The following is a 105884-nucleotide window of genomic DNA, read 5'->3' on the forward strand; positions in this document are numbered from 1 at the left end:
GCTGCCTAATGGCCTCTTTTTTCTTGTGCAGCAGGTCAGTCATGGGGCAGCAAGTTGAGTCTTGCAGGGGAAGGTAGGGGCTGGGGATTGGGCTTTTTCTAGAAAGATGTGTGTCGATTTTATTTCCAGATGTGATTCTCTAGCAAGCAAATGGGGGTAGGGGAGGGGGAAGGAGAGGGACCGTTATAAATTAGAAACAAGCCCAGGTTGGGGGAGGCAGGCAAGCTGGTGGGATGGGCAGTGGGCAGGAGCCTGCTGCTGGGTATAGCACCCCAGGCTCTTTTGGCCCCTTCTTGGTCACTGGCTCAGTCCTGTGGCAGCAGGTCCTACTGGCTGCTGTCTAAGCTGGTGGCCCAAGCTCACAGGTCAGTCACTTTGTTCTCTACCAGGGCAGCGATGTGCTGCAGGCGGCAGGCCAGCTGCACCTTCTGGCCCAGCGGCTCATCCTCCAGGGCGCTGATGATCTGCCAGGGTCGAGGAGGGTGCCTGTCTGAGACCTACCCCTTGCCCACTGGCCCAGGGCCACTCACCCTGGCTGCCATCTCAGCAGAAGCCTGGAGATCCAGTGAGAGCTGCCTCGGGCCTCCCTGGGGAATTCAGATGGAAGCCCAGCTTCCTCCTTAGCCTGGGCCCTTCTGACACAGGCTGACACCCTCCCTCTGCCCCGCCTGGATCGGGCCACTGCTAGGGAGCTTCCATGGGCCTTCGTCTTCACCGTGCCTGGCTCCCAGCACCTGCCCCTCCCTGGGGTGCCCTGCGTCTCACCTGGTCATAGTACCTGTGGATGTGATTGTATAGGCCTTGCAGAGCCTCCAGACAGTGGGAAGCAAAGGTGTAATTCTGGGGGCAGTACATAGGGGGTGGTGAGGCCCCAGCCTGGGCCTCAAGCCCCAAAGTTCCTCCCTGCTGTGATAGTCTTTTTCCCCCAAATGTGGAGGGCTGTGTCCCTGGGCCATGCCTCACCTCAGAGAGCTCAGCCAGGGCTGAGTTCATCTTCTGGTAACTGGCTGGGGAGCTCTGGCGAATGTCCGCGTAGTATCTGGAGGAGTGGACAGAGTTAGGGACAAGGCAGCGCCAGCCCCCAGCCCTGATGACTCTGACACCAACTTTTCTATCATCTGCTTGTAGCGAGGGATCTCCTGAGTGTAGAGCAGCTTATTCACCGGGGAATCCTGCTCCGGGTGGGGGAAGTGCTGGGTGTGAGCTGGGAGGTGAAGGAGCTACCAGCCATCTCCTGGCGCCCATTATGCCACCACTCCCCAGCCAGGGCTGCCCCCTGCCACAGCAGCTCTGCTCTCACCCGGCCCACTTTATGCTCTGAGACGGTGCAGGAGTCGATGAAGGTCTGGGCAATGATGGCGAGGATTGCGTCCACATTGTCAGACACCCGCACATCAAAGATGAGCTGTGGGTTCTTCAAGGCGTTCACCCAGAACCTCAGCAGCAGACTGGGGACATGGGTCGGGGTGAGTATGAGGCCCTGGCCTACCACTGTAACATCCTCTCGTTACGCGCCAGCCCACCCGTTCCATGTGCACTGCTGGCCTCCTGGAGCTGGGGACCTTAGGCAACACATGCCATCGGCCAAGGGCCTTAGCCTTGATTTCCTGCTGGGCCCTGATCTTCTCTTGAGTTCTCGCTGAGGGGCCAGAAACCCAGGGTAAGTGTCACAAAGCCCGAGTTCCTGTTTTGGACCTGCTACCCCTGCCCTGTGACTGTCCTTGTTCCTCTGGGACTCACCTGCAAAGTGGGGGGTCAGCAGGAAAATTACCTGTTAGTCTTCCAGATGTGCAGGGTCTCGGGGTCCTCGATGCCATGCTTCTCTGCCAGCTCATCCAGGAAGTCAAACAGGTACTTGATGGCAATGGGCACGGGGCGGTTCACACTGAAGATGGCCTGGAAGGTGTCGTCTACGAACTTCTGCAGTGTACCCTGCCAGGCAGGGGACAAGGACCATGTGGAGGGCAGGGTGTGGGGAACATCAGTGGCCAGGGCTGCCCCTCTAGGACCCCACCCACTCTCCAGCTCAGTTAGACATACCCTTGGTGACCTCCCATGGGGCCTGTCTCCCCTGGCCACACTGACCTTCATGGATAGCAGGCAGGTGAGGTAGATTTCTGGAATGGCCTTGGCCCGTGTCCACTCCCGTTCCTGCAGGCTGCTGCGCCACACCTTGGCCCCTTCTGGCTCCTCGGTGGCCTTCACCAGGTGCCAGAGACGTACCCTGCCCTCCTCACCATCCTCCAGCATGGGGATGTCTGAGGGCAGGGAAGGCCAGCCTCAGCGCAGCACCCCTGTCCCCACCCCACAGGCCTGGGATGCCACACCCCCTCTCCACAGGGTAGGGCAGGGTGTGGGGCGGAAGGAGAGATGGGAAGAAGAGTTGGGGGAGACAGAGAGTGGACAGTGGCAGCCCAGGGCCTTGTTCAGCTTGACACCCATGGTTCCGGAGCCCAGCCTTTGGCTCTGCTGGACCTCTGGTTTGCCTGCTCTGTTCGTGCTCCTGGGCGTAGAGGGTGCATCTGGGTCAAGAGACTCACTCTCTCCCAAGGGGCAGCTGTGGGCTTGGTTCTGGGAGATGGTACTGCCGTCGTGCAGCTGAGGGATGAGCCCCACTGTTGCTCCATCTGGGACTTGGATGGGGGAGCAGAGTCTGGGCCCCTTTCCTAGTTGTCCCCAGGCAGGGCCCGCCCTGCTCCGACCCCACCCTGCCTTGCCCCCACCCAGCACCTTGTAGTGCTGCAGCGTGTTGAGTCTCTTCCAGTGGTTCTGGGTCACTGAGGTCAAGTCTTCATCCGATAGGGTTAGGCGGCCAGCCAGACCTGAGCACCACTCTGGAGGGACCCAGGGAAGCCACTCAGCCACAACTCCAAGTCCCTGATTGGCAGCAAGGCAGAGCTGAGCATCTACAGGTGGGGGAGGGCTGGCTAGGGGTCCCTAAGGTTGGCAGGGCTGGCTCTCACCAAGGTCTACAGCATGCACTGAGGGCCTCTGGGAAAAGGGGGTGCCCTTGTAGACTTGGCCCAACACCTTCTCCTTGACCTGGGTGATGGTGTCCGTGTCGAGTACCTGGGCCGGCACACGCTGCGCCTCACTGCCCCCTGCGGCCCCACCAGCCCCAGGGCCCACCAACACCATCAACGTCAGGGACCAGAACTCCACATCCTCCCACAGCAGGCGGCTGTCATTCAGGGTCCGTTTTGCCTTGCCTGTCACGGCATCCACAGGGCCCTTGTCCACCTGGTACTGGATGGCCCAGAAGAGCATATACAGTGGCTCACCAACCACCTCCTGCAACCACCGAGACAGGCCAGCATCAGCCATGGGGCCTGCAGGCCAGGCAGAGGGTGCGGGGAGTGGCAAGGGCAGCTGGACTTTCTGAGAGCCCCATTGCTGGGTCTCTCATTTGATGGCTGCCCTAAGGCCTGGCCAAGGCCCCTGGGGGATTTGGGCACAGGACAAATAGGCCACAGGCAGCCCCAAATGTTTGGGGGGGGATGGTGCCACCCAGGGCCCCTCACCCTCAGGAAGGCGTATAGACAGATGGACAGCCAGTTGGAGAGCAGCTTCTCCACCATGGTCTCCATCCTGTAGAGAGCAGGGCCCAGGTCCCCAGTGAGGATGTCCCTGTACTTCCCTTCTAAGCCATCTCCGGGGGGTGCTGGGCCCTGCCCACCCCAGGGGCAGAGCCTGCCCAGGGTGGGGTGGGGATAGGTCAAGGCCAACCTGCACAGCATGAGCTTAGGGTTCTTGTGTACATAATGGGCCGCCAGGTCACCAAGCAGGGTCTTCATGATGTCGGTCAGGTACTCAAGCTTGCCATGAAGGGCCAGGGACAACAGTGAAGCCACATGGCAGCGGTCTCTCTGGGAAAAGCTGGGCTGCTCCTCCAAGGTGTGGATGAGCTAGGCAGGGGGCTGGCATTCATTTCAGGAAACCCCATATATCCCCCCCACTCCCATGTGCCCATACCTCATGCCCAGCCCCACCACCTTGCCCACTGGGGAGCCTGCCCCACCCGCCTGCCCACCAAGTGAGCGGGGCCCTCACTGTGAGGAGGAAGAGCTTGCTGTTGAGCAGGTTGGAGAGCTGCATGAGGCCCTGGCGGTGGCCCTCTTCCCCAGGCCCCTCAGGCGTGGGCTGCAGCAGGCAGCCACCATGGCCTGGGAAAAAGGCGTGCTCAGTGTACACTTGATAGTCCAGGAAGGGGATCCCGCTGGCCTCTAATTCACTGCTGAGGTCAATCATCTCGGTCATCAAGTCTGCAGGGCAAGAAGCAGGTTGGCGTGGGTCCAGGCACAGGTGGGCGCCCCAGGCCCCAGGCCCCCACCTACCTGTGAACTCCTTGCAGCACTGGTCACCCACGCCAGTCTCCAGGCTCTCCAACTGCACCAGCACCTTCTGGTAGTCCTGCAGGGCCTGCTCGCTCTTGTGCCTGCGGGGGGCCAGCATCAGCTCTGAAGGGCCCAGGGTGGGGTCCCTAGCCTGGTGGGGGGTCGCGTGCAGGCTGGAGGCCCTCACCTGTACACTAGGGTGAGCAGGAGCACCGCAGCGACTAGCACTGCGGCGCCCCGGGCCAGTCCTGTCTGGGCCTCCACAGGGAAGGTGGGGGACGTGGGTTCGGCCTCGTACTGCACAGGGCCCAGGGCCAGCCGCACATGGCCCATCTGTACCACAAACTGTGGCAAAGCGTCGGGGCCCTCAGGTGGTGGTGCACGCAGAGGCGGCTGGCAGTACAGGTGGGTGAACGTGAGTGTCTTCACCAGGCACTCGCCCATGCCAATGTGCGCGCGCACCTCCTCCTTGCTGCTGCCCAGTGTGAGGCCCTCGCCCTGCAACACAGGAGCCTGAGCCCCAGCCAGCCGTGGGCGGGTACCAGGGCGGGGCGGGGGCAGCCTCACCTCCACGTCCAGGACATGGCCAGGCTTGAGGCGGTAGGGGCGGCTGAGGGGTGCCAGGCGGGGGTTGGGTTGGTACAGGAAGCGCTGGCCCCCACTGGCGCTGGTGAAGTCCACGTGCATGTTGTCTAGGGCGAAGAAGACTCGCTGCGGGCGGGCACTGTCAGGCACGGCGGGGCTCTGGCACAGGAGGAGGCTGGACGAGTTGATGGAGCACACAGTGGAGCACTGGGGGCATTCATGGCAGGGCGCCTGTGAGTGAGCTGGGGCCTCCCTGCTCGCCCCACCACACCCCCTCACTGGGCACAGCCTGGGGCAGCCCTGTTGCCTGCTGGTGGGGGGCTCACCTGAAGCAAGCCACCCCCAAGCTCGATACAAGCCTGGGTGTCCACAGCAGGAGCCCCACAGCTCCTCCTCAGGTTTGGGCCCTGGGGCTGGATCCCTGAAGCCTGCACCTCCTTCACAGCCTCCAGCCACACGGACAGCAGGGGTCGCTGCACCACATCTAGGCCTGTGCCCCTGACATGGATCAGCGGCCCCCCCCCCGGCCCCCCCCCCCCCCCCCCCCCGTGCCAGGGTGGCAATCAGGGGGTAGACAGGCAGTGCACAGCGCAGCCCCAACCGCCCGCCATCTCTCGGGCATGGTGTGTGGGCTGGCCCATGGGCCAACCAGGCTCCTCACCCCCGGAAGCTGGTGCTGGGCTCCGCTGCCACAAGCTGGGGGTTGACAGTATAGTGGAAGGGGCTGGTGAGCAGTGTGCACTGGGCATGCCCGAAGACCACGAGGACCACTGCTTCTCCTGGGGCAGCTTGTGGCATCGTGCGACACACGATGGCCTCAGGACACACTGGCTCCTGGCTGCAGAATGTGGAGAAGGGTCTCTCATCTTGGGCTCTGACTGCTTTCAGCCCTTCCTTGCCCAGGCCCCCAGGAGAAGCCCACTTTGATTCCTTCAACAAGGCAGATACAACTGGGGTGGGCACAGCCATCTCTCTTGGAATTTGATAGCCTCCACCTAAATGCAGCCAGGCTGGGACCAAGAGGGCAGGCAGAGCCAGATACTCACATGGGACAGGGTTGGCCGCCCACAAAAGCGCTGACGTTGCCTCCTGTCTGGAGATGCTGCCCATGGATGGTGAGCTGGGTGCCCCCCACTGAGGACTCAGGCTCAGGAGGACAGGGTCCTGGGGAACAGGGCAGGCTGGAGAGGCAGGGCAGCCTGGCCATGCTTCCTCACCTAGGGCTCATCCCCAAGGCCCTTGGACTTGGCAGTTCAGGCTCACTTCATCTCCTGGGGCCACGGCTGATCATGCCCTCCTTCTGGCAGTGCTGTCCCCAGGTTTTTACAGCTCCACACTGGCCAGCTGTCCTCTTGTCTGTCCCTGCCCCATGAAGGGGGCTCTCTTATCCTCACGGCCAGGCTCTTCCCTGGGGACAGCAACCTCCTCAGCACAGCTTGCATCCCCCAGGCACCCTGAACTCCAAACCTCGAGATCCAGTTGCCTCCTTGAAGTGCCACTTGTGTCAAGCAGACCTCCTGATGCTAGCCCACCCCTGACCCTCCTGCTCTCCCACTGCCCTGGGCTTCCTCCACCAGAAGTGGCCCCACCAGGTGCCCAGGGCTCAGGCTAGCACCTGGAAGAGTCTCCATTCTTCCCTTGCTGCCGTGCCTGCCAGCAGCCAGGCCTGCAGCAGGTCCTGCTGGCTCGCTGCCCCACACTGGCCGGGCTGCCCACCACACTTGCTGCTTTGCTGATCACCTCCTTCCTGGACAGCTACCAGCGGCAGTATCCCTGCTGTCCAGCCACTGCCCCCAGCCTACCCTCCACTCAGATCACATGGCTTCCTTCCTGGACGTGCTTCCTGCTACTTGAAGATCCAGTCTAGCATCCTCACTTAGACATCTGCCCCTCCTGGTGCACCCTCCCACCATCCTCCACATGGAGACCACCCCAGGGCAGGCACTGACCTGGTAGGTGAAGTGCTGGCTTGAGATGCCTGGTGGCCGACTCTTAATGGCCACCTGGACTGGCCCAGTGGTGCCACTGGGTGCGGGAGATGTCACACACACTATCCTGAGGAGGCAAGGCCCAGGTCTGCTCAGGGCCTGTGGGAGCTATGGGCAGCTCACTCTCTCCACCCTTTCCCTGCTTGTGTTCCTTTGTGCTGTGACCCAGGGCTCCACATTTCTTGGCCGCAGCCTCCCTTCTCTCTGGGTGGCCAGTTTCTGGGGCCTCCCTAGGAGGGCGTCCCCACCACCAGTGGGGACCTCACCGGGCAGAGGTGCGGTAGAGATCGGGGTCGGGGCTACAGGGCTGGCCAGCCACGCTCACAGCATCCCACACGTCGGCAAAGGCCTGGCCCAGGTTGGAGCCCAAGATGGTGACAGCCAAGCCACCCTCAGGGGGGCTGGTCAGGGGCTCAATCTTTAGCAGGAAAGGGTGGCAGATGGGATCCCCAAAGCCACACCCCACTCTGCAGAGGCCAGGCCGAGCTGCTAGGTGGCCTGTGGGAGGACAGATAGTGGAGGGATGCTGGGCCATGCGGGCCTGGCAACGGGGAGCAGTGCGACCCTTGAAGTGGGGACTCACCACGTCAATGCTGGGCATGGGACATAGCAGCTGCACAGCCCCTGGCGCACACAGAGGCCCGTAGCGACAGGCAGGCTGGCCGTCACTGCACCACAGGCAGCCCAGGCTCCTATTGGCTGCCTGGCAGTGGCTGCAGTCAGGGTGGCCCACAGCACAGTCGTACAGGGTCACTACGGAAAGTGAGGCAGGAGACTGAGGCACCTCCCTCTGCCACACCATGCCCACCTTGCTGCCCCCAGCTCACCATGAAGGTTGTGGGCATCATCCAGCCGCTGGGTCTCACCCCGGGTGACGTATATGGGCACCTGGAGCTCCCGCCGGGACACAGAGGGCCAGAACTATGGGCAGAGGGCAGGGTCAGGCTTGGCCCCCACTCAGGGCACCTCTGCCTCCCGCCTCCTCCCGGACAGTCCCCACCAGACTGGGACCTTAGGACCAGAGGTGAAGAGGGCATGGAGGAAGTTGAGGGCCCAAGGGTGTCTGAGGCTGCAGAAGCTGCCCACCTGCTGGGCCTGGCAGTGGATGAGGCCCGTGTCCCCAGAGGTCTCCTCCAGGGTGGCTGGTAGCCTCCACTGTTCTCCAGGCAGCTCCAGCCAGCAGAGGTAGGAGGCAGGCTGGCCCTGGGGGAGGATGTGTTAGGACCCTGGATGCTCTTGGCACTCCCCTACCCCGGCCCCAGCCCACCTGGCTGCCCACTCGGAAATGTTGAAGGTTCCGCATGCGCAGGGCCAAATGGCTCTCCCAGCCCACAGGCACCAGGTGGGGACCTGCCAGGCCTTCAACCTGGGGACAAGCCCCTGGGCCACGCACCTGGACGTCCACCTGGGGAAACGAGACCCCTCAGCCTTTCAGAACTTGAGGGGCCTGCTACCTGGGCAGGGATAGGAGGTGTGGGGGGTGGGCCTGCCTCTGCCCTATGGTGCCCTCATCTGTGGGGGCCAAGCAGCAAAGGGAGCCCCACAGGTCGGGCCCACCCACCTCCTGGGCACTGTACACGGTCCTCCCGTCTTCTGGGCAGTGCTTCCTGTACACACAGTGGCCGCTCTGGGGGCACCAGTGGCATCGCCAGAGGCTGCCCACACAAGCGTGGCACCTGGAGGGGCAGGGGGACTGCTCAGGCTGGGTGCAATCTGGGGTTGCCACCCCTACCCAGCAGGAGACAGGCCCAAGAACTCAAGGGGCAGCCACCTCCAAGGCCTGTATGGCATTGCAGTAATAGAAGGAGAAGTTGGCAGCAGCCACAAACACGTCTTCAAACATTAGGGCCAGTGGCACAGTGACGTGGTCTGGGAGGCAATAGTAGTGGCAGCACAGGTCATGTGGCTTCTGCCTCCTCCACCTCCCGCCTTAGCCCCGTACCCCAGGGGCCCCCTTACCTGTGCCTGGAGGGTTAAGCGGCACTTGGTCTTGGGGAGGCGTGACACAGGACACATGGGGACCTTCCACGTGAGCCAAGCTCTCATAGTCCCCGAAGGCGCAATGGAAGTATTCATCCACAGCCAGGGTGGGCAGCTGTGGGACAGACAAGGTGACCTAGGACACAGGGGAGGGAACCAGATCAGAGCAGAGTAGGATGGTAGGCAGGCCAGGGCCCCTGCTGGGGGTGGGAACAGAAGCAATGGGAGAGGAAGAGGACAGGCACTGGCCAGGCTGCCTGGAGCACCTGACAGCAGTGGGGGCCTTACCTGGTCCTGCTCCTGGCGGGGGCGGTGGGCTGGCAGCAGGTTCTGGATGCACAGGCAATGGGTATCCTCATAGCTCCACAGCCACTGGTTTGGCTGGCCCACCCGCACGCACTGACATTTCCGGGTACACCTGCCAGGTAGGGGCCCCCGGGTCACTGTGTGGATCTCAGGCTCCCCCCAATGACCAGCAGCAGGGGGCTTGAGTAGATAGCCCAGCTGAAGCGCAGTGAACAGAGGGCCAAGGTGTGGGCTCTGCCTTGACCGTGAGTGAGAGGGAGTCATTGCAGGCATAGGGGGAGCACACAGTGTGACTTATGGTTGCCTTGAGGGATTTCTGGGGCTGCTGTATGGGGTACAGGCTGGAGGGGAGCTGTGCAGGCAGTGAGGAGTGAAGCGGCTGGGCCATGATGGAGAGGGTGCTAACCAGATTCATGTCTTGGTGGGATGGGGCAGGATGGGGGACCTCAGCAATGGCTCTGAGCCTCTACTTCAATGGACAGGGCTGGCCTCCTGGCACACCTAGAGCTGCTCCCAGGTGCATCTCCTGGTGCACAGCACCTGGTGGCCCAAGCCTGGGTGCAGGCCCCATGCTCACCTGCCCTGGAGGACACACCAGCCACACAGTGGGTCCTGGGCCCGGAGGCAGCTGATACAGTCAGGAAACTGGGGGCAGGCTGCCACAGTTACCCGGTCCACCTGGATGGGAGTCGGGGAGAGAGGCAGTGGGTACAAAGACTCAGGCTGTATGTGCCCAGGCCCTCCCAAGACAGCCCTTACCTGTTGGACAGTCAGGACATAGAGGTGTATGCCACCGCTGTCCACCAGCAGGTCTGGGCTGATGGGTGAGCCTGGAGGCCCCACTTGCTGGGAGTGGTATACCTGGCCTTGGGAACCATTGAGAAATACCTGAGTGAGGGTATAAGGACAGATGGCCAGAGGCTGACCGCTCAGAGTACATGCTCTCGTCTCCGTGGGGGCCCTTCTTCAGGCTCCTCTTCCTGCCAGGCCGTTGAGGGGTGGACATATTACTTCCCCATTCAGCCCCTTAGGGCTAGGACACTTTCCAGGGGGCCCTTGAATGCCAGGGGCTGTTCTGCCAACTGGGAGAGGCAAGAGTTTGCCTCCGAGACACTTCTGGAGCCAGGCTGGCTCTAAGCACCAAGCCCTGCCCACCCCAACCCCATACCACCCCTCCCATCCAGACCATGGGCTCCCCTCAGGTGGAGAAGGCAGGGCTGCAGGAGGTGGCATCCAGCCAGCTGTCAACATGTGGCGAGACACAGGCTAAGAGGTGGAGGGTGCCAGGCTTCCCTGAGCTGCTGTGAGCTGGGGAACACCCAGCCTGGCAGTGTAGGGCTGTACTAGGACACTCCACTGTCAGGCACCCACCTTGTGTAGCTGGCCCTGGGCATCCCCCAGGAAGGCTATCGTGTGCCCATCCGCCTGCAGGGCTGCTATGGCACTGATGGGCTGCTCAAGCTGCAGCAGGGGGGCCTCCAGGGGCTGGCGGCCTGCGATGGGACTGGGGGTGTGTTCATCGCCACAGGGGTACGCCCCTGGGGAGTCCTAAACAGGTGGGGGGAGATCAGACCCTGGAAGAAGCAAGAGGGACCTCCTCCCAGCCCAGAGAGGCAGTCCACGGGGTGTGCCCAGGTGGCCAGTGGGAAGAGAGCCAGTGGGCTGGTGGGCAGGGCCAGGGACCTGGGAGCAGAGCAGTCAGGGCTGGGGGTGGGTAGGAGACTTAGAGACCAAGCTGCCCCCTCTGTGACATTCCTTAGCCAAGAGATCGGTGAGTAATTGTCACAGAAGAGCACCTCATCCCATGCTGTGAGGCCGAGAGGTGCCACCCACCCACACCAAGCAGTGTGAGGGGCGCCAGGCAGAGGTGCAGAGAGAGGAGGCAGGAGCGGCCACCAGAATTCAGGAGCTCAGCCCTGACCACTCACAAGGGGCAGGGTGACGCAGCGTGATGTGACGCCATACTCCACAGTGGCTTCTTCTGTGCCGCTGGGGCCCCGGCCCCCTGCCGTGTAGCACAGTTGCCGGGCCCGCTCCATGCTCCTGTCCAGTTCAGCCAGGGGAAAGGCACATAGGGCTGCCTGGGTGCCCCTTGGGCCAGCAGCAAACAAACCTAGCAGGGTGCCCGGGGCAAGAAAAGAGGCCTGGATGAGGCCCTGGCCCCGGCAGGTGATGGGCACTTCCACGTAGGAGTAAAGGTTGGCATCCCCCAGGCACACGCGGGCCACGTAGGAGTGGTACTCAGTCTGGGCTTGGGCCCCGCGGTGGTGGAAGACAAAGTAGGCAGAGCCAGCATCGGTAAATGCCCCCACATAGCTGTTGTTGTAGTCAGAGAAGTCGGCCACCACGAGGCGGCCCAGGCCCTCACTGGAGAAGGGCTGAGGCCCGGCCAGCTGGCGCACGGTAAGGGGTGGCACTCCTGCTGACAGCTTGCCTGCCAGACCTCTGGCCACGAGTAGGAGGTCCTGGCTTAGCAAGGGCACCACTAGGCCCACCGTGGCCACTCCTGGGGCATTGGCAGCCACAAACTGCCCATCACCGGGGTCCTCAGCCTGGTACAACACCTCAGTCACGTTCCCAAGGCGCCGCTTCTCACACACACCCTGCCTTACCTGCCCGCAAGCCACCAGCTCCTGAGCCCGGTCACTCACCAACAGCAGCTGGTTAGCGTTATTAGTGAGCTGAGCCTGTGGGCACTCAGTCGGCTCACGGAAAGGCACACAGTCGGGACTGTCAATGACAGGGCCAGTGATAGCCACAGCCTGGAGCTGCAACTCGGGGCTGAGCTGGAAGAGGCGGTTCACTGCGCCGACATAGAGCGTGCTCTGGCTGGGTGCCAGTGCCAAGTGGTTGAAGGTGGTGTTGGGTGCCGAGAAGCGATGAGCGCCAGTCAAGAGCAGTGGTGGTGGGGACAGCAACAGTAGCAGCAGCAGCAGCAGCAGCAGCAGGAGCTGGAGGCCGAAGGGAGGCCCAGGAGCCATGGCAGGGGCCTGTGGAGGGCACATGCAGAGGGACTGAGGCAGAGACTGGGCCAGAGGAAGGTGGTTGGAGAGAGGCCAGAAGACTCGGGCCAGGGAGAGAAGCAGGCAGAATGACAGGGACAAAGAGAAGCAAAGAGAGGGATGGAGAGAGACAGAGAAGCACAGATAGGAGGACAGAAAGAGAGACAAAGAGAGTGTCCACGAGTTGGGAAAGGCGGGGCGGAGTGAAGGCGTGCGCACGTATGCACACAAGGGCCAATTCTTTCATCCTCTGCTTCATGTGCATCTAGATGGCTGCGGGGGACAGATCCTGGAAAGCCACAGAGCATGAACAGAGGGACTCTGAGTGACAGAGGGGTAGGGCAGAGAGAGGAGGGACACAAGGGAGCGAGCTGAGGCTGAGCCCAGAGACATGGTGAAGGATGGGGGAGAAGGAAGCTGGGCCCTGCACCCACCACTCAGAGGAGAGAGATGGCTCGGGGCACAGGGAGGGGCTACCACAGGCCCCAATGCCACCAACACTGCCATAGCCTGCTCCAAAGATGACAAGGAGTGGGAGGCCGGAGCAGAGGCCAGGGTGGGAGAGAGCTGAGAGCTGAAAGCTAGCCAGGGGTTGCTGGGAGAGGCCCGGGGCCAAGAGGCCAATCAGTGTGCAGTGGTGGAGGGAGGCCTGCCTCTGTCCCCGGAGGCCTAGCAGTCAGGGTCAGGGCCTGGCTCCAGGAGGGCCCTCGGGGTGGGGGTGTTGACTGAGAAGAGTGGGGAGAAGAGCGAGCCAGAAAGCGAGATCTTTACCAGTGGTGCTGGGAGCCAGAGGGTAGTTCCAGGGTGTGCGCAGCAGGGCCCTGGGAGGAGTCCCTGCAGGCGAGGGCAGGCTGCAGGGCTCTGAGCACTTAGCAGCGGCTGCCGGCAGAGGAGCACCAACTGGCTGCCTAGGTGACACACAGAGCCCCTGGGAAGGGGGAGAAACTGGCAGTAGGGCCCAAGGTCCAGGTCCCAAGTTGAGCTGGGGTCCAACAGCCGGGTGTATGAGCATGTGCCAGTTAGGAGCGGGCCTGCTGCCACTCAGGCCTGGAGCAGAGCCCTTATCTCAGGAACACAGGCGGCAAGGGCACAAGCACTTCCTCCCGGCCCCGAGTATCTGTGGCAGTGTCTGTTGGGGGAGCCCCACGCCAAGGCTGCCCTGTGCATCCTAGCCCTGACCTGTGCTATCTCACCCCATCCTGCTCCTCCTGGGGACACATTTGGGGACACAGGGCCCAGGCACTTACCACCATGAAGGGGTGCAGCAGAGGGATGTCCCAGGCAGTGTGGCACATCTCCTCAGTTCTGCTGCCCAGTGGCAGTGGTGATGGGCACGAGATGGCTCTGGGGGCATTGTCCTGAGTGGGAGGAACACAGTCAAGGCTCAGCCCCATTCAAGCCAGCCCCAGGGGGTGTGGGGCAAGGGCCTGGCAACCGGGCTTCATCACAGCTGGCAGCTTTGTCAACAGTGGCTGGGCCAAGGCAGCCCTGCCTCCACCTCAACAATGTCCCCTCTGTCCAGAGGCCCAGGCCAGGGACCTATTATCTGGTGCTCTTACCCCCACCAGGGCTGTTCTAGCATTTCCTGCCCCCAGGGAGACACCCCTTGGAATCTGTGGACAAAGGGACAGGGTTTCCTCTGGCTAGTCCTCCCCATCTGGCCCTGCAACCCCTGTGTCAGTAAGTGTGTCCCTCCTGCAGCCTTCTGGGTCTCTGTGAAGGGCATGAGGTAGGCTTCAGACCCCCCAGGAGGCTCTGAGCCCCTACAATGCCAGCCTCAGCCTCGGTAGCCTGGTGCCCAGCTGAAGTGTCAGCCCTGGCCTTCATGCTTGCCTTTGTCCAGGCTGGGGCAGGGGGAGTGTTGCCAAAGGTGGCCCATCCAGAAGACCTCCCCATCCCTGCCCACAATAAGTCTGACCAGAGAGCAAGCAGCCAGGTTGGCCCCACCCAGCCCTGCCCCTGGGAACCAGCAAAGTCGTGCCAGGTATAGCATGATGGTGGTGGGCAGTGCCACTGGAGGCTGCTTGAGAGGGGCTCCGCCACCAGGAACCCAACCCTCAGCATCGGGCATGGCACTGGGCATTGCCCACTCCCTCCCACCTCAGAGAACACCATCCTGTGATGGGCCTAGACCCTCCGATTGGGTTGGGTAAGGGAGTGGAACCAGCAGCTGGCTTCCCATGTCACCCTCACAGGGCACTCTGGGCCAGCCACTAGCCTCAGGGCCTATGGCACAGGAGTGGGGGTTTGGAGTTTCCACCTCCCCCATAGCACAGCAGCAGCAGGCTCCAGGGCAAGATGGTAGCAGCGCCAAGGTGACAGCAGCTACTGCCACCTGGCTGGGCTGGTTGGGTGGCTGTGGGGGAGGAGAGCCAGGCAGGCAGCCTCCCTACCCTGTCCCCAGCCCCAGCTGGTGCTGGCTTTCCTATTCGGCTTCCCACCTGCTAAATCCAGTGCTCTGCCATCAGGGAGCTCCATGCCACCAGACATCAGGAGGTGTCCTTTTAGGTAGGGCTGGGCTGGCTCCTGAGGGCCTTTCCATGACCCCGGGCAGTTGGCCCTGCAGACCCTGGCTTCTCCCTGGCTGAAGCACAACCCAGGCATCACCCTCGTCTCTGTGGTTCCTGCACCCAGTGCTGGCACCAGCCTCAGTTCCTGCCTACCTGGTGGGCCATCAGGGACCAGAGAGCAGCTGGTGGTGCCAAGAGTGTGTCCTGGCAGAAACCCAGCCTCCCTGCCCACAATGTGATTCCGCTCAGCCCAACTCATCCCTGCCACTCTACCGGGCAGCCCAGCCCCTCCCTGCCCTCCCCTTTGCCCAATGGCGCAGGGCAGGGCGCTGCTGCCCTCTGCTGGCCTCGGCAGGAATGGTACACCGCTGGCCATGGGCACCTGACTGGAGCAGGTGAGAGCAGCTACTGCCCTCCTGTTGTTGGTTGGGCATGTGGGCGTTCCATAACCTTCCACGAAGTGCCTCCTGGGTGCCAGGCTTGGTATTGGCACTGGTACCATTCAGAAACAAAGCATTCTGTGAATGTTAACACATTTAGTCCTTCCAACCACCCCAGGATGGGGTACAATTATCTCCTTCCTTCACAGGTAGGGAAACTGAGTCATGGGAGGTTAGGAAAGTTGCACAGAATTGCACAGCTAGAAGTGACAAGGCTAACAGTCAATCACAGGGCTCCTGCTCTTAATCATCAGGCTATGTGTCCTTGAACTATGAACCTTGGCAGGCATCAGGGCAGGAGGGGAGATGTGGACTACCTCAGGCCAGGCCTGCAGGTGACATGCCCATGTGGTTTGAGGAAACCACCAGTGTTTCCCACTGCCTGGAGCATAAGGTTGGTCGAAGGTGGGCTTTGAGGTCAGCAAATTGGGGAGGGTCTTGGCAGCCAGGCCTGAGAACTTGGGTTTGTCTCACCATGTCCTTGTAAATAGCTTTGCATTTGGGCAAGTGCAAACTGGTGGCCCTGGGGCAGAGAACATGGGGAGGCCTGGATCAGGGGCGGCCATGGGCATGGAGATCCAGGGAGGCAGGTGCTGAAGACTTGGTGTCGGATGGGGGTAGAGGCAAAGGCAGGATAGTCCAGGGGATCCTGGGTCCTTTCTGCTGGGGTGCTGTTCTCTTTGGGGCAGGGTCACCAGTGGAGGGGCAGGCAGAGGAGAGGATGGTGAGACCAAGGGGCCCACAAGGCAGGAGGAAATGGCCAATGAATGCCATTGGGATTTTGGGGTGAGAAGCTCGGCTCAGGGTGACTGGGGTGCTGGGGCTGCATTTCTGAAGGGGGATGAGGGGCATAGGGGAGAGTGTTTGACCTAGAGCCAGAAGGCCCAGCAGATGTGGAGGGCAGGTGCTGAGTGCGTTACTGCTTCCATCTGGGCACCTGCTCCACAGATGTTTTGTTCTGTTGAACATGCTGGTGAAGAAATGGGGCACAGAGGTAAGTGACTTGCCTAGGGCCGTTGCTCGAGTTCGTTTGCCTGCAGAGAGTGGAGATAGGATTTGAACCAAGGAGTTCCAGTGCTGGGCTGTGCTTCTGGCCACTGGCTCCAGAGCCTCTCACGTGTGGCCGTGGAGGACACAGAGATAAACCAGTCAGGTCCACGTGCTCTCCCGAGGCACCCCTTTCATTGGGAAGGGACGCCCAGACGCGTGTGAGCCAGCTGGCGGGCCATTTCCCCCAAACCGGGAAGGCACCTTCCACCTGACGCTGGGAATGTTTTTTCCTACCTGTCCACAGAGAGATCCATGCACAGGTGACACCATTTCCATAAATACGTGTGTACACACCCTGCTGGTGGTAGCCACAATGGACCTATGCTGGTCTGCTGGGCTTGAGCTCCCTATGCTGGGGGCTCGTGCTGGATGTGTCCTGCAAACAGCTCGGTCTCCTCACCTCCACACTCCGAAGATGTGTCTGCCACGCCCCACACAGACCCTCCTGGCCAGCTGTATGGGACTCTATTGCCGGCAGTCCTACTGGTCTCACACTGTCTCCTTGTTGTGTGCCAGGCTCTCCAGAGGCTGGCAGGGGACTTGCTGGGCCAGAGGGGGCGTGGGCCTGGAGAAAGAGCTTTTCATGCTGGCGTCCTCGCCAGCCCTCCCACCGCCACTGTATAGGTGTTATTTCTGTTTTTCCACGTCTTCACCAACGCCTCTGCCAGTACAGTGGGTGTGATATGAACGGTCTCTTGCAGGGCTTTGAATGGGCATTCCCAGATTACTGGTAAACATTGAAGCTCTTTTTGTTTCTTCTTGTTCTGTGAACTGCCCGAGCATGTCTTTTGCCAATGTTTCTATGAAGGCTGTGTTTTCCTTATTATTTTGTAGGCATTTTAAATATTCTAGATACCAATCATTGGGCTGCATGTCTTCTCCCCACCTGTCACTGGTCTTCTCTGTTTGCTTATTTACCATTTGATGAACAGAAGGTCTTAATTATTTTATTATTATTATTATTATTATTATTATTATTATTTGAGACAGGGTCCCACTCTGTTGCCCAGACTAGAGTGCCGTGGTGTCAGCCTAGCTCACAGCAACCTCAAACTCCTGGGCTCAAGCAATCCTTCTGCCTCAGCCTCCCAGTAGCTGGGACTACAGGCATCACCACCACACCCGGCTAATGTTTTCTAATTCTGGAGAGACGAAGTCTCCCTCTTGCTCTGGCTGGTCTCAAGCTTACAGGTGTGAGCCACCGCACCCAGCCAGAAGATCTTAATTTTAATATAATAGCATTTATCAATCTTATCTTTTATGGATTGTAATTTTTGTCTTGTTTAAAAAAATCCTCTCTTACCCAAGATCATAAAGATTTTCCCCTACATCTTTTTTTTTAAATCTTTTTAAAAAACAGATTTTTATTCATATTCAGGTCTTCAATCCATCTAGAAGGAATTTGTTTGTCTATGATGTGAGGTAGGTATCAAGTTTGATCTTTTTCCCGGTGGATGTTTACTGTCTCAGCCTGGGAGTTACCCTGTTCCTCCCCACTGATATGTGGTGAGCCTGGTGTCATATGCCAGCCCTACACCTGTGTGGCTGCAGGCTTCTTCTGTCCCATTGGTTTATTGTCTGCCCTGTTTTACTTTCTAGATCTCTAAAGTAAACCTAGATACTTAGGAGTCACTCCTTTTTCTTCTTTCTCTTTTTCCTCCTCCTTTTTCTCCCCCTCCTTTTTTTGCTCCTCTTCATCTTTCAAAATTATCTTTCCCATTCTAAGCCCTTTAGTTTTCTTGGAAACAGCTTGTCAAGTTTCATGAAAAACTCTGTTGGGGTTTTTTGGGGTTGGTGGTGGGAGATTTTTTGAATTTTGAATCACTCTGGAGAATAGTGTCCTCTAAAGTACTGAGTTTCTCCATCTATGAAAACAGTGTATCTCTCTGCTAATTAAGATCCTTTCAGTACATTTTTCTGTAAAGGACTTACATATCGTATGTTAGATTTATTACTAGGCTTTGCTTTTCTATGTTGTGGAAATGCTATCTTTTTTTATATTTCACTTTCTGACTGTGTTGCTGGTATATAGAAAAATGAATTTTTGTGTTTTGATTTTGTATCAAGTGATCCTGTAAACTCTCATAGTAAGTCTAAGAATTACCTTTGGATTCTCTTTGTGAATTCTTTTTGGTTTTCTGCTTATGCAATCATGTCATCTGCAAATGATGACCATTTTGTTGCTTCTTTTCCAGTCTTTTTAACTTTGATTCTTTTTCTTGCTTTACTTCTCTGGCCAAGTTGAATGGAAGCAAAGGAAATGTTCTAGATGTTTCATTAAGTATGACATTTGCAGGGGGTATTTGGTAGATACCTTTATGAGATTAAGGAAGTCCCTTCCATTTCTAGTTTGCTATGTGTTGAATTTTTTTAAAACTACTTTTTCTGAATGCCTTGAGATGATCACAGGATTTTCCTCCTCTAATCTGTTAATGTGGTAAATTATGTTTATTGATTTTTTAAAATGTTAAACCACTTTTGCATTTTCTGGGATAAACTCAACTTTGTCATGATGTATTTTTATCATATACAGGTCAGGATTGTCTTATTTTTCAGCCTTGTATTATCCTTGTCTGGGTTTGGTATCAAGACATCATAAAATGAGTTGGGGGTGCATTTCCTTTTTGCTGTCCCCTGGAATACTTTGTCTAAGATAGGGGTTTTCAGTTACTTTAAAGTTTGCTAGAATTCATCTGTAAAATCATCTAGACTTTCTTTGGTTTCGTAGCCTCCTGCCTGTCCCCCATAGATTTTAAAGTACTGATTCAATTTCTTTAATAATTATGGGATTGTTTTGGTTTTCTGTTTCTTCTTGAGTCAATTTTTTTATTGCGGTAACAAATGCATAACATAAAATTTACCATCTTAACCATTTTAAGTGTACAGCTCAGTAGTGTTAGACATATTCACATTGTGGTGAAATAGATCTCCAGAACTTTTCAACCTGCAAACATGAAACTCTGTGACCTATCAAACAACTCCTCCTCCCCTCTCCCCCAGCCCCTGGTGACCATCATTCTACTTTCTGTCTCTATGAATTTGACCACTCTAGATACCTCATATAAGTGAAATTATATACTATTTGTGTCTGGCTTCTTTCACTTAGCATAATATCCTCAAGATTCATCCATGTTGTAGCGTGCATAACAGGACTCCCTTTCTTTTTAAAGGCTGAATAATATTCCATTACTTGGAGTGTATGAATAACATTCCATACATTTTGTTCAGCCATTCATCTGTCAATGAACATTTGGGTTGCTTCCACCTCTTGACTATTGTGAATAGTGCTGTTCTGAACGTGAGTGTGCAAATATTCCTGCTCTCAATTATTTTGGATATACATCCAGAAGTAGAATTGCTAGATGATATGGTCGTTCTACTTTTAATTTTTTGAAGAGCCTGTGTACTCTTTTCCATAGTAGTTGCACCACTATACAATTCCACCAACAGTGTACAAGTGTTCCAATTTCTCCACACCCTCCCCAATGCTATTTTTTTTTGAGACAGAGTCTCGCTCTGTTGCCCTTGGTAGAGTGCAGTGGCATCACTGTGGCTCACTGCAACCTCAAACTCCTGGGCTCAAGAGATCCTCCTGCCTCAGCCTTCTGAGTAGCTGAGACTACAGGCACGAGGCTAATTTTTCTACTTTTAGTAGCAATGGAGTCTTGCTCTTGCTCAGGCTGGTCTCAAACTCCTGAGCTCAAGTGATCCTCCTGCCTCGGCCTTTCAGAGTCCTAGGATTACAGGCGTCAGCCACCATGACTGGACTAATTGAGTTCTTTTATGTTTTTGTTGTAGGAGTTTTTTTACATATTCTTGCTATTAACCCTTTATCAGGTATATTATTTGCAAATATTTTATCGTATTCATTTATTTATTTGTATAAGTTTAAGGGGTACAAATGGACTTTTGTCACATGGATATATTGTGTAGTGGTGAAGTCTGGGCTTGTAGTGTATCCATCACCCAAATAATATACATTGTACCGATAAAGTAATTTCTCATCATCCACACCTTGGTTCCCCCACCCTCCCAAATCTCTAATGTCTATCAGTCCACACTCTATGTCCATGTGTACACGTTATTGAACTTCCACTTATAAGTGAAAACATGTGGTATTTGTTTTTTCTTGAGACAGTCTCACTCTGTCACCTGGGCTAGAATGCAGTGGCATCAGCCTCCGCTCACAGCAACCTCAAACTCCTGGGCTCAAGTGATTCTGCTGCCTCAGCCTCCCGAGTAGCTGGGACTACAGATGTGAGCCACCACGCCTGGCTAATTTTTTCTATTTTTAGTAGAGATGGGGTCTCGCTCTTGTTCAGGCTAGTCTTGAACTCCTGACCTCAATTGATCCTCCTGCCTCAGCCTCCTAAAGTGCTAGGATTACAGGCATGAGCCACTGTGACTGGCCAATTTTTTGGTTTTGTTTTAAAACATCATTGTTAACTAGAGTCACCATGCTGTACCGTAGATCTCCAGAACTTATTCATCCTGCATAACTGAAACTTTGTACCTTTTGACCAACACCCTCCTATTTCCCCCACCTCAGGTACTGGCAACCACCATTCTACTCTCTGCTTCTATGAGTTTGCCATTTTTAGATTCCACATATAAGTGAGAACATGTAGTATATGTCTTATGCCTGGATTATTTCACTCATCATAATGTCCTCCAGATTCAACCATGTTGTTACGAATGGCAGGATTTCTTTCTTTTTAAAGGCTGAATATTATTCCATTGCATATATATACCACATTTTCCTTATCCATTCATCTGTTGAGGGGCACTTGGGCTGATTCCCTAGCTTGGCTATTGTGAATAGTGCTGCAATGAGCATGGGAGTGCAGATGTGTCTTCAACATACTGATTTCATTTCCTTTGGATATTTACCCAGCAGTGGGATTACTGGATCATATGGTAGTTCTGTTTTTAATTTTTTGAGGACTCTCCATATTGTTTTCCATAATGGCTGTACTAATTTACATTCCCATCAACGATGTGCAAGGGTTCCCTCTTCTACACATTAACACTTGTTATCCTTTGTCTTTTTGATATAAACATTCTAATAGGTATGAGATGATATATCTCACTGTGGTTTTAATTTGCATTTCCCTGGTGATTAGTGATGTTGAACATTTTTTCATATACCTGTTGGCCATCTGTAAGTTTTCTTTTTTTTTTTTTTTTTGAGACAGAGTCTCACTTTGTTGCCCAGGCTAGAGTGAGTGCCGTGGCGTCAGCCTAGCTCACAGCAACCTCAAACTCCTGGGCTCAAGCAATCCTTCTGCCTCAGCCTCCCAAGTAGCTGGGACTACAGGCATGTGCTACCATGCCCGGCTAATTTTTTTTATATATAAATTAGTTGGCCAATTAATTTCTTTCTATTTATAGTAGAGACGGGGTCTCGCTCTTGCTCAGGCTGGTTTTGAACTCATGACCTCGAGCAATCCGCCCGCCTCGGCCTCCCAGAGTGCTAGGATTACAGGCGTGAGCCACCACGCCCGGCCCCATCTGTAAGTTTTCTTTTGAGAAATTCCTGTTCAGATTCTTTGCGAATTTTTTAATTAGGTTATTTTAATTGGGTTAGAAAATATGTTTTCTTGCTATTGAGTTGTTTGAGTTGGTTATTGTTGGGAAATAGGCTAAGAGACATGAAAGGTTTCAGAAGTTTTTCAGGGCTTTGCCTTGAAGGAATCTGTGGACATGTTAGTTTACAGAATAGAAGCTGCTTCCAACAAAGATAGGCATTGTCAGAGGATGTCTGCACAGCAACATTTCTTCTTTGCTGCCGGCCATCATCTTGAGCTTTTTTGCAAGGCAGAAGGAAACTTGGTTTGGGTCCTTGGCAGAGAAGCTTATTAAAATGCCTGCCCAGCAGATAATGTGCAGCTGGAACTATCCTAAACTTCAATGCTATTCCTGCTTTGCTCCTGACTATATGTCTCTGTGTTTTGAAGAAGTAGATTAGAGTAGTACACAGACTCAGTGTTCTCATTTTATACATTTTATCTTTAATTTGTATGCTCAGCTAGGTCTGTTTCTAACTTAGGGCTTAACATGCTTATCTTAGAAAAATTGTGTAACTGTCTATTCTTGTAGACAGAATTAGGTAAGGTTCCCCTGGAAACTTCAAAGAATGAGCTGTACACATAATTCTTTAACAAAAGACAACTATTTGCTGTAACAATAAATACTGATGAGGGATTTCACTCAGGGCCTCACAGCTCATGGGAATGCTGGAAGACCCCTGACTCCCTCATCACTTTAAACTGCATTTTGTCTCTGACTCAGTTATTTCTCCATCTATATTATTTCTCTATTCCTATTATTTCCAAATCTCCTGCAACGATCCTGCCTTGGGACCTGTTTTGCTGGGAGAGTAGCTAACTCCTGGCAGGTTATATATTTTGGATATTAACCCCTTATCAGATGTATGGTTTGCAACTATTTTCTCCCATTCCATAGGTTGTCACTTCACTTTATTGTTTGCTGTGCAGCTTTTTAGTTTGATACAATCCCTTTTATCTGTTTTTGCTTTTGTTGCCTGTGCTTTTGGTATCATATCCAAAAACTCTGCTCAGACCAATGTCAAGAAGCTTTTCCTCTATGTTTTCTCCTAATAGTTTTACAGTTTCAGGTATTAAGTTTAAGTCTTTTATCCATTTTGAGTTGATTTTTGTACATAGTGTGAGATAAGGGTCCAATTTCATTGTTCAACAAATAGATATCTAGTTTTCCCAGCACCATTTATTGATGAAACTGTCCTTTTTCTCCATTGTGTTTTCTTGGCATTTTTGCCAAAAACCAATTGACCATAAATGTGTAGATTTATTTCTGGGCTCTCTAGTGTTTTCCATTGGTTTATATGTCTGCTTTTATGCCAGTATAGGTTTGCAGTATATTTTGAGATCAAGTAGTACTATAGGTTTGCAGTATATTGTGAGATCAGGTAGCATGATGCCTCCAGTTTTGTTCTTTTTGCTTGAGATTGTTTTGGCTGTTTGGGGTCTTTTGTGGTTCCATATGAATTTTAGGATTTTTTTTTCCTATTTCTGTGAAAAATATCATGGGAATTTTGATAGGGATTGCTTTGAATCTGTACATCACTTTGTGTTGTATGGTCATTTTAACAATGTTAATTTTTCCAATCCATGAACATGGGATATCTTTCCATTTATTTGTGTCTTCAACTTCTCTCATAAATATTTGATATAGTTTTCAGTGTATAGGTCTTTCATCTCCTTGGTTAAATTTATTCCTAAATACTTTATTTTATTTTTTGTCTATATTATAAATGAGATTATTTTCTTGATTTCTTTTTTGGAAAACAAAATGAAGCTTCTCTGGAAGTTTTGTTTTTTGGAAAGTTTGTTGTTCATGTATAGAAATGCTACTGATTTTTTTCTTTTTTGAGACATGGTCTCACTCTGTTGCTTGGGTTAGAGTACAGTGGCATCATCATAGCTCACTGCAACCTCAAACTCCTTGGCTCCAGAGATCCTCCTGCCTTAGCCTCCCAAGTAGCTGAGACTACAGGTGTGTGCCACCATGTAAGCTATGATTGTGCCACTGCCCTACAGCCTGGGCAACAGAGTGAGACCCTGGCTCTAAAAAAAAAATTTATGGCATAAGACATGAAGATATGATCTATCCTAGATAATGTTCCATGTGCTGTTGAGAAGAAAGTGTATTCTGTCGGTGTTGGATGGAATATTCTGTATATGTCCATAAAGTTCATTTGGTCTATAGTGTTGTTCAAATCCTGCAGCATTGTTTTTCAACTTTGTATAAATGGAATCACACTGAACATACTTTCTGTAACTTGCTATTTTCACTCCGCATTACCTTGGTGTCAGACATCCAAGTTGATGTACACAGCTGTAGTTTATTCATTTTTATTGTTGTATAGTGTTTCATTGTATGACTCTAACATATATCATCTATTCTCCTGTTAATGGACATTTGGGATGATTCTGGCTTTGCCTATTAAAAACATTTAAATATGATTTTGTATGTGTAATCTGGAGTCTAGGAGTGAAACTGTTAGGTCACAAATATGCAAGTCTTTAATTCTACTAGACAATGCCATTGTTTTCCCAAGTGCTTGTCTCAGTTTCCCTCCCACCAGCAGTATGAGTTCCTGCTGCTCCATATCACTGCCAAAACTTGGTATTGTCAGAATTTTTAATTTCTCCAATGAGTGGATGTAAAAGGACATTTCACTGTGACTTTAATTTGCATTTCCACAGACTTTCTGTTCTACCTCTGGTCTTCTGCACAAGGAAGGGGAGAGATGTGGGCATCTAGTAGCTTCTTATACAGACTTTCAATCAATCCTCTGGTTCTGCACCCACCTCCTACCCTGACATTGTTTTCTGAGCTATCTGGTGCCTCCAATTCTCATGCAAACTCACCTCTGCTGCTGGCTGCCTCCCATCACATTTCCCGCCCGTGTTAAAAAATTTATTCTGGATGGCATAATTGGTAGAAGTTTTACTAGTATATAATTGAGCAAAACAACACAACTTTGATAAATAATTATTATGTATGAAACTACAATTCTGTTGGACATATATCTCTTCCTGAAATGCAGAAGTGGAGACATTAGCTTGGTTAATCACTTTGGGACCACACTCACCTGCCGCAAAACCTTGCCCACAGCCGGCACTCATAGTCCGCACGATAGTTTGTGCTGTGCATTGACAACGAATCCATTTTGCTCTTGTGTGATGAGGAAAGCTTTAAAGCACTGAAAGCTTGTTTTACTTTACAGGCAGCTTTACTTGTAATGTAAATCAGAATAGGTAACATATACATATATGTTTTCATTACGTTATTTTTAAATGTTCACAATTTTATTTTGATAAATGGAAAATTAGAAAAGTCATATCACGGCTGTCAGCTAAAGTCGACGCTCGGCTGTGTGCCTTCATATCACGTTTGTTGGCTAAAGTCGCTGTGCGCGTTCATCTGTGGCTATCGACTATAGTTGACGCTGGGCTGTGCATGTTCATCTGTGGCTGTTGACTACAGTCGACACTGGTCTCGAAGTGGTTAAAGGAGGCCACATTTCAAATGGTTTCTTTTCCTGATGCCTGGGAGCCTTTTACCCTGTCAGGCAGTGTACCATGGTGCAATGCCTTTGTCTTGTCTACTGGGGTTAGGTTTGTGGGAAAGGGCACCGAACACCTTTAGGTCAGAGCACAAGTGCAAGGAAAATGCAGGACATTGGTTCCTTGGGACCATCCATGACGGCACCTCCCACAGAGTCTTCACATACTTTTGAGGGGACATGTATCCCAGTGTAAAGACTACTCTTCTAGACAATGAAGTTAGACCACTGGCAAGAAATATGCAGAATCACATAGCACATTCTCCCTTCTTTCTGGCTGTACACTTAGACCATTCCAAACAGATGATGGATGATCCATTGCATTACTGAGATGGTCAGCATATGAAATTCCACAAACATCCTGAATAATGTCATTCTTTTATTCAACTAATAGTCATCGTGCACCTCGCGTGTCAGACACTGCTCTATTAGGCACTGAGGATTCAGGGTCAAACAAGAGGAGCTTTGGGAACTGAGTCAGTAAGACCCGGGATGGTGGGATGGTGAAGGACGGGGGAGACAGAGGGTCTAAGATGATCCCCACAGTTCTGCTTGGGGCACTTGAAAGGAAGTCAGAAAAAGAAGCCAGGTTGGAGAGAGATGGTGATGAGTTTGGTGTCTGGTCTGCGGGGGTATTGCAGGTAGAGGCAATTGGCTCCATGGGCCTGGAGTTTAATCAGAAGATACAAACAATCATAGTTCATGAACTTTTTTCAAAATTGGAATGCAAAGAATATTCACCGAGCATGTACTTTACACCATGTATTGTGCAATTCTCAGGTGTTTTTTTTTTTTTTTTGAGACAGAGTCTCGCTTTGTTGTCCAGGCTAGAGTGAGTGCCGTGGCGTCAGCCTAGCTCACAGCAACCTCAAACTCCTGGGCTCGAGCAATCCTTCTGCCTCAGCCTCCCGAGTAGCTGGGACTACAGGCATGCGCCACCATGCCCAGCTAATTTTTTATATACATATCAGTTGGCCAATTAATTTCTTTCTATTTATAGTAGAGACGGGGTCTCGCTCTTGCTCAGGCTGGTTTTGAACTCCTGACCTTGAGCAATCCGCCCGCCTCGGCCTCCCAAGAGCTAGGATTACAGGCGTGAGCCACAGCGCCCGGCCAATTCTCAGGTGTTTTAAAGATGAAGAGACTTGCTCCTTTGTCTTCTGAAGCTCTCAGGCAGCAGACACATAAGAGAAGGGGAAGAGGTAAATCCCCGAAGAGCAGGTTTAAGTTTGGCTCTTATGCTGGCCCTGGTCTCCTAATGGAACCAGGGAGCTGCTAAGCAGGAGAGTGTCTGTCATTCGATGCTCTAATTTCCTAGATAGACATTGAGGCAGCTTCTCCCAGCACTGACATTTAGGCACTGCTGATACCCTGAGGGATCTCTTTTCACAGGCACTGCTCCTTCTTCAGCTCAGAATGCCACTGGAGCCACAGAGAAACACTGCAGGACCTTCTGGAGACCTGACACCCCAAGATGAAAGGCCACCTCTCATCAGCTACGTAGAGAGCTTTGTGGGGACCACCAATGCGGGAAGAACCTGGACTGTTTTCTGGAAAAATATCCTATTTTATTTTTTTAAATTCCTCCCTCCCCCCAAAATATTCTAGAGTCACCTTAAATATTCTCCATATCTGGCAATGGGGGCTTAATAAGAGAATATTCTTCACTGAAGTGTACACCATGTTTTTCCTAAGAGGAAACACGGGAACTTCACCTTGAACAAATCCATCTTCCAAGGCGGGAGGTGGTGAGCTTTTCCCTCGTTTGCTCTGGTCCCCTAAATCAATGATCACCCCTCCACTCGTTTTTCTGGCTTGTGAAATTTCCCTGGTAGGTGGTCCTCTAGTTTCCTGTTGTGAACTTGAACTCAGCAATCCCTCTGCTCTCTTTTTAGTGGTGTATGGAGGAGGCAAAGGCCAAGCATGAGTCCCAGCTCCTGTGGTGCCTTTGTCCTTTCTGGTATCCTTTGTATTTTCTCTCCTTCCATTCTTGCTACAGCTGTGTCTATTTTACCACTTTCAAAGAAACAACTTTTGTCATTGTTGGTCTTTCTGTATCCGTGTCATTAATTTTTGCTGTCTTTGTGATTTCCTTCTACTTTCTTTGGGTTTACTCTTTTGTGGTTAGAAAAACTTCCTGAGTTGGCCCTGGTCTAGCTGTTTAAGGCTATCCGTTTCATTTTCGTTGCTGTTCAGTTCTAAATGTTTTTAGATTTTCATTATAATTCTTCTTGGACCAATGAATTATTTGGAAGTGGTTTTTTTTTTTTTTTTTTTTTTTTTGAGACAGAGTCTCGCTTGTTGCCCAGGCTACAGTGAGTGCCGTGGCGTCAGCCTAGCTCACAGCAACCTCAAACTCCTGGCTCAAGCAATCCTGCTGCCTCAGCCTCCCAAGTAGCTGGGACTACAGGCATGCGCCACCATGCCCGGCTAATTTTATATATATATTAGTTGGCCAATTAATTTCTTTCTATTTATAGTAGAGACGGGGTCTCGCTCTTGCTCAGGCTGGTTTCGAACTCCTGACCTCGAGCAATCCGCCCGCCTCAGCCTCCCAGAGTGCTAGGATTACAGGCGTGAGCCACCGCGCCCGGCTTGGAAGTGGTTTTTAATTTAAATTTCCACACATATGGGAGGCCTTAATTTTAGTTTTGTTACCTATCTGTGATTTTATTTTTATTGCATGGAAAACATGCTTCATGTGATGCAAATTCTTTCACTATTTGTTGACACTTGTTTTGTGGCCCAGGACATGGTGGGTTCAGTAAATGTTCAAGGTGAACTTGAAAAAAATGTGTAGTCTCTAGTTTTTGGATGTCCATTAAATCAAGCTTGTTCAATTTTTCTATATTTTTACTAATTTTTTTCTGCTTGAACTATCAATTCCAGTGGGAGGAGGTATAATTTATTGTGGAGAATTTGCTAATGTATTAATTGCTCCTTTTCCTGCTACTTTTTCGGTTTCTATTCATTTGAGGCTCTAACATCAGGCAGGGGCACCCAAGTTCAGAATGGTTAACACTTCTGAGTGAATGATTTATCATCATGCAGCAACCTCTCATATCCCTAATGATGTCTTTGCCCTGACACCTACTCTGTACAATATTACCTTCTCTCCACTAGCTGACTTTTGTCCATCTGTACCTAATAGGGCTTGGTGGCAGATCACAAAACCATTCTAGTTATGCAAATTGCAAAGAAAAAATAAATAAAAGGAACTCATTATCAGGTGTGTATGACTCATACAAACTTGGGAAGAGATGGAGGAACAATTCCCTGGCCTCGGAATCTGCCACCTCTCCTGGATCAGGAACAAATCCTAACCTTAACATGTGGATAAAATGTAGTCTACACCTCAATCTCTAAATGAGAGAGAGCCCAAGAGCCTCCCCTGGCTGTCTACACTGAAATGTCAACTGCCATGTGCCTCTGTGGCCCACACCTCACTGAGGAGCTCCAGCTCCAAGCCCACTGCCTGCACACCTACGGGGGGTGGGGGGACCCTTCTCCTCAGGCCTGCCTCTTACCCAGCGCTGCCTCTCTCTGTCAAGGGTGCCGTTGCCCACCAGCCCTCCAAGGCAAAAAGGCAGGAGCCACCTTGCCTCTCCCTTCTGCTGCCCCCATGCCTGTTGAGCTCTTCTAATTGTTTGAGTCTCTCTGGGACTTCAGGCCTCGGCTTGTCCTGTCTGGGCTGCTGCAAGGGCCTTGCTCTCTTCTCTCTCTCTCATGTATCAATCATGTATCCACCTATTATTTCTCATTTATCTAGCCACAGCCAGTCATTATCAATCTGTCTATCTGCTAGCACCCATTCCCTATCATCTACATACCATATGTCTATCAATATCACCCACCACTCCATCCTCTTCTATCATCTGTCCATCCATCTATCCATCACCTATCATCTACCTATTTTTTTTTTTTGAGACAAGAGTCTTAAAGTGAGACAGAGTCTTACTCTGTTGTCCCAGCTACAGTGCCATGGTGTCAGCCTAGCTCACAGGAACCTCAAACTCCTGGGCTCAAGGAACCTCAAACTCCTGGGCCTTCTGCCTCAGCCTCCCGAATAGCTGGGACTACAGGCATGCAGCACCATGCCCGGCTAATTTCTCTATATATGTTTTTAGTTGGCCAATTAAGTTCTTTCTATTTTTAGTAGAGACAGGGTCTCACTCTTGCTCAGGCTGGTCTTGAACTCCTGACCTTGAGTGATCCGCCCACCTCGGCCTCCCAGAGTGCTAGGATTACAGGCCTGAGCCACTGTGCCTGGCCCCCATCTACCTATTTTTTGAGGTGAAATTCACATAACATAAAATTAATCCCTTTAAAGTGCACAATTTAGTGGCATTTAGTCCATGCACAATGTTGTGTGGCTATCACTTCTAATTCCAGAACATTTTCTTTGCCCCAAAAGGAAACCCTATCCCCATCAAGCAGCCTCTCCCCCTCCCCCAGCCCCTGGCACCCACTGATCTGATTCCTGTCTCTATGGATTTGCCTGTTCTAGACATTTCACAGAAACAGGATCACATACTATGTGGCATTCTGTGTCTGGCATCTCTCCCTGAGCATAAAGTCTCAAGTTTCTGCATTCTGTAGTCTTCATTCCTTATTATGGCCAAGTGCTATTCCACCACGGGCCAGGCCACTTTTTGTTTGTCCATTCATGCCCATGGGCACTTCAGCTGCTCTCATCCTTTGGCTGCTACGAGAGCCTTCGTGCGTGAAGGTTTGAACTACTGTTCTCTGGGCTCCGACGCTGGTGGCCGCCACATCTCGCCAGCTCTCGTTCCCAGGACCCACCCGCACATGCAGCCACGAGGCCTACCTGATGTTGTAGCCTCTAGCCAAGCCCCTCCCTGCCCCTGCACTTGGCATTTTGCTCCTAATTCGCCCCTGAGCCTTTGTGCAAGCATGTCCCTCTTCCTAGAAGGTCTAGATGCAGTCTTCCTCCTCTGTGCTCCCCACGCCCCTACTGGGTGGCTCCCCAGCTTTCCCTAGTCCCTTACTCAGAGTCCTATTCGGGCTCAGCCAATATTTTTGTGCAATGCTGTCAATGGTTCCACCTCCCCGCCACCACGTGAACCCCAAGAACATGTAGCTAACGATGCCATGTCTTTGGGTAGGGTAGGGGGCAGCAGCTGGCAGTTAGGCCCACTCCTTTCCTAAACTCACCCTCTTTCCCACAGGCAACCTCCTTCCCCAGACACCAAGGCAGGCAGGTGAGATTGTGTTTTCCAGAGGAGGTTTTACTGAAGGGCTGAGGGCCCGGGAAAGGCACACGGCGGCAGTGGGGTCTTCCTCATGGGTAAGAACTGGCTCTGCAGAGACAGCTACCCAGCTGACCCCTCTTTGGCACTGAGCTGGGAACATGGTGCCCTTGCTCCTGGCTAGCAAGCAGAGGCCTGTGCCTCCCAGTGGTGGCTGGCAGTGTAGGCTGGTGGGCAACAGCTGCCCAGGGACTGGGGTTGGCACTGGTGGCAGCCAGGGCCCACAGACTCAGAGGCTGGGCTGCCTCCCCTGCTGGCAGGTACTCACATTGGCAGCCGAGGTGGCTACAAACAGGAATCCAATAAATTAGGCTGCAGAAAGGGAGAGGGCTAGAGCTACGTTCTCATAGCTGCTCGGTAGGTGACACTGTGCAGCGCTTTCTCATGAGGGCTCTTCAAGACTACTAGTGGGGAGAAGAGGATGCAGACAAGGAGCTCTGTCTCACTGGGTGTCCTGTCTGGCCACTGTTATGGCAGGAAGGGTGTCCCATCTGGCTGCTGTTATGGCAGGAAGGGTGTCCCACCTGGCTGCTGTTATGGCAGGAAGGGTGTCCCATGGGACGGGAGCCTCAGCTGGCCACTCTGGGGTATGGGCTATATGGTCTTCGAGGGACTGAAGAGGAGGGTAAAATGGGGACTTGAGTCTTATGAGGGAGGTGGCTCGGCACAGACTCTGGCTGGCAGTGGTGAGCAGCAGCCTGGGGGGGTATCCCTGCTCTCCGCTCAGTTGCACTGGTGTGGGGTCAGTGTGGGGGCCACCCTGAGCCCCAAGCTCCTTCCCCACAGAAAAGTAAAGGACTCGCTTCCCCAAACAAGGCACAGTTACTGTGGAACAGCCCCCAGGGTGCAGGCAGGTGTGGGGAGGGAGGCAGGAGGCCCAGGAGGAGGGAAGGCCATGCAGGGGCGGGCAGGGTGGGTGCTGCCATTTCCTTCATGTGTTCCGAGAGCTTGGGAGGGGCGAGGGCCTTGGGGCAAGGGGCCTTCTGTCAGGTGGAGGCACTCTGAAGGCCACTACCTGGGCCTTCACTGCTGGGTGCTGGCAGCTGCCCCGGGGCCACAGCCTCGCCCAGGATCTGGCAGAGTTCCTGGAGGCGCCGCTGCATCTTGGGAATGCCTGCCAGCTGCTGTTCCAGCCGCTGCTTCTCCTCGGTCAGGCTCAGGCGGGCGGCCGAGTCCAGCTTCTCGAACTTCCAGCCACCCTCCCCGTCAAACTGTAGCAAGTGTGTGTGGTACTTCCTGGCCAGGAGAGAGAGAGGGACAGGGAGGCAGGCAAGGGTACTCAGCAGGAGCCACCTGCCGGGCTGCCAGGCCACTCTCCTCCCAGGGATGGCATGCTCCCTCTGACTCTGGGCCAGAAGAGAGGGTACCTACCACAAGGAGGACCGGTGGGTGATGGAAAGCAGGGCGATGCCAGCATCCTTGGCCGCCTGGAAGATCTTGCCTTCCACGTCGATGCTCACAGCGCTGGTACATTCATCCAAGAGGGCATATTTGGGCCTTCGGGGTTGGGGGACAAGTGGGAGAGTCTCCAGTGCCTGACACCGCAGGCCTCCTAAGGGCAGCTGCTTTCCTCCTCTGGGGGACCCCAGAGAGCTCACCTGCCCGAGCAGGCTCCCCAGCTCCCCCACCCAGCCTCCTGGGAGTGCCTGCTGGCTCCAGAGGGCTCCCTGGGCCCCAGGGAGCTGGACTACCCTGAGTGCCCTGGGAAGCCACCTCTGAGGGCTCACCTGTGGTAGAACATGCGGGCCATGCCGATTCTCTGCTTCTCGCCCCCCGAGAGGACGTCCTTCCAGTCACACACAGCCTCCCAACCTGGGCAGGGGGCAAGGGGCTCTGCTCAATTCCACAGGGGCTGGGACTGCGGGGACCAGTCCCGGGAGGCAGGCAGGGAGGGCCAGAGCTTGCTCAATGGAGCTGGGGAAACAAGTCTGAAGGCATGACGAGCACATCTGACTCCACAGGAGCCTGCCCAGCTGCATGTTTATATTCTGTGTCCTTGTCTGTCTGTCACACATTTTTTTTTTTAAGAGACAGGGTCTCACTCTGTCACCCAGGCTAGAGTGCTGTGACATCATTACAGCTCACTGCAACCTCCAACTCCTGGGCTCAAGCGATCCTTCTGCCTCAGCCTCTTGAGTGGCTGAAGCTACAGGTGCAAGCCACCATGCCCAGCTAATTTTTAAATGGTTTGTAAAGCAGGGTCCTGATATGTTGCCCAGGCTGGTCTCAAACTCCTGGGCTTAAGAGATCCTCCTGCCTCAGCCTCCCAAAGTGCTGAGATTACAGGCCTGAGTCATTGTACCCAGCCTGTGATGCTTTAATAACTGAAAAAGAGTTGGATATTCTGAAATTAAAAAAAAAAAAAAAGAGGCCGGGTGTGGTGGCTCACACCTGTAATTCTAGCACTCTGGGAGGCTAAGGTGGGAGGATCGCTCAAGGTCAGGAGTTCGAAACCAGCCTGAGCAAGAGCAAGACCCCATCTCTATTAAAAATAAAGAAATTAATTGGCCAACTAAAAAAAAAAAATATATATATATATATAAAAATTAGCTGGGCATGGTGGCACATGCTTGTAGTCCCAGCTACTTGGGAGGCTGAGGCAGGAGAATCACCTGAGCCCAGGAGTTTGAGGTTGCTGTGAGCTAGGCTGACGCCACGGCACTCTAGCCCCAGCAATAGAGTGAGACTCTGTCTCAAAAAAAAAAAAAAAGTGTTAGGACTGGAATTTTGTTTCTCCCCAAAAGATATGTTGGAGTCCTAAGCCCAGTACCTTAGAACATGACCTTATTTGGAAATATGGTCTTTACAGAGATAATCAAGGTAAGATAGGGTCACTAGGGTAGATACTAATCCAATATGACTGTGTGCTTATAAAAAGGGGAAATTAGGACACAGGGACACACAGAGGGAAGACAATCTGAAGAGACACAGGGGGAAGACGGCCATCTACAAGCCCAGGAGAGAGGTCTGGGAACACAGCCTTCCCTCACAGACCTTAGAAGGAACCAACCCTGCAATACCTTGATAGCCTCCCAAGCCGGGAGATGATCCGTGTCTGCTGCTCAAGTTCCCCATCTGTGGGACTTTGTCATGGCAGCCACAGGAAACTCCTACAGCACCTGACAGGGTGTTAGTGAAGAGCCAACCCACATTCCCTCGGTGGGAGCAAACAGCCTTGCAGAGAGCCCAGCGATAGCCACAGTAGTCTCCCAGAACAGAGGCTCCTCCCTGTACAGACTGGGCCCTCCCACCGCCTGGTGCCAGCGCCTGGGTGAGGACAGTGTGGCAGGAAGAGCTCCTCCTCTCCTACCGACCATTCTGTTTTCTCACACGACTAGAGTCTTTGGCAGGGCACACAGCTGCTCAGAATAAAGATCATATTTCCTAGTTTGCGTTATGCTGAGGTGTGATCATGTGACTACACTCTGGCCAATGGGGTATAAGTGTTTTTAAGTGTTACATGTGTGGCAGCTTCTGGAACTTTCCTTAAAAGACAGAAGGCATTTCTTTGCCCCTTCCTCCTCACTTCATCCATCCTACAGCCTAGATGTGGATGTGATGGCTGCAGCAGCCATCCTGCATCATGAGGTGACTTTGGGAATGGAGGCTTTACATAGCAGAGTCTTCGCAGAGCAGGGCTGGCCCACCAACCAGCTGTGGCCTGAGTCTCCTAGGACTTTCACAGCACAGTAGGATAAGCTCATGAATGATTTAAGCCACTACTGGGGGGAGGCATAGTTCTGTTACTCATAGCTGACTCAATCCTAACATGCCATGGTGGTTGGCCACAGGCCCTGGGCATTCAGGGGTGCCAGAGAGGACAGGAGGAGGGTGCACTCCCAGGCCAAGGGCAGCAGGAGCAAAAGAGGCTGGGCCAGGGGCTATTCCACTGAATTCATCACCTCTGTCCCTCCCTTTCTGCACACCCATGATGGGCCCTTCCAGGAATTACTTCCTTCAGTGCTGCCCAGAGGGAGGAATTTGACCTAGCCCCTCTCTCATGCAGATAAAGGAAGTCTCAGAGAGATGAGGTCTCTGCTCACAGTCATCTTGCGCCTATTGGTGGGGGCTGGAAGCAGAATCCTGATGCTCGGATTTCACTAAGAAAATTGGACGCACCCTCCATTCTGGCCCGCAGCTGGATTGGCCTCCCCTCCTCCCTCCCTCCAGGCACAACGGATATTGCAGTCAAGCAATGGGGAGGGACACAACATCTTTCCTTGTCACCAGCCTGTGTCTCCCTCTGGTGAGCACTGGCTCAGTGTTCCCTCTGCCTATCCCCTCCTCCCCCACCCTGCAAACTCCAGGCCATCCACACACACCTGCACTTACCTCCTGCCTGGCTGCCCCTGCTACCACCCCACAGCCTGTCCTTCACATGAGAGCTGGGTCATCTTGCTCAAATGCAAAACTGACCTGTCACTTCCCTGCCTAAAGCCTTCCAGGGCTGCTTCTTTCTGATCCCTCTCAAGGAAAGCCCAGGCTCCCACCTGGTCCAGAGGGTCCTCCATGAGCCAGACGCTCCCTGCCACCAAGCCCAGCTGGCCCTACCGTCCTCTGGCTCCCAGACAGCCTGACTGCTCAGCATTCCACAGGTCTTTGCTCAGACCTCTCTTCTCTGGGGGAGGGTGTCCTGGGTCCCCCAACAAGATAAGTGGCCCTGCTAGATGCCCCCTTCCCTAGTGCACTCATGCCACCTGGGGCCACCTATTTACTGCCAGTCCTCCCTGGTAGGCAGGTCTCAGAGGCACCTAGCACTTTGAACTCTTGGATATTGAGATAATCTTCATCCCCTGGGGGCCAAGGGGGAAAGGCCAGGGGTAGCAGCAGGTTTCCCATCAGTCTTAGGACAAAGGGCATTTGCCCCACCCCCTACCTCCTTCTCGCTGCAGGATGTGGTGCAGGTGCACGATGTCCAGGATGGCTTCCAGGTGCTTCTCCGAATAGCCTTTCCTTTGCATGTCCCCCACTGAGTCTGGGTAGATCACCTGGTCGCGCAGGGAGCCCACGGACATGTAGGGCCTGTGAGAAAGCTGCATGTCCACACAACATACTCACGTGCACCCTGTACACCAGCATGTGCCCACATACTCATGTTGACACATGTGCACACACATGCACACAGGGCACATGCACACACGCCAAAAGCATCTGCAGGCATGTGTGCACACACCCCTTCCACACAGCTGAAATGGACAGGCGAGTGATTGGGGTGGTGCTGCAGGGAACAGGTGCCATAGCCCCTCTGGCTTTCCTAACATGCTACTTCTCCACCGTTTTCTGGGCTCTGTGTTAGGCCACCTCCGATTGTACAAGTAGGAAGAGGTAGGGAAGAGACAGGGTACAGGGCTCTATTCCCCCTACCCTCCGCCCCGCAGGTCCCTCTGGTGGTCCCAGGCCTTCTCACCTCTGAGGGATGTAGAACATGCGCTGGGGCGGGGGCTTGTAGAGCACACCCCCATACGTAGGCCAGAGCCCGCTGAGGATGCGGAACAGAGAGCTCTTGCCGCAGCCGTTGGGGCCTGTGATGAGTAGGTGCATGCCCTCTTCCACCTGTGGGGGTAGCAGCCCATGGCACCTGGACGGTGTGGGCCCCCCTGCACTCTGTGCCCTCCTTCCCAGCCTTGGGAAGCTCCCAACACCTGACCCTGGCAGGTTGGCCCTTCTTGTCCTCTTGGTAAGGGGACTGCAGTGCTTGGGGGATGGGGTCCAGTGTACAGAGCCCTAAGTGAATGGGTGGCTCCAGACACAGGGAAATGGCCAAGACCCAGCCCTGTCCCCAAAGGCCCTAACATGCCCAGAGAACACAGGGCCAGCACAAGAGAAAGGGCCTATTCTGCCATACCTGAATGAATAGGTGTGTTCCAAGACAGTGTCACCTTCCATCCCATTTGCCCCCCCACTTCACTGGGAACCCAAGCTTGAGGTCAAGTCTTGACCCTCTTTAGGGAATGCCCTGAAACACGCTTTCTTTACAGTTCTAGACTTAGAGTACGAGCCCCACTGCCAGTCTCCCTGCCCCCACAACCCCCTCTGCCTCTGTGAGTGCTAGGGTGCCACAGAGATGCCACTGTGGCCCTGAGCCCAGCATCAAGGACGTCATGTCCCCCAATTTGCCAATCATATTATCCCACCAGAGTTAGGGAAATGCCTACTGCAGGAACAATGCCAGCTGGCTGGGGCAGGGGAAAGCACAGGCCACGGAATCAGAGATTTCCCAGGTCACCACCATCACCACCATTAGCCTCTCTTAGTCTCTGTGAGATCTACAGTAACGACGCTATGCACAAGGCTCTTGGGAGGATCCGAGGTCGTGGCCTTTGGCTTACATCAGGCAATGTTACAGGTGGAATTGTGTCCCCCAAAATACATACATTGGAACCCTAATCCCCTGTACCTTAGAGTGTGACCTTATTTGGAAATAGGGTGGTTGCAGATGTAATGAGTTAAATTAACACAAGGTCATGCTGGAGTAGAGTGGGACCCTGATTCAACATGACTAGTGTTCTTATAAAAAGGGCACATTTGGACACAGACACACCCAGAGGGAGAACGCCATGGGAAGACAAAGGCAGAAGTCGGCTGATGCAGCAGAAGCCAAGGGACCCCAAAGGTTGCCAGAAACCCCATGCCCAGGGAAAGAGGCCTGGAATGCACTCTCCTGCACCATTCTCAGGAGGAACCCACCCTGCCAGCACCTCCATCTCAGGCTTCTGGCCTCCCGAACTGGGAGAGTCTGTTTCTGGTGTTAAAGCCACTGGGTGAGGGCAGCCTCCGGGTACTAACACAGCCATACAACGACCACTTCCCAAGGGTGGCACCTGGTGCCCTGCTCATGAGGGCCATGGTGCCTTTGCCTGCTTATGCTTCCCCAGGGCCAGCCTGGGAACCTCCACTTTGCATCTGCCAGCTACGGGCTGCTCCCCGTCACCCCTCGAATGAATAGGGGCAACTGTTAGGGGCAACAAGAACACACCACTGTATTATGCTGCTTGGGGTAAGGACACAGGCCGGGCCTCCAGAGCCCCGCGTACCCCCTCCTCTCACCTCTTCTTTCCTTTCTCCCCTGCTGACCCAGCCCCTTAGCCCCTTGCTCCCCCCACCTGCTGCAAAGGCCCAGGTTGGTAGAGTGGCTAGAGTTGAACCAGAGTCTCTAACTCTTGGCTTTCTCAGGAATGTGGGGAGCTGGCAACAGACGACAGCACCAGGAACACTTGGGTGACCCTTGACCAATCTTGGTAATCCCTAGTCTCCTTTATTAGCCTTAATTCTATTGCCTCAGAACAAATAGAGACACGTTGGTCTCTCATCTTGACCTTAGTCCACCTGCCACATAGATCTAGGGACAATGACCACTGCCAACACAGGTAGGCAAGAAGCCAAGGACTGAGGCTTGTGGCCATGGACCGCCAGGCACCCTAGCCCTGTCTGCTCAGCCCAGCCTGGTCAGCACTTCCGGGTCAGGCACCCCTCCTCCACTAGACCTACCCTGATGTTGAGGCTGGCCACCACCACCTCTCCTGTGGGCGTGATGATGGGGATGTTCTCACAGATGATCCCCTGCTCCACGTCCACCACTTGGCCTGCAGAGAGAATGCGAGGAGGGAGGAGAGGGACCGGCAGCACTCTCTCTGCCTTCTAGCAGGTTCTGCGTGCCCCCAGGTGCAGGCTTACCTGCCCCTGATAATGTGCCAATGGATGTCCAATAGGCATCATGCGGTCTGGGCCCCTTGAGAACACAGCCAGGTCTTCCAACAAGCCGAACTCCTCTCCCCGTGTCTAGTACTGCACCCCCGGCTGCCAACCTCTGGTCCCCCGGAACCCGAGGCATCAAATCTCTACTCCTGCTCTGGAGCTTTCCCCTTCCAGCATACTCCTCTGTGGCAGCCCACATACTGCAAGCAGACTTGATCTTTCTCTGCTACCCTGTGCGGGTGAGTGATCCTTTGCACTCAGGGACCACATCCCACTTTTTCTTAATGAATAATCCTGGCCAGGGCCCTTAGGAGGGCAACTCAGCAGGTTGGCCGGCAGCGCCTTCTCTGGGAAGGAAGGCTGTTGGACCTGCACCTCTCCCCAGAACCCTTCCCCAATGGCCCAGTTCACCCTGGCAGAAGTCCTCAGAGACCCTGCTGGGCAGCCCCCCACTCCTGGTTGGACTGGGACAGGCCAGGGGTACACAGTGGTCCCAGAGCGCCGGGGTGGGAATGAAGGAGAGGGGCTGCGGCAGCGAGTCAGGCATCTGCAGCAGAAAGGCAGGGACAAGAAGAGATGGGATAACCTTACCTAGGATCTTCAGGGCCCCTTCCACGTGGACACCGGACTGTACCATGGCCCCAGACCCTGCCTGAGCATCCTCCAGCTCCCCAGGCCTCTTAAAACGACAGTGCTGGACATCCTCAAATACCTGGAACATCTCGTGAACCCGGGCTGTGTAGCCAGCCAGCTCTGTCACCTGTGGGAAGGGTGACCTGGCTCAGCCCCTGCCAGCCATGAGAAGAGGGGCATGGCAAGAATGGGGCTGGGCCAGGGAGGGTACCTCCTTGTACGATGACATGATGCGCTCAATGGCATCTGCAGCCGCTGTGAGGAGGTTTCGGGCAATGGTGAAGGCTTCCGTGCGCTCACTCACCAGCTCCTCCCCCCTCTTCTCCAAGGCCGCCTTCTTCATGGCCTCTGGGTCTGGGGGGAGGGCAGTGACAGGGAGGGACAGAGAGAGGGAAAAGTCAAAAATGAGCCACTAGAGGGGAAGATAAATCTCTTCAGCAAATGGTACAGGAACAACTAGACACATGTATCTATGTCCATGTGCCCAAGAGCGAGCCCACCTCACAACACACATGAGAACTAACTCGTGGTGGGTCACAGGCTACCATGTAAGAGCTAAACTAGAAAATTCTGAGAAGAAAACAGAAGCTTCATGACCTTGGATATGGCAATTGTTCCTTAACTATCACACCAAAAGCATGAGCAACAAAAGAAAACTAGGTCAATTGAACTTCATCAAAATAAAACACTTTTGTACAACAAAGGGCACCATCAAGAAAGTGAAAAGACAACACACAGAGTGAGAGTGGGAGAAAGTGTTTGTAAACCATGTATCTCATAAGGGTGTGGTATCCAGACTATTATAAAGAACTTTTACAACTTAAAGATAAAAAGATAACCCAATCAAACAATGGGCAAAGGATCTGAATATATACTTCTCCAGCAAAGATAGACAAATGGCCAGTAAGCCCCTGAGAAGATGCTCAACATCATTAGTCATTAGAGAAATACAAATCAAAACCACCAGAAGAGGCCGGGCGTGGTGGCTCACGCCTATAATCCTAGCACTTTGGGAGGCCGAGGCGGGCGGGTTGCTCAAGGTCAGGAGTTCGAAACCAGCCTGAGCGAGACCCCGTCTCTACCAAAAATAGAAATAAATTAATTGACCAACTAAAAATATATATACAAAAAATTAGCCAGGCATGGTGGCGCATGCCTGTAGTCCCAGCTACTCGGGAGGCTGAGGCAGTAGGATCACTGAACCCCGGAGATTGAGGTTGCTGTGAGCCAGGCTGATGCCACGGCAACAAAGTGAGACTCTATCTCAAAAACAAAAACAAACAAAAAAAAACACCAGAAGATCCCACTTCACACCCAGTCGGGTGGCTAGAATTTATTTTTTTAATTTTTAAATTTTTTTTTTTAGTAGAGACGGGGTCTTGCTCTTCCTTAGGCTGGTCTTGAACTCCTGAGCTCAAATGATCCTCTTGCCTCGGCCTCCCAGAGTGCTGGGATTACAGGTGTGAGCCACCATGCCTGGCCAGAATTTAAAGGAGACAATAATGTATCAGGGAGGATGAGAAGCCAGAAGCCACCTATGCTGCCAGCAGGAAGGTACAATGGTGCAGCTGCTGTGGAAGACAGTCTGGTAGGAATCTTTTGAGGAGTCACCATATTTTCAGCAATTCCACTACTAGCTACATACCCAGGAGAAACAAAAATATCTGTCCACATGGAGACTTGTATATGAATGTTCACAGCAGCATTATTCACAATGGCCAAAAGACAGAAACAACTCAAGATGTCCATTGGTAGATGAATGGATAAAGAAATTGTGGTACAGATGTACAATGGAATATTATTCAGCCATAAAAAATGAATAAAGTACCGTTTCATCTTACGACATGCATTAGCCTTGAAACCATTATGCTAAGAGAAAGAAGCCAGTCACAAAGGCCACATATTGTGTGATTCTATTTCTATAAAATGTCCTGAACAGGCAAATCCATAGATACAGCACATTAGTGGTTGCCAGGGACTGAGGGAGGGGGAATGGGGAGTGATTGCTAATGAGTCTGGGGCAAAGGTGGGGAACTTGTGGCCTTTGGACTGAATCCAAATTTTACAGACTCTGCGGTTTCTTTATGGGGTGAAAAAATGTGAATATTTAAAAACCAACATTAGCCGGGCATGGTGGAGCATGCCTGTAGTCCCAGCTACTTGGGAGGCTGAGGCAGAAGGATTGCTTGAGCCAGGAGATTGAGGTTGCTGTGAGCTAGGCTGACGCCATGGCACTCACTCTAGCCTAGGCAACAAAGCGAGACTCTGTCTCAAAAAAAAAAAAAATAAAAAAAAAATAAAAACCAACAAACTATACATTTTAAAAGACTGGATTGGGCTGGGCACAATGACTCACGCCTTTAATCCTAGCACTCTGGGAGGCCAAGGCAGGAGGATCGCTTGAGCTCAGGAGTTTGTGACCAGCCTGAGCAAGACGAGACCCTGTCTCTAATAAAAGCAGAAAAATTAGCTGCGTGCCTATAGTTCCAGCTACTCAGAAGGCTGAGGCAGGAAGATCGCTTGAGGCCAAGAGTTTGAGGTGGCAGTGAGCTATGATGATGCCACTGCACTCTACCTAGGGTGACAGAGTGAGACCCTGTCTAAAAAAAAAAATGCTGAATGGTATGGTATGTTAATTACATCTCAATAACATTGATGTCAAAACTGAGCCAGTAGGCATCTGGCTTTGTTTCTTGGCACAAACATCCCTAGACTGCCCCCTGCCCTCTGTCCTGCACCATTGATGTCAGCCCCTCCTGGGACACACTTGGACTTTGTCACCTATGCCCAGACCTGTCTGCCTTTGAAATGCAAATGTCCCACTTTCTGACTATCCCTGCTATGCCCATTTCTCCCTCATCTCCACACCATGGTCTCTGATCTCCGTGCTCATGGCCAGCTTCTGTTTGGCCTCTGTTTTTCGCCAGGAGCTGCTCCTGTCTTAACTTGCTTCTCTGGACCCCATGGCAGCATCCTCCACCTTCCTTTGTCAATGGCCTTGACTCCTTTGACCCTTGCATCCCCCACAGGAGCAGGGTTTTTACACAAGGGATCTTCTGGAAATGGCGGTGGGGAGCAAGGAGAGGCCAACTCTGAGGGTCCTGGGGTGTAGGCTGAAGTGGCAGGAAGGAAGGTTTTGGGAAGAGCCTGAGGACTCCATCCAGGGGCATCTGTGATGCTGAGGTGGGGCCTTAGAGATCACTGGTGAGGATTGGGCAAAGAGGAAAAGGAACATAGAGTCAGCTCAGAGCAGTATGGGTAGAAAGGGGACAGGATAGATGGCCAGAGCACTTTGCATTGCCTTCTGGGGCCTGGCCGAGGAAACCAGGGAAATGAACTTGGAAGGGGATGGAGGTATTAATCCTGAGTCTAAGGTCCTTGGCCTTTCTTCCCACCATGCCCTCAAGGACACAGCCCTGGCCGGGCACTGTGGCTCACGCCTGTAATCCTAGTACTTTGGGAGGCCGAGGCTGGTGGATCGTTTGAGTTCAGGAGTTCGAGACCAGCCTGAGCAAGAGTGAGACTCCATCTCTACTAAAAATAAAAGAAATCAATTGGCCAACTAAAAATATATAGAAAAAATTAGCCGGGCATGGTGGTGCATGCCTGTAGTCCCAGCTACTCGGGAGGATGAGGCAGAAGGATTGCTTGAGCCCAGGAATTTGAGGTTGCTGTGAGCTATGCTGATGCTACGGCACTCTAGCCTGGACAACAGAGTGAGACTCTGTCTCCCCCACCCCCACCCCCAAAAAAAGGACACAGCCGTAACAGACAGTAGGGACTCAAGCCCTCCTCCTCAGATGTTCTTAAAGGTGGACAGTCACTGTAGACAAGGGGAAGGGGACTGAGGGTCTTTGTGCCCAGGGCTTCCTGGTACAGAGCTTTGGGCAGCTAATACCAGGGCCCAGCAAGGCCTCTGGGATGGAGTGAGCCATAGGTCCTGCTCCTCTTCTGGGCCCTCCTGCCTTACAGTCCAGCAGAGCAAAGCTTATCTAAATCCTCCCCAGTTGGTAAGTGCCTGCCTCTTCCTGCTGGCCCCCAGAGCTCTTGGCCTCACTGAAGCACCTGGAGTCCTCACTAGCCACCAGGTGCTAGGGACACTGAAGGGGCAAAATAGATCAAAATCCCTGCCCTCATCGAGCTTGCAGTCTAAGGTAGGGAGAGGAATGCCATAGATAAGGTATTTAGTTCTTAGAAGAGGATAAGGTGGGAAGGGGATGAGAAAGGTGGGTGGTGGGCAGCCCAGATCTCCCTTACAGGGTACCTGCCAGTAAAGCTCTGACAGAGGGAGGGACCAAGCCAAGGGGCAGCAGAGGAAAGGGAGCTCCCAGCAGAGTGTGCAGCATGTGCAAAGGCCCTGAGGCAGAAGCATGCCTGGTGATTTGAAGGAATAACGAAGAGGCTGGGAAGATGGAAGTGGAGCAGGTAAGGGCCAGGAGAGCACTTCACTCTTTTCAAAGGCCCCCAGGCAGGGTCAGGAGCTCAAGCTTCTTTGAATTTCCCCACGTGGAAACTCAATAGGGAGAGAATCAGAGAGATTTCTGTTTTGGAAACAGTGTATGTGTGTGTGTGTGTGTGTATGTGTGTGTGTATACATATAACTGAAAACCCTCTTGCCAGCAAACTGGATAAACTATAATACTGTTTAAACCAGAGCTGTGATTGAAGGAGAGCAGAGGAAATTCCCAGGAGCAAAAAGAGAAGCAAGCAGCCAGGTGAGCCTCTGAAATCCCCAGAGACAGACAGGCAGAAGGTTAGGAAGCTTTATTTGCTTAGCCTGAGCTCTAGGTGCACTGAACAAAAGGTCTCCTCTAGGAATTTGCAATTATATGTCTACAATTCAAATGAATTCAAATAAATACTACCTCCAAATTCAGAAACCAGCCCCCTTCTGCACAAGTTGAGAAGTTAACATGAAAATAGCCTCCAAGTGGTTAATTACACTGGACTGCTGGTCAAAATAGAAGGAAATACGGAACTACACCCTCCATTGAGGGCACACTGATACCCACAGAAGTCCCATGGCAATACCCACAAGGAAATAAGTGAAGACCTGTAGATGGACAGAAGATAAAGGTAGATTAGACCCCCAAGAACTTAAGATAACCAATCATTGATTTGATAGAGACTATGGATTATATATGATTAATATGATACACAGTATAAAAAGAATAGTTGAAAAGATGAGCAAATAAAAGACAAAAGCAGTTTGAAATTTCTATTTGAAAAATAAATTTTTTTGAGAAATAGAATCAAATAGAACTTACAGAAAGTTACTGAAATGTGAAAAAATTCAAGTTAGACACAGCCAGAGAGAAAACTGGTGAATTGGGGAGCAGGAAAGGGGTCTGAGCACTCTTCCAGGATTCAGCAGACAGTGCTACATGGGAAATAGTACAGAGAGGGGAAGAGATCCAGCGAAGAGAGTGAGAAGTCCAGCATATGGCTAGCAGGAGTTCCAGAGGAAGAGAGTGAAAGAATGAGAGCCATGCAACATTCGAAAAGATCATAGCTGAGAGTCTTCCAGAACGACTGAAAAGCCTGCATATTCAAAGGATATACAAGTCTCAAGGATAAACAGAAACTCACTCCTAAACACATCATAGTAAAACTATAGAATGCCAGAGAAAATTACAAAAGTACTCAGAGGAAAAAATGCAGGTTACTAATGGAGGACAATCAAACTGCTAACAGATTTTTCAACAGTTGCAGGAGAAAGAAGACAATGGAGCATTGCCAAAGGGCTGAGAGAAAATAACTGTCCGCCTAGAGTCCCACACCCAATTAAACTTTAGCTTGGGAATAAGGGTGAAATAAAGACATTTTCAGACAACAAAATAATCAAGAATTTCCTATGACAAAACCCTTGCTGAAAGAACTTTCAAAAGATGTCTATCTGGAGGAAGGTAACTGAACACAGAGAAAGGACTGAGATGTAAGAAGGAAATGGTGAGTGAAGAAACCAGCAAATTCGACAGTGAGCTGCAGCACACGAGGGCTGGATAGAGCAAGAGCAAAGAAGAAAAGGTCAAACCCAGCTCTGTGTCAGGCTACTGCAACAAGGCTGACAGGCGACAGTTCTCACAGCTCAAGTGTCCTAAGGCCCAGGAGGAGGAGGAGCTACTGATTAACCTAATACTGTGTCAAATATGCATGTTCACCTTTTAAAGGTAACCACTGACAGACTGAAAAGAGACTGAATGCTTGCAAAGCAGTAGAGGAACGAAATGAGAATGAAGAAAACCTGATCATCGCTAAAATAACAGACTTCCCACTGCCCCCAAAAGGCCCTAGGGTGAAGGTATCTACCCTTTGCAACCTGCAAAAGCTGTTTTAGGGGTGGGGAAACCAAGGCTGGAGCTAAAGGAGCTCACCCAGGTACGTCCCACAGCCTCCCCCCTCCAAGCAGCAGTTGGACTGACGACAGGAACAGGTGGGTGAGGGTACATGCACCTGGTGAAGTGACATGTAGTGTTTCTGAGTTGTGTGCAGGTGAAAGGCAATAAGGAGCTAAAAGGAGAGCCCAACCTCTGGTGACCTCAAGGCTGCCTGTAGGCCTCAGTGTCCCCAGAGGTACAAGACAGGGCTCTTGCCTCTGGCCCCCCTGGAGCGCTGGCTCTCACCTGACTCTGAGTAGCCGGTGGCAGTGATGATGGGGACAGCCACCATGAGCAGGCCTGAGGCACTCCACACATACTTCATGAGGAATTGCTCCAGCATGACATACCACAGGCGTTCCAGAAGGATGAGGTTGATCTGTGAGGCCAGGTCCTGGTAGGAGTGCTGCAGCAGGGCCAGCTCCACCTGCCGGGGATGACAGAGACAGGGAGGCTCATGACAACTCCCATGAGGGCAATGGTAGGAGTGCTGCTTACACGTTAGGCCATTTAATGGCATGACAAGGTGAAGAGCTGGGGGTTACGACTGGGCAGGGCCAAGTCTGAAACTCAGGGCTGGTGGGGGGTAAGGGACTGCCTACTATCACAGTGCAGCTCTCATCCCCTCTTTCTATTCCCTTCTGTTCCCTGAAAACAGGCCCAGGGCAGTCACTTTTCAGTCCTCTGCTGAACTCATTTCTTTGGGCTCCTCCCAGCACCCTCCTCCTGGCCCTGCTGTCCAGGCACGACCTCCCCTTCCCTGAGAGAAGACCAACAGCTCTAACATCTGACCCTGAACTAAGCAAAGAGCAGTACAGGAGAGCAAAGGGCAGTGCTCTTGGTTCTGAAAAACCTGGTTTAACAGTCTTATACCCCACCTCCCCCTCCTTTCCCACAGTTCCTTGGGGTGAGAAACTTGCACTGCATTTTCCCACCCAAACCAGGAGCCTGGCTCTTGCTCCCTTAGCAGTGGTTAGACTGCCTCTGCTCTCCTATCCCCATTCCCTCACTGGCCACCATCTATCATGTTTGGATGGGGACAGGTGGGAGAAGGAACCTGTGCAGGGAAGAGGGTAGCAGCAGCAGTCAGATGGGCAGAGGAGGGTGGGGGTGTCAGGATGTGCTCAGGTCAAGGCCACCAAGGCTCAGTCCAGGGGCATAGACCACAGCCTTGCCTTCCCACACCCATCTGGTGACAGCTACCCAAACTGGCACCATTTGCTGAGTGTTTTCACATCTCTCTCTATTTGATTCTCACCATGTCCCACTGCATGTGTATCCACATGTGCACTGTACAGCGGAACACTGAAGTCCAGATAGGCAAAATGATCTGACCAAGTCCATCCACACAGCCTAGTGGTGGAATTTGGACCACACTGGCAGAATTGTTAGGAGAACCACATTCTTGTAAATGACGCTTTGACTTACTGAGATTTACTTTGTTCTCAACCACTTAAGAGGTTGTGTGTATGTGTGTGTGCGTGTGCATGTGTGTGTTTAAATAAGCCTCCCTGCTGAAATCCCAGCAAGAACAGAATACTGTCACTTCTGCCCTAACCTGTTGATCTGAGCCTAGGCTGGTGTCCACGGGGACATCAGCCAGTGGGAGGACTGGAATGGGCCACATGCTTGCACAGCAAGGGCAATTGATCCACCCATGGGTCCTGTCACCCCATAGCTTTTCAGCAAAGGTCTATGCAGATAAGCTGTGGATGCACATGGGGCCCTCCAGCCCTGGGAAGCAAACTTTGGCCAATGTGCTACTTCCTGAATCTAGCCTGGGGGAAGTCCTTCAAAGAACCAGTGATCTCTTTTCTGCCCCCCACCACCCAGGTCTGCATGCACAGCTCAGGTTTCCTCAAGCGGAATCTCCCATTCCAGAAGTGAGCACACCTCCTCTGAGTGTCCTGGCAAAGTAGACTGGTGTTGAGAGCTGGCAGCCGTGCCAGCCAAGGCTGACAGTGTAGCTGCCAGTGATGTGCCAAGCACCTTACCCAAGGCCATGGCTGCCTGCCAAGGCCTTACAGTGGGAGAAGAGGAGAGCAGGAGAGGGGTTTCAACTGAAGGCCAGTGCCTTTTCTCCTAATCTGTAGTCTGGCCCACACCTGGGATGACCCTCTCTTCAGAGTTCAGGGACAAGCCTTTTTTAAAAATTAGGGACAAGCCTGCTTCTCTGCCTAGGGCACAGCAAATGAGATTTGGTCCTGGGGCAAGAGGCCACCTGACCCAGGGAGCACACAAGGTGGGCAGATTGCTCGAGGTCAGGAGTTCGAAACCAGCCTGAGCAAGAGCCAGACCCTGTCTCTACTATAAATAGAAAGAAATTAATTGGCCAACTAATATATATAGAAAAAGTTAGCTGGGCATGGTGGCGCATGCCTGTAGTCCCAGCTACTCGGGAGGCTGAGGCAGGAGGATTGCTTGAGCCCAGGGGTTTGAGGTTGCTGTGAGCTAGGCTAACGCCACGGCACTCACTCTAGCCTAAGCAACAAAGTGAGACTCTGTCTCAAAAGAAAAAAAAAAGAGCCTTCAGGAGGTGGATGCCATTGTGCCCCCCACCCCCACCCCCAAGCACTCAGGGAAGTGAAACCAAGTCGCTGAGAGCTGGGCTAGAGGCAGCTGCAACCTCAGGCACCAGGAAGGGGAGGGGCCGAGGAGAGATAAAGGGAGCACTGGCCTGGAGTAACCTTTCCCAGCGGCTGCCTGGCCCGCCCCAGCATGGGCAGCTGCCCACCAGGGAGCTAAGCGCCTTGGGCGGAAGGGCGGCCACACAAGGGGCAGGAAGTGTGTCCTGCCTGTGGCAGCCTGGGCCCAGCATCCCTAGCCTGAGGGTGTGGGGAGGCAGCTGAGCCAGTTGGTAGGTGGGCAGGCCTGTGGGCTCCGGAGGTCTTGACCCCCAAGTATGGCCACTGCCACCACGGCCAGGCCAGCTTGTTAACCTCCGCTTGGGCTGAGTCATGTCCATAATGCCTGCCAGCTTGGCCGGCTAGCTCTGCTGGACGCTGGCCTTCAAAGGGCCCAGGGGCCCGGGAGGGACCACACAGCAGGTCAAGTCCCATGGTCCCTGCTCCCAAAAGGCATAGTCTCCTCCCAGCTGGCTGCAGGAATGGGGCAAGCCAGAGCTCTAGCATCTCAAACCGCTAGGATCCACAGCTCTAAGTCCAGGACAACCTCCTTGAGGAAGAGAGGAAGAAGTGGCCTGGAGTGAGCAGGCTGCCAGCACAGGACAGTCCCCACCCAGCCTTCCTACTTCTCCATTTCTGTGCCTAAGTCCACAACTACCCAATGCCCTGCCCTCCCCAGCCCCCCCACCCCCCGCCGACTCCAGATGCTCGGCATCAGCCCTGGCCAACCTGGGCTTTCCCCACCAGTCATGGCTGCCTGCCCCTGGGCCTCCCAGCCACACACTTTGCTCCATGCCCAGTGCCCCAACCTGCCCCACCTCGTGGCCCCCATAGAAAGCGATCTCCTCCGAGTTGGCCACTACACGAGAGTGCATGTAGCGCAGCTCCCCCTTCCGCCGTGCCTCCTCTGCCACCAGCTCCCCAAACTTGGGTGAGAAGGCCCGTAGCACATTGGCTGTGAGGAATACCACGAGGCCAGCAATAGCCGAGGGCCAAGCTGTGCCGGCACCGCGTGATCGGGCCGCTCGAAGCAGGGTGTAGGAGGTCACAGCCACATCTAGGAGTGGCTTGGTCAGGTTGGAGTACAGGTGAGCCACAGAGGCAGCAAAAGCCACCACATCCTCTGTCAGAGACTGGTCAGGGTTTCGAAGCCGGCCATCCATGTTGCTGACTCGGTAGTAGGTCTGCTGGGAGAAGTAGAGGCTATAGGCATGGGCCACCAAACGGCTCCGGAAAGACAGGGCCAGCTGGCCCTCCAGGTATCGGATGGCACTGTTGATGAAGGTGGCAGGGAGGGCGATGAGGAGCCACTGCAGTAGTTGCCAGCCGAAGGCCCGTGGGTCCTTGCGCACGATGCAGCGGGCCAGCCTTCCATCCAGGCGGGCCACATATACTGACAGGAAAGTCCTGCTCACCAGGGCAGACGAGTGCAGTGCTAGCAGTCCAGTCTCCCTGCACAGCACCCGGGGGAACAGCAGCCGCAGGAGCCACAGGAGTCGCTGCAGGAATATCCGGTTCATGCCGGCCTTAGCCACTGTGGCCCCGGAGACCTCTTGCATGGACTCCCTGGTTGGCACCTGAAGGCCCCTGGCCGGAGCCAGGCACTGCCGCACCAGGGGGTAGATTTTGTGGACCCCATAGGCTGTGAGAGCCAGGACCACCGCTGTGCGCTTCAGCGTGGTTACCCGTGAGGTCCGGGGGGTGGAAAGCACCGGCATGTCACCTGGCCTGGCAAGCAGGGAGCTGGGACTGGTGCCTGAGGCAGCAGTTGAGGCAGGTGGCTGAAAGGGTTGTTGCTCTGACCCGGGGCTCGTCGTCTAGGCAACTGGAAACCTTGCCGTGGTCCCTGAGACTGTCGCTTTAGGCCCCCGAAGTGGTGCTGGGGTCCCTGGTGCGGTGGGGTCAGGGCCTTCCAGGGTCGCGGCTTCTTCAAGCAGTCCAAGTGGAGGAACTTGGCTGTCCTTTCGTGTCAGTCCCCTAGTCCCCGAGGTCAGAGTCTCAAGAGGTCTCGGCAGAGAGGGCGTCTCTTCCTCTCCTCTTCCTCCTCCCCTGGTGGCGCCCCTCCCCGGGGCACTAGGCACGTCGGTCCGCTCCACAGCCTGGCTGAAGCGACAGTGATTCCGCCACCGGCCCAGAATCCCCACCTTCCCACTACTCCCCAGGGGCGAGTCCGGGGAACTGTAGGAGGCGGAGGAGGGGCGAGAGGCGGAGTCCGGGCGCGGAGCACCCCACCCAGTTCTCGCCCCCCGGCGGAGCTCCGCCCCCTCGCCGGACCACAGAGACGAGGGACGACCGCGCGGGCTAGAGAAGCGGCCCTCGCCTTCCCTCCAAGGCCCCGCCCCGCCCCGCCCCCTTCCAACTTCGCGCGCTCAGAGCGCTGGAGGCGCCGTAGCCGACCGCCAGGCGCTGCTTGTTTTTAAGCTCTCGGCGCCTAGTCCTCGGCTGAGGGGCGGGAGAAGTGGCTGTAGGCGAGCTACTGCGGCTTCGCCGGGCTGGGGCGGGGCCCGGCGGGCGCTTCCGGTTTCCGGTTGCGGGGCAAGGGGCTGGGCGGGGCCGGGGCGGTGGTGGTAGAGTTTGCCTGCTGCCGCGGGGCGTTTGTGGTGACTGTGGGAAACTCGGTGAGCCGTTCCGCTCGCCAGGCTGGGCTCCAGGGCCGCCGTGTGTCCCTCGGCCGCTTGACGAGGGAGAGAGGCGAGCAGCTCGGAGAGACCGGGGGTCCCGGGGTGTCTTGGGGCCCATGGCCGACCCGGGAGTGCGGGGAGGGCCGAGCTAAGGAAAATCGGGGCGGCGCCTTCAGGAGCCAGGCTCCGGGGGCGCAAGGGTGGGGTGTGAGGGTTGGCGGTGAAGCCCCACCAGGAGGTGCCACCGGGGTGAGCCTCAGGGATCGTGTGCCAGGCCAGGGCTACGTCGGGGGCACCCTGGTGCTGCGCGGTCGGCTCTCGAGCTGGGTGGACGCTATGGCCCACTGGGTTTACTTGAGACGGCTCTTCTGGCGTCTGAGGAGACTGCTTCTTCTAGAACTTTTTGTAGCTGGGGCCTTGAGGTGTTCAGCCGAGACCTGCATTTGCTCTTGGCCCCGACTCCTGCCCTCTAGGAGTCGCTCTTGCGGACCTTTTCGGGGCGCCCTGAGGCCTCGCGCCCCATCGGAGACAGAAGCAGCCGTCAGTTGGAAGGCTTTTTTAGCCCCTGATGCAGCCCAAGAGGGAGGCTGCTGGTTTTCTCTCGGCGTCTTTGGAAGGGATTGGGAGGAAAGGACCTCCTGGTTTCCCCGGGGTTGGGAGGAGACGGGGGCGTCCGTAGCTTTTGGAGAAGGTGTGGTTACTGAAACACTGCAGTCCTGGGGCTGGCTGGTAGCAGGAATTTGAAAAACGCCCAACCTCTGCGGCAGTTCCATTTGGCTTGGAGGGGAGTGGGGCTGATGGGTGTTGAGGATTTCCTCCTGTTTGTCGTGTACTATTCTTTATGAAAAACTCTTTCCCAGTTAAACAGGCTTAAGGAGTCTCTTGGACTCCCTGGGGAAAGGAATCTTCAGGAAAGGTGGCTCTGGACACGTTAACACACATGCTGGGGGGCAGCAAGTAACTCAATCCCAAGAAGTGGAAGTTTGTGGGGCCTTTGAACACTATGGGCAAGGAGCCCTACTTACTCCAGTCCAGCACTTAAAAGACTCTGCTGTAGAGTTCTGGGTTCAGGGTGAGGTGTGGCAGTCCCAGCTTCTCAGAGTACCTGAACTGCATGTCATTGGCTGCTCAGCTTTTACTCCTGTTCCTTCTGTTTTGCCCTGCCAGGAAACAAGCTCACATCTCTGTGGGAAACCTTTTAGCAACAGGATGAGTCTGCAGTGGACTGCAGTTGCCACCTTCCTCTACGCAGAGGTCTTTGCTGTGCTGCTTCTCTGCATTCCCTTCATTTCTCCCAAAAGGTATGGTCTGTAGAGCAGGCAGGCAAGTAAGCAGAGGGTGCCTGTTGCCAAGCCCTGTGGCTCTTGTGTGCAGAGTTGGTGGGCCCTGGAATTGGGGCCAAATGGAACAGGTAGAACCTGTCTGGGATGAGGGTGGCAGGGGTTGTGTTTACTGTTGCCAGTGCTCCACATGGTTTTACTTTGTCACGGCTTGCTGAGTTCCTTTCCTGTGTACCCTGCCTTCTGGTCTTCAGAATGCCCCAAAGGGAAGATCTATCTCTAGTTATGGTGCTGGAAATGATGCCCTCCCACCTACTCTTGGGTCCTTAAGTGTGGAGGATGGCAATGTAGGATCTGGAAGACTTGCAACACTGGGTCACATTATTGCAGATTTGGTGACTCCTGTCCTCCTAACTAGTCTCACTGGCATTTGCACAGTAGTAGCCTCGTGAGCATTAGTCAGCCTATGAAGGATGAAGCCATATTGTCTTCTAATGAACAGAGGACCTGTAAATAGTTAATTGGAAATTAATTTTTAATTATATATATATAAACACATTGCCCCTATTTAAATTAGAATATTACAAATAAGGCTAAGTCTCCACGGGTATTTTTAAGAACTCTTTTTTAATGAAAAATATACTCCTGATGTGATACCATAGGGAGTATGAAATACCATTGAAGAAATGTTCTTGCCAAAAACCAAACTTGCATAAGTTCAGAGGAAACGCAGAAACAGAGGGCCTCTTGGAACTGCAATCTGGGAAGCTCTGTAGGGCAGACAACCTGGTCTCTGCACAAAATAAATTAGAAAAGAAGACAAAAGAGGGAGAAAGAAGGGGGAACTTATAGAATAAGAGAGACTTATGACATTTACCCTACTAAATGCCAAATCAGTACCTTGTTGGGTCCTGATTCAAACAAACTGTTAAAAATGCAATGATTGGACTTTTGAACTCTGGCACTGCTAATGAGGGTCTCTTTTGATTTGTTACAATACGTAAACACTTCTGAAGGCTCTTTTAGAGCTACATCCTGAAGTATTTGTGGATGGAAATGATAGGAGGTCTGGGGTCTGTTTTATAATAATCCAGAGTGGTGGGGGTGTAGATGAGTCAAGATTTGTTGTGTGGAAAGATAAATGATGCGTGTGTGTGGCAAACATTTTGAATACTACAAAGGGGAGTAAATTGAAAAGTAAGTTTCCCTCCCCAGAGACTACAAGTGTTTAAGACTGGTTTTGTAGACATTTTTATATACATGGACAGGTATCCTTTTTTTTTTTTTTAAACACTCTTGAGAGGATGTCATAAATTGGAGAATTGCAAGCAACTGAACCCGACTGCAAATTGGCATTCAACCATTGGAGAAGAATACAAAGCTGGATTTCTGTTCTGCTCCAGACCCTGGATCCCAAGTGTATGTGCTTTTGCTTCAGCCCCATCCTCGTATCTTCTCCTTTACAGATGGCAGAAGGTTTTCAAGTCCCGCCTGGTGGAGTTGGTAGTGACCTATGGCAATACCTTCTTCGTGGTTCTCATTGTCATCCTCGTGCTGTTGGTCATTGGTAAGTGAGCTGTGGCTGAGGGCAGCCACCTGATCTAGACCCTGGCCTCTGTTACAAATCTTTGTGCTATTTTTCGTGTATAGTGTTAAGTTTTGGCTTCTCAGAGACAGACCGTTTAAATGCCTCTTGTCTTTCTCTTAGGGAGATGTTCTTCATCCATACTGCTGACTGCTAGCAGGGCCTTTACTTTGAGAGGTTCTTTTAGTAGTGGGTGGGGGCTTATAGTAAGCAGCCTTTATGCACCCTTATGATGACCACCTTGCATTTCTGAGGTGCTCCTTGGATCTTTCTAGAACTCAAAGCTGAGAGAAGCTAACTGGTCCATTACCTTACTCTAAGTAGAACTGCTCACCTAAGTAGTGCTGCTCTAAGTAGTGCTGCTCACCCCAGTCACTTAAACAACAGTGTTAATCTTCTTCCTCGATGCTTAAAACAGGGCCTCTAATAGGGGACTGAGCAGTCAGGTAGACAGTGAGCCTAGCTGGGAAGGGAAGTCCTGTCCTGTAGTATGAGGGGTGGGGGGAGACCTAGATATCTGGCAACATAACTTGGAGACAAATCCCAGACTTCTCTGGATCTAAGCTAGACTTTAGGTTTTTCTGGGTCTTTCCAGCTCTGTAGTTCTATAAGCCTGAACATTGAGGTGCATACCAACAGGGTCTTGAAAGATAAACTGGTCCAGGGGCCAGGTGGTGTTAAGATGGAAGGTGAACATTTTGTGATGATGTGGTGGTGTGACCATTTAGAGACAGGAAGAAGGAATAAAGCTCTTATCTGGTTAGATGTTTGTTATTTTGTTATGGTAAGTGGTCAATATGTTCCTCTGCTTGGACTCCAAAGTGTTGGCTTTGCTTTGCTATGGACAGCAGTCTTGTCTTAGAACTGTGATGCCCACTTAGGCTTGGAACACTCCTCTCCCCCTGAGTCCTCAGCAGAAATGCAGGGGGAGTGGGGTGGAGGGGCACTTTGGTTCAGGGGAATGTGCAAAGCCCCACCCACTAGCTGCAGCATTAGACATTTTTCCTTCGTGATGTCTCCAGGCCTGATAGGATGTGTTTAGGCAGGACTGCCTCTGAACAGGTCAGGTGTGGCCTACCAGTTCCCAGCCACATAGGGTAGCTGCAGGCTGCCTGAATACCTCACTGTTCTTGAAATACGTGGTAAGAGGCAGCTCTTTCCAATTAGGGTTCTCTTCCTGAGCAGCTTCTGAGCCAGGAGTTGGGTAGGCGATATGTGTGTTGTCCCTGGGGCTGAGCTCCATGAAAAGTCATGCTACCTAGTATTTGAACTGAGCATGTGTGTTTTTGCTTTTGGATTTGGGGTGGGGACAAGAATTGGGTAAAGGAAGGACTTTGCTAAGAGGATTATTCCCTCAGGGCCTCGCCTCTTCCCCATATTAGAACCACAGATGTGTCTCTTTCTGGGTGCAGCTTAGTGGGCCAGAGAGATCCTTTGTGGAATAGTAGTTGGCAAAACAGGCCTTCATTATTTTTTGGATTAGGGAACTGCTTGGAAGTTCTAGAGAGACATGGCTAGATGTCTGGCTGCTTCCTACCCTCATGTTAGGAAGCATAATCTAGAAAGATCTGCAGAATCTTCTACGAATATAAGTGTTAGTTACTAGCAGATACTAAGGAAAGGTGCTGGCATAACCAGCTTAAGCTACACCCCTGGACAGCCCCTGTCCTTCCCTCAGAGGGGCCTCAATCAGATCTGACTGGAGGATGCAGGGTCCACTTACCTGAGCCGAGGCCAGGGATAGGGAGGGCCATGTTCTGCTGTGGCACTTAGGCTAGTATTGCTGAGTGTCCTCCATCCCCAATCTCCTCTTGGCTATCAGCAAAGGTGGTTGTGAGGATGGTGGGATTCCTAGATGCAGGTGATAGTATAAGAAAACGTGTATTTTTTCTGCTTACAAAAATAATGCATAGTTATTTTTAAAAATTCAAAAATTGAACTTAGAGAGTTAAAATCCCCTGTAATCTCATGTCCCACAGGTAACCATCATGAATACTTTGTTGTGCATTTCCTATACTGACATCTTTATTAAAATGTTTATAGCAGTGCTCGCTTCGGCAGCACATATACTAAAATTGGAACGATACAGAGAAGAAAACAAATTAAAAAAAAAATGTTTATAGCAGTAGGATTATATACATAGTTTTTGGATTGTACTTTTTCCACTTACCTGTATCTGAGATGTCTTTTTACAGCAATTACATTCTTTTTTTTTTTTTTTTTACCTTGTTTGAAACTATCCCACATGCTATATACCAAACTACAACACTGCTAGACCAGCTTCAGTATTACTTTTACGACCACTAAAGACCAGTGTTCAGATATGATGGGAAGGGGAACTAGAGGGCAATTATATTCTTTTTAAAGATTATGTAGTATTGTCTCATATGGTTGCACCATAATTTAATTCCTTCATTGTAAGCATCTTTGTATCATTGCAGATGTATGCAAATGCTTCTGTGGGATAAATTCATAGGGGTGAAATTACTGAACCTGATGGTATGAGCATTTTACATTGTCTGGCAGGTGTGTTGTGCTGGTTTATACCCCTGCTGGCAGCATTTGGGAGTGCTTGCTTCATGGTACAGATTTAACACAAAGACACTAGGAAGGCTAGGCATATTTTTATAATACAAGATTAGCTTAAAAACCAAGAAGTCGAAAACCAGACATTAAGAACCAAATATCGCTCAAGCCCAGGAGTTTGAGGTTGCTGTGAGCTAGGCTGACGCCACGGCACTCACTCTAGCCTGGGCAATAAAGCGAGACTCTGTCTCGAAAAAAAAAAAAAAAAAAAAAAAAGAACCAAATAATACCCATGCCATGATGTCTTGCCCCTCTCACATCAGGGTCTATTAAGAGCCTTCTTTAGGTAGATCATTGTGTACTGACTTAAAAAGATGTCTCAGGGTAAGCGGGAGAAAGCAGTAGGTTTGTTGTGGTTCCATGTCTACATTACAGACAAATGTGTCCATGTAAATAGATTTTTTTAACTGGAGCAGTATATATATATATATATATATATATATATTTTTTTTTTTTTTTTTTTTTTTTTGAGACAGAGTCTCACTCTTTTGCCTGGGCTAGAGTGCCGTGGCGTCAGGCTAGCTCACAACATCCTCAAACTCCTGGGCTCAAGCAATCCTACTGCCTCAGCCTCCTGAGTAGCTGGGACTACAGGTGTGCGACACCATGCCCGGCTAATTTTTTCTATATATTTTTTGGTTGGCCAATTAATTTCTTTCTATATTTTTAGTAGAGATGGGGGTGTCACTCTTGCTCAGGCTGGTCTTGAACTCCTGACCTTGAGCAATCCTCCCGCCTCAGCCTCCCAGAGTGCTAGGATTATAGGCGTGAGCCACTGCGCCTGGCCAGCCAAGTGATTTTTGACAAAGGTACCCAAAACACACATTGAGCAAAAGACAGTCTCTTCAATAAATGATGTTGGGAAAACTGGATATCCACATACAAAAGAATGAAACTAGACCTCTACCTCTCAGCATATAGAGAAATCAACTTGAAATGGATTAAAGACTTAAATGTAAAACCCAAAACTAGGAAACTACTAGAAGAAAACATAGGGGAAATGCTTCATGACATTGGGCCAGGCAAGGATTTCTTACATAAGATCTCAAAAGCACAGGCAACAAAAGCAAAAATAGACAAATGGGACTACATCATACTAAAAAGCTTCCACAGAGTGAAAGATTGCAGGCGTTGGAGCACTATATTTTTAACAGTGGGTCTTTCAGGAGCGAAGGCGATTCATTTACTTAACAATTATTTGAATGCCCACTCTGTGCCTAGAACTATACTAGGCCCTTGGGGCATAGTACAAAAAATTTTTGCTCTCCTGGAATTTGTCATCTAATTTGGGGGAGACAGACACAAAAATGTGTTAGGGATTAGGTGTGTATTATAAAGCCAATAACATAGTTTAATGGACTGAAAGTGACTTTAGATAGTAGCCACATTCTTATCATATAAACTGGTGGAGGTGACTATGTTAAGGGATTCTTTCCCTTTCCATGTTTCTGGTGTGTTTGAATTTTGATAAGCACAAATTCCTTTTGTAATCAGAATAAAACATTATAAAGAATAAAACCCATTGTAAAGCTTCAAAGCAGAATCCCTGACCCTCTAGCAGGCCTCCTATGGGTCATGCCTCCTGATCAGACATTTCTGTGAACAAGACCAACCTGGCTTATCATGGGATGGCTGATGGGCCAACTTGGGATAAACAGAACAAGGTGCCGTTGGCACCATGGGAAGAGGAAGCTGCCCTGATGCCAGCAGTGCCTTAGACTTGGTTAACATCTTGAACTGTAGAGCAAGCTTGTCTAGGCAGAATGGGGCCATGTGAAAAGCTGGAGGAGAGAATGGGTCTGAGGGCAGAAGCTCCTGATAAAGCACCTCACAAGGTAGGTGTGCTCGTGTGTGCATGTAGGAGTGGGAATAACTGGAGAGATGGATTTGAGGGAAATGAGGCAAACCCGTCTCATGGTACCTGTCTCTGTTGTGCAGCCCAGTCTTGCCAAAGTGGCAGCTAAATACCTATATCTCCTCTCTGCTCCACCATAGATGCTGCACGTGAGATTCGGAAGTATGATGATGTGACGGAAAAGGTGAACCTCCAGAACAACCCTGGGGCCATGGAACACTTCCACATGAAGCTTTTCCGTGCCCAGAGGAATCTCTACATTGCTGGCTTTTCTTTGCTGCTGTCCTTGTGAGTGGAGAGGGGCCAGGGGTTGTGAAGGGAGCCCTGGGCTAGCCAGGGACACGAAGGTGCTTTGACTACTCTTCAGTCTATGGCCTAGACCCAGAGGTCCTGTCTGTGTTAGGGAAGCCACACGGTTCCCCCCTAACCTTCAAAGGCAGCATGGAGAGTGGGAGACAGATGACTAGAATGTCAGATGGCCCTAAGATGTCACATGCTCTCATTCTCTGTTTGCATGGAGCTTGAAGTAAATGGCAAGGCCTTTCCTCTGGAGCCCAGCTCACAAGAGAGTAATTGAACAGGGACATTTTATGTGGGGTTCTGACTTTGGGACAGTGGGTAGAAATGACCCAAAGGGGTTGGGACCAAGCCTCTCTGCAGGGCATGCCCAGATGAAACCTATAACGGGGTCATGTGTTGCTCTATGGTAGCTTGAGTATTTCTGGTGGTTTTTTTTTTTTTTTTTTTTTTTTTACAAGACTAAGTGCCTTGATCAGGGACAAGGGGGGTAGCTAGCTGGGCAAGGCTGGACTAGTAGAAAGCATCTATTTGGGTCTGGGGCTTTGTTCCCTGCCTCCTGCTTCACACAGGGTTTCTAGTCAGCAGGGCCTGGCTGACAGGTGGACGGAAGCTCAGGCTGAGAGTGTACAAAGATATGGGAAAGGTGCTTGCCATGTGGTTCGGCACTGAGAAGCCAAGCGTGTTGGTTCATTTGTGCTGTTATAATAAAACACCTAAGACTGGGTAATTTATAGACAATAGACATATATTTCTCACAGTTTTGGAGGCTGGGAAGTCCAAGACCAAGGTGCTAGCAGGTTTGGTGTCTGGTGAGAGCTGCTCTCTTTCCAAGATGGTGCCTTGTGGCTATATCCTCTGGAGGGGAAGAATACTGTGTTGTTACATGGTGGGAGAGACAGAAGGGCAAAAAAAGGGCCAAAAGTTATTTAATAGTTGCTTCTAGCCCTTTTATAAGGTGTTAATCCATTCACGAGGGCAGCCATCATGACTTCATCACTTCTCAAAAGGCTCCGCCTCTTAATGCCACCTCGGTGGGGATTAAATTTCAACAAATGAATTTGGGGAACATTCAGACCAGAGCACCAAGTGAGCATGTGAGTTCTGAGGCCAGGCTCATGGATGGCGATTTCCCACTTGGTTTTGTGCCCAAAGACTCAAGATACTGAGTGCCAAAGGGATTCTTGCCCTCTAGTCACTTGGTGTGTTTTCCTTCACTAGGTGTTAGGATGATTACTTGTCTGGGATTTAGCTTTTCAGGGAAAAACCTTAGTCACTCAGATGATCTTGGACTCTCTGGGTCCATGTTGGAAAGGGGAGAGGGTAGCACTGGAAAAGGCAAGCATCTTTTCAGTGTATTTAGTCACAGAAGTAATCTGCAAATTAGTCATTTTCAAACTTAGGTAAGTCAGGTAATGAGAGGAGGAGGAGTTGGACACATATCCTAGATTTTTAGGGTTTCAGGAAGCTCTACAAAAGTATGATCCTGTGGTCTGATACTGAAAGGGAAGCAAATCCAGAGGGCTATCTCAAAAAAAGAATTCTGAGTCTGACTGCGTGTGCGCCACATGAGGAGAAAAAGTCCACAGGGGAAGCAAAAAGATATAGCTAAGGCCGTCTATCAGAAAAGCATCTAGAACTTTAAGAATAGTATCAGGATGGTGTAAGCCTCCTACAAGCTCTGGATGAGGAAGCACAGGGAGAACTGGGGAGAAGGCAGTCCCTTGATATGTCTATTATTGAGTGAGGGGTGGAGGGTAGAAGGCTAAGGGCAAAGGAGATGTTGGGGTGAGAGAATTGAAATCTTAGGTGGGCAAGGGTATACTAGTGGGCCTAGATTCTCTAAATGGTGTAGTCTCTGTTTAGACTTGATGAAATTATGTACAGCAGCTATTGAGATCACCTGTAGGTGGAATGGCTACTGATCCTTGAGGAATTGCAGAGTGAGAGACATGCTGGAAGGCTGCAGATAGGCAAGCATCCCAGTTCTGAGAGGGAGGAGAAAGTAGGTGAGGAAATGACTAGAATGAGAGGGTTTGACTTTGATCGCAAGCCATGTTCTAGAAAGAGTAGCTTGTATGCTCTCGGGAAACAGGGAAGGATCATTGGTGACGACTGTGAATTCCTGGAGTTCTGTCAGTCTTATCTCTGCGTTCTGTAGATCTAGTGTAGGTGGGTTTTCAGCATGACAGTTGCAGTCTCTGAGTCTGTTCTTTCAAACCAGATACTGAAGTGTGGGGATGATGGTGGAACAGTGTGGTTAGGTGTGGTCCTAAATCTCATGAGTGGCTGCTGCATGGATCAGCTCCATCCAAACAGAGGCCTCAGGAAGCTTGCTCTACACCCCCACCTCCTCTGTGTATCTGCATGAGGACATTTGTCATGGTGAGCAGAGGTGGGAAGAAATGGCCACCAGGAGAAATAGCAAGTAGGTTAGGGACCATTCAGAATCCTCAGCTGTTTAGATGGGCTCACGGATTGGACTGGGTCAAATGAGACTTGAGTTTTTAATGAGTCATAAATGTGTGTACAGGTTCATAAAGGGCAGGGAAGACTGGGCTAAATAGGAACTCAAAAAGACTTGGGGATTGGGGTTTATTAACTCATCAGTATGAGTTAATGGCAGAGCAACTGCCAAACCTGGTAGTGAGCTGTTAGCGCCCCTCAGTGAAGGCTAGGGCTGCAGGAGGGAGCTGCCCTACTGGGCTTGCTTCAGTCATGTGCTACCTGGAGGACTGTGTTTGGGGCCCCACCTTTTATCAAGATGCAGAAAACTGCCGATTGTTCCTTTAGAAGCCGTCGTCGTAGCATTAGCTGATACACTAGTGCTTATTCCCCATAGACTCTTAAGTCCTTATTTCTCCTGACTGGGTTTTGCTTTCATGATCTTACTTCTAGGACACCTCCATGCTAGGTGCTACAGGTATTGTCTATGCCAGGAGACAGTGGAATGGGTCGCCTCCCTTCCATGGCTTCAAGGTAGCCAGGCTGCTAGGCAATGAGTGTGTACTTGGCCCAGTCCTCTCTATATGTGTTACTGTTAAGCCAGGATGTTCCAGGTTCATTCTTTAGTAGATATTTTTTAAATTAACATATAGTAAAAGCACCATTTTTGGCATACAGTTATGTGAGTTTTTTGATGAATGCAGAATGTCAGTTAATGCCACCACCACCATCAGGATGTAGTACAGTTTGCAGTTTCCTTTCTAATGTAACTAGGTGGCTTCAAATACAGGCAATTTTCATTTAAACAGTACAGAGCTCCTAAAGTGATGCATGTGGAGGTAGAGACAGGTTTAAATCTGGGCCCATGGTTGCAGTCTGCTCTTATAGTCCCAATCTGTTATCTCTGGTATTAGCAATCTATGCCACTTTTCTGTTACCTCTCCCTTGACAAGCATGTAAGGCCTCACCTAATTCACTTTTCAACATGTCTGACAAGACAAGTGGCTGTATCAACTTTTTGGCCAGATTGTTTAAGCAGCCACACTCATCTTCCCTCCCCATGTAGCTGTCAGAACACTGTGAGTTGTGTATAATCTGCTTTGCTGGGCCTGGAGCACCCTTCCGTGTCCCCATCTAGGAGCTTGATTTAAAAAGTCACGAGGCTGGGCTTGTACAATTTCTTAGAAAAGGAACTGGTGATCCCAGAGATAAGTGTGGATTCACCAATTGCCCATAAACAATCTATTTAATCATTTATAGAATTTTTGCCAGAAATACATACTCCTCCCTTGTCTGGGGGTTAGATCCTATGGTGGTGGCTGTGACCCTTGAGGAATTTTTCTTTTTATGTGATATTAGCTATAGAAATGTTCTTGTCCAAACCTTGTGTCTGCACAACCCATGTGTGGCTTGCAGGAAACACTTAAAAATCAAAGCTGTCCTCTTTATCATTTCTTCCAGTTAAAAAAGTTATACTTGTTCATTGTAAAATAAATAAGCTCCCCCCAAAAAAAACCTTCAAGTAATAAAGTGTCATGTGAGCTCCCCTGTGATCCCATCCCGAGAGATAGCCACAGGTAATAATTGAGATGTTTCTGAATTTTCTAATAAGTTTTTTACATACATGTATATTTTTTCTTACAAGTGCCATTGTTGTTTTTACCTTGCTTTGACTAGCCTTTTTCACCCAACAATATATCTTGGCGATTTTCCAAATGACTCATGCATACCTCCCTCATTTTTCTTAATGGTTGTTAAGAATGGGCATTCTGTTATCTTAGGGGGCCATCATGATTTTAGCGATTCCCTACTCCAGGATATGTGAGCTGGTTTGATATTTTTACTGTTAAAACCCAGTGCCCTTTCTGCACATTTCTGTCATTGGAACTGGATGGCTGTCACCTGCTTCCTGACACCTCACTACTCTAAGCGTGGCCCAGAGCCCAGCTGCCTCGGCAGGACCTGGACAGGTCAGAAATAGATTCTTGGGCTTGCCCTGGGCCTGCTAGTGAGAACCTGAGTTGTGATGAGTTCCTGGGTGATCCTGTGCATGTTAGCAAAGTTTGGATGATGCTGCTCTAGCATATCTCCCTGAGTCCATGCCCTAGAGATCACCAGCTTACAGGGCTTTTGGACTTTGTTGCAAGGTTTCACTGCCTGGGATAGAATTCATCTAGGCCTGGACTTGTTCATATGCATTGAAAACACTTGGAGTGCTGTCACACTCCTCACTTACCTGGGTTGGTTCTTTCAGAAACCATGTTATAGCTGCCCTTTAGCTTTCTGAAGCACTTTCTCTTTGAAGAGTGCCTCTTGCATCTGTCAACACATACTGTCTGCTCTAGATAGACTGTAAGTAAATGGGCTAATCCCTACTCTGGGATAATACTTTTTTTGTTCTACATGTCCTTGTTTATGTGCCCCTCCAAATAATCACAGAAAGGCAAAGAATTTAGAGTAGTTGGGGGGAGACCAGCATGCAGAGAGCCCTTGGCACACCGTTGGAGTTAGGACAGAGGGATGCCGAGAAAGTCACAGGAGTACAGAGTGACAGTGCACACCTTCACACATTCTAGGAGTGCCAGTGGTGGAGGATCGGAAGAATTGGAAGCCTAGAGGCTTGCATTGCCAGGCCAATGCTCCTGCTTAGCAGCTGTGTGGCTTTGGATAAGCAACTCGCCTCTCACCATAAGTATTCTCATTTGTTTAAATAAGGGCTTATCTGGAAGACTGGGTGGCTGCATTGTCTGGCCTGTGTGTACGTGACCTGTTTGCATGGTTCATTTGGTTCTTGTTGAAACCAGTAAGGACTTTAGTAGCCCTTCATATTACGTGGGCTTTTGTAAGCAGAGGAGGGCAGCCCAGGTGAGATAGAGTGGCCTGAGGGGCACGGCTTGTGAGTGGCCAAGCCTAGAGCCCATGCCTAGTTCCTACCCATTGTTGAGATACCAGGTTTCTTGTGTTGGTGGAAGATGTTGGTACTAGATAGTTGTTTTCAGCCCATCTCTGGCTGCAGATCAGATAATGGGCTGCTTTTTTTTCCTTAGTATTCATTACCTAGCTTTTGGTAGAAAGGTACCTATATGATCTGGGAGCTAAAATTGACCTCTCTACATGTCTTCCTTATTAGTCTTAGTTTTATGAGTCTAACAACTCTAATAGTCCCTTTCATATACCTGAATATCAGAAAGATATAGCACATATATTCATTGTAGGAAGATGAGGCTTTAAATAAGCAAAAACAGGGAAAAAAAGTCTATGAAATGCTACTATAACTACTGGTTTTTTTTTTTTTTTTTTTTTTTTTTGAGACAGAGTTTCCCTGGGCTAGAGTGCCGTGGGGTCAGCCTAGCTCACAGCAACCTCAAACTCCTGGGCTTAGGCAATCCTTCTGCCTCAGCCTCCCAAGTATCTGGGACTACAGGCATGCACCACCATGCCTGGCTAATTTTTTCTATATATTTTTAGTTGGCCGATTAATTTCTTTCTATTTTTAGTAGAGATGGGGTCTTACTCTTGCCAAGGCTGGTTTCAAACTCCTGACCTTGAGCGATCCTGCCTCAGCCTCCCAGAGTGCTAAGATTACAGGCGTGAGCCACCACACTTGGCCTGTAACTACTATTGACATATACCTCTGCTGTATACCTTTCTAGACTTGTCTGCACATAATAGCAGCTACCACTTGTTAAGCATTCTATGTGTCAGACACACACAATGTTTTTACAACAACCCTGCAAAGAAGCTGAGGTTCAGAGAAATTCAAAAACCTCTCCAAGTTCCCAGAGCTGGTCATTGGCAGAGCTGAGAATTCAGACTTAGAATGATCTGACCTGAGCACTTGGGTTTTTTCCCCTACAGAATCCACATGCTGCTTAAAAACAGGACCAAACTGGCTAGGCATGGTGGCTCACACCAGTAATCCTAGCACTCTGGGAGGCTGAGGCAGGAGGATGGCATGAAGTCAGGAGTTCAAGACCAGCCTGAGCAAGAGTGAGACCTCATCTCTATTAAAAATAGAAAAATTAGCTAGGCATGCTTATATGCACCTATAGTCCCAGCTACTCAGGAGGCTGACACAGGAGGATCGTTTGAGGTTGCTGTGAGCTAGGCTGACATGATAGCACTCTAGCCTGGGTGACAGAGTGAGACTCTGTCTCAAAAAAAAAAACAAAACACAAACAGGATCAGACCTTAACTGCAATGTGGTAACTTTTTTCTATTCAGTTTGTCATGAACATTTTTCCAGGGCAACTGTCTGTCTTTTCACATTCCTATGTGTCTACCCAATTCCCAATTGGTGGACATCAGGCCTATTCCCCTGATACTGTAAACAGCGGTCTCAGCTCATCCAGCTTTCTTTGGGCCTCCAGATCCAGAGCATCCATGCCACTGCTTTTATCTGTCTCTTTCTGTGTTCTTCATGTCTTACTGGCTCAGTTCCTGAACAGGAGCAGGTACCGGTGACTAGAGACAGTTAGATGGGTCAGGAGAGGCGGGCGACAGGGTAGAGGGTTCCAGAGTTTGTATGCAACATCTGGGTGGTAGGGAGCCAAGTGAGGATTCCAGCAGAGCTGAGACATGGTCAGCTATGTGGATTAATGTTTGGTAAGGTTGAGTGGGGTGGAGTGGAGCAGGAAAGCCTGTGAGCAGCAGGAAGACCAAGTCGAACGTTATCATAGTGAGAGTTGCTAGTAGCCTGAATCAGGGCAGTGGTAGCAAGAGTGGCACATGGAGGGGACAGATCAAAGGGACACTGGTAGAGTTGAGTCACTAGGCCTTCCCAGTCGATAGGAGACTGAGGTAATCTTGGATCTGAATGTGAGGACCTGGCTGCCTGCTGGAAAGGGGGCACTGGCTGCCAGTGGGGCCAGATCAAGAGCAGACATGAGTGGATTAGTGGACAAGGAGGGAACCCTGTTGGGGAGAAAGCCTGTTGGCAGCACTGGTCCCCATTGGGGCAGGCTCAGGACACATGGGAGATTGGTCTTGCGTAGCCCCTGGAATGGCCCTTGGAATCGCCCATGAACAAGCCAGTCTGCTGCTGCTGGCAGGGGTAGGGTAGGGGGACAGTCCCAGCTTTGGAGCCAGAGGAGCATTCCTGGCTTTTGTCCTGCCTCTGCCGCCTGTTCACTTGGACTGAGAGTACCTTGCTATCCTCTTGGGTCCTCAGTTTCCATTTTCTATAAGAGAGATGGCATGAAGTTTGAGAGCCACTGTCTCAACTCTGTCATTTGACCCAGAAGCCTGGGAGTATTCTGCTCTTTCTTCTTGTCCCATGGAGTTTTTAATGTAAAATACCGCAATGTAGGACTCACTTATCATAACCATTTCTAGGTGTACAGTTCAGTAGTGTTAAGTACTTTCACATTGTTGTGCAGCCAACCTCCAGAAGTCTTCATCTGCAAAACTGAAACTCTGTCCCCATTAAATGGCCTGTGGCTTTTCCCTCCCTAGCCCCTCTTCCTCTTTATCCTTGGAACCCCTAGTATATAGTAGAGCCACCGGCATCCTGTGACTACATACCCCAGTTGGAGCCTCCAGCCTGTCCACCATGCCCCAGCCAAGTGAACTTTCTGACACGTAGAACCAATCCTGTCACCCCTATTTCCAATGGCTCCATATTGCCTTGACCCCAGTTGAAAACTTACTGGTCCACAGTAGCCACTAGACACATGTGGCTATTTAAGCTGAAACTTAAATTAAGATCAAAAACTCAATTTCTCAGTCATCTATGTGTCATGGAGGCTTGACACAGATTCTTTGTGACATGACCCCTCCGAAGTCTCTGCTTTGGCCTCCCCCTGTCATGAACCAGCCACGTGGGTCTCCTTGGACAGCCTTGAGCAGCATGTGCTCTCCCACCCTTTTCTCTGAGCATTTTGGCTTCTGCCTGGTACCCTCTTCTTCATACTTCCTCATGACTTCCTTCCTCTGGAGTCTTTTCTGAGATGCCAGGGCCCTGCTGCTGGCTGGCCTAGAGAGCTGCACACTCGGCTGTGAGGTGTGGCGCTTGGCAGATTGGTCCATCATGGGGAACCTGGGCTCTTCCCCTTTAGACTGGTCAACTCTGCCAAGGGGCTGGCACATAAAAAGTGCTGCTGAAACCTCTGGTGATAGCCTTAGGTGCATGTCTAGGTTGAACTTGTCAAACTGCCATGCCAGGCTTTTTAGATTGGAAGCCCAGCCTTTCAGGTCTTATGAGCTATGACACCTTGTGAAGATGTACGTGTTTGGGCCACCTCCAGCGGACCAGTTGCAGAATATGTCTTCTGTATTGTTGCCTCCCCCTTCCCTTGGTGCTTACTTTGGTGCTTGGGGAGCATAGCTGGCCAGAGTCCTTCTGGAGCCTCAGGGAGTGAATATGGATGGCAGCTCCTGCTGGGATGGATTTTGTGTGTTCAGAGGACCACACTATTTTCTCTGCCTTAGCTAAAATGTTAGTCAAGGTCAGGACCAAAGTGGTGTTTACTGGCTAGACCCAGAAAGGTCCATGCTTGTGTGAGAGTTCCCTGCCTTGATTTTTAATGACCTGAACTTGATCCACAGGGATCTCATTTCCTCCTTAACCCTGCAGGGCCAGATCCCATCACTGCTGTCAGCCCGGATGGAGCTGCTGCACTTTTCTGCTAAACTCCTTTTTTTTGTGTTTTTGTTTTTTTGTTTTTTTGAGGAAAAGTATCTGGTTATTTCAGATTTCTGTGATCTCCCCAAGAAATCTGAGTCAGTGTAGACTAACACTATTCAACAGAACTTTCTGTGATGATGGAAATGTCCTAGAGCTGAGCTGTCTCCTCATGTGGCTATTTGAGCACTTGAAATGTGACTCAAGAACATTAGTGTGACTGAGAAACTGAGCTTTTAATCTTAAGTTTCATTTTAAATAGCCACATTCGTCTAGTCACTAGTGGCTACTATATTGGACAGTGTAGGTCTAGACCAGTAGGTTTCAACTGGAGCCAATTTTGTCCCCCACAGGGGACATTTGTTAATATTTGGAGATGTGTTTGGTCGTCACAATGGGGGGGGGTGTGCTACTGACATCTAGAGGCCAGAGGCTGGTGATATACAAGACGCCCCAACAGGCCCCCACAACAAAGAATTATCTGGCCTGAAATATCAATAGTGCTGAGGCCGAGGACCCCCGGACTACACCCTCTAACACCTGCTCTTTGATGAGGGCAAGCCCTCAAGGCAGATCAGGAACTGGAATTGGTCTGGGGTCATAGGCTGCCTACAGCGGGACCAAGGGGCCCAGAAGGCCTCAGGGAAGCCCCTAAACCTCCTCCCTCATCAGTCAAATAACAGGCTTTACTCAGCCAGTGCCAGGATGGGGTGGAGCCAGGTCCCATCCTCCATCCCGTCTCCGTTGAGGATCCTGGCTGGGGATGGGACGTTGGTCCAGGGAGCACTGCAGGTGCTAGTAGTGATTCCTTCTTAAGTCCATCTGTGTCTCTGGCTGCTTCTGTCATCCTTATAGGCAGTTGTAGTTCCTTATCTTCACAGCTTCTGTCACTGGTGTCTGACCCAGGCAGGGCTTTAGCCCTTGCCAGCTCCAGAAACCAAGGAAGGAGGGTGGCAGGGGGCTTGGGCCAAGTGGGTCAGATCTGGAGAAAGTTCACTTGGGGGTGGAGACTTGGTACTTACCTGTAGGGCTGCTCTCAGGCTGAGCTTGAAGGGTCATTATTTGACTGCTTCCAGGCAGGTAGGGGTTTGGAGCATCCCCTCTAGGGGCTGTTATGTCTGTGCTGTGGGAGCCTGGGTTGTCTGCTGGAAGGCAGTTGAGCCCTTTTAACTTCCAGGGCATAGTTCATCCAGACCCTCTGGGGTAAGTGTGTTCTGCTCTGCAGGTAGATAGATGGGTAGTCCTCCAGCTCTGGATTGTTTTGAAGCAAACCCCAGATACTGTGTTTATAGGCAAAACAATATTTTGGTTTATTGCTTTGACAAGATAGGGATTTTTAAAAACATGTAAGTATGATAACATCTTACCTACACGAAGTTTACAATAATTCCTTAATGACATAAAAACTTTAATGACTGTCCACATTTCCCTTATTGCCTTACTTTTTAAAAAAGTTTATTTGTCTAAATCATTATCTAGGTAAGGTAACTAGGGAGTTTTTAAAATACTGATGCCTGGGCCTTCCCAAAGTAATTTGATTTAATTGGTGACTCCTGTGTGGCTAAGACTGAGGGTCACTGCTGCAGAAGGCCAAGCAAGGGGGTTTTTTGGACTTCATTTCCACTTGGTCACTCTCTATCTCCATCCATCCATCTATCTCTTGGCTACCATCCTTTTCTCAGAACACAAGAATTACAATAGCATTTGAGATCTAGGTATTGAGAACTCCACTGGTCTCTAGATCCCCTGCCAGGATCACTGAGCAGGGTATAGTAGGTGCCAGTGTCATTTGAGTGCTTCATCTTCACTCAGCTGGGCTTCAGAGGGGGCTCTGATGAAGGGGATATTCCTTATGAATAGCCCAAGAAGGACTATCTGACATGCATCATAGCAAGTGTCAGCTTCTTTTAAAATATAGAGATTGGCCGGGCGCGGTGGCTCACGCCTGTAATCCTAGCTCTCTGGGAGGCCGAGGCGGGCGGATTGCTCGAGGTCAGGAGTTCGAAACCAGCCTGAGCAAGAGCGAGACCCCGTCTCTACTATAAATAGAAAGAAATTAATTGGCCAACTAATATATACAAAAAATTAGCCGGGCATGGTGGCGAATGCCTGTAGTCCCAGCTACTTGGGAGGCTGAGGCAGCAGGATTGCTTGAGCCAGGAGTTTGAGGTTGCTGTGAGCTAGGCTGACACCACGGCACTCACTCTAGCCTGGGCAACAAAGCGAGACTCTGTCTCAAAAAAAATATATATATATATATAGAGAGAGAGAGAGAGATTGTCTGTTCAGCTACTTAATTTGGACCAAAGTATTCTCTTCCTCACATTCTAAAAACAAACAGTGAATGAGCTCTTTTTGGACATGATGCTGAGCAAACAGGGTTCCCTTTTTCCTGTGGTAAGGGCCTTGAAAGCTTGATGTCCTAGCCCGATGACCACAGCCTCTGTGGGCCAACAGTCAGGGTGGCAGGAGCAGGAGGGCAGGGTGCTAGATGGCTGGGGGCTGAGAATTCCTTGTCGGTTCACTGAGTGAATTTCAATGGAAAAGGCTACCATATGGGAACATATTGCCGAGCCCACACTCATCCTTTGCTTTGGTCCTCCCCAGGACTGAGCACAGTCCTCACTCTGCTGAACACTTTGCTGTGTGGGGGTGTGACAGGCTTCCCGGCCAATTGCCAGGCAGATATGGGGGTGATGGCTTCCCTACTCCTACTACCTTAAAGGTTACTTCTCCAGTAGCAAGGTGGGCAGGCCACCAGTATTCTTCAGGTTGAGTCAGCTAATCACAGAATATCTTTGCCTAAGTTGTCTGATCTCACTTGGTTGCTCTCTGTCCCCAAACTTTCCAAAGACCCCTCACATAGTTTCAAGAAAGAAGCACAACAAAACCCCAGAAACACAGCTTGTCTCTATCACATGTTCTCCTTAACTTGAGAAGGAGAGCAGGCACCTGACCCAGCCCTGCCTCTTCCCCAGTGCTGGCTTTACTGCCTGCAGACAGCAAGCTCCATCTGGGTTGTTGGCCGGAGCTGCTGCTAGTTCTGTTCTCATTTCAAGTGGCCTAAATTTCCCCTGCTCTAGCACACCTTCCCATTGTCTGCAACATCTGTACTTAAAGGCTAAAAGGAAGGCTGAGCAGCTGTGCTGAAATGGACTTGGGGCAGCCCTCAGTGATGACCTTCCTTGGATCTTTTCTAGGCAACTTTCCTAGTCTTAACTGCTGCTGTTTTGCTGCCTCCTTATTTTCCTGACTCCAGGCTCTTGAGGGAGAGTTTCTCAGGGTAGTAGAGGTCCTGGTGTTACCACTCACCTTCACCTGAACCTTTTCCTGGGGCATCGCCAGGCTTTTGGTTCCTTGCCTCATTTTTTCTTCTGACAGCTGGGGTGTGTATACCCAGGGTCCACTGGCCATACTGCAATTCCCAGGCTGTGGTAGGCCTGGAGAGTCAGCAGGTGGCACTGGGACACCAGCTTCCCGGTTGCGCATGGCAGAGGAGGGAGCTTGTGTGAACAGCCTCTCTGTGTGCAGGGGTGCCATGAGGGCTGAATGACCTGGCTCACCTGCAGCCAGCCATCAGCAGGGCGGGTGGGGACAGCCACACCATAGAACCTTTTGGTTGGGCCTAGCCTCTTCCCCACTTCATGTTAAGCCCAAAACTTACTCCCCTTCTTCACTCAGGGAAAGACAGGATTGGCAAAAAGCACTTTAGAGCCGTGTCTCTCTCTGCTTGATATAGTTGGCCCTGTTTCTCTAGAGTCTGTAGAGAGGGTCTATTTTCTCTTGCCTTCTTGGGCTATCTTAACCATTTATAAAAGCATGACAGCTTTGCTCAGTGTCCAAGAACATTCTACCAAGAAAGTAGGGTCAGATTCAGGTATTTGGTGCTGACTTTTGTCTGCCAAGGACACATCTGGGCTCTATTAAATTTTGCTCACTGGCTTTTCCCTCTGTCATTGGATGCTTTTCTTTCAGTGACTATGTTACCTCTTTAGGATATTCATTTGGCTCTATTGTCCATAATGAATAACTAAGAACAAGAAACAGACAAAAGTACTAGTTAGTGTGCTTGGGAAGGGGGTGGGGGTGGAGGACTCATTGAGGGGAATGTGCATTGGAGCAGGATCTGGCCTGGTGTGAGAAGGAGCAGTAAAACATTCTAGAAGGCTGGCTTTCAGGTTGGCAAATGTTGGTGAGCCTGTTGAGGAGGGCCTGGCCTGCATTGCTGGGGCCCTGAAGGAACAGGCTGAGGGCACAGAGGCCAGAGCTCTGGGGTCTGCTTCCATCTCGTGGTGATGAATCGTTTTCCCCATGTGCCTTCTCAGCTGTCACTGCAGCCACAAGCCTGGCTTGCTCATCCACATGGGTCTGACACAGCACTTCCCTGCTGCCATCTTCCATCTCCTCTGTTGCTAACTCCTCTGACTGGCAAACTCTGTGTCTGCCTGTGTCTCCCCTGGTGCCAGGCCCCCAGGTGGACACTGGTGCCGGCTGGGCCCATGGAAATTCCACCTGGGCCTGACCTGCAGCCTCAAACCTGTCCCCTCACCTGTCAGGTGAGTAGGAGCTGCTTCTGGGAGCAGGATGAGGTCATCTGGAAGGCCCCTTTCCAGTGTGACAGGTGTGGGGGTCTGGAAATGAAAGTACAGTGCCCAGCCTAAAGGCATCCGTAGCCAAGTAGAGCAGCCAGACAAGTGAGCAGATGATAAGGATGCAGAGAACAGAGAAAATGCAGTCATGTGCGAGCGCAAGGGGCTGCTGTGGGAGACCCCAGAGGGATGTCCTCATGATGGGGGTAGGAGAGGTGATGATCAAGCTGGGTAGAAAGGACATTCTGACCTGGAGAACTGCCATGCAGAACTTGTTCCAAGAATGATGAGGCATTGGTGTTACTAGAACAAAGGGCCACATGGTTAGTGAGGGGAGAAGAGCCAGCTTGCGTGGGGCCTGTATGCCGGTATCATTGAGTGGAGTGACATGGTCAGCTTTGAGCCTGCTCTGGGGGTGGGTGGGGAAACTGTGGCTGTACATAGGGAGGGTGGTGCAAGCAGTGGGGATGATGGCAGGTGGTCTGTTTGGCATTGACATGGGCAGCACTGGACTGTGACTTGGGCTGGGGGTGGCCAGGAGAACTGGGTCCAAGGTGGCTCACATGCCTGTCACCACAGCAGGAGGTGCAGGAGATAGTCAGGTTAGGCAGGCTAAGGGACAAGTTGAGTTTGGAATGTCTCAGGACATACAGGAGCCGATGTTTAGTAGCTGGTTGGGTATAAGAGTCTGGGCTGCAGATGAAGCCCTTTCAGGGATAAGCTTAGCTAGGAAGCAAGTGCAGGGTGCTAGCTGAGGAATGCAGACCTCAGGGGGAACAGAACAACCAGGTGGTGACAGGAGCTATTGAAGTTGGTATGGAGGCACTGCAGGGGTAGCTTGTCAGTAGTACTGGAGCAGCATGAGGACTCCAGAGTGGTTGCTGGGTCAGGCAGTGAGGAGGTCACTGGCGGTCCTGCTGGTGGCTTGGTGAGGGCAGGCCTTGATTGGAGTAGGTTGAGGAATGGATGGGAGGGAGAAGACAATGGACTTGAGTGTGGTGATTTCAGGATAAGGTAGTTGAGGGGTGAGGTTTCTGGGGGACGGAGCAGAACACAAGGGTGGGGAGGGGATTGGCAGGGGGCAGGAGGGAATTATCTAGAATTGTCCTGGGATGGGTTAGAGGCACAGCTCAAACAGGAGGAGAGAGTACCTGGAAGGTGTGAGAAAAAACTGTTTAGGCTGGGATGCACTCTTGAGGGGAGTCTGCCCCCAGAGGCTGATGAGAGGGTGCTATGGGGGTGGACAAGAGGAACTGGGACCTGAGGGGAGACCTTAATTGTCTGTAGGCTGTGAACTGAAGGCTCGGGCCGGGGCTGTGCCGGGCCCAGCTTTTGAGTGGATGCTGCACAGACCTTGTGCTGGATTTCATGTGTATATACCCTGGCCCATCTTGGTAACGCTGGTTCTCAGTAACCAGGGAAGGCCTGGGATTGCACCAAGGAGAGCTGGGCCCCTGCTGTGCAGCTGCTGTCATCATTGCTGTTGCCATTGCTGAGGTTTTTGTGTTAGCTATGTCCCTGGGCCTGGCCTCCCTGTGTAACCAGGTGACAGCCATGGGCACTCACCAGCAGTCGCCTGTCTGGCCTGGTGGTGGGGGGAGCATAAGTAACCCTTGGCCTTGCCCTCCTGGTCTTCACTGGGTCCCCATGGTATCCATAGGTCTCATCTCTACTATCAGGTGTTACACACGCCCCCCCCACCCATTTCCAGGTGGGAGGAGTGGGCCTCTTCCTCAACCTACTGGGCTCTGCTCTGGAGCCGGGAGCTCTGTGCTAGGGGCTGGGACTTAGTCAGACTTGCCTTTCCTTCTAGGCCTCCCAGTGACTTCCAGCTACTCCGACATGTCAGGCGTATTGCTTCTCTCTGGCTTCGGGGCACTTGGTAGCTCCCTCCACCTTCAGGGCTCCAGCCCAGTTGGGGGCAGGCTGGTGGGCAGCCGGGGGCTGAGGCAGGGAAACCTGAGCTGTTGGCCACAAGGTCCTGGGCTGCTAATTTTAGAGAGCACATGTCACTGGAAACTCTCTTCTCCTGCCAGGAATCAACAGCCTGGCTCTCCTGGTGCCTCCAGGGGCCCCTGGGAGCCTCTCCTCAAATGAGGAAGCACAGGGGTGTCTCCCGCCCCTGTGGCTCTCTCCATCTTGAGTGTACATCCTGAGAGGGGCTCTGCCAGAGCTCTGGAGAGCCATGGCTCAGGCCAGGAAGGTAGATCACCTGGTCTCACCAGTCAGCCCTTGCGGGCTCTAGCTGGAGAGGAGCAGACACTGTGAAGGCCTGGCAGGGCCAGAAGGGAGCAGCCTGGAACAGGCCATGAGGCTCCTCTGAGCAAACACTTTGTTGTTGAAGTGCCCTGGACTAAGTAGATTTGTTCCTCCTTTCCCGAGTTCTCGGCATGTACTTTGACTTACTCTGCACGTCAAGGCGGGACTGGTTCCTTTTCCAAGGTGTGTGGGGAAAGTATGCCCCACCCTGTTTTGACTGTTTGAACAAGTCCTTCTCTTCCCCCCTTCCTGCTAGCTGACATCTCAGGGAAAGGGTAGACCTAGGGAAATGAAGCCGCCATTCTCTCTGCTTGGAGACCAGCATCTGTCCCCACCTGCCACCTGTTTGCCTCTCTCTTCTGGCTGCTTCAGACAAGTGGTGTGCGCCTATGCCCTGATTCTTCTTTTTCTGTACCGTCCAGTTGAAGAAGACCTCAATTGGGGTGCTGTTACATAACAGCTGTGTTATGGCAGCTGCCTGTGTGTGTGACAGGTTTGGGAAGGAGGCTGGGTAGAGAAGAGTCCTTTCTTTCTTATCTTGAGGCCTGGGAGCTGTTCCCTGTTAACTGAGTGGTTCTGAGCTCAGACTTTGGAGTAAAACAGGAGGTGAAATTCCATCCATGTCCGTTTCTGGCTTTTGACCTTGGACAAGTTGCCTCAGTGTCATCCTCTGTGAAAGGGGGCTAGCCATAGTAGCTGCCTAATTAGGTAGATATGAGGGTTCGGCCTGGCATGTTGGAAGTACCCAAATTTATGAGTTTCTACTGTTACTTGATGGAGGCAAGCCTAGCCTCACAGGGAAGAAAATGGTGCCATGGTTTATCTGGCACGTCCAGGCCCTGACCTAAAAAGTGCTGAGGTTCTGGGACCTTGTGCCGTAGCTAGGCCCTACCCCAGTATCCCCAGGCTCCTGCTTCCAGCCCTCCCCTGAAAACATCTCCCAGAGCTGAAAGTGGCCATTCAGAGTGGCAGAGTACAGCTACCAGGCCCCACCTTTCCCCTCGTGTTGCCAGAGCCAGGTTGGTGGCTTCTTGCTTGGCTCCCTGGTAGGAGGGCAGGTCCAGACTGGAGGCAGACATGGGGCAGGGAGCAACAAGAAGTTCCCACTGGCTGTTTTGCTCTCTTTTTCTCACTTTTCCCTTCTTTTTGGAAACAATTGTAGCCTGCTTAGACGCCTGGTGACTCTCATCTCCCAGCAGGCCACCCTGCTGGCCTCCAATGAAGCCTTTAAAAAGCAGGCAGAGAGTGCTAGCGAGGCAGCCAAGAAGTACATGGAGGAGAATGACCAACTAAAGAAGGTGAGCCCTACCTTCCTTGGCTCCGCCATGGCATACCCTGGAGTTACATCGGGGAGTCACATTTTTTAGGGGCCTCAGTGGCCACTGTTAGCCCATCAGGCTGGGTGGAGGCACAGAGGGGAAGTCCTCAGTGGGGAGGGTGTGCCCGCTGGAGGCGTTTATGTGGAAGGATCCGGAGCAACTCTGACACCCTCCTCTAGCTCACAAGGACATAGAAGAGGAGGGGGTGTCCCTGCTCTCTTGTTCTACCCACTGCTTCCAGTCAGACTCTTCCCTGAAAAAAATGACTCCTCAGTGAGCCAGGCCCTTGTGCTCTGGAAGATTGCTACCAGCCGCAGCCTTTCAGAAACCTAGGGAAGAGGCAGGGACAGGGTTGTTGGCCAGTCCTGGAAGGCCTGTCAAAAGAGGTAAAGTGTGAGCCAGGATCAGGAGGAGGCAGGTGGCTTGAAGTCAGAGGGGAGAGACAGCCAGACCGGTGAGTGGAGGGCTCCTGGGATGCAGTTTGCTGTTGGAGCCTGGGAGAGGAAGGAATGGGAGTCACTGGACAGGCTGGTAAACTCCATGGAGCTGCTCTGCCCTGCTGCTGAGGAAGGAGGCAAGGCCAGGGGCCAGGGCAGGCCAGGCATGTGCCTGGGAGCTCAGCAGGTGGCCCCACTGGCCCTCCCCTTGCCCTTGGTGGGCAGCCACACGGTGGCCTTTGCCTGGTCCCCAGGAGCAAGCAGTGGCTTGGTTCCATGCTGACATTTCCGAAGGGGCAAGTGCCCAGGGCAGCTTGAGGAACTGTAGCTCAGTGGGGAGGATGGGACTAGAACTTCTCCTTCTCTCCCTCCCCTTCCAAGTAACCGTGGCCCTTGGTGCTTTTCCCAGGGAACTATTGGCAGAGGCAAGTTGGATGTCGGGGACGCGGAGGTGAAGCTGGAGGAGGAGAACAGGAACCTGAAGGCTGACCTGAAGAAGCTAAAGAATGAGCTAGTTGGCACTAAGCAAAGTGAGGATTGTCCTTGTATGCCCCCCACCCCTGCAGCTGCCCCTCTTGTGCCAGGATATTAATAACAAATCTCGTGCACAAGCTCAAGAGCTGGGTGGAAATGAAGAGAGAGCACACTGTGTCTCCGAGCCCCAGTGTAGCCAGGTGGGGCTAAGTGGTTTGAGCAGGGCCCAGGAGGAGCCCCAGTTGCGGCAGGGCCAGGCCTTCAGCCACCTCGAGTGCTGCAGCAGTGCATGCTGGGGCTCTCCCGCAGAGGCAGCCTTGGAACTGAGAGTGAGAGGAGTGTCAGGAGTGGTGTTCAGGAAGGGAGTGGATGGGAATTCGTGGTATTTTTGCTTTCGAAATGTAAACCAGCTCTGAATTGGCTTGACTGTGTAGACTTAAGTCTGGAGTGTTTTTACCCAGCACCGTGGGCTATCATTCCTCTCAGCAAGACATCGTCACCAGGGGTCTTGCTTTGAGGCTGCGATTTTGTTCCCTGCCTCCCACTCTCAACTTCCCTGAAGGTCACCCATGCTGAGAGCCACTGGGGTTCCCCTCCATTAAAGAGACCAAGGTGGCTCACACCTATAATCCTAGCACTCTGGGAGGCCAAGGCTGGAGGATCGCTTCAGGTCAGGAGTTCGAGCCTTAGCAAAAACGAGATGCCTTCTCTACCAAAAAAAGAAAAAAATTAGCTGGGCGTGGTGGTACATGCCTGTAGTCCCAGCTACTTGGGAGGCTGAGGCAGGGGGGATTGCTTGAGCCTCACAGTTGGAGGTTGCAGTGAGCCGTGATCACACCACTGTTCTCTAGCCGGGGCAACAGAATGAGACCTTGTCTCAAAAAAAAAAAAAGCCAACCAAATAAAAAGAGGGGGTCCTTTTTAGTTTTTAGTTTTTGCTTGATCTAGCTCTTTGGTCACCTATTCCCCCCTGCTTTGAGTTGAGAGTGTTGCTGCAAAGGCAGAGGAGCTTCATTCAGAGAGGTTGTCTCCCTCCTGCACAGCCTAGTTTGAGACAGATTCATGGGCAGTTTTGGTATCTCTAGCAAGTAGGTTTTTCCCCTGAATTCCAGACTTTTTATTTCTGCTTTCTTCAACATTTGCATCATTTCCAGAACTAGAGAAAGCTGAAAATGAGGCTGTGGCCATGCGGAAGCAGGCTGAGGGTTTGACCAAGGAGTACGACCGCCTGTTGGAGGAGCACGCAAAGCTGCAGGTCAGCCCGCATGCCCTGCTGCAGAGATGCTCAGGAGGGTGGATGGGGCAGGCCTTATGTGGAGGGAGGGAGCCCTTCAAGAGGCCTGGGTGGCCAGGTGGCTGTGCTCTCCCCTGCTCCGCTTTGCCTCCTCCTGGCCTAGAGCAGAGCATGTGGAGCAGAACCCTTCACGTGGGCAGGAGAGGTGTGGCCTGGCAGTAGATGGCAGGCACTTGCTGAGGTGGCCCTTAGTAGTGGGATTGGGTCCCTACACCTGCCACCATCATGCCCAGCCTCCGTCCATGGGTTGGGGCCCCATCAAGAACAGACATGCAGGTGAAACTTTAGGCTCTGGTCTTCTCTTCCAGAGGGCTAGGGGGTGACATGGGCAAAGATCCCTGGGCAAGTGAGGGCAGGCATCAAAGGCCACCTCACCCAGCTGCCTCAGCCTGGTGTTAACCCTCAGACTAACGCCAGATTGCATCCTGAAGCCCAGGTGGTCTTGAAGTTAGGTATGAGGTAAACACCCTGAAGTTTGGGCAGTCTGCCTTGGTGCTTGGTGGCCCAAGTTTGGGCACCACAGCAGGTGGGGAGGAAGGGTCCAGCTCCAAAAGGGGGGTCTATGCCCTCAGCATAGGACAGACTCAATGAGCAGGACTTGAGTTTTGAGGGGACCTGTAGAAGATCACAAAGTTGGGAAGGTGCTGAACTGGATCTTGCAAGGAACTTGAATGCCCAGCTCTTTCCCCCACCCAGGGCTTAGCCCTCAGGGAGGTCCTGACCATCCTCCCCTGGCTGGCACTGGGGTCGGGGCCTTCCCTAGAGTGTGGGCAAGGGCTGACCTACCCTGGCAAGCCTTTGGGTGCTGCTGAGGACAAGGTCCCTTGCTCCCATGGGTACCTGTCATTAGAGGAGAAGGGAGCTGATCTGGGCCTGGGGGTCATGGGGCTGGAGGTTGAAGGAGTAGAGTGGGCCCTGTTAACCTGTTGTGGGATTTCTGTCCCTTTGCAGGCTGCTGTAGATGGCCCCACGGACAAGAAGGAGGAGTGAGGGCCTCCCTCCTCCCCTGCCTGTAGCCGGCTTCCACCTGGCACGTGCTTGCTGCTTCCTGAGAGCCCAGCCACTCCCTCCAGTACTTCAGTTCACTCCCTCTCTGCTTCTCCCACTCCCTTTCTCAGTTTGTAGCTTGTCGTCTCAGCCCCCTTCCACTCCCTTCCAAGCATACCACAGGGGACCTGATTGCCACACGTTCAGAACAAGTTTGCTGTTGTCCTGCCCAACCCAGCCCTGGTTTCAATTCCTAAGAGTATGGAGGGCAGTTGGAATCCGGCTTGCAGTAGGGCTTGCTTCCTGCTGGTTTGAGCCCCGTTTTTGTTCTGCTGTGTTGATGTTTTCTCTGGTCCTACAGGAGGGTGGGTGAAGCTGGCAGACTAGAGTTTCTCTTGGGGGCAATAAAGGTGGTTGTTATACATACATGGTGCTTGTGTACAACTCAGGTGTGGGGAGGACTGGCTTTCTCCTTTCTGAAGACCCCGAGTGGCTAGGAGGGTGTGCAGTCAGCTCTTCTAGAGCCGTTCAACTTGTTCCAGCCCCTAATGGCCAGGTTCACACCTGCCCTTGAAGGCCCTGTCCTCTTTGCCCTTCCTGTTCCCTGGGCCAAGCCCCACTTTAGGGCCACTCAGGGAGTGTCTGTCCTGTCCTTCTCCATGGGGGTTGGCAGCTTGGGAGTCTCGGCAAATCAGTGCGGCTTCCGGGTGGCAGACTTGCTTGCTTTCTCTGGGTTCTTGTTCATCACATGTGGGACAGACAGAACGTGGCAGAGTGCCACCAGTCACTCCCTGCCCTACCCCCTCCTGAAAGTTTACAGGATGACCTCTGACTAATGCCAGCTGGGAGAGGAGACTTGTCCTTGACAGTGACCTAGAGCTGGCCTGGGGCAGAAGCTAGGGAGAGGAGAGGTTGGGGACCCCCTGCTCCCTCCACCCCTGAGAACATGCTAGGCAGGGTGCTGGGCTTGCACCTGCCACTAGACCACAGTGTGCTGGCTTGCTGACGTCTCCCTGCAAGGTGGCTGCCTCAGAGCTGTGTCTCCTGGGCCCACAGAGAGGGTGGGTGGCTGGAGCCAGGGCTTCCCACGTGGCAGCTGGGGCTCTGGCCCCGCGCTGTACTGCTGTCTAGCAGGGCATGAGGAAGGAAGGAGGCCCCAGTCCCTAACACCATTCTGGTGCATTGTTCTCTGCTAGTCCCCAACAGCCCTGTATCCTGCAGGGTCTCCGCCACACCTGATGTCTGCACGAGGACTAGGCCGGAGGGTCAGGGAAGCAGGTTAGAGGTGTGTCTCTTGGAATTGGGAGGGGGACCCCTGAAGATGTTTTACACTGGAAGGGTGGCTGCTGGCCAGCCATGAGTTCCCATTCTTGTTTGTCCTGTCCAGGCCCAAGCTGGTAGCTTCTTTCCCTAGCATCCCATTGCCCTTCCTCATGCTCAGAGCAGTCGCCTCACGAGTTCTGTCCTTTTCCAGGCAGTCTGAGAGGTGGTGTCTGGCGGGGGAAAGGGACACGCAGGTGACACCCTCTGGTTGCTATGCCAAGGCTAAAGGCTAGTTGTACTTTTCCAGGAAGTGTTCCCTGACTACCTTGGGCCTCCCTGAGCTCACCCTTCTCTGAGCTTCTAAAGGCTAAAGTCCAAAACAGTGTGCTCATGGGTTCTTCCCCTGCCAGCCCAGACAGCCTCTCCTGCCATTCCTCCCAGGCCCTGGCTAAGTCCCTTCTCCAGGCCAGGCAGTGGGCAGAAAGCTGTACAAGGCCAGCTTCTGGAGCACTCTAATAGGGGGATGGAACAATGACAGGGTGGAGGTCATGGGCTCTTAGAGATGGAAAGCGAGGCCTGTGCCTGAACTAGACTGGAGGGCTGCCCACAGGAAGTGCTTGGCACTCACCCGCTGGGCTACATTTCCCTGGAGCAGCCTGGTTGTTCTGGGCTGTCCATGCCCATAGGTGTCTTGGTCCATTTTCTTGTACATCTGTTAGATTGTAAGCTGCTTGAGAGCAGAGGTTGCTTCTTGTTGATCTCTGTGTCCTAACCCCTAATGCAGGAGTTAAGTCCTGAGTAAAGGGTGCCTACCTACTACTTCAGGACCCAGTTCAAGTGGCCCACCCCTGTGAAGTTCCTTTTTGTAATGTCAATGTTTGGTGGCATTGTGGTCAGTGGTTTGGAGGACGTTTGGCCTGATGGTGAGGGCAACAATTAGCAAAGGGTGGCAGTCATCAGGCAAAGAGACCTGGTTGAGAGTAGCAGGATGGAGGGGGAGTGCCCTGAGTGTGATGCTGGGCTGCAAGCTCCTAATGGCTCTGTAAGGGGCCTGGGGGACCCTGGGTAGAGGTCTGGTGGATGCTAGGAAAGGGCTTTTGTAGCCAGGGAGGGCCAGGCTGGAGACTTGGGAGCTGCCAACAGGTGGGAGCTCTTGAAGTTGCAAGCCTGGTGAGAGCAGAGGGTTTATGGAGGGGAAGGCCTTGCATGTGGTGCCGGGGACAGGCTCTGGAGCCCCTGGGCTGAGTTAGGGTGGGACTTTGTGCCCACTGCCCTCCTCGGCTCCCTGTCAGGTCCGTGTGTTTCTAACCCCAGTTCTTCTTGGTGACAGTGTTCTAAGCCAGAGCCCTCCTCCAGCTCTAGAAGTTTGAGGGATGTTGCCTGCTAAAGAGTGGGAACTCCTGGTGTTCCCAAATAGCAGTCCCGGGAAGGACCTGAGGTGAGCAGCCCAAGCTGTCACTTTTCTCTGAGGAACTACCCTCTCCCCTCTGCCCAGGCTAGACTCGAGTGAGCACCAGCTCCTGTCCCTTGACACCTCCCAGTGCCCACCCTGGCGGATGACTATGCTTTCTGCTCTGCCCCTGGCCACCCTTCAACACCTATGGCACCCTCACTTCCTGGATGGGGTGTCATACACTCATCCTGTGCAAGGACCTGTGTGTACTCACTATCTCCAATTTTTTTCTACCTTCTTTTTTTACTGTGGTAAAATATAACATAAAATGTGCCACATTACCACATTTGGGTGCACAGGTGGTGGTGTTCAGCACATTCATGGTGTCGTGTGGCCATCCCCACCGTGTATCCACAGACCTCGTTCATCTTCCCAAACCCAAACTCTGTCCCCATGAAACACCGACTCCCTGTGCCCCTCCCCAGCCCTTGGCACCCACCACTCCCCTGCCTGTCTCTGGGGACTGGACTGCTCTCGGATACGGCCCCACACAGAAGTGTAATCTTGTAGTATTTGTCCTTTTGTGACTGGCTCATTCCACGAAGCACGACGTCCTCAAGGGTCAGCCGTGCTGTAGCCCGTGGCAGCATTTCCTTCCTGTTCAAGGCTGAGTCATGTTCCACTGTCTGGAGAGACTGCATTTGTTTATCCATACTTCCCTCCATGGACACTCGGGTTGCTTCACCCCTTCTTTCTTCCTTTGTGATTTATTTTTTGGATGTGAGGGAGACAGTCTCTCTCTGTTGCCCCGGGGGTAGAGTGTAGTGGTGTCATTGTAGCTCACCGCAACCTCAAACTCCTAGCTCAAGTGATCCTCCTGCCTCAGCCTCCTGAGTAGCTGGGAGTACAGGTGTGCTACCATGCCCGGTTGCCCTTCTTTCTTAATTCCACTCCAGTCAGGCTTTTGCACACACCCTTCCACCCATGCCTCTCTTGCGCAGCGTCCATGACCTCTGCCAGACCCAGCCAGCATTAGTTGTCCTTGCCCAGCAACACCCGATGGAGCTGATCACTCCCTGCTCTTTGAACCTTGCAGGATGTCCCCAGGTACTCTTGGGTTCACTCCCACCCCTCTGCCGGCTCCACCTCTTCCCTCTGACCTCTGAGTGTCCACGGCTCAGGGTTCAGTGTTTCTGCTCCCTCTCCCTCCATGCCCACTTCTCAGCCTCCCCTGGTGAGCTCAGCCAGACTCAAGGCTTTCAGTGTTATCTATATGTGGTGAGAACTTGCAAAGTTCTGTCTGCAGGCCAGACTACCTGGAATTTCAGACTCCTGTGTCCACCTGCCTACTAGATATCTCCACTTGGATGACACTTTTACACGACACACACAAAGCCACTTCTAATGTCCTGTCCTCATTTCCCCATCACAGGGCCCAGCAACTCCCTCCTCCCCATTGCTCAGGCCAAATCTCTTGGTGTCCTCACTGCCTCTTTGAATCTTGCATCCTAGTCACATGTGGCCCCTGCTGGCTCCACCTTCAAGATAGGTTTTTAATCCAAAGGCTTCGAATCACCTTCAGTGCCACCAAATTGTCCCAAGTAATACCACCACATGCCTGGGTCATTGCTGTGGCCTCCCCCAGATCTGCCTGGCCTTGGCCTGCCCATTCAAGTCCTTCAGGTCTTGGAAGGTTATCTGTTCAGTGATGCAGTCTTGGGGCAACCTTTTCAAGACTTGAGTGCCCACAGCTTCACATCCACCCTTCTGCTCGATTTGCTTTTCTTCCCAAGTGTGTCAGTTCCAGGGGGACTAGGTTTTCCGGCTGTCTTCCCTGCTCCCTTCCAGTTCCTGGACCCCATGCTGGGCACAGAGGCCCTCAGAACATGCTGGCTGACTGCAGCAGTTCAAGCTGGGGTAAGGCCCCCCTCATACCTCCTGCACCCTGTTCCCTCTCAGAGAAGCAGAGGCAGCAGGAGGAGCCACCTTTGGAAAATGACATGTTTTTATTGCTATGTTTGCAGTGGCTTTTTAGCACAGTAAGAATGTCTCCACAGGCCCTCTGCCCTCACCCAGCCCCACCCCTCCAGCCTATGCCCCAGTGTGGGGAGCTGTTCTGGGGACCACTCAGCTATCTCAGGGCTAGACGTGACACAGACGTAGGTGGGTTAAAGCTGCTACAGGGAATACTTGAGATGTGACAAGTGCATCAGCCTTAAGCTTGGATGTGGGAACCATGCCCGGATCCCCTCCCTGGGCTGTACCCATCTACCACGCCTACAGTCATGCCCAGCCCAGGTAGCAGGGTGCAGGCAGGCCTGAGCATGCCAGGTGAGCGGCCCCGGGTCCCTGGGACAGAATACTGCAGCCTCTCGCCTCACAGACTTGTGGGCAAAGGGGTGGCATGGGCTCCCCCCCGAGGAGGCCCCCACCATGCACTTTACTACCCCATGGGACTGGGGACCACATGCACATCCACACAACAGACTTGCATACTCAACAGCTCAAAGCTTTTGTTTTTACCTATGAAAATTAGTTTCTATAAATTCACACTCCTTGGCTAAGGGCAGAGGGGTGAGAGGGACAGGGTGTGGTAAGGAGAGGGATGTTTGGGCTCTTTTCTCTTTTTAGAAATATACAAGCAGGAATCTCTCTGGTCAAGTTTTTATAAAATGTGCAAAATACAAGCCTCCTTTGCCCAGAGGCAGCCATTTATATCTGGTATTCACCTTTGCTAAGAGATAGAGATCTATATATACTTTACATACTCAATGCACACACGCACTCATACCCAAGCTCACACAGTTGACATTGGTGGCAACTGGCACGGGAACCAGAAGGTTCCGTTGCTGGCTGGCTCTCTAAGCTTCTAGAATAGGGAGGGGGAGAGGAGTCTAGCCCATCTGAAATATTTGGCTTGGTTCTGCTGCCCCTCCCTTGCCCCCTCTCTTGTCCTCCCCACCCCCATTTCCTGAGCTGCCTCTGCTGCTTCTAGGGCGAGGGCTACCCAAGGGTGTGTTACGGGGCAGAGCCTGTAGAGGTGGGCCAGGTGGGCATGGCAGGGGTAGGAGGAGATGCGTTGTAGCATTGGAGGGAGAGGTGGGTAAGTGGGGCCTAGGACCAGCTTGGCTAGGGCTTGGGGGGAGAGGCATCTGTTTTTGGTGGGTTGTGATATTTTTGGCGTTTTATTAAAAATGGAAAAAGTTATTTTAGCACTCATGGTGCTTCCTTCCCTCCTCCCCCAGGCAGTCCCCAAAAGTATCAGGGAAAGGCCAGCCTCCTGGAGGAGTAGGGTGGGGGCTAAAGCAGGGCTGCTATGGCTACCGGAGGGTGAGCTGGTGATGTGAGCTGGGCTGCCTGTCACATGACACTTTCCACCACGACGACCTTGCTGCTCTCGGACACGGGGGTCAGGGTGGTCAGGCCCCTGACGTCCGCATCCTGAGCTCTGTACTCCAAGTGGTGGAGGCCCCAGACAGGCTGAGTCAGGTGCTGCCAGCGCTGTGGGACGGGAGGACACATTAAGCACCCCCAGGGTCACTTGACATGGCTTGTTGCCATGACAACTTCCTTTGCCTCTCTGTAGTTCCCACCACCTGCCACCAAGTCAGGGCTGTACCTCCCAGGGAGCCTTTCAGGTTCTGCTGCCTTCACTAGGAAGCAGGGCTGTGTGGATGCTCACACGGAGGGGAGGGAAGCTGGGGATGGGTCCTGTTCCTCCCGCCACCAGCCTTGGTCTGAGCTGGCCATAGGCTCTGGCACAGTGGGACAGAGAAGAGAGGGCTGGAGTGCAGGGCCTTACCTCAGCCATGGTACCCTTAGTCCTGAGGAGGCAGCCCAGGAGGTGGAGGGGCACACACAGCATGGAGGAGAGTGCGAAGGCCCAGCCCATGGCTTCGCCCCACCACGGGTACACATAGGTGTTGTTGTAGACCAGTGGCTTGTAATACACAACGTTGAAGATGAAAATGCCCTGCAGACAACACCTGTGGTTGGTGGGGCCCTCTGCGCCGCACCACCCTGCCTCACTTGCCCAGTCCTTACCATGCAGACCAGCGGGGTGAAGAAGGACCAGCACCATTTCATCCAGGGGCAGGGTCGATGCCCGATCATACAGGCAATGTCATCCATGAAGCGGTCGGCTCCTGGGGAGGGCCAGAGCTGGAAACCCCCTGCCCCGCCCCACCCCACCTGCACCCTCAGCCCAGCCCAGCCCGCGGTCCAAACCTTACCGTACACCCAGGCCACCACCACACACTCCCAAAAGGCCTGCCAGAGCAGGGTAGTGCCGCTGGCTGAGTAGTAGTCAAACAGCTGGAAGACGTACATCCCACCCTGGGAGACATAGCCAGGTCAGGGAGGATGGTGGACAGTGGCCAGAGGCTGCCCCACCCTACCCCCACTCACATCGGTCACCATGGAGAGGTCGATGACAAAGCAGAGGGCGCAGCAGAGGGCCACAGAGATCTCCCTTTGGAAACGGAAGTAGTAGGAGGCCGGGAGGAGGTCGAGGAGGCCAGTGATGAAGCCTTCCACACCTACAAACTGTGGCCAAGGCAGCTCAGGCCAAGCCCTTCTCCTCCCTCCTTGCCCACCAACCACCCCCCACTGGCCCTGACTCCCTGTTCTAGAACCCCCTCTGCAAACCTGGCTGTCAAGACCGAGCAGCAACAACATGAAGAAGAATAGGGCAGCCCAGAGCGGGGCCACAGGCATCAGCGTGACAGCCCGGGGATAGGCGATGAAGGCCAGGCCAGGCCCTGCGGGTAGAAAGGTGCAGGCTCCAGACCCCGGCAGCCTGTTTACTTACCTGCACATACCCTGAGCCCTGCCTGCCATGCTCACGCTCACACCCCCCTCGGAGGTACACCCTGTGGCCAAGAGCTGCAGCCTGGCGTTTCCATTGTTGGCAAGGCATGGCCAGGCCCACCCAAACCCTGTGCATATCCTGTGCTGGGGCCTGTGTGAATGGGCCCTGACTCACTCCGCTTCTGGGCTTGAACAGCAACTGTGCTCACAGGTCACTGTTAACCCCAGAGTGATGTAACAGGGGCTGGGACGAGGCCCTCTTTTGCCCTGTGCAATGCTGATGAATATGAGGACAGACCCCGAGGCCCTTGGGAAGGGATGGAAAGGGCCTGGAGCATGCTGGAGAACAGCTGCGCCAGGCAGCTGCTCAGCTAGGCCTGCCTGTGCTCAGGGCGATCTGACAGGCTCAGTTTGAACTGTCACTTTTCAGAGTTTCTGTTTGTGTGTGTGCTCATGTATGCCATACATCAGGGCTGCAGCTGGCACTCTGAAGGCAGGGCTGAGGCTGGGGCGCGGGGGGGGGGGGGGGGGGGAGGTTTACCTGATTCTGCCACCTTGGAGATGTGCACGCCCTGCTCTGCAGCCATGAAGCCCAGGATGGAGAAGACCACGAAACCAGCGAAGAAGCTGGTTCCACTGTTGATGAGGGCAAGGATGATGGCGTCCCTGGGTGTGAGGCAGAGGGGCTAGTGAGGGTCCTGCTGCTTGCAGGGCCAGCAGGGTGGGGTGGGGGGAGGCGGGGTGCCTACTTGTAGCAGTTGTTGTTGAAACGATTGTAGCTGCCCAGGGCCGTGAGGGCCCCCAGGCCGATGGCGTAAGAAAAGAAAATCTGGGTCCCAGCATCTATCCATACCTGGAGAAAGGTGGGGGAGTACAGGTGTTAGGGACCGTTCCAGGCTACCCCTCCTCTCCCTGCTGCCACATAGCCACCCCCTCCTCACCTGAGGGGACCCCAGCTTCGACCAGTCGGGCTTGAGATAGTAGATGATGCCATCCAAGGCCCCCGGCAGCAGCACCCCGCGCACCAGCAGCACCACCAGGACCACGTAGGGGAATGTAGCAGTGAAGTACACGATCTGGGGGCCCAGGCTGCTTAGGGCCCCAGCCCCAGCCAGGAGCCCCTGTTCTACCCCTCAGAGCCACGGCTACCCCCACAGCATGCTGGGGCAAGGCCAGCACAGGCCAGCTGCACAGGGAGGGGAGAGGCAGGGCCATGGCTCTCAAGGGCCAGGGTCCCTTAGGCACCTCTGCTGTTCTGCAAGGGCAGTGGTGAGCCTCTGTGTGCTCTCCTCTGAGTGGCAGTGCCTGGGCAGCTTCTGCAGTTTGTCCACATGGAGACAGGAAGGTGTAGGGTATGTGTGGGGAGTGAGGACTGTTGGGCAAGGGGTGCATGAGTTTGCCTGAGGTGGGGAGAGTCTGTGTGGGCAGTGCAGGGGTAGGGGTGACATGCACACATCCATCTCAGCCCTGTGGGGCCCATCAGAGTAGGGGACATCAGACGGGGTACATCCCATACCTCCTGGGCCCCTAGCCCAGGTCATCCTCTGTAGAGAGGCAAGGTCCTTAGTCACTAGTGAGAGATTATAACTAGGCCAAACAAACAGAGGCAAGAGAAAGACAAGATAGCAAAGGCTTCTGCCTCCTCATCCAACGTCCAAGCTGGGCCATCAGCTCAGCAAGTACCTGCTCTGGGCCCCCTGCTGGGAATGAGACACACTGGAGTCCTGCCCTCCAGGGACCTGGCCATGTCCCCAGCCCTCAATACACTGTCTCATGTGTCTGTTTATATGTATGTCTCCCTGACCTGACAGCGAGTCCCTGGGGCAGGGATGTGTCCAGATTCCCCTCTGGGTCCCCAAGGCCAGACAGACAGGCAGGTGAGAGAGACAGCCACAGACAGGGCCACCCAGACTGTCAAAACAGACTCGAGAGAAACCAGGGAGGGCAGAAGGGCAGGGATGAGCACGGGACACAGGGAAGAGGCAGCTCCTGCCTGTCCCAGGCCTGCTCTCAGGAGGGAAGGCTGCTGGTGCCCAGATTTGGAGGGTGGGAGGAACATCCACCATGTGGTGGGGAGAGTGTCCTGGATTCAAGTCCCTCCCCTCTCCCCAGGCCCTTGCCCCTCCTGTTGCAACAGTTGTGCCTTACAGAGACACACAGCTCCCAGGGCAACGCTGCCCCCGCCCTGCCCGCCTCCAGCTGTACCTTTCCTGTTGATTTGACCCCCTTCCAGACACAGAAGTACACCAGCACCCAGCAGGCCAGCAGACACAGGGTCACCTCCCAGTTGAGGGCCCCTGGAACCTCCAGCCCTCCAGACAGCCGCAAAACTTTGTTCCTAGGGGAGGGAGACTCTATGAGGGCTGTGCCAGCAGGGCACCGACCAAGCCACTGGGATCTGCCCCGAGGGGTCGTGGCTCCTCCCTCCTGCAGCCCTTGGTCCAGCCGGTCCCTCCCGTCCAGTTGGGCAAGGCTTGCAGGCGCTGTGGTGTGCCTGGAGCCTGGGAGCCCCTGGCTGGCGGGAGGCGGTGGGGCGCCCAGTCGAGCCCCAGGCCTCAGGGCCCCCACCCTATCCCACCCCCTGCCAGGCAAGGCGGGAACCAGGGAAGGGCAGTGACCCGTGTGTCGCTGAAGGAGCAAGGCGCATGTGAGTCCCAGGGACTGGCCTGGGCGCTCCCTGAGGACAGGCGGGGACTGAGAGTGACTGCTCCGCATCCCAGGCTTTGTGTGTTCAGGGCTGAGCCGTTTGTGGGAGACTGGGAGGGGTTGGGGTGGTGGTGTACAGCATGGGCTTGGCCCAGAGGCGCCTGACTCACTCCCAGAACTCGATGACAGGGGATCGGCGGTCAGCAAGCTGGTCACATGTGAGGTTGGCCAGGCTGGCATTGGCACAGTCTTCGTGGCGGAAGATCTCCACACAGTCAGGAGTGTTCCAGGTGTGGCCACATGTGGCCCAGGGCAGCGTGGTGGTGAAAGACTTTACCAGGTAATAGAAGCCCCAGGCCAGCACCATGATGTAGTAGGTGTTGCAGTAGAAGACGATCACCATGGAGGCATAGCCCAGGCCTGGGGACAGGGTGGGGTTCCTTTGCATCTGGATTCTTTTCTGGCTACCTCCCCACCACCCCCATTATCTCCCTTGCCAGGGCTGACAGTGGTTCCTGCTAGGCCCCTAACAGCTTGAACCTCTCCTCATACATCCTACCAGAGACTCCCCAAGCTCTGATCCTCCCCTGTGCATGTGGAACACTGGCTAACTCCCGCCGTGTCAGCCCTATGCCTTGTCCGGCCTCTGTCTAGCTCTAGACCCATCTGCTTTCCTCATAACGCCTGGCCCTTTTTCTCAGTCCTGCTGCCACCACAGTGGTTCCAGGAGGTCCAAACCTCTACCTGGGCCCCCAGCAGCCTCCACTGCACAGCGGCTGGGGGAGCTTGCTAGTAACCTGAGGCAGTGTTGGAGACAGTCAACCTCTCAGTGGCCAATCTCGGCAAGTCACTTCACTTCTCTGTGCTCCAGCCTCCTTGGGGATGATGCTGTGTCCCCACTCCAGCTGTGCTTGGTCCGTCCTTGCCCTGTGGATAGGCCCTATCCCCACTTCTAGTCCCTGACTCCCCAAGTTCAATGTGTGGTCCACGTGGCCTTCAGGTTTCCCCTCATGACTAGGGGGCCATCACATGGCCCCTGGCCTGGTGCTCAGGACAGGAAAAGATCTCTCAAGTGGGTGCCAGCTGTGCTCTACTCCCAAGCCCTTGCCCTAGCAGTGGGAAAAGGAAGGGGTCTCTGAGGGGGAGGAGGAGGGCTGGCCCCAGGGCTGCTCACCTTTGAATAGGGGACAGATGTTCCAGACATTGATGCTGCCGGCCTTCATGAACTGGCCCAGCGAGATCTCCAGGAAGAAAATGGGGATTCCCCCGACCAGGGCGATCAGGACATAGGGAATAAGGAACACACCTGGGGAGAGGCATGGTGGGGGGGCTCTGGCAGAGTCCTCCTGAACACCACAGGTACTCGTACAAGGTGGCCCCTTAGCCAGGTGGGACTTGACACCCCCCGCCCCCCAGCGCCAGGTGTCCCTGGGAGCTGGGCAAAGCCCTGGCCTGTCCTAACTTCCCACTGGGTGAATCAGTGCAGGGCTGGCTGCTGACTCAGAGGCCCAAGGTGAACAGTCTTGGGGGTGGGTTCTGAGTCTGTTGCAGGGAGGGGCTGTGGCAGCCCCTAGGCCATTCGAGCCCTATTCCTTGGGCTTTGGAGGGGACCTAGGCCCACAGGGCTTCCAACCCTGAAGTCACCTGGGGTGACCTAATGGGCATGGAGGACATACACGCTCAGACATGCTGGCTATCCCTTGTGCTGCAATCCCCCGTTTGCCAGGCAGGAAGAGTGAAGGCACGTGCATGTGCATGTGTGTGCGTGTGCCAGGGCTGGTAACTCTGGCCTGGGGGATGGTCTGAAGGCAGGGAGTCCCTGAGCGCCCTGCACTTAGACGTTTGCCTGCAAGTGTGAAGGTCCAAGAAGAAGGGTGGGTGCGTGGCAGTCCTCTGCTGGTGGGGTGTTGGTGTACAAGGACGGAGACAGGTGGCAGAAAGGGGCTGAGCCAGGCTAGAGTGGAGACTGGCAGGGCTAGGCCAGAAGCAGGCTTTGGCCTGCAGGTGGGGGGGGGGCAGTGGGAGAGAGGACAGAGGTGGGTACCAACAGCCCCCTTCCACTGCCCCCTCCTCCTTTCTAGGCCTCCTGCCCTTGCCCCTGGCTCAGCTCTCTCCACTACTCAGAGGCTGAGCTTGGCTGCACTGTACCCGGCTCCTGCTCCCAGCATCCTTCTCGTGTGTGACCTTGGACAAAGGCCTTCTCTGTAGGCCTCAGTTTCCCACCCATCACCCAGCCACTTCGGCTTCCCAGCAACCTGAGTGCTGCTTTGCAGTCACAGGACACATGCGTGGCCGTCGCTGTTGCTAAGCTGGGCTCTGGCGGGCGGGTGGGTATGGGGTGTGCATGCAGTGTGTCCAGTGGCGGCGCCAGGCAGGCCAGGCCGCAGGCTTCCCAAGCCTGGCTCAGGCACCCAGTGTTCCAGGCCCAAGCTAAAGGGGAGGGGAGGGAGGGGAGGGGAGGGGGGAGGGACAGAGTGGCCCATTGTGTGTGTGTGTTCGTGTGTGCACACGTGGGGGCCCCACACAATGTACCAGTTGTGTGCCTGACCCACGGGGGCAGCCAAGGCTCCTCACCTCTTGGAGGCCCCCCCAGGAGCAGTCTCCCCTTCCCACCTCGTGGCCAGTCTCTCCCGGAGGAACGGGAGTCTGGGGAGCAGCCCCAGGCCTGGGCAGGAGGCTCCCAGGTGCCCTCCCCCTGCATGCTGCCAGGCACATGACTGGTGAGTGAGTGGAGGCAGCCAGCTGCGCCGCTGACCCCCACAGCCCTGGGGGACCTGCCCGACGCCTGAACTTTGCCCCTGGCTTGGGTGGGCCGCAGCGGGGGAGGGGAGCCCTGGAGTGGAGCAGGGACCTCACCTCCGCCGTTCTTGTAGCACAGGTAGGGGAAGCGCCACACGTTGCCCAGGCCCACGGCGAAGCCCACGCACGACATGATGAAGTCCATCTGGCGCGTCCAGGTCTCACGCGGTGGCACAGCCAGGCGGCTGCCGGGTGCCCCCAGCCCCGCGGAGCCATCGCCCTTGGCCGGGGCCACGTCGGGCCCGGGCGTGATGAGGGGGCCCTTCTTCTCGTCTCCGGACACGCTGTAGATGCCGTTCTCGGCGCTCTTCTTCGCCATGGCCCCGGCGGGCCGCGCGGCCAGGCCGGGGGTCGCGGCGCCTGGCAGGGGTTGGGCGGGGGGCGCGGCGGCACCGGGGAGAGGGCCGGAGGCGCGGGCCCGCCCGGGGCCTGGGGCGGCCGGGCTGGGGGACGGGGCGGCGGGCGGGCGGGGTGCGGGACGGTGGGGCGGCGCAGTCAGAAGCAGTCCACGAAGCACTTGAAAGTGAGCCTGAAGAATCTCATGTGTGTCGGGGCCCGGGGGCGCGCGGGCGGCGGCGGGGCCCGGCCGGGCGGCGGCGGCGGCGGCGGCGGCTCCCGAGGCTCCTGCCTGTGGCTCGGGCGGCAGCGGCGGCGGCCCTCCCGGCCCGAGGCTCAGCCTACCGGGGCGCGGACGACATTGGCGCCGGCTGTCTGCAAGCGGCGGCTGGAGCCGGAGCCTGCGGCCCGCGCCCCCCGCCCTGGCCTGGGCCCTCGGTGGCTGCCCAGCTCCCCCGCGACTGCGGCGGCGGTGGCGGTGGCGGCAGCGACGGCGGCTCGGCGGCTCGGGCGCGCCTCGCCCTCTCCTTCCCAGCGGCGGCGGCTCCAGCCGCTCTTGGGGCCGCGGCGGGCTCAGCGACTCGCCACTGCGCTCCGACTGTCCCACTCTTCCCCAGCCGCCGCTTAAGAACGACTCCGGGGTGATGTCACTGTCGCCCCACCCCCACGACCCGGCGGTCCCCTCCCCCTCCCGCAGCCTCCTCCCGCTAGCTCATCAGTCACTCCGCCCACCTCCTACTGAGGAGGAGACGCCGCTCCAGCGGGAGGCGGAATGGCTGCTACCTACGACGCCCACCAGCACCCCTTCCCCCTGGGGTCCTCGCAGCCCTCGCCCCAGGATCCCGGCCCGGCGGGGCGTGGGTCTCCCAACTTGTCCTTGCCAGCTGTAGAAGAGCGGCTCCCTGGCCCCTTACAGCCATGCCCTCTCTCCTCCCCATCCTCGCAGGCCAGAGCCTGCTCCTCCCGGTGTCCGCCTGGTCCCTGCTGTCCAGCAGCCAGCCACATCTCCACCCCTCTGGCGTGTTGGGTACCACGGTCTCACGCTTCTCCGCTCCCTGCGACTGCATTGGCCTCCTGAAGGGCTGGGCCAATGGCTGGCCTGGAGGGGAAAGACTGGGGTGGCTGTACCTGTCTCCAAGTGTGCTGTCCTGCCTCGGCATGACGTTCAACTCCCCACAACTCTGGAGCTGCAGCCCTGGACGCTGGACTCGCGAGGTCAGGGTCCCAGCTCTTGGGGTGACAGGTCTCTGTGAGTTTCCGAAGTAGGCAAAGGGAAGCCTGCCTGGCTGAGGAGCAAGGCTAGAGTTTGTTACCAAGATAGAGAAGGGCACTGTGTTATAACCCCTGTTCTGCCACCCCTGCCTGGTGTAGGGACAGTAGGGACAGCTGATCTGGGGAAGATGGGGCAGAAATAGGATAAGGCTGCCCCCTGGTGCCTGTCGGGGGTCACAGACCCTTCCCCAAAGGCCTGGGCTTGGAGCTCCTGCTCTGCACCCCCAGCTCCTCTGCTCAGGGACCCCCTAGGCCTCCGCAGAAAGAGCAAGTTGTTGGGCTCCCTCCCCACCACCAGCTGAGCAGCTTGCTCGGAATTTTCTAAGGCCAAGACTAGCCTGGGGTTGGGGCAGGGAAGGAGGGGATCACTGTCCTGGCTTGGGAGGTAGAGTGTGCCCCCCTCAACCCCAGGGCCCCTGATCTGAGCGCAGACATTGCAGTGCCCAGATGGCTCACCCGGTTAAGCTGAGCCCGCAGCCATCCTGCCTGAGCCAGATTGAGCCTGCTCGGTGAGGGAGGGGCAGCCTGCAGGAGCAGCCCTGAGGGGTGTGGATGGAAGGTCCATGTGGCCTGTGCGTAGGCTGACAGGGGCCTCTTGAGGTGGCAGGGTCACACTGTTCATCAGAAGTCCCTGACTTGGGTCTTCTCTGGCCCCGCCCAGGACTGAAGCTGGTCTGGAGACAAAGAGGCAATAGAGAAATGGCCCACAGATGGCCTGCAGAGCTGGGGCCACCCAGGGATCAAGGACAGAGAGGAAAGAGGACAGCCCAGCCAAAGCACAGGCAACCTCTGCGGCATTTGAGAGAGGAGAGAAGAGGACCTCTCCCCAGCAAGATAGGGAGGGGGTGGGGTGATGCCAATGAAGGGAGGGTGGTGACCTGAGTGAGGGAGAAGTGTAGGTAGAGGCCATGGACTTGGACAGGGGGAGGTGAGGGTGTGGTGGGGTGCAGGTGACTCTTTCAAAAATTTGAGATCTTGCTAGTCCAAGGGGAGGGTGGAAGGGAGAGAAAGCATGGCTTGAAAAGGACATGGGTGAGCCGATGACACTTTGAGGAAGTGGCCACTACATCGGTCCCTCCTTTGCCCTGAGCCTGCTGGCTGGGAGGGGAAGCAGATTCCAAGGCCAAGGGCAGGACCTTGAGGGAGCTGCCACCTGGGATTGCTGTTACCTCTGTGGGATCAGAGACTGCTGAGGGAGAGGAAGAGGTGACTGGGCTAGAGGTGGCCAGGGACAGAAAAGAAGGGCAAGGTGGCTCCCACTGCACCATGAACCACTGCCTTCCTAGGGGGTCTCCAGACTCTTAGAGCTGAGGCCTCCACATTTGGGGGGGGGCAGGTCCAACAGGCTCCCAGACCTAACTCAACAGGGCCACACTCCCCCTTGCTCCCCAACCTTGCATCTTGGTCCCCCTCTCTGCATCTGCTCCCCACATCTTGCTTCCCAGCCCTGCTCTGACAGCAGGGCCTGCAGTTCCCTACGCAGACCCTTCCAGAAAGCATCTGCTTTCCCCTGCACCACTGCCAGCCAGTGACCCCCTGGCTCACCTGGACCCTGCAGTAGCAGTGGCCTCCTCCTTTGGCCTGGTGCAGCCGGAGGGATCCTCTTGAAGCACAAATCTGACCAGTCTCGCCCCTGTCTGAGCTCTTTCTCTGGGCTTTTCTGTGCCCTGGAGATGAAACTAAATTCCTCTCCAAGCCATACAAGATCCGCATGAACTAGACTTCGGCCTCCCCAGCTCCGGCCGCCACTGGCGAGCGGCGTGCTCCCTGAGCTTCCCTCTGTGCTGGGCCTGCTGTCTGGCTTCCCTTCCTTTGCAGGCCTCCCTCTGCTCCTTCAGGACTGCCGGTTCAGGAGGCCAAAGAGGCTGTGGGAGCCGTCCCCTAGCCAGCCACCATGGTCTGCCCCCGCTTGGGCTGGCTAGGCTGAAGTTTTCTGGAGCGGAACCCGGGCTGGAGCTTTGGCCTCCCGCACCCTGACCAGCTCACTGCTAGTGACAGTTACAGTGTTGCCTGAGGCAGCTCCAGGAGGTGCTGTGCCACTGGGGAACAAAGGCAAAGGGATTTCCAGCCCCGGGTGGGCTCTCTAGCGGGTGTGTGTGTGTGTGGGGGGGTCGTTCTCTGGCTGTGTCAAGGCACATCGTGCCCTCTCCCAGAGGCAGCAGGGGCTGGGGAAGAACAGGGTAGACCCCCCAGGTCCCCAGCTAAGGGCCTGGAAGCTGGCCCTGGCTGGCCCTGTGCAAGCATCCGCGTGTCCTGCCAGGCAGGGCTGGGGTTGGAGTAGGAGCTGAGGCAGAGGGGGGCAATGGGGGCTGGAGGGAGGGCTCCTGTTTGTTGGGAAGCCCTCTGGGCCTAGGGCAGCTGGTTGGGCAGCTGGAGACAGGGTAGGGGTGCCTTCTCTTCTGGAGGCACATTGAGCTTTGGAATTAGAATTAGCTGGGAACAAAGAGAAGCCGGAGTCCACCTGGAACGGCTTTGTACTTCCAGCTCCTGGGAGGGGGCTGCAGCCAAGCAGGAGAGGGGAAAGAATGGGTTGGGGCAGGGGTCGTGATGCTGGGGGACAACCCGACCTGTTCTCCCCCGCCTCAAACCACACCCTCCCCCCCCCCCCCGTGCTCTTGCCTACCAGCTGCGCCCCGTCACACAGACACTATGAAAGGAGTTTTGGGTTTGCTCTTTACCTTTTACGTCAGACTAGTTTTAAATGTACAGAAAACTTGTGCAGACAGTGCCAAGAGTTCCCCTTCGGCCCCTCCCAACTTCTCTGTGATGAACCTCCTACAGCAGGGTAGGGTGCGTTTATTGCAGTTACTGAATCCATGTTGCTCCATTGTTATTAACTAAAGCCATACTTTATTCAGATGTTCCTAGCTTTTCCTTAGTGTCCTTTTTTTCTGTGCCAGGACCCCACATCGCACTTAGTCGTCATGTCTCCAGAGGCTCCTCTTGGCCATGACAGTTTCTCAGCCTCTCCTTGCTCTGGGCGCCACTGCCGTTCCCACACCATTAGACTGACCTCAGGAGCTATCACTATCTGTGTGACCTTGATGGCCTGGCCACTGTGAAGTGACTCTTGGGAAGGAGGCTTAAGGAGTGGAGAGTCCTCTGCAGCCTCCTACAGAAACGATGTGGGATTCTTCCGCCCCGGAGGTTTGTTTACTCTCCCACGTTGATTGATTTAATGGTTTATTTATAACAATAAGAGTACGGATTCATGGAAATTTATCTCATACTTTTGATTGTAATCTAATATTACTCTATTTATTTTGTTATTCAACTTTTCCATCTTTGACCATTGGGGGCTCTTTCAGTTGGCTCCCATGTCCCCCTGACAAGCCCCCTCACTACATGTGGGCATGTGGGTTTGAGTAAGTACTTCCTTACTTTCTGGCCCAGGCCCATCTTGTATGTTTCCTGCCTCAGTCTTAGAATCAGCCATTTCTCCAAAGAGCCATTTTCTTGGAGAATGGTGTTAGAAACTAAGATCTGGGCTCTAGGTGTACTCATTGCTACTGGAGTACTGTTGCTGACAGAGCAAGGGTATTTATATATGTACTAACCCACATATATACACATATCTATAAACACATACGTATGCATCAGTATCTATATTAAACTAAACACTAGCTGGGTGTGGTGGTGCACACCTATAGTCCCAGCTACTTGGGAGGCTGAAGTAGGAGGCTCCCTTGAGCCCAGGAGTTCTAGGCTAAGCGAGCTAAGATTATGCCGCTGCACTCCAGCCTGGGTGTCAGAGCGAGACCCTGTCTCTAAAAAATAACTAAAAACTAAACACCAGTTCATACTCACTGATGTCTATAGCTCTGTCTGCTCCATGACCACATGGGTCACTTGAGCCTCCCAGTGGCTGGTCTAAATGTGAGGACCCTGGCTCCCAGCACTGGCCAGCCATGCAAGAGATCGTTTGATCCAGTAGGAAGGTGGAATGGTTTCAGCATTGTTAATGCATACCCTCATAGGGAATGACTGTATCAACTAGATCAAGTGCTATGTGTAGTTCATTTCCAAAATCCCCCTTTCAGCCCAACCCCCTTCAGTGAGGCTGCTTCGTACATTTCTAGTACAGTAAGATTCTTTTGTCACAGTCTGCATTCCATCCTGGGTTTCCCCAACCTCCTAAAAGATTATTTTAAATTTGCATATGTTAAGGGTTCGCTGCCCTGGAAACTCCCTGCACTGCCCCTAGTCAAACAATGTCTCCTCTCAGCCCCCTGGCAACCACTGATCTGATCTCTTATCTGTTTCTGTAGTTTTGCTTTCTCTGGAATGTCATACAAATAGAATCATATAGTATGTACTTTTTGTCAGATTGCTTTCTTTCCCTTAGCAACATGTGTTTAAGACTCATCCATTTTTTTTGTATGGCTTCCTAGCTCTTTCCTCTTCGTCACTGAATAGTATTCCATTGTTTATCACTTTGCCTACCATTTGCCATCTCGGTTGCTTTCAGGTTTTGCCAGTTATGAATAAAGCTGGCATAAATATCCATGTGCTGGTTTTTCTGTAGGCATAAGTTTTCAATTCAGTGGGGTAAATACCAAGGAGTGTGATTGCTGCATCGCATGGTAAGAGCGTGTAAGCTTTGTAAGGAACTGCCAACTGCATTCCAGATTGGCTACACCACTTCGCGTCCCCCCAGCAATGAATGCACATCCTCACCGGCATCAGGTGTTGCCAGTGTTCTGGATTTTGGCATTCTAGTAGCTGTGTAGTGGTGTCTCCTTGTGGTTTTAATTCACAATTCCCTAAATGATGTATGATGTTAAATATCTTTTTATATGCTCATTTGCCATTTGTATATCTTCTTTGGAGAGACTTCTGTAAACATCTTTGGCCCATTGTTTAATTGGGTTGTTTGTTTTCTCACTGCTGAGTTTTAAGAGCTCTTTGTATATTTTGGATACCAGTCCTTTATCAGATGTGTGTTTTGCAAAGTTTTTTTTCCCAGCCTGTGGTGTGTCTTCTAATTCTCTTAATAACGTTGTTTGCAGAGCAAATATTTTAAATTTTGTTACAGTGCAATTTATTGTTTTTTCTTTCATGGATCATGTTTTCCATATTGTATCTAAAAATTCATCATCAAGCCCAAAGGAACACAGACTTTCTCCTCCGTTTTCTTCTAGAAGTTTTCTAGCTTGGCATTTTACATTTACATCTCTGATCCATTTCGAGTTAATTTTTGTGTAAGATGTCCCCTGAAAGGATTTTGAAAAGCTCTTTATCCACCACCATCACTCAACACACACATATGCATTTTGAAGTTGATATCTATAGAATTTCAACAAATGTTTATAAACAGTTGCAAAGGGTGTATGTAATTTCTGGTGTATCATTCATGCACAATATAATGATTTAAAGCTAAAATTATGCTATCACTTTTTACACAAGGCCAGTGGCAACTAAATCATTTGGTGAATTGACAGCTGCCTTCCTCTCCAACACTCCTCCCCCACTTTGGAAGTGGGTCCTGTTTTCTGGCTCGGTTCCCTCTGTTGCCCTTGTCTCCATGTGCCATCTCTCTTCACATGGGCAGTCTTTTATTACTCACACTATCATATTTCTCTGAAACACAAATATATGTGTATAGATTCCATTTCTTTTTGCAACCCATGACCGGAGTGGAGCCCTGATAATGTTTCTTCTTCTGGTTTGATCAAAGCTGCCTCTTATTAGACACTCAGATGAGTAAAGAACTGTAGGTATGTACAAAAGCACTCACCTCCAGCTCCATTCCTATTTTTTCTTTTTTAGGTGTAAGCCCCAGGCAACCTCAGTCGCATGTTTCCTTGTGGTTTGATGAGCAGCTGGGGTTGGAACCCACATTCCTGAGTGCTGGAGCCCCTGCAGCCTCCAGTTGGGAACCGGGAGGGGGATTGGGAAAGGCCAGGGTGCAGAAGCTGGCAGGGGCCTTCTCACATTTCCCAGTTTTTGGACAGAGTACATGTGGGATTTCAGGTCTGGAAAAATTATTTTAAAAAGGTCCTTCCTGCCTCATGGGCCCTCTTGAAGCCTTTATCATGCCAGGGGCCCACAGATTGCTGTGAAGACTGGCATTCAGCAAGCCACTCCTGGACCCTGCAACTTGGCAGAGCTCATGTGACACTGTGGATGTGCCCCTGCCAACAGCCAAGACACCTGCACCCCACCCTGGGAGGGATGCCAGATCCTCGGTGGGGCTGAATGGGAGTGAGGGCTGGAAGTAGGATTAAATTCAGTCACCCAGCACTTATTTCCTAAGCACCGCCCTGGGCTGGGTAGGCAGAGACATGCTGGGAACTGATGTTTTGGTGAGGAAGATCTGACAAAGAAGGTGATTTTGCAGTGACGGACTGTCTGAAGGCAGGGCAGGTTATGTACTGGAGAATTGGCAGGGAGGCCCGCTGAAGCGGGGCATTGGTGCTGAGCTCTGGTGGAGCAGGGAGCTATCTATTGCATGAGCATTCTGGGCAGAGGGGTGGCGAATGCAAAGATTGGCAGGTGTCTGCATGGTGTGTTTGGGGCCCAGGTAGGAGGTCAACATGATTGAGAAAGGCACAGTGGCAGAAGCCACTGTAAGGACTCGTGCTTTAACTTAGAGTGACATGGAGAACCGTTGAAGGGTGACATGATCTCAATAAAAGGAATGTTCTGGCTGCTGGATGGAGAAGAGAATGAGGGCGAGGGGCTAAGGGTGTGGAGGCAGAAAGAACCCAGTGAGTGCTGAGGCAAAGGTGGCAAGTGGCTGTGGCAGGGTCTCAGGGACTGGGAACTAGGGAAAGAGGCTGTTTCAGACCAAATGGCCCGGACGTCTGTCTGTGGAGAGGACGTTGAAGCAGAGACTGGAAGGCAGAGAGCCACGCCAACATGTGGGTGCAAAGGCCCTGGGGCTCGGCCTGGCCAGGGCGCACCGCTGGACGCGGGCCGAGCAACCGAGGAGCACAGGAACCGATCGCTGCCTTACAAGGCGTCCTGCAGCCGTGGTAGTGCCCAGCCACCACATGCCTGGCTGCCAGCGGCCGGCAGGGACGCGCGCGGAGGGGGCGGGGCCGGCGGGGTACAGCGAGGCGCTTGGCGCTACTGCCACTGCGTGATGCGACGCTGCGGCTCCGCTCCAGGTCCGCACCTGCTGCCTTGGGCGCTCACGCGGGGAGCTCCAGGCTCCCGGCCACGGCTGCCGCAGTCCCCGCGCACACTAATCATGCCGCGCGCCGCCCCCACCCGCACGTGCTCGGCCCACGCCACTCGGGACGCAGTGGCCAGGCTCCGAGTGCCTCCTGGTCGGAGCCGCCAAGGGCCGGGCTGCGCCTGGGCAGCCGCGTGGGTGACCAAAGTCTTGGCAGGTGGCTGTGCGCGGGGGAGGGGGGGTCGCAGGTGCATCTGGGGCGGGTTGCTGGCCTGGGTGGCGCATGCCTGTGGGCGCTGTGCCATGGGTGGCGGTCTAGGCGGGGGTGGGGTGGGGAGGGGTCTGGGCGCTGTGGGTGGGGGTGGGCTCCGAGAGACCGAGGCGGGGGTGCACAGAGCCTTCTGGAAAGCGGCCTGATTGAGCTGGTTTGGATGTGTGGAGGCAGAGAAGGGGTGTCAGGGTGGGGGCAGCACCAGATGGCAGCCGTGTACCTAGGGTGAGGAGGTGTGTGTGTGGTGGCCTTCGTGGGAGGTGTCCATCTGGGAGTGTGGACCTGGGCAGTGGGGGAGGGAGTGAATTGGGGGGCAGGGGCTTCCCTGAAAGGCAGAGGGATGAGGGTGGGGGAGGAGGCTCCCCCTCACCCAGGGGACCTCCCTCCACCTCTCTTGTGCCCCTCCAGACATGCTGTTGCTCAAGAAACACATAGAGGACATCAGCAGCATCTATGAGATCTGGGAGAAGCGGGGCTTGTGAGTGTGTGTGTGTGTGTGTGTGTGTGTGTGTGTGTGTTTGGTGGTGTGTGTGTGTGTGTGTTTGGTGGTGGGTGTGTGAGATGGTATGTGGGGGTGGTGGTGGCATGGGACCAGGGAGAGCCCTTCACCCTCCTGCTGCTTTCCCTCTCCCCCCTCCCTTCCTGCCTCCCACCTTCTGGCTCTGTGGCAGGGGCGCCTTCTCTGAGGTGGTGCTGGCCCAGGTGCAGGGCTCCGCACACCTTGTCACCCTCAAATGCATCCCCAAGAAGGCCCTTCGGGGCAAGGAGGCCCTGGTGGAGAACGAGATCGCGGTGCTCCACAGGTGCGCAGTGGGGATGGGAGCCCCTTGGTCTGTGAGGTGTGCCCTCCGCTCTGGTCCAGGCCTGGTCACCAACCTGCTGGGGGGCCTTGGGCAGTTCTCTTTCCCTCTCTGGGCCTGCATGTCCCCATCAGCAAAACTAGAGGGTTGATATTGATCTGCACTTTTCAAATGGGCTTTAGAAACATGTGTCTCAAGGAAGGCCTGGGCTCAGGGCTGGGGGTCTGTTTGCCCTCCTGGACTGGGCAAGGGTGGCCTTTGGTAGGGCCTGGGGATAGGGCTGGGAGGAGGAGAAGGAGGAGGAGAGGGACGGGGGCTGTCCTGGGGCCCAGGGTGAAGTACTCCTGCCCTCTGCTGCAGTCCTGGAGGGGGCCCTTGGCAGCCCACAAGGGGCTCCTTCTTGCTGTTGCAGGGTCAGTCACCCCAATATTGTGTCTCTGAAGGACGTCCACGAGAGCCCTTCCCACCCATACCTGGCCATGGAGCTGTGAGGATGGCTGGGGCAGGTGTGGGGGCTGGGGTGGGGGCTGAAGCTGGGTCAGCTGAACCCCTGGTTTCCCTCAGGGTGACAGGTGGTGAGCTGTTTGACCGCATCATGGAGCTCAGCTCCTATATAGAGAAGGACACCAGCCACCTGGTGGGTCAGGTCCTGGGCACCGTCTCCTACCTGCACAGCCTGGGCATTGTACACCAGGACCTCAAGGTGCCTGGCCCTGTCTGTTTCCCCGTACTCACGGCTGAGGCCTTTCCCAGTACCCCTCTCCACCAAGGGTTTCAGGAACTCGGGAGTGCCAAGCCCCTACTCTGTCCCCACACCAGGGCCATCCCAGGACTGACCTGGTCCTTTCTTTGGTACCCATGTGTCACAGCCAGAAAACCTCCTCTATGCCACCCCATTTGAAGACTCCAAGATCTCTGACTTTGGACTCTCTAAAATCCAGGCTGGCAACATGTTAGGCACTGCCTGTGGGACTCCAGGATATGTGGGTAAATGACGGAGGACAGCCTGAGGCTCGCTGGGGAGTGGAAGGAGGTTGGGGGACCCCAGGGGACTGCAAAGGCTGTGGTACCTATTGCCTCTGGGTGGGCCATTCCTGGGCTTGAATCAGCTGAGCCAGTGCTGACCAGCATGATGTGTGTGTATGCATGCCTCTGTCTGTCTCTGGTTCCCAGCTCCGGAGCTTTTGGAGCAGAAACCTTATGGGAAGGCCGTAGATGTGTGGGCCCTGGGTATCATTTCCTACATCCTGTGAGTGATCATTGGAAAGGCTCGTCTCCTGCCTGACTGCCCTTGCTGGGTTGGGGAGGGTGGGATAGCTGGGTGATTCGTCTGTGGGTGCCAGGCTGTGTGGGTACCCCCCCCTTCTACGATGAGAGCGACCCTGAACTCTTCAGCCAGATACTGAGGGCCAGCTATGAGTTCAACTCCTCTTACTGGGATGACATTTCAGAATCAGGTGAGCCTGGGGCCAATCCACGCCTGGGGTAGTGAGGGGGTGGGGTAGGGCCCGCTGAGCCGGCCTCCCTGCTCCAGCCAAAGACTTCATCCGGCACCTTCTGGAAAGAGATCCCCAGAAGAGGTTCACCTGCCAACAGGTCTTACAGCACCTTTGGTGAGTGGGACCTCTGTCAAGCTGTCCCAAGGCCAGAGGGACCACCCCTCAGACCACCCCTCTTACCCCAACCTTCCCCCAGGATCTCCGGGGTTGCAGCCTTGGACAGGAACATCCTAGGTTCGGTCAGTGAGCAGATCCAGAAGAATTTCTCCTGGACCCACTGGAAGGTCAGCATGGAGAGGCCCTTGGCTGCCTGGTGGCTGCTGCTGTCCTCACAGTCTTGGGGCTGGGGCTAGGCGTGGCCTGACTTCCCTTTCTTCCTGCAGCGAGTGTTCAATGCCACTTCGTTTCTGCACCACATCCGTAAGCTGGGGCAGAGCCCAGAGGGTGAGGAGGCCTCTGAACAGGGTATGGCCCAACACAGCCACCCAGGAGGCCTCCGGGTTGGACAGCCTCCCAAGTGGTGATGCCCAGGTGTGTGGGATGGGCCCTCTCCCCTGGGAGCTGGATCCTTGGAGAGCTTAGCTGGTGGTGGTGCTCCCTGTGGCCAAGATCTAAGGGGGAGGGGAGGCCCACAGACCAGAGGGCTGGCGACAGAGGGCACAGAGGGGAGGCCCCAGGAAGGCCAGTGGGCGCCCTGCATCAGGCAAGGGGGTAGGGGGTGAGCAGGGCCCTGCTCTGGACTGTCTCTGTGAGATCCAAGGCAGGACCAAGGCAAGGGGCACAGGACAGGTGGAGGGCGCCTTCTGACTACCCCCTTCCTCTGCTTCTCCCCCAGTAGATGCTGAGGCCAAGTGGACTGACCCTAGAAGTCCCCTTCCCCACTCCCTGACTCTGGGCTGGCCTCTGCTGGAGTTTGAGACGTGGGTGTGGTCAGGGGTGGGGCACCCCCCCCAGGCTCTGGCATTGCCAAGGGGCAGTGGCTCCTCTCCCCTGTCACCTCTGCCACCCCTCCATAAGCAGAGGTGGCCTGGGCAGGTGGGTTTCAGGGGCTGTCCTCCCTGCTTCGCTGACTGTGAGTAGTCCTGCTTGTGCCGTGGTCCTACAGCCCACTCCGAGTTTTCCCCAAACCAATAAAGACAGAGCAATGGGCCAGTGGTGAGCTGGGTGTGAGACAAGTGTGGAGTGGATGGGGGTCACCTGTGGGAAGGAAACCAATGGGACTGTGCCACCCAAACCTCTGCTCCCTTGCATGAGGGCAGACAAGCTCTTGGTTGTCCAAGAACTTCCTGTTCCATGCCCCCCCCCCAAAAAAAAACAAAACAGCAGCTAACTGCAGCCTGGCCAGCCAGCTGTGCCACCCTAGAGGTCTGGCTGTGCAGCCTTGTGGCCCTAGGAGAACATGGAATGCCAGCAGAGGTGGATGGCAGGGGACTAAATGGGGGTCCGAGCAGTGCTGGCTGTAGGCCCCAGGGATGGGCTGCAGTGCCCCTGATGTGTAGGGCCAGGCCTGGGTGTCCCAGCCAGGGCCGTACACTGGGAAAGGCTCACAAGTGCACGGAGGGTGACCCAAGCCCAGGGCTGTCTCCTCCATGGCTGCTGCCTCCTCTCCACTCTCCCTTCCTTTCTTCCCCTTCTCCATGGCCAGATGTCACCTTGTTGGGCAGAAAAGTAGGGAACCCCAGGGTCAGAGGGTGAGGAGGGATTCCTTGTTCAGGAGAGGATGTCACCGGGGGCCTCCACCCCTGTGCTGGGCTGGGGCTTTGGAACTCATGGGCTCCAGGCTCAGGTGGACCTAAGCTGGCAGCTGGGCCCCTGGGAGCAGTGACTGGTTGGTTATAGCCTCTGGTGTGAAGAGCCACTGCCTATCCTCTGGTTGGAGTGGCCCCAATCCCTCAAACCTCCAATCTGATTGGCTAGAGCTCCAGACACCTGTCTTGCTGGGCTCCAGGCCTCTCCTGGCCCTCTGGGCCTTTCTCCTGGGCCCATCAGGGGAAGACCCCAGGGACACTTGTTGGCCCTAGCCAAAGTTCCAGGCGAGCTGGAACTCATTACCCTGCCAGCCCCCCGGGTGTGAGCCCGAAGACCTGTAGCCTGGTCCGAGGATGATTGAAAGGACCCCTCTCCTTGTCAAACTTCAGGACCCAGAGGGAGGTGGCAGGGCCCAAACCATGGATGGCTGGGTCTAGGGGCAGAGGCTGGGGTGGGCTTCAGGGTTGGAAGCCGGGGTGGGGCGGAGGGGGGGGAAGGGGGGCTGGACTCCATCTCTATCCCCTGGCCCCTTCCAGGCCATCCTTTACCCCAGGTTTTGGGTCCTCCCATGCAGTCCTGCTCTCCCCAACATCTAGCCACCTGTCAGGGACCCTTCAGCCAGTCCCACGGCCTCCTCACCTCCAACAACCTGTCCTGCCTCCCTTTGCCCCCCACCTGGGGCCTTGTTATCTGTGGGCATTGACATTGTCACCAGCATCCGTGTTGCTGGCTCTGCTTGCCATCTTTTCAGTTGTTCACACTGGGGTTCCACAACACCTACTTGTTCTTGCTTTGTTCGTTAAATATTTATTGGGCCTCTACTCTGCCGGGTGCTGGGCATGGCTGTGCCCACAGGGTCAGGTTCCTGCCTTCCATAAGGAGGCCCTTTCGTGGAGGGGTGGTTTTACCGGGATAAGAATGATCTTCAGGGGGAACGCGGCGTGCTGGCTGCTCCAGCAGCCCTGAGCAGGAGTGCCAGAACAATCCTTCCAGAAGAAATTGGCACCCGCTCAGAGATGCACAGCTCTTCCAGTCCAGGCATGTGGTCAGATGGCCCCTGCAGCTTTGGGGCCCCAGCTCCAGGCTGCCTGGGCACAGGGTGCAATTCTGCAACCTGTCAGCAGGGTGCACCATGGTCCCATCTTTAGACATCCATTAGCCACCTCTGGTTCCTTCAGCACCTTGGCAGCCTCTCAAGTCCATTCCTCCTGTCCACTGCCCCTTGAGATCCTGCCTGGGGAAGTCCACACTTCAGGGAGAGGTCCTGCCCATCTGGGAGCGGAGCAAGAGGTGGAGACCCCAGGTCAGGCAGAGGCGCACCCCTCTTTCATCTCTCCAAGACTTTCCCATCCAAGGAGGGCAGATTGGGTC

At 53.4% G+C, this 105884-nt stretch overlaps 5 protein-coding genes and 1 pseudogene across 10 annotated transcripts; 2 read left to right on the forward strand and 4 right to left on the reverse strand.

Moving 5' to 3' along the window:
- Positions 1-348: 348 nt before the first annotated feature.
- On the reverse strand, positions 349-13515 carry PLXNB3 (plexin B3). Its single transcript, XM_012757204.3, is given in 35 exon segments — positions 349-464; positions 766-840; positions 964-1039; positions 1108-1172; positions 1301-1448; positions 1772-1932; positions 2086-2258; positions 2541-2627; positions 2724-2834; positions 2964-3291; positions 3522-3588; positions 3727-3905; positions 4051-4262; positions 4335-4435; positions 4522-4832; positions 4902-5126; positions 5246-5444; positions 5584-5757; positions 5966-6050; positions 6053-6083; positions 6869-6974; positions 7174-7325; positions 7491-7660; positions 7735-7828; positions 7994-8110; positions 8187-8312; positions 8469-8600; positions 8664-8776; positions 8867-9023; positions 9176-9305; positions 9771-9871; positions 9953-10081; positions 10565-10741; positions 11122-12183; positions 13443-13515. Coding segments are annotated over 35 exon segments (5727 nt in total). The 5' UTR covers positions 13491-13515; the 3' UTR covers positions 349-359.
- Positions 13516-30535: 17020 nt separating this feature from the next.
- On the reverse strand, positions 30536-50175 carry ABCD1 (ATP binding cassette subfamily D member 1). 2 transcript variants are annotated; one of them, XM_012757206.3, is made up of 10 exons: positions 48725-50171; positions 45529-45709; positions 39117-39259; positions 38864-39032; positions 38066-38160; positions 35985-36130; positions 35454-35599; positions 32305-32389; positions 31949-32074; positions 30536-31813 (listed from the first exon to the last, which is right to left on the reverse strand). In XM_012757206.3, exons 1-10 carry the CDS (start codon positions 49622-49624, stop codon positions 31564-31566), a joined length of 2241 nt encoding a protein of 746 aa, XP_012612660.1. In that variant the 5' UTR covers positions 49625-50171; the 3' UTR covers positions 30536-31563. The 2 variants fall into 2 exon arrangements, with proteins under 2 accessions (XP_012612660.1, XP_075855825.1); XM_075999710.1 differs by lacking the exon at positions 35985-36130 and having other exon boundaries at positions 35454-35610; positions 48725-50175.
- Positions 50176-50237: 62 nt separating this feature from the next.
- On the forward strand, positions 50238-78982 carry BCAP31 (B cell receptor associated protein 31). 5 transcript variants are annotated; one of them, XM_012757208.3, is made up of 8 exons: positions 50238-50370; positions 51695-51828; positions 53274-53374; positions 57974-58121; positions 75208-75343; positions 76211-76331; positions 77430-77530; positions 78521-78982. In XM_012757208.3, the coding sequence occupies exons 2-8, from the start codon at positions 51737-51739 to the stop codon at positions 78557-78559; spliced, it is 738 nt and encodes a 245-aa protein (XP_012612662.1). In that variant the 5' UTR covers positions 50238-50370; positions 51695-51736; the 3' UTR covers positions 78560-78982. The 5 variants fall into 5 exon arrangements, with proteins under 5 accessions (XP_012612662.1, XP_012612661.1, XP_012612664.1 ...); XM_012757207.2 differs by lacking the exon at positions 50238-50370 and adding an exon at positions 50377-50524; XM_012757210.3 differs by lacking the exon at positions 50238-50370 and adding an exon at positions 50477-50597.
- LOC142866368 (uncharacterized) lies at positions 55617-55740 on the reverse strand (annotated as a pseudogene).
- A 4217-nt stretch (positions 78983-83199) lies between the features above and the next one.
- Positions 83200-92413, reverse strand: SLC6A8 (solute carrier family 6 member 8). Its single transcript, XM_012757212.3, has 13 exons — positions 91524-92413; positions 89842-89973; positions 88838-89087; positions 88227-88359; positions 86963-87097; positions 86771-86874; positions 86563-86687; positions 85860-85972; positions 85620-85757; positions 85445-85547; positions 85257-85357; positions 85015-85185; positions 83200-84713 (listed from the first exon to the last, which is right to left on the reverse strand). The coding sequence occupies exons 1-13, from the start codon at positions 91783-91785 to the stop codon at positions 84573-84575; spliced, it is 1908 nt and encodes a 635-aa protein (XP_012612666.1). The 5' UTR covers positions 91786-92413; the 3' UTR covers positions 83200-84572.
- An 8433-nt stretch (positions 92414-100846) lies between these two features.
- Positions 100847-103417, forward strand: PNCK (pregnancy up-regulated nonubiquitous CaM kinase). The gene is given in 11 exon segments (XM_020285013.2): positions 100847-100943; positions 101137-101268; positions 101678-101752; positions 101830-101968; positions 102135-102252; positions 102439-102514; positions 102609-102621; positions 102623-102722; positions 102800-102878; positions 102961-103048; positions 103148-103417. Coding segments are annotated over 11 exon segments (1029 nt in total). The 5' UTR covers positions 100847-100875; the 3' UTR covers positions 103289-103417.
- The last annotated feature ends 2467 nt before the right edge of the window (positions 103418-105884 follow it).

This window comes from Microcebus murinus, unplaced genomic scaffold (assembly GCF_040939455.1).
Source record: "Microcebus murinus isolate Inina unplaced genomic scaffold, M.murinus_Inina_mat1.0 scaf003_hap2_Mmur4.0, whole genome shotgun sequence".
Classification (NCBI taxonomy): Eukaryota; Metazoa; Chordata; class Mammalia; order Primates; family Cheirogaleidae; genus Microcebus; species Microcebus murinus.

Bases quoted from the DNA above. Each gene is read 5' to 3' on its own strand.
- ABCD1 (XM_012757206.3), bottom strand. From the start codon at position 49,624: ATGCCGGTGCTTTCCACCCCCCGGACCTCACGGGTAACCACGCTGAAG. The intron at 39,260-45,528 runs GTGAGAGCCAGC...CCCTCCCCCCAG, and splicing joins CACCGGCTACTCAGAGTCAG to ACCCAGAGGCCATGAAGAAG. The intron at 38,161-38,863 runs GTAAGGTTATCC...TTCTCTCTGCAG, and splicing joins AGGGGCCCTGAAGATCCTAG to GCCAAGTGGTGGACGTGGAG.
- BCAP31 (XM_012757208.3), top strand. From the start codon at position 51,737: ATGAGTCTGCAGTGGACTGCAGTTGCCACCTTCCTCTACGCAGAGGTC. The intron at 51,829-53,273 runs GTATGGTCTGTA...TCTCCTTTACAG, and splicing joins CCCTTCATTTCTCCCAAAAG to ATGGCAGAAGGTTTTCAAGT. The intron at 58,122-75,207 runs GTGAGTGGAGAG...AAACAATTGTAG, and splicing joins TTTTCTTTGCTGCTGTCCTT to CCTGCTTAGACGCCTGGTGA.
- SLC6A8 (XM_012757212.3), bottom strand. From the start codon at position 91,785: ATGGCGAAGAAGAGCGCCGAGAACGGCATCTACAGCGTGTCCGGAGAC. The intron at 85,973-86,562 runs GTAAACCTCCCC...TTCTACCCGCAG, and splicing joins CTCCAAGGTGGCAGAATCAG to GGCCTGGCCTGGCCTTCATC. The intron at 84,714-85,014 runs GTAAGGCCCTGC...CCCGTCCCACAG, and splicing joins CTAAGGGTACCATGGCTGAG to CGCTGGCAGCACCTGACTCA.